The sequence below is a fragment of the Ochotona princeps genome, chromosome 21, assembly GCF_030435755.1.
Source record: "Ochotona princeps isolate mOchPri1 chromosome 21, mOchPri1.hap1, whole genome shotgun sequence".
Lineage (NCBI taxonomy): Eukaryota > Metazoa > Chordata > Mammalia > Lagomorpha > Ochotonidae > Ochotona > Ochotona princeps.
Window position 1 is genome coordinate 36,421,482 of NC_080852.1, and position 117,786 is coordinate 36,539,267.

Sequence of the window (117,786 nt, forward strand, 5' to 3'; positions counted from 1 at the left end):
TTTGCTGTCTGCCTTAGCCAGGTCATCCATCACACTAGTTACACCTCTGTGCCTGGGCCCATCCTTTCTTCTCCCCCGCCCTGCACTCCTACCTTCTCAATCTGGAAAATTCCGACTCCTCCTCAGCTTTCCTGCCCCACCATGGCAAGGCTGGCTACTCCCTCCCTCCCTGCTGCGGCTGGGTGTCTGCCTTGGCTGGCTAGGAGAGCCACGGGAGTGCGTGTGTGTCACCTGGTTGTAGAACTGTTTGCATGGCTCTGGCTTTCCTAGCACCCAGTCCAGCTTAGGCCCACGATTCAAATTCATCTGGGACTAAAATTAAACTTGCCAGAAAGCAGAGCGGCATGGAAAGGCCATAGGGGAGGGAGTTAGGCTGGCCGTGTTGCCATCAATTGCCCTTTCCCTGCTTCACAGGCCTCATCTGCGCGGGCCCCCAGCGCTCCCTGCACACTGGCCTGCACACCACTCCCTCTGTGACCTTCGGATGTGTCCCACCTGCCTGGCTGTCCTCCCACTCCTCTTTACCATTCAGTGCCTGGCCTCGCCATCACCCACAAAGGCCTCACTTGCCTGGAGCGTCTGAGGGCACATGCCTCTAGTACTATCACCTCCTCTCATTCCTTCCTGTGATTTACTAGTCCTAATGACCAGGCTCGTTCATAACTTTGTTAATTTGTTTGCTGTTTGTCTTCCCTGGTGAACTGTTTTTGCTTTTTTAAAGATTTATTTAATTTAATTGGAAAGGCAGATTTACAGAGAGAAGGAGAGACAAAGATCCTCCACTCTCTGGTTCACTCTCCAAATGCCTACCATGACCGGAGTTGAGCCTGCCTGAAGCCATGTGCCAGCCTTCCTTCTTATCCATCATTCTTTCCCTCCTATTTGATGTGACAATGCTTCGTGTGTCCATTCTTTAAAGCAATTTGAAAAAAAAGCATTTGAAAGACTGGGTTAGAGAATGTTTTGAATCTAGAGGTTCGTTTTGTGTGAATTTCACTTCATCAAACTGTAACGAAGTAGCCCTTCCTATAGCTCAGCTACAGTGTGAGGGAGGAACGGGCCTCCTAAGTTTGCTATAAGTATTGGGCAAGCTTCTGCCGGGAGAGGGGAAGAAGCTGAAAGCAGGAGGAATGGCCTGGGGGTGGGCCAGGGTGGCTTCACTTGGCCTTCAGTAAGCAGATAAGATGCCTCTGTGAACACAGCTTTTTCTTCCCGCTTGCTACTCCAGCAGGTGGGCACCCCCTTTTCCTTGCAGACTAGGGAATGGAGTTTAGATGACTTGTCCAAGTCACAGATAACAAAGTGCCAAAGTCTAAACCCAAACCCAGTCAGGCTCCAGATCTCAGGCCCAGGCTTTGCACTCAGAGGTCTCCGTGGGTTTTTTTTTTTTAAACTCCATTCAATCCTGTAAGGCAGGTAGGTGTTAGTTACAACTAGTTCACCCAAAAACAAAACAAAACAAAACAAACAGTTGCCCTCGAGGCTGCTCCACATCAGGAACCTTCTCCTGATATTTGAAAACATCAGCCCACAGCTTCTGGTCATTATGATCTGGGCACAGACATTGCGACGCGGATTTCCTCAATTTCTTCGTTTTCTTTGGCTCTCATCCCTTCTAGGGAGGGATTCTTATGGCTGATTCCAGTGCTCAGGACAACGTTTCCACTTGCCATTAGATTCCCCTAGGTCACTTCCAAAAAGCTCCTCATGGGACCTGCTCAGTAAAAGACCGTTTTTGATACAAAAAGATAGGAACGGGTTGCGAACGGGCACCTTTCAGCGATTGCCCAGCACACAAAAAGCTTTCCTTGTGCCTGGGGCCGACTGGAGATGATCAAGAGTTTCCATCACCTGCAGTCAGGTCAAAGGGGGCGGGGATGAGCTCCTGAGTTAACAGGTGAAACAAATGCGGCCTCCAAGTCTTTCGGGCTTTTCCCATTTAGTGGCAGCTTCGGGACTCGATTGCTCTAGTGTCTGGTTCGGACTGGACGCGCCCAAGATGGAAACTGCTCTGTGTCCTCTGGCACCGCCAGGTATCTCCCGAGCCACAGAAGACGGAGGCAGCCGCCCCTCCGGCCCTCGGCTTCTGGATCACACCGCCGCACGGCAGCTAGGCTGCGAAATGGCGGCCGCCGGCCTGGAGAGGCCCCGCCTCGGGAGGCGGGGCCGCAGCTCAGACCTGAGCGTTAGATCCCCGATCCGAACTTGAAATCCACGGTCCTCCGGGAGGGCCGGCGCACAAGTGGGGAGCCGCAGGTCGGGAAGAGGAGCACCGAGCAGAGGGCTCGCTCTCCGGGGCCGCCCGAGAGTCTCTTCGTCGCGGGCTCTGGAGCCGCCATCTTAGATGGCGGGAGTAAGAGAGCGAGCGTGAGGCGGGAACGTCTTCTCTGCTGCTCTCCTGGGGCCCCGAGAAGGGACAGCTGTCCGGGCTTTAGGGCGTGTGCCCTGAGGCGCGGAGCCCGAGTGCGAGGATGCGAGGGCTTCCCGGGGCCCCGTCCCCTGGGTTGGGGACGCGCCGAATGTGACTGCCTCCCGTTCCTTCACCCGCCGCAGGGAGGAGGAGCGGACGAGAAGCCGCAGCCGGACGACGGGACGGACGCGGGGGCGGCTCGGCTCCCTCAGGTGGGCTGCGGGGCCGGGACGCCGGGGCAGGGGTGTCGGCTCGGCTTCCCTGCCGACCCGGCCCGGGCGGCGCTGGACGCTCGGAACGGCCCCGGGGCTGGCGAGCGGAGGGCCGGGCAGGCCGCTGTCACCCCGGGTGGCGCTCGCCGGGCCCCGTGCCCGGTGTCATCGCCGGCGAGCCCGGTTCCCACGTCCCCATTGCAGATTCCCTTGTGTTTCTCGGAAACATGCCAGCGCCAGCCTTCTGCCCAGTGCGCATTCCTCGTTTTTTGGCACTGGAAGAAAAATCTGCCCAGAGCTGCCCGGTGTGTGTGTGTGTGTGTGTGTGTGTGGTCAGTCAGACCGGCTAATTCCTTTTCTTCGGTCGCGCGGACTGCGGGGTGGGGGCGGGACGGCCTTGCTCCATCTTCCAGGGCCCCGTCAGTCAAGTGACACCCTTTTAGGTTGGGCGAAGTGGAATCGGGGAAGAACCGAGCAAATGGTTCGGTGCCGCGCCACAAGGATACGGGGGCTTCGCCTGGGGTTTCAGGTGTCTGCGGGTGACTAATGAGAGGTTTGGGATCCTTATCCCGAGCCTTGGCCTCGGGGCGCTTGGCAGGCCGGGGCTGTCTTTGGTGGGAAAGTGAGGAGCAGCCGGGTCGGTGCATCGCCAGTTGCTTGTCGGAGCCCAGACCCAAGTTTGGCCGTCTCGAGGGGGCCCCTGGAGGCTGTGTTCATTCATTGTTCTCTGCAGGGCCCCGGGTGTGCCGCTGGGCTCCGTCCTCTGCTGGGAAGAATGTAAGGGTCTCCCTGAGATGGGACCCGAGTCCTAGGGATCTCTTGACGGGAGTGGGCAGTGCGTCCAGTCAGCGAGTGCTTCTGGCCTGAGCAGAGAGGGTGCCCGGGCGTGACGACAATGCGGTGCCTTGAGGATTGGCTGGCGCGGGTGCTGGGAATTCAGAACAGCTCGCTTTGCTTGGGGCCTTTGAGGAAGCTGGTGCACTGGAGGGGTGCGTTTTGAAGGGCTTTGGTGAGGGGGCGGTGAGGCCTTCGGGTGGGTGACAGTAAAGGCCTGGAGGCCTACGGGATTTGGGATGAGTTTGGGGAACAGTTGACAGTCCGGACTGCGTGGTGGAAATAATTAAAGAAAAGGTGCAAGATTGTGTGAAAGGACTTTGTTTTGTCGTTGTGGAGAGGGTTGTATTACAGTTGGTTTAATTTTCATTGTATCAAATACTTGGCTGATTGTTCTTGCTGATTACTCGTCTATTACCCCCTCCCCCATGAAGTTGAAGCTGTTAGTAATTGAAAAGATTGGCTTTGTTAAAACCTTTAAAAAGCATTTTTGATTAGCGTTTGATATCAGGTGTTCTACATTTATACAGTGGTGAATAAACTGAGTTGATCTTCCTAAGAGATTCTTGCAAGACTGTCCTAAACTTATACTTACAAAATGTTGACTTTATAATTGTGGTACCTTCTAGTCATTCTAAATTTTAAATGATTGTTTCTATATAAATCATGTTTCTTAGTCAAATAGAAATTATCAGATTAAAAGAAACATCTGAGGGTCCAGTGGGATCGTCTAGAGGCTAAATCCTTGCCTTGCATGTGCCATGATCCCATTTGGGCGCCGGTTCTAATCCCTGCAGTTCCACTTCCCATCCAGCTCCCTGCTTGTGGCCTGGGGAAGCGGTGGAGCACAGCCCAAAGCCTCGGGACCCTGCACCTGTGTGGGAGACCCGGAAGAGGCTCCTGGCTCCTGGCTTCGGATTGTAGCAGCTCTGGCCTTTGTGGACACTTGGGGAATAAACCAGTAGATGGAAGGTCTTCCTCTGCCTACCCCTCACCGAAATAATGATAATAATAACAAATCTAAAAATCCCTAGCTGAATAGGTCTAGAAAGTAATTAATTGTTCTAGTTTGGTTGATGTGTTTTTTTAAAAGATTTATTTTATTTTTATTGGAAAGTCAGATATACGGAGAGGAGGAGAAACAGGAAGATCTTCCATCCTTCCATTCACTCCTCTAGTGGCCACAGTGGCTGGAGCTGAGCCAATCCAAAACTAGGAGCCTGGAGCTTCTTCCAGGTCTCCCACAGGGATGCAGGGTCCCAAGGCTTTGGGCTGCGAAGCCACCCCACCAAGCCCTGGTTGATGTATTTTATCTTAGGTAGCAAACTACTTCTAGGTTGATTTCCCCAGATTGCAATTTTGTTGTCCCTTAGTACTGAGAACCTAGTTTTTCAAAAATAGCTGCATTGTGATTAATACTTCTGTTAGAGAGGTTATTAACTGCCTTCAGTTAGGTGCTCCTAGGTCTCGTGTTGTGTAGATTATACACCACCAAAGGGCGCTGAGATACTCTTGGCTTGTGTTTACTCTTTATCCTTTCAAGGGAGAGGCTGTTGAAAATGTGTCAGAAACATTGGACCCAATTGAATGCTGGGTAGATGGGAAAGTAAACCTGTTACTGTTTTTGTTCTAGAAACTTATCTTTTAGGCATGTCATGCTTGTGATTGTAGTTGAAGTGGAATTGTTTAGTTTTGTTGCAGTCTTACCAGTAGTTGAAGAAAGTGTGTGCCTCAAACAAGGCAGGACCCAAGTAAATTGAACATATTTTTGATGTTTGATTTAACAGAAGCAAATTAAACTGGTCCTTTATGGCAGTGAGTGTCTAAAAGATGATGTAAATAATAGTTAAGGGCCCGGCGAGGTAGCGGTTAAGTCCTCACCTTGAATGGGCTTGGATTCCATATGGGCGCCAGTTCTAATCCCGGCAGCTCCACCTCCCATCCAGCTCCCTGCCTGTGGCCTGGGAAAGCAGTGGAGGACGGCCCAGAGCCTTGGGACCCTGCACCCATGTGGGAGACTTGGAGGAAGTTCCTGGCTCCTGGCTTCGGATCGGTGTAGCACCAGCCGTTGCGATTACTTGGGGAGTGAATCACCAGAGGGAACATCTTCTTCTCTGTCTCTCCTCCTCTCTGTACATCTGCCTTTCCAATAAAAATAAATAAAAATCTTAAAAAAAGTTAAATAATATAACTCCTCTGGAATTAGTTGCTTTGAGTTAGAATATATCCCTTTTTTATGCTTCAAGGATTAAACAACAACTATAATTTCTTGGAAGTTAAATTTGGCTTATTCAGAATTATTAGATTATGAAATGGAAAATAAAATTAGTAACTTCAAATTAGTATTTCAGGTAGTTTATGAGTAGCAAGTGTATGATTATGTTGCTTTTAAGTTTCAGATAAAACTTCATTAGCTTCCTGCCCCAAAATAGAAAACATTACAAATGGAGTACTTCTGTTTGCATGTTAGGAGAATAGGCCGTGCCTGGTTTTCCTGATGTTGAGAACTTGTTAAGCGAAGAGCGTGCCTGAATATTGACTTACAGAAGAAAATTTTTAATACTGTTCCTGAAAGATGGTAGACTACTGTGACAGTGAGGGAGTTAATGGAACCACAAAATCCAGCTTTGACTTGAAAAGTGTTTTGTTTTTTTTTTTAAGTTGTGCAGACCATAGATGTTATTCTTCAAAAATAAATTACTTGGGGGAGGATGGCTTCTTGAGTAAATTGGAAAATCATAGAGCACTAGATTAATGGTTTAGGCTTTACGTTTTATGTTTTAGAGTATGTGGACCAATTCCTGGTTGCTCTTCTCACTGGGTTCAAAGTGTAAAGTTAGATATTTGGGTCACAATTCAGTCAGTGCTTCTGATGTAGGGCTACACTATCTTATCCATCTGTTATTACGATAGCCGTGCCTGAGTATTTTATCCTTGCCTTAGTTGTGAGTAAAAAATAGGCTTCATTACATATTAAAGATTTCATCTAATTTCACAATATTTGAGTCATTCTGTAACTCCTTTTTCCCAGAATTGTGCAGCTGTCTATGATTTTAGTAGTTAACTTCAGATTTGTTTGCCTTTCTTCTAAAATTACTTCTAGAATCTTAGTTTAACCAAGGAAAATGTCAAGTGCGTGTTGTTTCTTTGTTATTGGTTTTGGCTCAGGGTGTGTGAAGTTCTTGGGCAAATTACAAAGTGTGTTAATTGGCATCACATTCCAATCAGTATACATAGTATTTTTTTAGGTACACTTGGTGGGTAGTTTTATTTTAAGACCAGATTCTAAGAGATTTTACGGGTGGGAATTAGCAATTCTGAAAGTAGTTTAGAATTTAAACCTGTTTTGTGATGTAAATGTTGTTTACATTTTTGGTTAATGATTGGGAGATTTGAGTGCATTCAGTATGTTTGTTTGCTTCTGAGTGTATGCTGGCGTGACCAGTGCCATTTTCCTGCCCCTTTTTCATTTGATTTACTAGCATTCAGCAGTGAGAGGTAAGTACCACTGTTGCAGTCAGATGGTTTCCTCCAGTTTGCTGTGGAAATAAAAGTGGTCTTAGAAGCAACAAGATCGCAGGCATTATAGTTGTATAGAATGTTTACCTTTCTTCATCTCTGTAGGTTTCAGTGAAAGAATCAGGCTACTTAATGGTTACTATGCCTTTGTAACTGTATTTTCATCCTTACTGTAGGTATTTTGAGGCATTCTTTTTGCCTTCAGGTAGATTTTAACATTGGTGGCTGTGGCCGAAGCTGTAGCAGCGTTGGTTTCAGCTGTCCCCCGTCCGTGGCTGCTCTGCTTCCTATCCAGTTCCCTGCCCATGAAGAAGAGCTTGGACCCTGGCCATACGTGCCGAATTGCTGGCTCCTGGCCTGTGCTGTCCCAGTTGTTGTGGCCCTTTGGAGATTGAACCGGTGAATGGGACAGCTTTATCTTGTCAATTATTTCTCTGTGTAACTCTGCCTTTCAAATAAATTAAATCCATGCTTCATCTAGGTTGGGGATAGATGAAATCTTGAGTTTTTTTTCCCTTGGAAGAACCCAGCTTTTGCCCCCTGTGGCTGATCTAATTGGAAATTGAAAAGTTTCTGGGATAAGCATTTCCTGGAGTCAAAACAGATTAGAAAGGAATTCTCACTTGCATTTAAGAAAATCTATTCACAGGGCCCTGCACAGTGGCCTAGTAGCTAAAGTCTTTGCCTTGTACATGCCAGGATCCCATATGGGCGCCCCACTTCCCATCCAGCTCCCTGCTTGTGGCCTGGGGAAGCAGTGGGCAATGGCCCAAAGCCTTGGGATCCTGCACCCACATGGGACACCTGGAGGAAGTCCCTGGCTCTTGGCTTCAGATCAGCGCAGCTCTGGCCGTTGCGGTCACTTGGGGAGTGAATCATCAGACGGAAGATCTTCCTCTCTGTCTTTCCTCTCTGTATATCTGACTTTCCAATAAAAATAAATAAATCTTAAAAAAAATTATTCACAATAGAAAAAACTAGGAACAATTCAGATGAACAATAAATAGTAAAGTGAATGTGTCAACTGTGGTTTGGCTCCTTGCTTCTCAAGGAGAAACGTTTATTACATGGGCTGTGATTTGAATATGATCTGACCCTCAAACTCTTGTAGGTGTCTATACCCCAAAGTCATAAATTAATGGTGGCAAGAGGCTGAATTCTTTTTTTTTTAAGATTTATTTATTTTTATTACAAATCAGGCATACAGAGAGGAGGAGAGACGGAGAGAAAGATCTTCCGTCCGATGATTCACACCCTAAGTGAGCACAACTGCTGGAGTGTGCCGATTCGGAGCCAGGAGCCAGGAACTCCCTCCAGGTCTCCCACATGGGTGCAGGGTCCCAAAGCACCAGGCTGTTCTTGACTGCTTATCCAGGCCACAAGCAGGAAGCTGGATGGGAGGTGGAGCTGCCGGAATTAGAATTGGCGCCCATATGGGATCCCTGGGCGTTCAAGGCGAGGACTTAAACCGCCAGGCCACGCTGCTGGGCCCAAGAGGCTGAATTCTTAAAGAGACTGGTTCTGGTGTTTAGTAGGTAGGGCCTAGTGGGAGGTCCTTAGGTTGGTTGGGGTCATGCCTTTGGAAGGTGGTTCTTGCCAGAGGATTATTATTGAAGTCTGAGCTCTGGCCTAGCTATTCTGTGTACACCCTGGCTTGCTCTGCGACCCTTCCTCCATCCACACTGCGTCATTAAAGGCAGGACCAATGGGCCTCCTGATCTGGACTTCTGAAACTGGGCTAAGTAACTATTTTTTTATGAAACTGATTGTCTCAGATACTTTATTGAGGTAATAAAAAGCTGATTAATACAACATGAAAAATGCTGAACACAAAATTATGTTTCTGAATTTCTTTATTGGAAAGGCAGATTTACAGAGAGGAGAGGTGAAGCTGTTCCTTCTGCTGCTTCACTTCCCAGATGGCAGCAACACCTGGAGACGAATTAATAAGAAGCCATGAGCCTCTTTTGGTCTCCCATGTGGCTGCCAACCAGCACCCATATGGGATCCTGGTGCTTGCAGACGGTGGATTAGCCTGTTGAGCCACTGAAGCAACCCCATGTTTCTGAAATTATTAGAATCACAATGGGATATTGGTAATATCGATAATAAAAAGAAATGATGTAGTGATAAATGCCATAACATGGATGAACCTTGAAAACATTTGATAAGTGAAAGAACAAGGCAGAAAAATCTACTGATAATTGCATTAGTGTGAAAACTCCTTAGCAGACAAACCCATAGAAACACAGAATCGATTGGGGGCTGGGAGAGGTGGAGAATGGACTGTGGTTGTGATAGGAGTTCCTTTGAGGCGATAAAAATGTTCTAAAGTTGATGTTGGAATCAGATGCAGCAACTAAATGTAATTAAAAACTATTGGGCCTGGCAAAGTGGCTCAGTTGGCTCATCCTGTGTGGGTGCCGGTTCGTGTCCTGGCTGCTCTACTTCCCATTCATCTGCCTGCTTACGTCCTGGGAAAGTGCTGAGAATGGCCCAGTGCCTTCGGCTCCTGCACCCTTGTGAGACCTAGAAGATCCTGGCTTCCTATTGGCTCGGCTCCTTTGTGCCCTTGGGGAGGGAACCAGGGGATAGAACTTCTCTCTCTCCTTCTCTGTAAATTTGCCTTTCCAGTGAAAACAAATGAATCTTAGAAAGAAAAAAGCTATTGAAAAAAATTTTTTTTGAAGATTCATTTTATTTTTATCACAAAGTCAGATATACAGAGAGGAGGAGAGACAGAGAGGAAGATCTTCCGCCCCATGATTCACTCCCCAAGTGACCACAACGGCCGGTACTGCGTTGATCCAAAGCCTGGAACCAGGAACCTCTTCCGGGTCTCCCTCGTGGGTACAGTATCCCAAGGCTTTGGGCCAACCTTGACTGATCTCCCAGGCTGCAAGTAGGGAGCTGGATGGGAAGTGGGGCAGCCGGGATTAGAACCGGCGCCCATATGAGATTCCAGCGCGTTCAAGGCAAGGCAAAGAGTTTAGCTGCTAGGCCACTGCGCCAGGTCTTCTAAGAGCCATTTCAAAAATCATCTTTTGAAACTTAATACCCTTTTTTTCCTCCTCATTTACTAATGATGTTTCTCTTCTTGAGCTCCTCCTCAAGAACCCTTTGCGTTTGTTTTTCTTAGGACCATCAAACAGTCAGTGGTGAGTTTGTTATTTCATTAGATTTTACTCAAATGGATGCTTCCTGTGTAATGATTAATTTCTTTTTCTACAAACAGTTAAAAAAAAAACTGTTGCTTGAGGCTGACTCTCTTTGTGTGTGTGTGCGGCTGTTATTTAGTTTTTTTTTTTTTTTTTGGGAGAGGCAGTAAGGCATAGAGAATAGTTTTTGAAATTAAAAATTTTTATTGAAAAGGCGTATCTGTAGGGAGGAGAGACAGAAAGATCTTCCATCTGCTGGTCACTGCCGGAGTCCAGCTCCGGCCCGGGGTTCGGAACTCGTGAAGTGTGCATGGAGTCAGCGCAAAGAGAGAAAGAAAGAGACGGACCACTAGAATTCCATGATGATGATAGTGGACACAGCAATAAAGCCGTCCGCCTTATTTATACAGAATCAGTTAAACTCTGGCTCAGACTTTTTACGTCATGATTAAATGGGTGTTACTAAAGATAATTCTGCATTTGTGTCACCTAAGGCAGGATGTTATCCATGCTGGCGCGCCTATCAATCAGTAACACATTCCTACTACAATCCTCATTCTACAACTGGTCTTTTTTTTTTTTTTTTAAAATTTATTCATTTTATTACAGCCAGATATACACAGAGGAGGAGAGACAGAGAGGAAGATCTTCCGTCCGATGATTCACTCCCCAAGTGAGCCGCAATTGGCCGGTGCTGCGCCGATCTGAAGCTGGGAACTAGGAACCTCTTCCGGGTCTCCCATGTGGGTGCAGGAGCCCAAATCTTTGGGCCGTCCTCAACTGCTTTCCCAGGCCACAAGCAGGGAGCTGGATGGGAAGTGGAGCTGCCAGGATTAGAACCGGTGCCCATATGGGATCCTGGGGCTTTCAAGGTGAGGACTTTAGCCGCTAGGTCACGCCGCCAGGCCACGCCCCTATATCTTTTTATTCTTGAGGAATTGTAATGATTTTATTTTGGCCATTTATTGGATATGCAAAATTTGCCTCTGAAATTGGTGCCTTGTCTGTAGAACAGTATGAATGGATACAGGTCAGGTTTTCCAGGTGACTGATTTAGCAGGAGGGATGATGGTGTTTTGGTTTCCCCTCCCTTAGAGTTTAGCCATAGCTGTTTAATCTCATTATCTGGCTGTCAGCATAGTTGTCCAGCTTCATTTCTGTGTTGTTTAGATAGTTATTTTAAAGGAATCTGTTTTAGAATTAATGATTGCATAATTGGTGAAGAGACTCTCATTTAGAAATTAAAAAAAAAATTGGGCGTTAAAAGTTTTTAACTGAATGATTTAAAATGAGAAGCTTGGGGTCTGGTATGGTAGCCTAGTGGCTAAAGTCCTTCCCTTGCATGCAACTGGGCTCCCATATGGACACTGGTTCATGTCTTGGCTGCTCCACTTCCTATCCAGCTCCCTGCTTGTGGCCTGAGAAAGCAGTGGAGGACGGCCCAAAGCCTTGGGACCCTACACCTGCGTGGGAGACCCGGAGGAGACTCCTAGGTTGGATCAGCTCAGCTCTGGCCATTGTAACCACTTAGGAAGTGAACCAGTGGATGGAAGATCTTCTTTCTCTCCTTCTCTGTAAATCGGACTTTCCACTAGAAAGAAATAAATCTTTAAAAAAAAATGAAAAGCTTGTGTGTGATGAGAGTTAAAAATGTAATTGGCTCTAGACATTTTTCGCTTGAGAACCAGTTGCTTTAGCTTAATTGCATTTTAAATCGGTCCATTTTAAGCTTGTGTTTTTTTTTTTTTTTTTTCTTTTTAAAAATTTATTTTATTTTTATTACAAAGTCAGATATACTGAGAGGAGGAGAGACAGAGAGGAAGTGGAGCTGCCGGGGTTAGAACCAGCGGCCATATGGGATCAAGGCGAGGACCTTAGCCACTAGGCCATGCTTTAAGCTTGTGTTTTAAAGTTAATTTTGCCTTGAGACAGTAGCATCTATTTTCTGAACTTAGGCAGACCCTGATTGCTAAGAGTGACACATTATTAGTTTGCATTTGTGCTGGCTACTTGATGAAGTTACAAGTTTGTGGTCAGAAATTGAGAAAGAGGAGTGAAGAAACCCAAAATATTGACACACCAAAGCCAACTTGCAGTGCGTCAGAATGTCCTTTTGGACTGTTGGGAAACTAGCATGAGCCTTTCCAAGCTAGTCTTACTTGGCTGCCTCGGATGAGGTCGGTATTGAGATAGGTCTGTGCTACAGAAATGTTTATGTGCGAGGGTGATTCTTTGTCTTCTAGATTTTTCAGTTGTGTGGATAGTTAAATTTATTTATTTATTTTATTTATTTATTTTTTTTAATTGTTAATATTTATTTATTTTTAAGATTTATTTATTTTTATTGCAAAGTCAGATATACAGAGAGGAGGAGAGACAGAGAGGAAGATCTTCCGTCCGATAATTCACTCCCCAAATGAGTGCAATGGCCAGTGCTGTGCCGATTCGGAGCCAGGAGCCTGGAACCTCCTCCAGGTCTTCCACGCGGGTGCAGGGTCCCAAAGCATTGGGCCATCCTCGACTGCTTTCCCAGGCCACAAGCTGGGAGCTGGATGGGAAGTGGAGCTGCCGGGATTAGAACCGGTGCCCATATGGGATCCTGGGGCGTTCAAGGCGAGGACTTTAGCCACTAGGCTATGCCACCGGGCCCAGTTGTGTGGATAGTTAAATTTAAAAAAATAGAAAATCTTTGAATCTTAAAGTAATCTTGAAACTGATTACCTAGTATGTTAGATGGACCAGGACTGAATTCAGTAGTGAAATGAATATGAAGAGGTGATGAACTCAGAAAATTTACCTTATCAGCATGGTAAGATATGGTTAGCTGAGCCCAGTGTGATAGCCTAGTGACTTAATCCTCGCCGTGCAACCACCTTTCCCATATGGGTGCCAGTTTGTGTCCCAGCTGCTCCACTTTCATTCAACTCCCTGCTGGTAGCCTGGCAAAGCATTCGAGGGACCCTGCACCCATGTTGGAGACCTAGAAAAAGCTCCTGGCTCCTTGTTTCGGATCGGTTAAGCTCTAGCTGTTGCAACTAGCTTGAGGAGTAAATCAGTGGACGGAAGATCTTTCTGTGTTCTCTCTGTAAATCTGACTTTCTAACTAAATATGTTTACATATTTGAGAGGAATGAATGGACATGTGGACATTGGGGAAGGTCTTTTTAAAAAATACATATACTTATTTTTATTGCAAAGTCAGATATATAAAGAGGGGAGGCGAGACAGACAGGAAAATCCTCCGTCTGTTGATTCACTCCCCAAGTGGCCGCAACAGCTGGAGCTGAGTGGATCTGAGGCCAGGAGCCAGGAGCATCTTCTTGGGTTTCACATGCAGGCTTAAGGAGGGAAATTTTTTTTTAAAATAAAAAATTCATTTTATTTTTGATGATGTTTGCCTAGTTGAGGGATGTTTACCCATGTGGACCATCAGTTAGTGTGGGGAGAGTTGAGGAATGAGAAAGTAGATGACACAACGGCTTCTAGTCTCTTTTTGTCTTGCTGTATATTGGGAAAGGGAGGGAGAGAATCGAATTGTATCAGTAAGTGCTAATGGGGGTAGTTACCCCACGATCCCCAATGTGGACCTTTTTCCGAGGATACTGCTTAAGTGGTTTCAGTAGCTCTGAGATGCTGTTGATTTTATTGCTCCGAAGTTGAAAGGCCCATTGGCTGACATAATACAACTTGGAGTCTGAATTTGCCTGGATACTCGCTATCAGAACTTGTCCAGGAGAGCTGTCTAATTTGTTCTGCCCGCCATGGTACTAGATGTCCTCTGCAGGCTTCATGAACTGGTTGTCCTGTCGCCCATGAGCATCTGGGCATGCCGTCCACTGCACAGGCCTCAGCAGCCCTACAGACCTAGTTCTGAAACATACACTCCATGGTCAGACCACATATCTTGTGATTTTTCACTGTGGTTGGGAGTTCTGAGTGCAGTGATGCAGTTGAAGGGTCCCCAAAGAAACCTCACCAGAAGTGAGCCCAGACCTGATTCCTGTGTGTGCCAGCCAGTGCAGGGTCTGGCTCAGTCAATCAACATATACTGTTGATTGTGGTCACTTGGTCAGTTCTGCCTCCAGCCCCATGTCATATGCAAACCAACGGATGCTATGGCCCAGCCCATCACTTCCCACCACATACTTGACCCTCACGCACACCATTGGGAGCTGTAGCCCAGTTGGAGCTATCTGCTCTCCTCAGTCCCCACCAGGCCTGCCTCCAGCCCTGTATATGCCAGTATGTGCAGCAGACTGGTTCAGTCTGTTTCACATCCCATCCAGCTCTTGTATACATCAGTGGGTGTTGGAGCCTAGCTCAACCCAACTGACCCCACTATCAGCCCACATTTATGCCAGTGGATGCCACCGCCTGTCCAGCCAGGCCCGCCCCCAGCCCTGGTTTCCATGCTCACCATGGGAGCTGTAACCCAACAGAGGGGTGTATACAATTTCCCTACGAGGCTCACTCCCAGCCTGGGATTTTGCACTTCTCAGGTGGCTCTGTGGTCTAGCCTGACAGAATTTGTTCCCCCAGTCCCAGCACCTGCCAGTTGATGCTGCAGCAAAGTCCCATCAGCCTGCACTTACTCTAATTTTTGCACCAATGGGTACAGCTGCTTAGCCCAGACTGGTTCTTCCCCTAAACCAGCTCACATGCTGTAGGATCCACGGACCCTACAGCCCTGCCCAGCCTGGCCTGCCCCAGTCCCAGCTCTCATACTCACCAGCAGAAACAGCATTCTAGGTGAGCCCCTGTTGATCCCCTGTTGGGTTTGCCCTGCAAGTCCTGACGCTAATGTGAAGTGCCTGGTGTTTTGGCTCAAACCGACCTGTCCTGTGCTCGGTTCTGCTTCTCATATTTGCCAGTCCTATGAACTGGCTCAGCGTGGCCCACCCCCAGACCTAACCCACATGTATGCTAGCAGGTGCTGTAACCTGGCTCGGACTGTACTGTTCCCAGCCTTGGTTCTTGCAGTCACCTGCAGTTCCTGACAGGAGTTCCCCAAGTTCCACTGTCAGGTCACCTGTCAGTGGTAGATCGCATGTACACTGGTGGGTCCTTGGCCTGGCCTGACTTGGTCCACCTGCTGTCCTTGCAGGTATAGCGTTCTTGCCTAACCAGCCAACAACCATTCTGGTTTTCACCATTGGGTGCTGCAGCCCAGCTCTACCTGGTCCACCTCCAGACCTAGCTCTTGCATGGTTCAGTGGATGCAGAGACCTAAACCAGCCTGTCCTGCACCTACCCTGGCTGTTGTGAGCACCAGTGGGTGCTGGAGCCACCCAGTCTGGCACACCTGAGACCCATTCCACACCTATGCCAGGGTATACTGCAGCCATGTCCAGCCCAGTTTGCTGCTCACTTTCTGGCTCTTGTACTCACCAGTGGGAACCACAGCCTAGCAAGGGCATCCCCATAGCTCCCCAACTAGGCTCGCTCCCAGCCATAGAGCTTGCATTATACCATTGGTTGCTCTGACCTAGTCTTGCCCATCTTGACCTTTGTTGTTGGATGTTACAGCTTTTCCTGCCCTAACCCTCCCCCAGTCACAACTCCTCGTTGGTATTGCAGCCTAACCCTGCCAGCCTGCCCCAACCTTTTCTTTCATGCAAAATGGTAGGTGTGATAGCCAAGCCCAGCCCAGCATGGCCCACATCCCATCCTGGCTCCTGTGTATGCCAGTGTGCTATGGTTTGGTCTGGACTGGTCTGGCCCTTCCTGATCCAGCCCCCCAGAGCCAACCCATGCATCAGCCAACAAGTGAAGCAACCCTGCCTGACCTGACCAGCGCGTATCCCTGACTCACATACTCACCAGCAGGGGCTGTGACCCACCAGGGAATGTTCCCTGAGTTCCCCTACCAGGCCCACTCCCAGATCTAATGCATGCCATTAGGTGCTAGGCCCTTTACTGTCACAGTCTGTTCCCCAGTCTCGACTTTTGTGTGTGCTGGTGGATGTTGTAGCTTGGCCCGGCCCGCCCCCTCCAGTTCTTGGGTGCTACAACCTGGACTAGCCTGGCCTGTTCCCAGCCCCAGTACTCATGATTGTGGGTGAGTTCCATGATCATGCCTAGTTTAGCCCATCACCACTCCCAGCCTTCAAGCAGACCAACTGATAGGCTATTCCCACAGGGTTGAGCCCACAATCCCCCACAGAATCTGCTCCCAGACTCAGTTCTTTCACGTGCTGGTTAGTGTCATGGCCCAGCCTGGCATGGTCTACCCCATGGCCTGACATTCACTGAAGGGTTCTGTGGTTAAGCTGTGCCACGTAAGCCCCCTATCCATGGCTTTGGTGTACGCCAGTAGGTGGAGCTTGACATCAGCAATCCCAGTTCAGGTCTTCACGTGGGCAGGTGCATTAGTTGGATCCCAAAAGGTCCTCTCATTTGCCTCAGCTGAATCACTCGTTCTCAGCCCCCTTGTTTACCTGGAAGTGTAGTAGTCTGGTCAGTGGAAGCTCCCCAGAAGTCATTCCTCCTCACCTGTCAGGCTCTCCCTCAGCAGTCCCTCCCATGTGTCCTCATATCCCCTTTGTTGAGCAGTTATCAGCCCCGCATGCCTTTGAGCATGCACATCCCCAAGTCTGGTCCTCAGATGGTGTTGCTGTGCTAGGCTGAGGCCCTCCCTACTTGCCCAGGACCCACACACATTCATGTGCTGGTTCCTAGACCCTGTCTGCTGACATGCCTGTGTCTGCCCCTCACATGTCTTTTTTTTTTTTTTTTTAAGACTTATTTATTTTTATTGCCAAGTCAGATAGCTAGAGAGGAGGAGAGATAGAGAGGAAGATCTTCCGTCTGATGATTCACTCCCCAAGTGAGTGAAACGGCTGGTGTTGCACCGATCCGAAGCCAGGAGCCAAGAGCTCTTCAGGGTCTCCCACGCAGATGCAGGATCCCAAGGCTTTGGGCCGTCCTCGACTGTTTTTCCAGGCCACAAGCAGGGAGCTGGATGGGAAGCGGGGCTGCTAGGATTAGAACCGGCGCCCTTATGGGATCTTGGCATGTTCAAAGCGAGGACTTTAGCCACTAGACCACCATGGTGCCGGGCCCTGCCCCTCACATATCTTAAAAACAAACAAACAAAAACCCCCCTCAAATTTGGCATTAGCCAGGTGCAGAATGCCCACCAGCTATTAGCTGTTTTTCTCCCAGCAGTGTTAACACTGGCCTATGTACAACTTAGGCAGTTGCTTACAGCTGGGGTTGGACAGGTTTTTTTTTCGTTCTATGTCCATGGGGAGAAAAAGGTAGGGGGCCACTTTTTACTGTCAAACTATGTCGACATCTGGGCACGAGGAACAGTCCTTTGAGGATGCCTTATGTGCAGAAGAGTGTTCCAAGGTTGTTACTTGAATGGTTGGATCGTTCTAAGGTGTCATTGGCTTTGTTGCACCAGGGTTGAGAAAATCTTTCCAAGGTTTGTTGGGTGATTAAGGCCACCTCAGTGTGCATCCACAGGCCCAGGAACATGTTGCACAGTTTGGCCAGGAGAGTGGTTCAGCCTGTTCTGCTTTCCATTCTCTGATGACTTAGTGGCACAGGATGGTTTAGATGAGCTGGCTGCCTGGGCATGCTCACCACTGCATAGGCATCAGCAATTGAGAAGAACCAATCCTGACACACACATTCCAAGGTCAGATGAAATATACTGTGATTTTCCCAGTTCCCAAGGTTTGAATTAGCTATAGTGTAGGGGGGCCTCCCAAGAAACCTCACCTGGGATGACCTCAGGCTTGACTTGTGTGTGCCTCAACCAGTGCAGTCGGGTTCAGTCTGTCACCTGCAGCAGCCAGTGGACATACCGGTAGATGCAGCTACCTGGTTAGTTCTACCCCCATCCCCATTTCACCTGTGAACTGATAGATCCTGTGGTGTAGCGCAGCCCAACCCAGCCCAACCCAGGCCTGGTCTTCACACACTCCGGTGGGTGTGGTGGCCTATTCAGGGCGACCCCCAATAACCCTCACCAGGCCTGCTTCTGTCCCTATTTTTAGTGTGTTTCTATTAAACTTTTCATTTAGTGAAGGACTTACCTCTTTGTAAAACTTTATGCTGATTTTGGTGTTTCTTTTTGAGAGAGAGAGAGATAGCAAGAGATGGATCCTCTGTCTGCTGGTCTAGTTCCTAAATGCCCACAAACAGTTGGGCTGAGCCAGGCTGAAGCCAGAGCTGGGAATTCAGTCCGGGTCTCGCAGAGTACACCTCAGCAGGAAGCAGAACAGAGAATGTCAGGACTGAGGGCCAGGCGGCCTTGCTGGAGGTGTGACCGTCCTTAGCGACGCCTTGTCCGTCACGCCAAGCACAGGTGCTCATCTGGCCCGTGCTTTTGAGCGTGTTTAAGATGCCTGGGATTTTATGATGGGCAGTGCTATGAAGGGAGACTACTGGAAAGATTTCTAAGATGATTTCTAAAAAATTTGCTTTTGGATTTTTTTTTTTTAATATTTATTTTCATTGGAAAGGCAGATTTACCGAGGGGAAGATCTTCCATCTGTTGGTTCACTTCCCAAAAGCTGTAAGGACCAGAGGGAGCTGAGCTGTTCAAAGCCAGGAGCCAGGAGCCTGGAGCTTTTTGGGCGTCTCCCACACAGATTCAGGGTACCAGGAACTTGAGCCACAAGTAGGGGGCTGGATGAGAAGTGAAGCACCAGGCCATGAGCCGGCACCCATATGGGATGCAGGTACTAGGAGGTAGAGGATTAGCTAGCTAGTTAGGCCATTGAGCCAGCCCCAGAATTTTTTTTTTTTCATAAGATTTATTTAACTCCCCAGATGGCCACAGTAACCTGGCTGGGCCAGGCTGTACCCAGGATCCTATGACTCTATCCTGGGCTGTATTCTGCTGCTTTCCCAGATAGATTAATAGGGAGTTGAATCAGAAGCTGTGACTCAAGGCTGGCCCCTGCTCTTGAAATCTTAAAGACTCATTAAACTATTAGGTAACCAAAACTGAGTAGACAGAAGTCTTTGGAATAGTCTTCTGATTAGAAGGGCTATTTGAGGGTGTTGTGTTATAGCTGTTAAACCCGTCATCGGTAATGCCAGTATCATACGGCTACCGTTTATGTCTCAGTTGTTCTGCCTCAGATTGAGCTCCTGCTAATGGCCTAGGAAAGACAGAAGATAGCCCGTGTGTTTGGGTCTCCACCCACATGGGAAATCTACATGCAGCCCCTTGTTTGACCTGATCAAGCACTGTTATAGCCTTCTGAGGCATATACCAGCACAGGGAAGAGAGCTCTTTCTCTCTTTGTGTCTCTCTGTACCTCATAATAAATCTTTAAAAAAACAAAACAAGGGCCCGGCGGCGTGGCCTAGCGGCTAAAGTCCTAGCCTTGAACGCCCTGGGATTCCATATGGGCACTGGTTCTAATCCCAGCAGCTCCACTTCCCATCCAGCTCCCTGTTTGTGGCCTGGGAAAGCAGTAGACGACGGCCCAAAACCTTGGGACCCTGCACCCGCGTGGGAGACCTGGAAGAGGTTCCTAGTTCCCGGCTTCGGATCAGCGTAGCACCGGCCGTTGCGGTCACTTGGGGAGTGAATCATCTGACGGAAGATCTTCCTCTCTGTCTCTCCTCTCTGTGTATATCTGACTTTGCAATAAAATAAATCTTTAAAATAAACAAAACAAAACAAAACGAAAAACCCCAAAAAACCGAATCCACTTTCTGTTGTCAGATTCTGTTTTCCTTAGCTTTTGTTAGCCTGTAGACCAACTTCCTGGATTAACCCATTGAAATACTCATTCTGTTTATGGAGTATGGTGCTGCCTAATTATAGAATTACAGATAAAAATCAATTGAAATCTGTTAGCTAAGTTAGTAGTTTTGTCCGTTGGCAGTATTTTCAGTTGTCTCAGTTTTGTTAAGTTGTTCTGACTTTAGCTGACTGCCAGTTAACAGTTACTCTGTGTGTGGGTTCCATAGTTTTTCTGCAATTTTTCAGTGCTTTACTTCCAAGTAAATGATTTTAATGATAATTTTTGTTAGAATTCACCAGCCAGTCGGCCTGGATTCCTACATTTGTTACTTATTCAGGAACTCTGTCCGAAGGGATTATTATGTTAGATACTAGTAAAGACAGTGTGGTATTCAGAGAATAATGATTGAGTAGACAAATACGCAATTTCTTTAAAATTTTTCTTCACTTTTTATGTTTGCATAGTTGCAGAATGCATGCCCTTGAGGACCACCAATTAGGGTGGAGAGGGTCAGGGAATGGGGGCCAGTGGGGGGAACAAATGCTTCCAATTTTTCTTTTCTTCCCTTTTCTCCTGTATCTAGTGGGGGTGAGGGTCTCCCATCTGGCAGACTGCATCAGTGCCAAGGATGGAGAATGTCCGCTCGATATCATCTTGGAAACCCTGATGTAAAGAAGGATGTTACAAGGATATTACGTAAACAGCTCTTTTTTTTCAATTTTCTTAAATTTATTTTTATTGGGAAGGCAGATTTGCAGAGCGAAAGAGAGACAGAGATCTTCCATCTGCTGCTTCATACCCCAAGTGGCCGCAGTGGCCACAGCTGAGCCAATCCAGAGCCAGGAACTTCTTCTGGATCTCCCACGTGGGTGCAGGGTCCCAAGGCTTTGTACATCTCTGACTGCTTTCCTGTCCGCAGCTCATATGTGATCCTGGTGAATGCAAGATGAGGACTTTAGCCACTAGGCTATTGTGCCAGGCTCAAAGCCAGGAGCTTCTTTTGGGTCTCCCACATCGATGTAGGGTCCCACAAGGTCTTGGGCCATTTTTTACTGATTTCCCAGGCCATCAGCAGAGAGTAGGATTGGAAAAGGAGCAGTTGGAACTCGTACCAGTGCCCATATAGGATTGCAAGCGGAGGTTTAGCGTGCTGTACCATGCCCTCATGCCTCTCAGTTTGACTTTTTAGTCTGGTCATCCTGCATCCCAGTTGGGTTTTTGTATACAGCTCTGAGTGTTGCAGCTAAGCTCAGCTCATTCTCCCCATGATCCAGACCACATGTGTAACAACAGGTGCAGCCTCCTCATCCAGCCTAGTCTGCTCCCAGCCCCGAGTTTCCTGCACACCAATGGAAGCTGTAATCCAGCAGAGAAATACCCACAGTTTCTCTACCAAGTGCAGTCCCAGTCCCAGATCTTGCACTTTCCAGAGGTTACTGCAGTTCAGCCTGACACTACTTGCACCCTGTCATGGCACTTGCCAGCAGATACTGTGGCAAAGCCCAGCCTGTCTGTACTCACTCTGATTCCTGCATCCATCATCGGGTGCAGTGGCCTGGCCTAGCCCGTCTTTCCACCAAACCCAGCTGGTATGCACCACAGTGGGAACCATGGCCCAGCAGGGGGCCCTGTAGCCACCTCAGCAGGCTTACTACCAGCCTGGAGTCTTAAATAGGTTGGTGGGTACTGTGGCCTAGTCTGGCATAACCTGTCTCGCCTTGGCAGGTGCTGCAGCCTGGCTCCACCCAGCCTAACCCCCAGTTCATTCTGGGGATTGCTACAACCTTGGCCAGCCCCCAGTTCCGGCCCAAATGTGAACTAGTGCGTGTTGTGTCCCAATTCTGCCTGTCCTGCATCCCATCCTGACTCTTGAAGCTGCCAGTGGGTGTTACAGACTGCCCTGTCCTGGGCTGCCCTTAGACTCAGTTCCTTAAGCTCCCCTATCAGATTAGCTTCCAGTCATGGATCTTGCACATACTGGTGACTGTTTGGTTCATTCTGACTTGGCCCCTCTCCATTCCCATCTTTCACTATTGGGCACTTTTGGCTCTCACTGGTGGGTGCTATAGCCCAGCCCTGCCTGGCCCACCCCTACATGGTCCACCCCTGCACCCTGCTCTCATGTGGATCAATCGGTGCTGAGACCCAACCCAGCCTGCCCTACACCCATTCTGGCTCTTGTGAGTACCAGCGGGTGCTGGAGCCTAGTCCAGTCTGGACTGTGCGTATAGGAGCCTAACACCTGCTTGCATGTGTGAGATCTGGGTATGGGCGTGGGTCTGGTTGAGGAACTTGGGGACCTAGACCCAGCCCACACACATGCTAAGGGGTGTTGCAGCCATAGTCAGCCAGGTCCGCCCCTATTCCTAGCTATTGCACTCACCAGTGGAACTGCAGCCCAGCAGAGAAGTCCTCTTAGCTCCCCTACCCGGCCTCCTCCCAACCTCGGATCTTACACATGCCAGTGGTTGCTCCAACCCAACCTGCCATGGCCTAACGTGGTTGCTCCAACCCAGCCTGCCAGGGCCTAATGCCTGTCTTGGCTCTTGGCTGTTGGATGCTGCAGCCTAGTTGGGCCTGGCCCAGCCCAGCTTGGCGTGCCCCACCCCGCCTCACCCCCAGTTCCAACTCTTTGGTGGATGCTTCAGCCTAGCCATGCCATGCATGCTGCCATCCCTGGTTTTTATGCAAACCTGTAGATGTGATAGCCTAGCCTGGCATGGCCTAAACCCCTTCCTGGCTCCTGCACAGGCCAGTGTTCTATGGTTTTGCCCAGGCCTGTCTGGTCTACTTCCCAAGCCAGCTCAAACACCTGCCAACAAGTGGAGCAGCCCTGCTTGGCCTGACCAACACCTAGCCCTAACTCATGTAAACACCATCGGGAGCTGTGGCCCACCAAGGGAGCTCCCCAAGTTTCCCCACCAGGCCCACTCCCACCTGCAGATCTCACACATTCTAGTGGGTGCTAGGCCCCTATCCAGTAGTCTTTTCCCGAAGTCTGAGCCTTTGTGTGTGCTGGTAGATGTTGCACTTGGCCTGGCCCGCTCCACATCTGGTGCTTGGGTGCTGACGCCTGGACCAACCCGGCCTGTTCCTAACCCCAGCTCAAGTTCACAAAAGTGAGAGTAAGTAGGACTCCAGCAAGTTTTACTCGTAGCTTGGAATCTCAGGGACCCTGTAGCCTTGAAACAAAATCTTAAAAGATTGGCTGCTGCTTTTCAGTATTTTCAAATCCGACATTTTCTTTGACCTTCCAGTGTACTTTTCAGAACAATAAAAAAATATTTTCTTTGATAAACGGAAATTATAGGAGTTGAGGGTGAAATCAAAGATTATTAAGATCTTTACTTTTTAGAGCAATCACAACAGCATTATGCTTTATAGTTAAGTGGTTGAAACAGCCTAAATGTCCAACAGATGGGTAGAGTGACTGTGGTATGTCTAATCAATGGCTATAAGGGAATGAAGTGTTGTTAATAGTCCGTGCTCCCCTCTCACCGCCCATTCTGGAGGAGCTAGATTCCAGAATGTCTCAGGGCATGCGTGAGATTGGATGGTATCAAAACTACACCTTAGTGCCTTTTCCAGTTTAACTAGGTGTTTGTCATGTACTGTGGCTGGAACTTCTGCGCTGTGAGATGCAATAGGAAAAGCAGAAGTTTGTGTTCTTTCTTCTTAATTTCACAGAATATTAGTGCTTACGTCTTAGAAACTTTGGCATATAATTGTTTTCTTTCCTTAAGCTAAGAGCTTTCACCTTGTAACTTAAAGACAATTCTTTTATGGATTCTCCTTGGTGTATCTGCATCACCACATAACTACTCTTGTTTTTTGGGGACAGTTGTTAAATAAAATAAGAATTACTTGAATTGTTACAGAGCCACAGCTGATCTGATAAATGTAACTAACTGTAGGGCAGCTAGCAAATACAATGTCAGTGTGCCAGGCAGAGCAGTGATTCTGTGTCCTAGGCTTATTATGGAAGGGATGATGTGGAATTTTACTGTGTAGCTGAGAAAGGTGTGCAATGTTTAGGCTTTTGAGTTGTTGATGAATTTTTCTGCTTAATATTTTTTGGCCATAAGTGATCACATATAACTGAATTAATGGGAAGTGTAACTGCAATTAAGAGCAGTCTTAAGGGGCCTGGCACAGTAGCCTAGTGGCTATAGTCCTTGCCTTGCACGTGCCAGAATCCCATATGAGCACCGGTTCTTGTCCCAGCAGCCCCACTTCCCATCTAGCTCCCTGCTTTGTGACGTGGGAAAGCAGCAGAGACTGGACCAAAGCCTTGGGCTATGGGGCACCGGGAAGAGGCTCCTGGCTTTGAATTGGTTCATCTCTGGCTGTTGCAGTCATTTGGGGACTGGGGCCAGTGGATGCAACACTTTGTGTCTCCTCCGAATAAATCTTTGAGGTGTGGGGAGGGAAGAACCTGTGAAAACTCCCATGAGAAAGGCTTTAATATCTCTTGAAAGGACCTCATCACCTGTTAAAAGCCTCACTTCACAATACCACTGTAATGATAATAAATTTTCAGCATGCTTTTTTAAACTTTTTTTTTTTAATTGGAAAGGCAGACTTACTCAGAGGAGAGACAGAAAGATTTTGCATATACTAGTTCTCTCCCCAAATGGCTACAAGAGCCGGAGCCTGGAACTTCCTCTGGGTCTCCCAATGTGGGTGCAGGGTCCCAAGGTTTTGGGCCATCCTCCACTGCTTTCGCAGGCCACAGACAGGAGCTGGGTGGGAAGCGGAGTAGCTGGGACACGAACCAATGCACATATGGGATACCAGGGCTTGAAGGCAGAGGATTAGCTAATTGAGCCATTGCACCAGCCCCTCACCATAGGTTTTGACTGAGACAAACCACATCCAAATTATTGCGAAAGCATGGATGAACCTTACAAACATGCTGAGGTGTCCCACATCTGGAGTCCTGGGATGGTGTCAGGTGCCTGTCCTCTATCCCAGGATATAGAGGCAGTTGGAAGCTGGGTGTGACTTCTCTCCTTATGTTTCCCCTTCCCCCAGGTAAAGGAAGGAAAAAAGAGAATGTGGAAATAATGGTCTCACCCACCTTCCTGTAGCCCTTGTTCCTTTGCACCCTAATCAACTATGTAAAAATCATCAAAAAATTTTAAAAATGCCGAGGGAATGAAGGCAGTCATGAAACTGTATTAGATAATTCCTGTATATGAAAATAAAGAATAGACACATTTTCAGAGGTAGAAAATAGTGCTAGGTAGGAATGATGGGGAAGATTGGAGGATTATGGCTAGGACATTTTTTTGAAAGTCATTAAAAATGGCCTAAGATTGATTGTGTTAATAGTTAATTCTGTGAATATACTAAGACCTCTAAATTATGTACTTTAATGGTTGAATTAACATTTCAAGACTTTGTAGGCAATTAATTCTTTTTTTTTTTAAAGATTTATTCATTTTTATTGGAAAGCCGGATATACAGAGAGGAGGAGAGACAGGAAGATCTTCCATCCGATGATTCACTCCCCAAGTGAGCCGCAATGGCCGGTGCGCACCGATACGAAGCCTGGAACCTGGAACCTCTTCCGGGTCTCCCACACACGGGTGCAGGGTCCCAAAGCTTTGGGCCATCCTCGACTGCTTTCCCAGGCCACAAGGAGGGAGCTGGATGGGAAGTGGAGCTGCCAGGATTAGAACCAGCGCCCATATGGGATCCCGGGGCTTTCAAGGCGAGGACTTTAGCTGCTAGGCCACGCCGCCGGGTCCAGCAATTAATGCTTGAATAAGGCCCCCAAAGCACAGGCAGCAAAAGCAAAACTGGAAAGTGATAACATATCCAACACAGCAACTTATACAGCATGGGAAACGCTCAAGGGAAAGGAGACATCCAGTACATGGGAAGAAATGTTTGCTAGCTACCTATCTGACAAAGGATTAATAGCCATAATAGATGAGCAACTCAAAAAACTAAACAGAAAAGAAACCAATCCAATTAACAAATGGGTAAAGGACCTCAGTAGATCTCAAAAGAAGGAATACAAGTGGTTAACATGTATTGAGAAGTACGTTATGTCACTAGCCTTTAGGGAAGTTGAATCAAAACTACATTGAAATACTTCATCCCTGTCATAACAGCTGTTATCCCAAATACGGAGAGTGACTCATGCTGGGAAGGATGTAGAGGAAGGGTAGCTTTTTAAATTGGGAACTCAGATTGACAGAGTGAAGGAGAGACAAAGATCCTCCATCTGCTGGTTCATTCCCCAAGTAGCCGCAATGGCCAGAGCCGAGTCGATCCAAAGCCAGGAGCTGGGAACTTGCTCTGGGTCTCCCACGTGGGTGCAGAGTGCCAAGGATTTGAGCTGTTCTCTGCAGCTTTCACACATTCATTATACGGAGAGAGCTGGATCAGAAGTTGAGCAGCCGGGATGTGAACTGGCGCCCATATGGGATCTCGGCATATGCAAGGCAAGGACATTAGCCGCTAGGCTATTGCTGGGCCCATATGCCCCAATTCTTAATCTTTTGACTCGGGAATTCCATGCCTATAGTGTTAACTGAAATGCTTATGGAAGTGTTTTTTTTTTTTTTTAATAACACTGTTAATTATTTTCTGATTTTAGAGATTTAAAATTTGAAAAAAAAAAGACATAAAATAAATTATAATCCAGGAGGTGGCGCCTGTGAGAGTCGAAAGCAGCAAATTAACCGTTGTGCCAAATGCCCAATCCTGTTGTGTCCTTAGTGTGAAATAAGAATAAAAATAAGGATAAAAATTGCAATCACAGGGCCAGCATGGTGTTTTAACAGGGTAAGCCTCCACCTGCTTATGCTAACATCCATATGGTTGCCTTTTTGTATCCTGGCTGCTCCAGTTACCAATCTAGCTCCCTGCTTATGGCCTTGGAAAGCAGTGGAAAATGGTTCAAGTCCTTGGGACCCTGCACCTATGTAAGAAACCTGGAGGAAACTAGTGTCTCGGTTTTGGACTGGCCCAGCTCTGATGGTTGCAGCCGTGTGGGGGAGTGACCCAGCAGATGGAAGATCTCATCTGTGTTTCTGCCTCTCTGTTAGCTCTGCCTTTCCAAGTTAAATTAGTAATTGCTTTTAAAATTGTAGTCTCTTGCTTCCAACACCATTTACCCAGCTCTTAACTTCCTGCAGTTTATTTTGTGTACCCCCTTTAGCAGGTAGTCGGCTCACGAGATCAGGAGTCTGGCTCTTGTTCACCGAGATTACTAAAGCAAAACAGTGCCTGGCAAGCAGTGGCTGTCCACTGAGCTCTATCGCAGGAGTGAGTGAGGAAGTGGTGTGTGAGGAAGGCAGCAGGTCAGCAGGGGATTGTACAGCTGGCTAATAGAAGATTTTGAGTGAATATCTCAATGTAATGTCCTTCTAGTATTAGAAATTGATACTAAAATTTTCTTTTTTTGTTTTGGGCTGAATAAGCTTATAGACAACTATCTTCCCTCTCCAAATTTAGTTTTTTGTTGTACTTGTATGTGAAAGCTTAATTAAAACCAAATTACCCAAATGAAACAAAAAGCCAGTTATCAGGAAGCTAAAACAGGCAGCTATGAGATTAGTCTGACACTTTGTCTGAGGAACGTCCTGTCCCACGCATGCACTGATCTTATCAGCCTGAAGAATGGAGAAGTTCGTGTGAGGAAGCTCTCAAAAACCCTGTGAATACTTTTGACCTCACATTGCCTCAGTCATCTTGGCTTTATGTCTTACTTGGTACTGTTTGATGGTTTTACTGAATTTTTTTATTTATTAATTTTTTGGAAAGGCAGATACGCAAAGTGAAGGAGAGACAGATAGGAAGATCTTCCATCTGCTGGTTCACTCCCCAAGTGTCCTCAATAGCCGGAGCTGAGCTGATCTGAAGCCAGGAGCTTCTTCCTGATCTCCCCCACAAATGCAGGGTCCCAAGGCCTTGGGCCGTCCTCTACTCTCCTAGGCTTCAGACAGGAAGCTGGATGGGAAGCGGAGCTGCCGGGATTAGAACTGGCGCCTATGTTGGATCCTGGGTGTGCACGGCAAGGTCTTTAGCCACTGGGCTACTGTGCCAGACCCTACTCATCTTTAATTTCCTTTTTACAATCTTCAATTTCCTCATCTCTAAAATTATTTTAAGATTTTTTTTTTATTGGAAAGTTAGATATACAGAGAGGAGGAGAGAAAGAGAGTAAGATCTTCTGTTTGATTCACTTCCCAAGCGGCTGTCATGGTCGGAGCTGCGCTGATCCGAAGCCAGGAGCCCAGAGCCTTTTCCGGGTCTCCCACCCGGGTGCAGGGTCCCAAGGCTTTGGGACGTCCCTGACTGCTTTCCCAGACCACAAGCAGGGAGCTGGGTGGGAAGTGGAACAGCCGGGATTAGAACCAGTTGCCCATATGGGATCTCGGAGTGTGCAAGGTAAGGACTTTAACAACTAAGCTACTGTGCCGAGCCCTCATCTCTAAAATTTAATGATGGTTTTCTCATGGCTTTGGATTTTGATTTTTTGCACATTTGTCTTTATTCTTAAAAGATAAGGGTGCTGTAGATCTCACATTCAACAAATGGACATTTCACAAAGTGCAGTATCTCTGAATAATGGATCAAACTCAAAGCATACTAGTTTGTAAATAAATGTTGTTGCCTCTTCTTGATATAGGGGTGGGATAATTAAATATGTGCCTACTTTAGTTTCAATAATATTCCAGTATTAGTTTTTAAAGATACATATGATTGGGTCTGGCGGCGTGGCCTAGCGGCTAAAGTCCTCGCCTTGAAAGCCCCGGGATCCCATATGGGCGCCGGTTCTAATCCCGGCAGCTCCATTTCCCATCCAGCTCCCTGCTTGTGGCCTGGGAAAGCAGTTGAGGACGGCCCAATGCATTGGGACCCTGCACCCGTGTGTGGGAGACCTGGAAGAGGTTCCAGGTTCCCGGCTTCGTATCGGCGCTCATTGGCCCGTTGCAGCTCACTTGAGGAGTGAATCATCGGGTGGAAGATCTTCCTCTCTGTCTCTGTGTATATCTGGCTGTAATAAAATGAATAAATCTTTAAAAAAAAATCATACATATGATTTCTCCTGATATGTGATCTTAAATTCTGAGAGTTTTAAAATTTTTGCTATGTTTGATTAAGGTATTGTGAATTTGTGATATAAAAAATAGAAATGCAAAGCTAACCGATTTTCTTTTAAAATTAAAGGGAGTGAAGATACATTTCAGGCGAGAATTTAAGATCTTCCTTTTTTTCCCCTAGCCTATATTGTGAAACTGAAATTTTGGACATGTGTACTGTTGACTGGTGTTAGTGGTCTTTACTGAATAAGAACATATTTTATTTAAAAAGAAGCATGTTCTGTAGGAAATATTCCAAACATCTATGAAGCTTTGACACTCTCAGTAGGAAAGGGATAAATGATGACAAATTCTGAGATCTTTAAGGTAAAGTGCTTAGAAAGGTTGCTCTTATTTCCCAGGGCGTTGTTGTAGGCAGGGGCAAGTAATTAGCATTTGGGTGTTGTAACAGTTTGGTCTCCTTTGCAATTCAGGTAGAAGAATTCTGTAAAGCAGACTGCACTCCTGAGTGTGTCTAGGCTTGGGAGAGAAGATACTGTACTGCTTCTTAAAGGCTCATACGACTGCTTTGTGTTATTTCAACTCTAAATGATTTTATGTGTCGGTGGTCTGTATGGGAAAGTACGGGCTGCACAGTCACAGCAGTCCAGTTCTGACCGAGTGCTGAGAATTGGCTTTACTGTAAAATGGGGCTGAAATTCCTGCAGTCACTGTGAGAGTTGAGGTGGATAGTGTAGTGGAATGTATGCTATGCCCCGGCCTTGTGATCGTGGGCTCCTAGGCAGTGTTATTAGTAAGCGAACAAGTTTCTGAAAGAGAAGACAGCCCTAGGCAGGCGGACATTCCTCGTGAACCTGTTAGTTTTGTGAAATAAGCAATGACTCTCCCTTTCTTGGTTACTGACTTGGAAACCAGCACGAAGACCTTTCCCTTTCTGACAGCTAAAGCCACCTGTCTTACTGACTTATTGTCAGCCTGTAACTTGCTGTGGACTTAGTTAACAGTTAACTTGTTGCCCAGTTAGAGCATTTGATAATTTTAAGATGATCACACTTGCTTCTGTTGATGAACTCTGTGGTTATGCCAAAACAGAATCCTGGACATTGTAGTAAATTTTTGGACCTTAAACAGACATTAGTCTCATTATTTTATCTGTCACCTGGGTATTCTTGGCCAAGTAACAGAAGTTCTGTTTGAAGGAGAACTGGCTGAAGGAGGGGATTAGATTCTTTGGAGTTCTTATAGGTTAAATTAAAAGATTTATATGTGAAATTATGTGATACATCCTAGACATAATAACCAAAATTATGGTTTCTTCTAGGGTTCTAGCTTCTGTGTATTTTTGTGTTTCTCGTAGTACTACCTTGTTGCTCATAGTTCAGGGCAGTTGCAGAAGAGAAATTAACTGGGAAAGTAGAAAGAGAAATTCACCTGGAAAGTATTAGACTAGAAATCAGGGCCTGGGCTCCTGCTCGGGCTGACACTGAGCTGAGCAGTGTTTGGACTTCTGCTCCCTGTCTCCTCAGTTCTTACTTATTCATAAAGTACTTTTTTTCGTATCTGTGAAGTGTTTTTTGGAAATACATTGTTATATTGGATTTTATTTTAAGATGAATTTAAGCAGAAGATGTTTCTTAGCAAAACTTCACATTGTTATTTTTGTAATTCCTCTATATACTGTATTTGTGGGTTAAATGCTTTTGTTTCAGAGTCTGTCTTTCTTACCAGGTTCAAGCATTGCTTAAGCTGCATCAATGGAGCACATACAGGGGGCTTGGAAGACGATCAGCAATGGTTTTGGATTCAAAGATGCTGTGTTTGATGGCTCCGGTTGCACCTCCCCTACGATAGCTCAGCAGTTTGGCTATCAGCGCCGAGCGTCAGATGATGGCAAACTCACAGAGTCTTCTAAGACGAGCAACACTATCCGTGTTTTCCTGCCGAATAAGCAAAGAACAGTGGTATGTGAGCATTCCTCTCAGGAAACTGGCTGTTTCTGTATGTGAAATGTTACAGATCATGTTGCCCAGTTGATGGGCATATCTTTATTAAGGGTCTTTATTAAGTAATTTTCCAGTTTTTTCCTTTCTGTTGCTATTCCTTCTATACCCTCTACTTTTTCCTATCTGTTGGCCCTCCTTCCATTATTACTCTAGCATGGAATAACTTCCTTTTCATAACTTCATCCAAACAAATTGAATATCTTTTAAGTGAAATGCTTGAGACCAAAAGTTTTTCAAATTATGGAGTTATAGGAGTTTGCATATCATCACCAGTCAAGCTACTGAAATCCAGAATCATGTTGGTTTTACCAACATCATGTTGGTAGCCAAAAAGTTTTAGATTTCAGAGTTTCAGATTTCAAAAGTTTACATACTTAAATGTTTCAGATTTTTGGACAAGTTAATTTTTAAATATATGTGTACATATATATATGTATATGTATATTTGAAAGGCAGATTTTACAGAGAGAGGAGAGACAGAGTGAGGTCTTCCATCTGCTGCTTCACTCCCCAGATCACTCCTACAGCCAGAGCTGAGCTGATTGGTAACCAGGAGCCAGGAGCTTCCTCCGATCTCCCACGTGGGTGGAGGGAACAAAGACTTGGCCATCCTCCACTGCTTCCCGTCGCGAGCAGAGCTGGCTGGGAAGTGGAGCAGCCGGGACCAGAACCGGCGCCCCTGTGGAATGTTGGCAGCACAGTGCGGAGGAGTAGCTTACTCCACCACTGCGGTGGCCCTGACACTAAGGAGCACCTATATGGGATCCTGGCGTTTGAAAGTCTGGTTATTTGGAATAAATTTAATTTTGTTTTCCTTATTAAAAATGGAAGTTTGAGTGGCAAAATAGTACCAATTCCTCATTTAAACAGTGATCTTTTGTTTGCAAATTGATTTTTACCTACTTTTTTCATTAATTTTCTTTTTTATTTTTCATTGATTTTCGAACTTTAAGTTGAGATGTCAGGTGTAGACATGTGAGTGTTACAAGAAGCTGAAACTTACTACTGTTTCTTAAGATGTTATTTTCTCCATCACCATTTACTAGCAGTTTGCCTGGAAGTTGGGGAAGGTTAATTTGGCATGATGATTGAGTGAACCAGTGTTTAACAACCAGGTACACAAGTAAATTCTTGCATTGCATTTTAGGTTTATCATTTTAGCAGATTTCATAATGTTTGTAGAGTCTGTGTCCTGACCTCTGTGCCTGAGGTTCATGCCTAGTACAGAGGTGACATCACTGCATTGGGAGCTAGGATTGTTTTTGCTCTCTTCTTCCCCTATCCAAAGCACACGTGTGTAGTTCAGCAAGCTTCATTCATAGTTAGCGGTGAGAAACAGTAACTTAGAAGTCTGACTTACATTCTGGTTTATGAGAAGAAAAGTGGAAAGCAGAGGTTAGTTTCTCTCTTTTTTTAAAAATGTTTTTATTTAAAAGGGAGATTTACAGAGAGGAGGAGAGACAAAGAGAGATTGTGAATCTACTGGTTCGTTCCTCAAATGACTAGAGCTGAGTTAATCCTAAATCAGGAGCTTTTCCTGGGTTTTCCACAGGGGCGCAGGGTCCCAATGACTTCGGCCATCCTCCACTGCTTTCCCAGGCCATAAACGAGTTGGATGGGAAATGGAATAACAGATATTATCTTCTCCATCACCATGAACCAGCACCTAAAATGGGATGCTGGAACCTGCAGGTGGAGTATTACCCTGCTGAGCCATGGCGCTGGCCCCAGTTGCTCCTGTTTCTTTGGCCAGAGGTGGATTTTCTATCTCTGATATAACCAACTTCTTTCACTTAGTATCAAGTTTCAAGAAGCAGTGGAGGGCCTGTGTTAACCTAGTGGCTAAATCCTCACCTTGTGTGCACCAGGATCCCATATCGGTGCTGGTTCGTATCCTGGCTGCTGCACTTCTGTTCCAGCTCCCTGCTTGTGGTCTGGACAAGTAGTAAAGGAGATGACCCAAAGCTTTGGGACCCTGCACCCATGTGGGAGACCTGGAAGAAACCACTAGCTCCTGGCTTCGGATTGGCTGAGCTCCGGCTGCTGGGGAGTGAACTAGTGGAAGGAAAATCTTCCTCTCTGTCTCTTCTCTCTCTAAATCTGACTTCCCAATAAATGTAAATAAATCTTTAACAACAACAACAAAAAACCACAATAGAAGAGGGCAGAGTCATTTGCCTGATTAGCAGCATTAGTTGTCACTTCTGGAACCCAGAATGATTCCCCTGACCGTGGAGTGGGCTCTAGAGATTATTTAACCGATTGCCATGTGAGTATTTATTTATTTTTTTAAAGATTTTATTCATTTTTATTACAACTAGGTATACACAGAGGAGGAGAGACAGAGAGGAAGATCTTCCGTCCAATGATTCACTCCTCAAGTGAGCCGCAACGGCTGGTGCTGCACCGATCCGAAGCTGGGAACCTGGAACCTCTTCCGGGTCTCCCACACGGGTGCAGGGTCCCAATGCATTGGGCCATCCTCCACTGCTTTCCCAGGCCACAAGCAGGGAGCTGGGTGTGAAGTGGAGCTGCCGGGATTAGAACCGGCGCCCATATGGGATCCTGGGGCTTTCAAGGCGAGGACTTAAGCCGCTAGGCCATGCCGCCGGGCCCAAGTATTTATTTTTAATCTTTATTTATTTAGGTTTTAAAAATTATTTTTATTGGATATGTAGATTTACAGAGAGAAAGATCTTCTCTGTGTTGGTTCACTCTCCAAGTGGCTGCAGTGGCCAGAGCTGAGCCAATCTGAATCAGAAACCAGGAGCAGCTTCTGATCTACCATGTGGGTGCAGGGTCTCAAGTTTTTGGGTTATCCTTTACTGCTTTTCTAGGCCACAAGCAGGGAGCTAAATGGGAAGTAGAAAAGCCAGGGTACCAACTGGTGCCCTCATGGGATCCCTGTGCTTGCTATCAGGTCTGCGCCCCCCCCCCCCCCCCCCCAGTGCATACTTACACATAGAAGAGTAAGGGCAGAGATGTATACCTGATTTTATAGATTTAGTTACTGGAAAGGCAAAGTAAGGAGGAATAAAAGGTAGACAGGGTTGCGGGGAATGTAGAGAAAGGACATATCTGGCATTCTTGATTCATTCTTCAAATTCTTTCAACAGCCAGTAACCAGGAGCTCCATCCAGATCTCTTACAGGGGTAGCAGGTCTGAAAGAACCATCCGTCATTGACTGCCTCCTAAGGTGCACTGTTAGTTGGATAGGAAGTGGAGTAGTTGCCAGGATTCCAACTGGCAGTCTGATATGACAAAAATTGTTTAACCTGCTTTGCTTCCCAAGTAGTAGTTTGAACTACTGCACCATAGTACCTGCCCCTATAGCAGTGTTCTGAGCGTCTTATTTTGTGTTTTTATTTTTTTAATTTAATTTATTATTTTTTTAAGATAATTTTATTTTTATTGCAAAGTCAGATATACAGAGAGGAGGAGAGACAGAGGAAGAGCTTCCGTCCGATATGATTCACTGCCCAAGTGGCCACAATGGCTGGGGCTGCACCAATCCGAAGCCAGGAGTCAGGAACTTTCCTCCGGGTCTCCCACATGGGTGCAGGATCCCTGCTTTGGGTCGTCCTCGACTGCTTTCCCAGGCCACAAACAGGGAGCTGGATGGGAAGTGGAGCTGCCGGGATTAGAACCGGCACCCATATGGGATCCCGGCGTATTCAAGGCAAGGACTTTAGCTGCTAGGCCACTGTGGCCAGCCCTATTTTTTTTAATTGTAGTTTTAATATTGTTTACACAGTTGAGAGGCATGCACGCCCACGTGGGCCTCTGATTAGGGTTGGGAGGGTTGGGTAATGAAGATGGGTGGGATGCATGTTCCCGTCTTTATTTTTCCTCCTGTATCCACAGCGGGGGAAACGAGGGCCACTCCTTGCTGTCATAACTGCCTCAGCACCCAAGCATGGGAGACGGTCCTTTGATGACGCTTAGAGATCCCAGTGTGGGGTAGAGTATCCTGGGGGTGTTACCACAGTGGTTTTGATAGCCCTGAGACATTGTCGATTTCATTGCTCTAGGGTTGAGAATATATTCCAGGGTCTCTTGATTGACAGTCCACATTAATGCATCCTTAGACCCAGGAACCTGCTGCAAAGCTTGGTCAGAAAAATTGTTCAACCTGCTTTGCTTCTCATCCTCTGACATGGCAGTTGACATGTCCTGCTGGCTTAGATGATCTGGCTGCCATATCCTCTGAGTGCATCTGAGCATGCTGACCATGGCACAGGCATCAGCAATTGAAGAAACCCAGTCCTGACAAGTGGCCAAGATCGGACTACGTATCTTGTGAATTTTTTCCCCTGAGGCTGTGGTTTGAGTCCAGAGGTCTAGTTCAGAGTCCCCTAAGAAATCTCGTTTGGGTTGATCTCAGACTTGACTCTTCCCATCTGCTAGTGCACATATGAACGGGTACAGCTACTGCCTCAGCCCCATATCTCACGTGAACGAACCAGCCTGCCGCAGACCCTGTCCTTAGGCATACCAGTGGATGCCATAACTTAGCTGGGCAATCCCAATAAACTCCACCAGCTCTGTCCCCAAACCCAATTTTTGTGTGTACCAGCCTTTGTTGCGGCTTAGCCCTGCCCAGCCCACAGTATGTCTGGCTCTCATGCACACCCATGGTTGCTGCTGAGCAGCTTAGTGCAGCCCAACTCAACCGGTATAGCTGGTCCTCACATAGGTTGACAGGTGCTGTCACCTTGTCCAGTTTCCAACCGTGGATCTTGCGCTCACCAGCGCTAGGTATACACCGGCAGGGGAGTGCCCACAGTTCTGCTTAGCATGTTCCCAACCTTGGATCTTTTTCGTGCTAGAGATTACTGCACTCCAGCTTGACGTGATTTACACCCAGTTTGGGTACTTGCCAGCTGGTGCTGCAGCTTAACTTGGCAGGCCTGCACCCATTTTGGCTCTTGTGCACACCAACAGGTACAGCAGCCTAACCCAGCCTGGCTTGCCCTCAGACTGGTTTCCCTTCAGTCCCAGCTCTCATATTCACTAGTGAAGCAGCAAAGTCCCCAGCATTCCCTTGCTAGGCTGCTCCCAGCCATAGATTTTACGTGTAACATCAGGTGCTGTGGCCCAGTCTGAGATGGCCTATTGCGTTCGCCAGCAGGTATTACATGCTGGTTTTAGCCTGGGCTTCCCCCAGTCCCAGTTCTTGCTGGCAGATACAGCAGCCTAGCCCAGCCTGGCCCACCGCCAGCCTTCATGTAAACTGGTGTGTCCAACTCTTCTGGCCTACACACTATACTGGCTTGTACTCATGCAAACGTGTGGTGGATTGACTGGCCCATTCCTAAAACTGGCTTACATATGTGCCAGTGGGTGTTCCAGCCTATCCTGGTTTAGCTTGCTTCCAACCCCGGCTCTTGTATTCTTATCTTTTGTGTGCTGGCAGGTGCTTCAGTAGCTTGGCATGGTCCTTCCGCAGTCTCAGCTCTTGTTGATGTGTAATTGCAGCCCAGCCTGGCTGGGCATGGCCTATACTCTGTTCTGGCTCTTGTGCTTTCCAGTGAGTGCTAGGGCCCATCTCTAATCCTGGCTGCTGTGTTTCCCAGAGGGAGCTGTGTACAGCAAGCGAGTTCCCAAGTTTCTCTCTCAAGTCTGCTCCCAGCCCTGGATCTCATGCATGCCAGTGTAGGCAGTGGCCCTGCTTGGCATGTCTGTCCTCAGTCCTAGCCCTTGCATGTTCCAGTGGGTGCTGCAGGCTGGGCCCACCTAGCCTACCACCCTAGCCCCCTTTGAGTGTCAGTTGAGTTTCTGTCAGGTGAGATCCACGGTCCAACCTGGCTTGGGCCATCATTCCATGTGTAAACCGTTGGGTGTTGCATTGTCGTAAGAGGGGAGTCCACATTTGAACTACAGAATCTCCCAGTTCTGATTCTCTCACATTCTGGTGGTTACTGTGTCCCAGTGTGACATGGCCCATCCCCTGCTCCGACACTCACAGGTAGGTACTATGGCCTAACCCAGCCAGGCATGCCCCCACACCCCCATCATCCCCACGTTTGCGAACACCAGTGGGTAGCAGGTGCCCAGCCCAGGTCTCCCATATGAGCAGCCTGATGCAGACAAATCTTCTGGTTTCCCCCTCTAAATCACTTCATCTCAGCTCCTCTGCCCCCCTGTGAGTGCAGGGGTCTGTGGAAGGCCCAGATATCATTCCTTCCCTAACAATCCCTTAGCCTCTCGCGCTCCAAATATCCCCAGACCCCTTCCCCAGGCAATCTGCAGTCCATCTCCCCCTGGGGACTGTGATGGCATGTCCTGGTCCGGAGTTCCCTGCCTTCCTCACATATCTTTAAGGAAGAGGGAAAGAAAATACATATATAGAATAAGCAACTATGCTGCCACCGTGGTATAGTTAACACAGATTTGGCATTAATCAAGCCCAGAACACCCATCAAGTGTTGACACTTGCCTAGGTATAAGGCAAGTTAGGTAGTTCTCTACAGCTGGGGATATTTTGTGTTTTTAAAAAACTTACTCTTTTCGTTGTTGCCTGACAAAGCTGAAAAGAGAAACCACCTAACAAGCAGGTTAAAACAAATTCCTTGGCTGCCTTCTCAAATAAACTGAATTGTAATCCTTTTGGGTTGTTTATAGGAGGAAGCTGAAAATCTGTGTTTTTTACAAGGTCCTTGGATGCTTGTAAAGCCAGCCACCTTTTGGAACCTTACTCAGACTAGAGGATACTTAAAGAATGTCCATCTCTTGAAATTGTGACATTTAATGGAGATTAAGTGTAAAAGCCTACAGCTTGGAAGGCACTGTTGACTCAAGATTGGATACAGATCTTGATTGTGTCTATGGTTAAGTATTTATCGCCCTTCATTTTCCTCATTCTTGCTGTGCTGTCTTCATAGTACAGATGAGTATATCTCACGTCATCTGCTTTGTTTCTGAAAAAGCTGTAGGCTAGTGGGATCTTTTTAAGGATACATCACTGCTTGAGGAAGCCTTCAAAATACTATAAGCATGTAAAATAAGAGTAACAAACGTAATGTTTTGCCACTTAGTTTTTCACATTTAGCTAATTGTGATAATTCTGCCTGCTATATTTCCACTCACTTCCAGTTGTTTTTTGGACATAAATGCCAGACGCTTATCTGAACTATTTCTTATGTTCAAGAAATTTTTAAAGAACATAACTTTATTCCTTTACTTTTTAAATAGGTGGCGTTCATATGCGTTAAGTGTCAGTAACCCTGCTCTAAGTTACTTTCGTCAAAGACTTTCTTTGATGAAGAAGATCTTTATTGGACTGGTTATTGAGTGCACTAAGTTAAGACTCTCCTGGGCCCAGCGCAGTGGCCTAGCAGCTTAAGTCCTTGCCTTGAATGCATGAGGATCCCATATGAGCACCGGTTCTAATCCCGGTGGCCCCACTTCCCATCCAGCTCCCTGCTTGTGGCCTGGGAAAGCAGTGGAGGACAGTCCAAAGCCTAGGGACCCTGCACACATGTGGGAGACCCGGAGGAAGTTCCTGCCTCCTGGCTTTGGTTGGGTGCAGTACCGGCCTTTGCGGTCACTTGGGGAGTGAATCATCGGATGGAAGATCTACCTCTCTGTCTCTCCTCATCTCTGCATATCTGACTTTGCAATAAAAATAAAGAAATCTTGAGGAAGAAAAAAAAAAAAAAAAAGACACCTTGGAATGCCCGCGTCCCTTGCTACATTGCCTCTGTCCCTGCTTCGTGATGATGGGAAGGCAGCAGACTGTGTCAGGACATCTGGCTCCCTGTCACCCAATTGAGAGACCTGCATGGAGTTCCTGGTTTCAGCTTGGCCCAGCTATAGTTTTTTTGTTTTTGTTTTGTGAGGGGGGTACTGTGCTTATATAGAATTCATCTTTATTCTTCAAAGATTGGTTACTGGGCAGGTAGCGCCCCTGTAGTTTGTAGTAATAGCAAAATAAAGCCCTATGAAAGTTTCTTGTCACAACTGATACTTTGAGACTTTTTTTTTCTTGGTCCTCTTCCTTCACAGAGGGTTTTTATTTTGTGCCCCTAGTGGAAGAGCAGGTACAGGTACTTCTCTTGCTCATTCCTTAAGACTTCTTTCTGTATCCTAAACCAGGCAGAGAAAGATAGGATTGTTATTGAGATGGTACAATTAAGACAACTCTTGGGCCTGACTTGGTAGCCTACCGGCTAAAGTCTTTGCCTTGCATGCCCTGAGATCCCATATGAGCACCACTTCATATCCCAGCTGCTCCACTTCCCATCAAGCTCTCTGCTTGTGGCCTGGGAAAGCAGTTGAGGATGACCTAAAGCCTTGGGAGTCGACACCGGTTTGGGAGACCTGGAAGAGGCTCCTGGCTTCAGATTGTCTTAGCTCTGGTCATTGCAGCCACTTGGGGAGTGGAGTTTCCAGGATTGCAACTGTAGCTTGTATGGGCTGGCAACATCACAGGTGGGTGCTTATTGCGCTGTGCTGCAGTCTGGTCCTGATGGGCCATTATTTTTCCAAGTGCTTACTTGTTCCCAGGTATTCAGGTTGCTGGGGGTTCTGTGTGTTCACCATTACAAGGGATGCTGCAACTTGCACTGGTTCTGAAGCGGTTCTCTCTTTGTAGGTCAATGTGCGGAATGGAATGAGCCTGCATGACTGTCTTATGAAGGCGCTCAAGGTGAGGGGTCTGCAGCCAGAGTGCTGTGCTGTGTTCAGGCTTCTCCAGGAGCATAAAGGGTGAGTACTCAGGAGGTGCCAGCTATTCCTTCATAGCATTCAGCATCATCTAACTTCAAATTCCTGGCTCCAGTAAAAAAAATCATACTAGTTTCCTGTAGAATATTATCTGTGCATTTTTTTTTAAAGATTTATTCATTTTATTACAGCCAGATATACACAGAGGAGGAGAGACAGAGAGGAAGATCTTCCACCCGATGATTCACTCCCCAAGTGAGCCGCAACGGGCCGATGCGCGCCGATCCGATGCCGGGAACCAGGAACCTCCTCCAGGTCTCCCACTTGGTTGCAGGGTCCCAAGGCTTTGGGCCGTCCTCAACTGCTTTCCCAGGCCACAAGCAGGGATCTGGATGGGAAGTGGAGCTGCCGGGATTAGAACCGGCGCCCATATGGGATCCCGGGGCTTTCAAGGCGAGGACTTTAGCCACTAGATTTCAAAAGGTAGAATTGTTTATAGTTCTCCAATAGCCATTATTTTTCCCCCTAAAATACAAGGAAACCTTTTAGAAGGTTCTTGTAAAATTTATTTGAGAGGGCGGCCAGTGCAGTGGCACAGTAGGCTAATCCTCTACCTGCTCGTGTCCTCATCCCATATTAACACTGGTTCATGTCCCAGCTGCTCCACTTTTTTTTTTTTTTTTAAAAAAGATTTTATTGTTATTAGAAAGCCGGATATACAGAGAGGAGGAGAGACAGAGAGGAAGATCCTCCATCCGATGTTTCACTCCCCAAGTGAGCCGCAACGGGCTAGTGCGTGCCGATCCGATTCCGGGAACCAGGAACCTCTTCCAGGTCTCCCACGCGGGCACAGGGTCCCAAAGCCTTGGGCCGTCCTCGACTGCTTTCCCAGGCCACAAGCAGGGAGCTTGATGGGAAGTGGAGCTGCCGGGATTAGAACCGGCGCCCATATGGGATCCCGGTGCGTTCAAGGTGAGGACCTTAGCCGCTAGGCCACGCCGCCGGGCCCCCAGCTGCTCCACTTTTGATCCAGCTTATGGCTTATGACCTGGAAAAGCAATGGAATGTGAGCAGAAGTATTGGGACCGTGCACACACACAAGACCCAGAAGAGGCTCCTGGCCCCTGCCTTCAAATCGGCTCAGCTCTGGCCATTGCAGCCATTTGGGAAGTGAATTAGCGGATGAAAGGTGTTTCTCTTGCTGTCTCTCCTTCCCTGCATAAATCTGCCTTTCAAGTAAAAGCAGATAAATCTTAAATATACAAGTATGTGTATACAAATATACATACGTGTATACATACATTCTGTCTGTTGGTTTACTTTCCACGTGCCCACATTACCTATTGCTGGAATGAACTGAAGGCAAGAGATGGGAAGTTTTGGTTGTGTAACATGTGTTTGTGTTGCTATTAATATTAAACTCTTCTCTTATTTAAACATCTCCCTTTTGTATTTTCTAAAATTCTGCAGTAAAAAAGCACGTTTGGATTGGAACACTGATGCTGCATCCTTAATAGGAGAGGAACTTCAGGTAGATTTCCTGGATCACGTTCCCCTCACAACACACAATTTCGTAAGTTGCAGTTTTTTCTTCTTCATGGCATGTTAGATGTGTTGCCTAGTGTCAGGAATTTCTCAGAGGCAGTTAGTATTGATTGTTTAATGCTCTAGTTATGCCATTGCTTACAGTAAAGCAATGTAGATTATTTCATTAGATATGTTTTTGTTATGAATTTTACAATGTTGCAAGCAGGAGTCTTTATTTTGTATAATAATGAATTTTGCAGGGCCAGCATTACTCTTTGGTCAGTTTTCATTTAATCGGCTTTTTCACACCAATGTTCTTGTAGGCTCGAAAGACGTTCCTGAAACTTGCCTTCTGTGACATCTGTCAGAAATTCCTGCTAAATGGATTTCGATGTCAGACTTGCGGCTACAAATTTCATGAGCACTGTAGCACCAAAGTACCTACTATGTGTGTGGACTGGAGTAATATCAGACAACTCTTGTAAGATATCATTTCTTTCAGAGAATGTAGGGAAAGCAAGTATATAGACATTTTGGAAGGTATTGTGCATTTTGGCTGAATAGTCTGGCTTTTAGACTTGTTAAAAGAATTGTAATCTGGGAATCTACTTCAGAATGATAGGTGTTTTTGTGTGTGTGGTTTTTGTGGTTTTTCTTTTTTGCTGCTGTTATTTCTGTTTTTTTCTTTAAGATTTACTTATTTGAAAGGACGGTGAGTGGAGGGTGAGTCTTCCATCTACTGATTTACTCCCTAAGTTGTTGCAAAGGCTGGTGCTGGGCCGGCTGGAACTAGGAGCCAGGAGCTGCTTCTGGGTCTCCCCTGTGGATATATGGCCCAAGTACTTGGGGCATCCTCTGGCTGCTTTTTCAGGCACATTAGCAGGAAGCTGCTTAGAAGTGGAGCAGCGTGGTCTCAAACTGGTACTCATATTGGATCTCCGCATTACAGCTGCCAGCATAGCCCACTGCACTGCACCTCCGGCCCCAGAATGATAGTTCAGAAACTAGCTAATTTAGTGTGACTTCCTAATACAAAGTGAGCAGGTAGACCTTTTAAAGCTATTAATAGGTACCAGTAAATAATCAGGAAAAGGACAAAAGGTTATGAAAATTGAAAGAATTTTTGGCTTTTCTGTCTGTATTTATTTGAAAAGTAGAGTTACAGAGAGAAAATATCTGACAGATATGTGAAAAATCTCAGTGTTAACTGATTGTAACCACCTCTGAGCTCTAGTTACTCCTTGGGAAAAAGAAGATGTTATGTTCCCTGTAATGTTCTTGTGAGGATTGGTGATGATAATCATATGGGAAATAGCTAAGCTGAAGTGGTCCAGCCTCTGCATGGAAAGTGCCCAGTTAATGCAATATCATTTTTCCTCTTTTTTGGGGGAAAAAAAAATCTTCATTTGTTTGAAAGGCACAGAGAACAGAGATCTTCTGTCTCTTGATTCACTCCCCAAGTGCTCCCAAGTGCAGGACCTGGGTACCATGGAATCGGGAAGCAGGGACTCGCTCCAGTCTCCAGTCTCGCACCTTGAGCCACTCCTGCTGCTGTCCGGATGGGAAGGCGCTGCAGGACTTGCATCTGAATTGCTTCATGAGATGCAAATGGCAGCTTAACTTGCTGCACCACCAGACTGGCCCCACTTTTCCTCTTACATGGGACTTTTTTTTATTAAATACGATTTTTATTCAGTTTTTTGTCTTTATATCTTTCCAGGACAGTGTTTTCAGAAAAGCTGTATATGATACAGGTCGTAAAATTCCTTACTTTAGCCTTAAAAAAGCACGACTTCAAAAATATACATTTTTGAGGGCCGAGCATGATGGCTCAATGGCTAAATCCTCCCCTTCCATGCACCAGGATCCCATATGGGTGCTGGTTCGTGTCCCAGCTCCTCCACTTCCCATCCAGCTCCCTGCTTGTGGCCTAGGAAAGAAGTAGAGGACAGCTCAAAGCCTGGGGACCTTGTACCCACATCTGAACCTCCTAGCTTCAGATTGGCTCAGCTCCAGCCATTGTGCCACTTGGGGAGTGAACTAGCAGATAAAAGATCTTTCTGTCTGTCTTCTCTATAAATCTTCCTTTCCAATAAAATTAATAGATCTTTAATAATGCTTTTTGTGTGTGGGGGGAGGAAAGGCAGAAAGTGATAAGAATGGGGAGAGATCTTCTATGCGGTGTTCATTTCTCCAAGTGGTCTCAGTGTCCCATGGTTGGCTGTGCCAAAACCAGGAGACAGCAGCTTCCTCTGCATCTCCTACATAGGTTCAGGGATCCAAGTACTTGGGCTGTGCTCTGCTGCTTTCCCAAGCACATTATCAGGCAGCTTGATCGGAAATTGAGCAGCTAAGACTCCACCCTCCACCCATATAGGATGTTGGCATTGTAGTTGGTGGCCAAACCAGCTACATCATAGCATTGGCTTCACCAGCTGTTGCTTTGGTATTTCCTGCTGGAGCTTGCACGTTCATTGGCAGGCCAGTATTACTCACGTTCCAGTCATTCCAGCCCAGGTGATTGGATAGTTGTGTCCTTCATTCTTAATACTTATAAAGGTAGAAGAAAATGTGATGAGAAAGTTCAGTTGAGTAGCAGCTTACAAGGCAGGGCAGGCCAATTATTTGTAGATTTATTGCACACCTGTAAGCTTGTCTTTCTCTGATTTTACTTAGATTATTTCCAAATTCTACCTTTGGTGAAACTGGGGCCCCAGCACTGCCTTCTTTGACAATGCGTCGGATGCGAGAATCTGTTTCCCGGATGCCTGTTAGGTAATTTTTACTCATAGCCTTTTCTTTGGAAGCTTGTATTGGGGTTGGTAGCATTGAAAACCCAAGTGCAAAGGAAGAGAGTTCCTTTGCATTCGGTTGTCTGTGTGTGAACACTTGCTGCTTCTGTGGAACTCAATCTTGGTCTTACAGCACATATCAATAATGTGTCCAACCGTGTGTTTATGGAGTTCTAGTAGGTTTAGTCTAAGCTGGGAGGGTTCCAGGTAGGCTAGTAGGTGGTGCTATGGTTGGCAAAAGTTTATCACTTCTTTCTCAGAATATGTGAAAATTTGAAGTATTCTGTAGAAATGATATATTTTTGAAAAGCTGTAATATTCTCTTTTGTTTGTATTGCAAGTCCAAATGTTCTTTTCCTTTCTAAAAATTTGTGTGCTCAAGGACCTTGACAGATAAGAGGTTTTTAATTTAATTAAATTAAGTCAGTTAAAGGTTTTGACTTGTCTTGAAGGACTGATATGTGTTGTCAAAGGTTGTACAGATGGTTTACTGCCAAGTGTCTTAATGAAGGTTCAGCAGGACTGACCGAGTGCCAGTCCTGGCCCTTTGTCCTCTCCAGTTCCCAGCACAGGTACTCCACTCCTCACGCCTTCACGTTCAGCTCCTCCAGCCCGTCCTCGGAAGGTTCCCTCTCCCAGAGGCAGAGGTCCACGTCCACACCCAACGTTCACATGGTCAGCACCACCCTGCCTGTGGACAGCAGGATGATTGAGGTAAAGGGGCCCCGGCTTGGGAGTGGGGGCGATGAGTTTCAGGCGGTAGGGGGCCGTGTTCAGGAGTGAAGCAGTGCTTTCTCAGGCCTCTGTGCTGCTGAACTCTCTCTTATCCCTGCCATTTTTAGACTGCCTTGTTAATCCGGTTCACATCAAGCAGCTGGAGGGCTGAAACCTCCTGAAGAAATGTTCACACTTGACTCCTTTTCCATGGCAGATTTAAATAGAATTTCAGTGAGCTGATTCATAGCAAGATAAATAAAGAGTACTTTCATTTTAGTGTCGGAAAGAAAATAATAGTAATGGAAGTAAGAGCGCTTGATTTCACTAAAAGGGGGGAATCCGAGGAGTTTAATAAACAGGTCTTTAGGTAGATGTTAATTCTGTTGGTTCCAAACTGCGTTTTCTTTTATTGGCTTTTTGTGTGTTCTGTGTATTATGTTTGCTTTCTACTTCATCTTCAATAACCACTGAATACACTTCCTTTGTTCTTTATTCTTTATTTCTCCTTGCTTTGGACTAGAATAGCAGCCTGAATGCTTCTCCCAGGGTGTGGTCCAGATGCTTTTGTTTGAGGGGAAGAGTAGGTATTTTTCTTCATGCCTTTGCTTTCTTGTAGTTAACGGCATTGCTGAGACTATCAGACAGTAAATTCATATTTCTTGTCAGAATTGTTTTTATATTTCCTTTTTTGCCAGTAAATTATATGAGAGTAAAGAAACTATGCATCCTGTCCTGGTGGTATTTCAGTAGACACTAACCTTGCCTGGTACAGTATGGGGGGTGTAAATTGGCGTGGAAATTTACAGCAGGTTCTTGTAGGTGCACAGCACAAATTAGTTCTATATGGGGATGGTAGATTTTCGTCTCTACTTGTCTGCTGCAACTTATATGAAATAACTTGTTCTGTTAACTGAATACCACTCTAATTGCAAAAAAAAAGTTTCAGCTGTTTTGCTTGCATTCTGAATGTTTCTAAGTAAATACAATTTTTTAATTAGAAAAAAAACAATATATAGGAGGTAAATTTCTCAAGTTAGATTTTTGAAGCCAAGACTATTAAAACAAAAATAAATGCTTAGTAAAAACTAATGTTTTGATTATTTAGTTAGTACACAATCAGTATTCTCTGTGTGGCCCATTTGTTTGACAGACCCTGGAAAATCATTTATGAATACCTTGTCAGAGGTGCCTGTGTTCTCCTTGTGGGTGACTTGTTCCTCCAAAAACCTCAGGGATACCTGTGCCACACAGCTCACTAAGATCTCAAGTCATGACATACTTTTTCTGCCACGGTGAGAAAGATTTTGCACAAACATTTAGTTCTATCTTCTGTTTTATCATCCCAGTTAATCTACCAGCTATGTTTTTGATAGTATATGGTTTGATTCTATGAGGAAGCAATGAAGTGAATTCTTAATACAGAATAGCACAATGGTTAAGCTAATCCTTTCTTTAAGAGCAGAATAAATTTTGGGGCCCGGTGTGATGGCTTAATGCCTAAATCTTTGCTTTGCAAAAGTGCTGGGATCCCATATGGGTGCTGGTTCATGTTCCTGGCTGTTACACTTCCCATCCAGCTCCCTGTATGGCCTGGGAAAGCAGCAGAGGATGGCCCTAAGCCTTGGGACCCTGCACTTGCATAGGAGACCTGGAGGAAGCTCCTGGCTCCTGACTTTGGAATGGCTCAGCTCAGGTTGTTGCGGAGTAAACCAGTGGATGGAAGCTCTTTCTGTGTCTCTAAATTTGATCTGCCTTTCCAATAAAAATAAATTTTTTTTTATAAGTAACTTTTGAATTCTGGTACTTTTAACAAAATTCAAACAGGGTTACAGAGAGAGAGAAGGTGAAAGAGGGGTCTTCCATTCACTGGTTCACTCCCTAAATAGCTGCAACAGCCAGGACTGGGTATGGCCACATCTAGGAATTTCTCCTGGGTCTCCCATGTGCGGCCGTCTTCCATTGCCTTCCTGGGCACATCGAAAGGGAGCTAGATCAGAAGTGGAGCAGCCAGCTCTTGAACTAGCACTTGTTTTGGGTGTTAGCATTGCAGGAGGCGGCTGCCTTACCCAGTCTGTCAAAGTGTGAGCCCTGAATCCTGATGCTTTTTATTTTATTACTTGATTTGCCATTTTCAACATTACATGATTAAACATTTTTAATTTTATGAAGTGTTTATTTTTATCTACTTGAATGCCGAGGTAGAAGGTTGGGGAGATCTTCCATCCATTGCTTCACTCCGTAGATACATGCAAGCCAAAGCCAGGAGCTTGTATCAAGGGCAGCATGACACATGTACTTGAACTATCTACTGTCTTCGAGGATACATTAGCAGCAAGTTGAAACAGAAACAGAGCAGCCAGGGTTTCAACCAGGCACTGTAACTCTTTATTTAGGAAAGTCAGTCAAGCTGTGGAAATTGCCAGAGTAAAGTATAAGGAATATGCTATAAGTAGGGAAAAAATTACTATGACCATAAGAAAAAAAAATCAGTACATACATGGGAATATAGTTTAATAAAAAATACATTGTGCTGTGTTTGACATGAGCAGATTGGGTAGTGAAGGCACACCTGCTGAATGCTCTTTTGAAGTTCAGGTTATTTGTCGCTTATTTTTTGATGTGCTTGGCACATCAAAAACATGCGTATTTCTAAACTTGCAGCTTTTGCTTGCAGGCATGCGTAATGTGTGTGTGTGTGTGTGTGTGTAGTGGATTTCTATTAAGTATCTATGATAAAGAGTAGTCAGCTTGAGAACTAGAACTTGAAGCTGTTTAGGTTGGGAGATTCTAAACAGTTTATAATTCTTTTTCTTTGGTACAGTTGTCATAACATTTTAATAACAGTTGAATGGAATGAATATTTTGTCTATACAAATGGACAAATATGTGGCTACATAATAAAAAGTACATTTTTGAGAATGGGGAGGGTTGCCTATGTTGTATATTATTTGGTTATACTTCACATGAAGATTAAAATTAGGATTTAGATCTCATTTTGAATTTTTTCTTAGAAACCCTCCTTAAACATCTTACACATTTATTTTTTCTTGTGTATTTTGTTTTTAAATTTTATTTGCTTTTAAAATTAGTTTTTAAAGAGCCCCCAGTGATTTAAACTATTTTCCAGATAGTTTATTCTAATAAATTCTCAAGGTAGTCTTTGGCTTATCAGCTCAGTAGCATGTAGCTCATTTCAGAGCTTACCTGTATGGAACCTGTGAGGTAGCATTTCATGGTGAAAGAATTAAGGGCTGGCATCCATGTATAACAGTTTTTATTTTTCTGGCACTCACCGGCCATGTTCCTTTCTCTACTTGCTGAGAAGTGCTTTCTCATATATAAAATGTGGATTTTAGGTTATGTGTGGTCTTTGCAGCTATCCCATGATTTTAGCTTGATTGAAGTACATGGTCGTGGGGCTTGCCCTCAGATCAAATCCAGCTTCACCCTTTGTCCTGGTGGAATGTCTCCTGGGGGAGTCCTCTTGCTGCCAGATCACTTCCCAGCATCACTTGAGCAAGATCCTCAATCTTTGCGAAGATTCCAGCTAATGACTAATTTGTCATGTTGTTGCTTTTTCCTGAGAAAAGAATGTGTTTTCCATTGTACATAAAACACCAATCCTCATGATATTTGATGAACAACCAATTTTACACATCTTGACCTTTGACATGAGTGAGTTTAATCATGGAAAGCTAAGTAGCCTTTGTCTCAGTGCTTTTATAATTCAGTTTTTACTTGTAAATCCTTTGTTTTCCCTCCCTGCAAGTAAATCATTTTTAGTTTACAAATTAATCAGCTTTCCTTTTTGGTTTCAGGATGCAATTAAAAGTCATGGAGAATCAGGTACTTTTCCATATTACTTACTAAATAGTGTCTTTCTATGTGCTGTGTGTCTTATGTTGACTTACCCACTTGTGGGTTCTGTTTGTCTGCTCTGTTAAGCCTCACCTTCAGCCCTATCCAGCAGCCCCAACAATTTGAGCCCAACGGGCTGGTCACAACCGAAAACTCCCATGCCAGCGCAGAGAGAACGGGCCCCAGGATCTGGAACCCAGGAGAAAAATAAAATTGTGAGTGTTGCCATTAGCACCTCATATCTGTTTGGGTTTAGGAAGAAAAACCTAGTTGGAAAGTAGAATTCTTTTTACTTATTTTGGGATAGGACTCGAATAAGGTACATTCAGGGATCTCAAGTGCCTGCTGTTTGTCATGCTTACATTAGAGAATTTGGCAGTTTGCTACAACAGAACAGTGTTTTCTCAAAAGACCAAATTGAAATTATAGTTAACATGTCTCTTTAAAAGCTGTGGGAACAGTGGAGGTTGGATAGATTTTTGGTTTGATGTCCTGTCGCTGGAGTGTCATTTCTGCTTGTTTCAGAGGCCGCGCGGACAGAGGGATTCCAGCTACTACTGGGAAATAGAAGCCAGTGAAGTGATGCTCTCCACTCGGATTGGGTCTGGCTCCTTTGGAACTGTATATAAGGGCAAATGGCATGGTGAGTCCGGGGCCCACCCTTTGTCACAGGGCTTCAGTGACGTCAGAAGTAAGCCGCGAGAGGCCAAGGAGATTCCCAAGATTATGTCTGAAGATTCGACTGGATGGAAGTTTTGAAATCTCACAGAATTTGGTTTAGATGCCTGGTGCTTTAAATTGCCTGTTGTTTAGACAGCTAGAAAATGTGGACAAGGTTTGAGTTCTGTAATCAGTGTTAGCAGTGCTGTCTCGTCGTAGACCGATTAAGTACAGGCTGCACAGGGAGCTGCTGTGAAGCCCCCGAAATGAGCAGGAGTCTGCTGATTGAGTGGAAAGCACGAGAAGTGGGGAGGGGTCAAGGATTTCACACGCCAGAAAATTGAGGTCTTGAGAGGGGGCTAACTTGCTTGCCCGTGACCAGTTAGTTTTGGCATAACAAAGGTAAGAATGTCTTGTCAAAGCTCTTTACTGTGCCCAGGGTTCACTGTGTTTAGGCCTGTCCAACAGAATAGGTAGACTGAATTCTTCAATCTGTGCAATGTTAGTTGGTTTTTTGTTTGTTTGTTTTAAAGATTTATTCTATTTTTATTGGAAAGTCAGATATATAGAGAGGAGGAAAGAGAGGAAGATCTTCCGTCCGATGATTCACTCCCTAAGTGAGCGCAACGGCCGATGCTGCGCCGATCCAAAGCCAGGAGCCAGGAACTTACTCCTCACGGGTGCAGGGTCCCAAAGCTTTAGCCGCTAGGCCACGCTGCCAGGCCCAATGTTAGTTGTTTTGGTTGAAGCTTTATTACTTGTGAGAAATTTAGTTTAACTTTTGTTAATTGCAGCTTGTGTATTTGGGTAGTACACTTAAGATTTATTCCAAGTTTTTACTGTTTCTGGCCTTAGGGTGTTAGCATATAGTAAGCAGGTTTTTGTTGTCTCTACTTTGGATTCTACTGTAATCATCATCATCATTATTAGAGATGTATTTGTCTGGCAGAGTTATGGAGTGAGAGAGCTACCGTCTGCTGATTCACTCTCTAGATGACCACAATGGCCATGGCTGAACTAGGCTGAGGCCGGGAGCTTCTTCTGTGTCTTCTCTGTGGGTGCAGGACCCTGGCACGTGGGCCATCTTCCACTGCTTTCCCAGGCGCCTTAGTGGAGGGCTGGGTCAGAAGTGGAGCATGGGATGCTGCCATTGCGTTTAATCCACTGTGCCCGATGCCAGCCCTCATAATTATCTTAGTAGATGCCCAAAGTAAGGAACTTTAAGAATGTCATGTGAATGGAGCTTTCAGATTCAAGGTGTTGAAACCTGAGACAGCACCTCCGGGCTTCTGAGTGCCTTTGGCTTGTTAGAATGGTTTTACGCCATTGGTAACTGATTACTTGAGAAATTCCTGATTCATTAAGGGCGTAGGACTAAATATGTAAATTACATGTAGAATGATTCATTTTTTTTTTAAAGATTTATTTATTTTTATTACAAAGTCAGATATACAGAGAGGAAGATCTTCCATCCAATGATTCACTCCCCAAGTGACCGCAACGGCTGGTTCTGTGCCGATCTGAAGCCAGGAACCAGGAACCTCTTCCAGGTCTCCCACACGGGTGCAGGGTCTCAAAGTCTTGAGCCGTCCTCAACTGCTTTCCCAGGCCACAAGCAGGGAGCTGGAAGGGAAGTGGAGCTGCCAGGGATTAGAACTGGCGCCCATATGGGATCCCGGAGCGTTCAAGGCGAGGACTTTAGCCGCCGGGCCCTGATTCATTTTTCTTATAAAATTACATCCAGTGTACTTCTGGCCTATCTGCCAAATCTCAGGAAAATGGCAGTGTTGGAAGACAATGTCAAAGTCATAAATGGGGCAGTATAGCCTTTTGTAGGGTATAGTGAATTGTATCTGAGATGGGAAGTAGAGCAGTGGATAGAGCAGTGTTTAATATTTTTGCTAAGAGCAGTTGATCATTTTTTTAAAGATTTGTTTCTATTGGAAAGTCAGATATATAAAGAGAAGGAGAGACAGAGAGGAAGATCTTCTGTCCAATTGTTTACTCCCCAGGCAGCTGCAACAGCAGGAACTGAGCCAATCCAAAGCCAGGAGCCAGGAGCTGCTTCAGGGTCCCCCATGTAGGTGCAGGGTCCCAAGGATTTGGGCCATTGTCCACTTTCCCAGGCCACAGCAGGGAGCTGGATGGGAAGCGGGGCTGCCAGGATTAGAACCGGTGCCCACATGGGATCCCTATGCTGCTAAGCTGTGCAGAGGAGCTGAGTGTAACCTGGCACCCTGCTGTTTTACCAACTGCTTGGCAGGCATTCAGTCTTCCTATCCGTGACCTGCAGAGGAGTACATGTTTGGAGAGCAGTCGGATTTAGAAAGATAGGAAGACTTTGTGTTGATGAAACAAAGAAAGGTGAAGAAATTCTTTGTATATGGGTGTCATGTGGCTAAGCGATGGTCTGTGTGGAAACAGCTCAGGGTGTTCAGCTGATGGAGAGGAGGGGCTGAAGCTGCCTGGGGCTCCGGGGGTTGCATTGCTGACCAGGAACAGTGTGTGATGAGCTGTGCTGGGGCAGGGCACAGCTGTGGAGAGGGATAATAAAGGACTGGGCTGCCCTGCTGTGCCCGGGCACTAGGAGGCCACACGAAGCAGTAGCTCATCCAGCGTCACCTCCTTCCCACACCCCTACACCTGTCCTGGCCCTAGCCTGCCAGTATGGCCATCGTCTTGGCCCTGCTGTGATGGGCCCGTCCACCCTCATGAGTTGGTCCTTTTTGTTGTCAGCTCTGGTGCCTGAACCAGCCACAGCCGGCTCCTCCATGGCCTCCTGCTTTCTCTCAGTGCCAAATCACAACAGAGTTTCAGAGACACAATTTCCGTTTCTGTTCCTCTGACCTCACCTCTCAGTTGCAGTGTGCTCAGTCTGGACCAAGTACACTCCCGTTCACTGAAACCTTTCCCTTGGCTGCTCTCCTTTTTCCTTCTGCAAAGCTTTCTGCATCCTCTGCCAAGGGGTCTTCTCTGCCCTTTGTGTGTACTGCCCCCCCCACACACATGCGTGCACACACACGTGTCTGTCTCCTTTCTTGGCTCATGTTGGCACCAGATTAAACAGTTATGCAAAAGACTGTCTCTCCTACTCAGGCTAAGAACTTGATGTTACGCATGTCTCGTGTGGTTGACCAGACCCATTGCCTAGGTAGGAGCTCTGACTCGGCCGAGCACTGTTTCATCTTATGTCATCAGCGCCTTCTCAGGCCACCCTGTGCCCTTCGTAAACTCAAGTGCTTCTGCGTGCTGGGAGCCAGTTTGAAGGCTGTGTTGCTGTGACTCCTTGTAGCTTTCAGTAATGAAACAACACCTTTTGAGGAAAGCAGTTTGGGACCTACCGGAAGAACTGCCTGCCTGCCAGTTGGTGCTCCTACAGAAAGATTCTAGGGGTGCTTTCACTGTGTGGAGAGGGTCAGGTCCAGGTGTCATCCAGCTGGTTTGCACTTTAGTCCTTAGTAAATTCATTTATTGTGAACTTATGAGCCCTAAGAGAGCTTCAGCTAATTTTGGAAAGTTGTTGCACAGGATCAGTATAGAAACTTTTGGATAAAATAGCATCTTTATTTTGCATGCTTGGATTTCAGAACAAAATAAGCAACCCCCCCGCACACACACAATATGCAACAGTGCAACTAATCCCACTGTCAAAGTGAGGGGAGGGGACAGGGCTTGCGGGACCCCTGCCCTAGAAGCAAGGAGGCTGTGGAGAGTGTCAGCACCTCGGCCTTCCTACGCAGCCTTTTGCACGAGTTTGTAGAAAGTGGCTTCTAAACGTGCAGCCCATGTGAGGTAGGAGTGGCCACGAGAGTGCTTACGTGCCGTGAGGAGGCTGGTGTTACTCCCGGTGCTTGGCACGCAGCTGTAGGGTTGGCTATAGCAGTGCCGTGGGAGTCATATGAGGCTCCAGTCCTGGCTCTAGGATTTTGGTTTTCTGTGTGAGAATAACGGGTACTGGGATGGTAGAGCAGCTCTGAGGGTTACAGGGAATTGAAGCACACAGTGCCAAGGTACTGCAAGGGCTCAGTATTTATTAGGATTACTTTTTTTATTTTCATGTTCTTAAGTATGATTTGATAGTTTCATTTATGTTTGCCTATTTCTATTAGTTTTCTATATTTTCCTTTTTTCTTAAGTACCATGTTTTTTTTTTTTTTTTAAGATTTATTTTATTTTTATTACAAAGTCAGATATACTGAGAGGAGGAGAGATAGAGAGGAAGTGGAGCTGCCAGGATTAGAACCAGCAGCCATATGGGATCAAGGCAAGGATCTTAGCCACTAGGCCACGCTGCTGAGCCCAAGTACCATGTGTTTTTAAAGATTTATTTAGTTTTATTAGAAAAGCAGATATACAGAGATGAGGAGAGATAGAGAGGAAGATGTTCCGTCCGATGATTCACTCCCCAAGTGACCACAACAGCTGGAGCTGAGCCAATCCGAAGCCAGGAGGCAGGAACCTCCTCCGGGTCTCCCACACGGGTGCAGGGTCCTCAGGCTTTGGGCCATCCTTGACTGCTTTCCCAGGCCACAAGCAGGGAGCTGGATGGGAAGTGGAACTGCCGATAGAGTAAAGGAGAGACAGAGAGAAAAATCTTCCATCCTCTGGTTCACTTTACAAGTAGCCACAACAACTGGAGCTGTGCTGATCCGCGGGGTCTCCCACGTGGGTGCAGGGTCCCAATGCTTTGGCCATCCTTTACTGCTTTCCCTGGTCACAAGTGGGGAGCTGAAAGGGAAGTGGGCCAGCTGGGATACAAACTGGTGCCCATATGGGATTCCAGCACTAGCAAGGCGAGGACTTTAGCCACTAGGCTACTGCGCTGGGCCCAGCATTACTTTCTTTATAAAAACAGATTCTACTAATTTAAAGGCAGAGTTAGCGTTCTTCCACCTGCTGGTTTTCTCCCCCAAATATCTGCAATGGCTAGAGCTGGACTAAGCTGAGGTAAGTCGGGAACCAGGAATTTCTTCCAGGTCTCCCAAATGAGTACAGAGGGCCTAACCACTTAGGCCACTTAACCTGCTTTCTAGGCTGTTAACAGGGAGCTGGATCCAGGTTGGAGCAGCAGGGACTCAATCCCAGGCTCATGGGATCTGGGCATCGCAGGCAGCAGCTTTCCTTGCTGTAGTGCTGGCCCCAGAATGAATGATACTGAAGGCAGAGTAATTTAATTGCCATATAGATTTTTGTAGTTTTAAAGGCGCTACCTTGATTCTAACCATATGGATGTTGAGTTCCATAGCAGCAGCTGCTAAATGCCTCTGCCTTATGCCCACCTCCGGCCCTTCCTGTGCCAGTGGCAGCCCCAGGCCAAGGCTGGCCTGTCCCATGACCTTCCCTCACTGGGACTGCTGAAAGCAAGCTGGCTAAAGGTATATGGCAGATAAGAATAGCTGCAACCATTTTTCTAGACATCTGGTTTAGAATTTTACAGATGTCTTCCATCTGTATAGATACATGATCTTTTTGAGTTCGTCACTGTCTCCCCGCTCCCGTCCAACTAATGTATTTGAAAAATAAAGGTCATTTAACTGGTCGCACTGACTACAAACTAATTTGCAGGAGACGTTGCAGTGAAGATCCTTAAGGTTGTCGACCCGACGCCAGAGCAGCTCCAGGCCTTCCGAAACGAGGTGGCTGTCCTGCGGTGAGTGGGCACTGACCTGTTCCGGCCACCGAGTTGAAGGACGACTGCAGGGCCAGGGGCTGTGTCTGTCTGCACTCGCGGCCTGCTCCCTGCCGCTGGGCAGTCCTCCCTCATGGGTGGAGGCTTTCTCCAATTCATGTGTGCTCAGGCCCTCAGAAGTGTCCCTTTTCATGAGAATAGCATGTTGCATGCCCTGTACGCACAATAACCCAAGTCCCGCCTGGCTTGGAGTTTTAATCTGAGGTAAGGAGAAACAGGTCCTATCTTTTTCAAGAACACAGTTAGATTGCCTTACTTGGGATTCCAAAACCTGCTTTTTTGGTCACTTTTTAGATTTGTAGGAGTTAAGTTGAATAGTTGGTCCTGCAGATGACAAGGGCTTTGACCCCTGGGGAGAGAGTGAAGACATACCCCCTTTGGGGGCTGAACCAATGGTGGGCTCCTTGGTTTGCTCACCAATTGGCCTACCTGTGCCCTCTGCTGGGGAGTGTGGGGTTGTCCAGAACACAGAATCGGGTGCAAAGCATTTTCTTCCCTTCCCCCCCCCCAGCAAAACACGGCATGTGAACATCCTACTCTTCATGGGGTACATGACAAAGGACAACCTGGCGATTGTGACCCAGTGGTGTGAGGGCAGTAGCCTCTACAAACATCTGCATGTCCAGGAGACCAAGTTCCAGATGTTCCAGCTAATTGACATCGCCCGCCAGACAGCTCAAGGCATGGAGTGAGTAGATGGTCCAGGCATTCCCTGTGCCGGAGTCGGAAGAGCTTTCTAACCCCACCTAGTGATGCTGTGGTGCCTTGGCACAGCTGAGAACGGGCCCCTAGCTCAGGCAGCAGCAGCTAGCAGCTCCGGTCCCCCTCCGGCTCAGCTGTCCTTTGGGCGCTCCCATTCAGGCTCCACATGCTCCCCATGTTCTTCCCGCAACCTGAGAACACAGTGAGGGTGGGGCTGCAGGCTCATCCCGTCTGTGGGGTGGTGTGGCAGTTCTGCTAGGCATCTGAGCATGGCCCATCCATAAGTGTACACCAGGGTTTGAGCAGATGTCACTTTTGGGATTCCTCATTTCCTCTGTAAAGAACCCATGAAGGACTTCCTTCCCATCATCAGATGCTGGCCCTTCCGGCTCGCTGCTGTGAGGAGTGTGCAGCTGCACGGTGCGGCCTGGGCTCCTCAGACCCTCATGTGAACACAGGTCTGTGGGCACTGCAAGTACCAGGCTTGCCTGGACCACAGAGTCCCCCTGGTCCACCATAGAGTCCATAGGAAGCTGCCATCTCCCTTAAAGTGAGAGCTAGAGCTGAGCTTGTCCAAAATCCAGGAGCCAGGAGCTCTTCTGGGTCTCCCACATGGGTGCGGGGTCCAAGGGTTTGGGCCATCTCCTGCTGTCCCAGGCCACAAGTAGGGAGTTGCCGGGAACCGACTGAGGCCCAAGGCAGCACTGTTGTGTGGGATGCCAGCGTTGTCAGCAACAGCTTGCCTTGCCTTGATGTATCTAAGAAATAGCCAGGATTACTTTCTAGGAAAATACTTAGACCACAGTTTGCATACCATAAAACTCACTCTTTTAAGATGTATATAGCTTGTGGTTTTTAGTTTTTGCAGAACTCTGTAGTCATTTGCATTTTTTAGAACATTCTTTGTCCAGAAAGCTGAAGCCTCAGCAGTCACCCCAGCTTTGGAGTCTGGTTTGTCTCTGAATTTGACCTCCTGAGTACATTTCACGGAAATGGAGTCTTTTCTGGAGGCGTAACTTTTTTTTAAAAAAAGATTTATTTATTTTTATTGGAAAGGCGGATATCAGAGAGGAGAGATAGAGAGGAAGATCTTCCGTCAGATGATTCACTCCCCAAGCGAGCGCAATGGCTGGAGCTGAGCCAATCCGAAGCCAGGAGCCAGGAGCTCTTCCTGGTCTCCCACACGGGTGCAGGGTCCCAAGGCTTTGGGCTGTCGTCTACTGCTTTCCCAGGCCACAAGCAGGGTGCTGGATGAGAAGCAGGGCCGCTGGGATTAGAACCGGCGACCATATGGGATTCCAGGTGTGCAATGTGAGGACTTTAGTCACTAGGCTATCGGGCTTGGCCCTGGAGGAGTAACTTAACAAATATCTAAGTTGTAGTCTTTTGTTCCTGGCTCAAGGTTTTGTAGCCTGTTAAGGTTAGTGCAGGCACTTTCTTCTTTTCTGGGCCCGAGTGGTACTCCATTGTGTGGGTTTGGTGCTTTAGTCACTCCTCAGTTGGGAAACATCTGGATTGTCAGAACTGCTGTTGGGTCCAACTGGTGCTCCACAGGGTGAGAGCACACTTACAGATCACCGTCCGCTTCAAGGGGAGTCAGGCCCGTGTACATCTGTGTGGGACACCTGGCCGGGACCCCGCAGGCCTTCTGCAGCTGTAGTTCAGAACAGCTCTCCAGCCAAACAGTTGTTAAAACTTTTATTTTCCCTTCACAGCTATTTGCATGCGAAGAACATCATCCACAGAGACATGAAATCCAACAGTATCCTTCAGTTCCGGTTCTCTGCTGCTGCCTTTGAGTGCAGGGATCACAGTGGGATTGGATCAGGGGCTAGCACTTTTTAGGAAAACAAGCAGTAATCAGGAGAAACAAAGTTCCTTGAAGAAACGCTGCCAGGGCTCTCGGTGGAGTGCTCAGGGCGCCGCCTCGGGAAGCCCCTCTGGCGTGGCGGAGTGCTCCCGGAGCTGATGTGTGTGAGGGTGAACTGGAGAAACGGTCTGGTCTTCACAGTTCATTACTAAATGTAACCGGAGGAGGGGCTTGGGCTTTTGTGCTTATTTCTAGTTGGTGGATAGTGTGTATCTCGTCAGAAAATAGCTATGAGCTAAATGTTGTAAGACTTCCTTATTTTAAATTGTTTGTTTTCAGCTGTGGAAATGGTTTCCAGAGGTAAATCTTGGCCCTTTTTAAGACTTAATGTATTTTTACAAAATTGGAATAGACAATGAGTAGAGCTGTTTTATGCTACAAAGAGTAACATCGAACAGTATCAAGTTGGCCACTCTGCTAGCCCTGTGCTTTTGGGCCGTTACAAGGCTCCTGTTTTGTTTTGTTAATGTACTTTTATTTGAAAGGCGGGTTTAGAGAGATTTTCTTTCTGCTGGTTCATTCCCCAAATGGCCATAATAGCCAGAGCTGAGCTGTTAATCTATCAGTGCGAGTCAGGAGCTTTTTCCAGTTCTCCTACGTGGGTACAGAGTTCAAAATACTCTATCCTCCACTGCTTCCCCAGGCCATAGCAGAGAGCTGGATTGGAAGTGGGTCTGCCGGGATTAGAACCGGCACCTGTCTGGGATGCCAGTGCCATGGAGTGGACCGCACTGCCCCCTAGGTATCTTAGTTTAGATGTGACAGCCTAGTGTAGGTGTGACACACGGAACACCTCTTGGTGGTGGATGGTTTGGGGCAACCACACGCTACCACAGTAGCAGTCACTACAGGTTTGAAGAATGAATTAGACACCTGCACGCAGATCACAGGATGTGAACCATCCGACTGCATTAGCAAGCAGGCTGCCCTCGGTTCTGAATGTAAGTTACATCACCAGTGACGGGTTTGGCCGCAGTTAGCACGTTAGTATCCACCCACATTTCATCTCTCTTGAGGAGGAATGCAGGCACAAAGGACTTAGGTCACTTAGGCCACTGACACCAGTCTTCTAGCAGCCCTGAAACAGCCTGTGCTGCCAGCCGTGGTGTAAGGCACCTGCTCTACCTGGGTTGCTCACAAGCCCTCAGACCTGACTCCCAGAGAGGCAGCTAGGCCAGAGCAGCGAAGGGCAGACTTGCCCTTGTCTTTTTGGCTGAAGTCTTACAGCCTGAGCAGTGTCTGCTTGTTTCCTACGAGTGGTCGTTTCAAAATATTTTAGGAATATTTTCAGAAACCTGGTAACTTCTGCAGTGCTGTCTGGGACAGAGATAAGGAGAGTTAATTGTATTATAAAGAACTTTGGGGGCCCAGTGAGGAAGCCTAGTGGCTGAATCCTCACCTTGCAATGGCTGGAATCCCATGGGTGCCTATTCATGCCGTGGCAGCTCCACTTCCCCTCCAGCTCCCTGCTTGTGGCCTGGGAAAGCAGTGGAGGACGGCCCAAAGCCTTGGGACCCTGCACCCATGTGGGAGACCTGGAAGAGGTTCCTGGCTCCTGACTTCTGATTGGCTCAGCTCCAGCCACTGCAGCCACTTGGGGAGTGAACCAGCAGACAGAAGATTTTTCTCTCTCTATATATAAATCTACCTTTCTAGTAAAAAACCAAATAAACAACAAAAAACCCCAGATCTTTGGAAAAGAAAAAAAACTTTTAAGAAGTTCTTCAAAATAAACGTGACGGTTTTTTTGAAACAGCATCCTTAACAGGCACTGAGATATATTTCTTCATGAAGGCTTGACGGTGAAAATTGGTGACTTTGGTTTGGCGACAGTAAAGTCTCGGTGGAGTGGTTCCCAACAGGTTGAACAACCGACCGGCTCCGTTCTGTGGATGGTGAGGAAGCCAGGTTCCCAGTGGCAGTGGGGTTACGAGGATTGGTCTGTGGCTTTGGGTTTCATCACTTGGAGTCCAGATGACCCCTAGTGTCACCCTGGGTCAAATGTGAGCTTGTTTGAGGAAACTGGAAATAGGAGCCATACTACCCGGACAGGTGTGAGCAAGCCAGGCACCAGCTGTGCTCAGACTGGGTCAGAGACCAGGATTCCTGAACTGGCTTTGGCAAGCTCTCCCAGCAAGCCAGGTGTCCTCTGGGCAAGAGCTTGTCAAGTGACTTGAGTGAAGGCCTAGGCCCTGGTGTCTGAGGGCACACCCTGGCGATCGTGCACTCTGCCTCTGCAGGCTCCCGAGGTGATCCGAATGCAGGACAACAACCCGTTCAGCTTCCAGTCTGACGTCTACTCCTACGGCATCGTGCTGTATGAGCTGATGACGGGGGAGCTCCCCTACTCCCACATCAACAACCGTGATCAGGTGAGGCAGCTTCTGTTTGCAATGGGGAATCCTGGGCCCTCAGCCCAGCAGGGAGAAGGTTAAGGTGTGACTTCCTGTTCCTTAGATCATCTTCATGGTGGGCCGAGGGTATGCGTCCCCAGATCTTAGCAAGCTGTACAAGAACTGCCCCAAAGCAATGAAGAGGCTGGTGGCTGACTGTGTGAAGAAAGTTAAAGAAGAGAGGCCTCTGTTCCCCCAGGTAAGCCATGTAGCGTAAGACCGCTGGAGCAGAATTAAAGCAGGTGTTCCTGAGGCTAGGTGGTAAGGTAGGGGGTGAGATGGTACAGAGGAAATTGGCTTTGCACCTGATCCAGGGCAGCAGCTCAGTCAGCATGCAGCCCCAGCGAGCTCCCTTTCGGCGGCTGTTTCAGATCCTGTCCTCCATTGAGCTGCTCCAACACTCTCTGCCGAAAATCAACCGGAGCGCCTCAGAGCCCTCCCTGCACCGGGCGGCGCACACAGAGGACATCAACGCCTGCACGCTTACCACGTCTCCAAGGCTGCCTGTCTTCTAGCTGACGGCACCTGTTCTCCCTGGCCAGGGCAGGCAGGAGAGCTGCAGGCGCCACTTCGCCTCCCTTTCTTTGGGGGCAGAAGGGTTAGCGTGTTTTCAGAGAAGCTGCTGCTAAAGACCTTCCAGACTACTCACTGGGCCTTAACTTGATGTTGCCTTCTTGTCTGCCCTCTGGCCCCGGGGAGAAGCCAGGCACCTTGCTGGCCTGGCCTGCTCCCTCCCCCTGCTCTCCAGGATGCTGAGCCCAGCCGTGGAAGTAGATACGGATGGCAACACAGGAGCTGGCCCAGCTATTAGCTCAGTGCGCCTTCTTCAGAACCCTGGAAGGGGAAGCAGAGGTAGTTTCCAGCCGTTCCGTGGGGACACACGTGGAGCTGGAGCCCAGCTGCGGTGAGAAATGTACATCACGGCAGGGACTCTGGGTGATGGTGGTGTGGCCCCAGTTTTGCACCTAATGCACCCAACAACCCAGGACTGCACGACCTCGGCTGCCTGAAGGAGCCTGCTTGGTACTAAGGGAAGGTGACTGGGGACCCCTGCCCCGCCCCACCCCTACATACACACACACACACCCGCCCATCCTTCTGGGAGCAGTCCTCTATCATGCTAAATTTTGTCTTCCAGGAACTGCCCCTATGGGGCGGGCCACAGGCCGCCTTGTCTCTAGTCATATTGTGTATGCAAGGAAGCCAGTAAGAGGTTTTCTTGATGATTTGGGTTTTAATTTTGTTTTTATTGCGCCTGACAAAATACAGTTATCTCATGGTTCTTCAATTGTTATTTTAATAAAATAAATTAAATTTAGGTTCAGTTGCTGTTACCTTCTTTTAAAGCAATACTGAATGAGAGCGCAGAGCTTGAACTGTCTCCTTGTTCACTCCCTTCTGAAGCCGAATTCAAGAAGCAGGAAGTGAGTTTAGCTGAGCCTGTATGTCCTTTCCGCTTTAGTGAAGGTTCAACTCAATTCATCAAGCAAAAAGCATTCTAAACCCTGGTAAGAGATCTCCTAGCCAAGCTTCAGTGTATTTACAGTATATTTGGTACATCTAGCTGCATTCAGGCTTGGAGTGAGCGTGACTCAAACTCTTGTGTGTGCACCAGGCTGCTCGCCCTTCTAGCTGCCCGCCAGTGGAGCCAGGCCTCCCAGGTAAGGATGAGAGAGGCTTTTCATGTTGTTTAAGTGGGTGTGTGTTCTGAGCCCTTGGATAAGGTTGTTGTACTGGGCATGTGCTTCTGGCTGGGGGCCCCAGGGTTAGCCTTCCACCTGGTTGCCTCCTAACTGCTTACTCACACCCTTAGGAAGGCCACAGCCAACAGTGCTCCCTGCATCACCTGTGCTCCCCGACAGATTGGCCCGCAGGGCAACCTCGCACGACACAGAACTCTCCTGCTTGGGCCAAAGAATCCCTCTGGGCTGCTTTGAGTTTGGGGGAAGAGAAAGATGGGGAAGGCCCGCAGCTGGTTTTGTTTGAATGCTCTCCATCTGCACACTTGCTATGGTCTGAAGGGCTGGAGGCCAGCTAAGCCACCAACTAGACAAAGTGCACGTCCACATGCTCAGTAGGGTACTTTATATCCTTCACTCTTCCCAGGGCTCTAGGAGGGGGCAGTGGATGAGACCAAGGGCAAGTACAGCCCCACTCAACTCCAAGCAACACTCCACAGCAGGGGGCTCGGCCCACCCTTGCTGGGGGGAAGGTTTCGGCCGGTGGGGCCCATGATGCAGGGGACAGGCAGAGACTACTTAGGGCTCTGATGACTCCACTCCGGAAAGGTGCATGAAGAGGTCCCCAAGCTCTGTCACATCCACGTCATCAGTGCTGGGGACATGCTGGCTTTCTCGGTTCTCGATGAAGTCCCAGAGCCGCACTGAGTTAAAGAACTGCAAAGACAGCCAGCACACATCCAGGGTTAGTGCTCAGGGCAACAGGCAGGGAGCCCGTGTAGCTTGTTCTGGTCCTCTCCTGCTGCCAGAACTACATTAGAGAACAGCCCAGGAGTGAGCACCCCAGGGCGGCCTCAGCCCAAGGGGCTGCTGAGCCCTTACCCTCACAGTGCCTTCAGAGCTGAGCTGTTTCCGCGGCTTCTCGGGCTCCGCCAGCCGCCCGTCTGGGTAAGCATGGCGGTAAAGACATTTGCTTCCAAATGGGCAGGTCCCTTTGCCTTGCTCAAAGTATTTACAAGCTTTTTTTCTGAAAAGAAGAAAATCAAAACATAGTGGGAGCTATGATCCTCGTGCTATAGGAAAGGTGAATGACAGCGGGCCACGCACAGCTCAGACCCCACTTTGCAAAAGCTCCCATGGGATGTGAAAATCTTGCACAGAATGTCAACCTGGGGCCCCACTTCCCATCCAGCTCCCCGCTTATGTCCTGGGAAAGCAGCAGAGGATGGCTTGGATTCTTGGGCCCTTGCACCCACGTGGAGACCCAGAAGCTCCTGCTGTGGCATTGTAGCCATGTGGAGAGTGAACCAGTAGGTGGAAGATCTTTGTCTCTCCTCTGAAAAATCTGTTTTTCAAATAAAAATAAATCTATCCCTGGAGACAAGCAGAGATCTTCCATCTGCTGCTCATGCCCCAAATGGCCATGACAGCTGTGTGCCATGACGCTGGCACGTACCACTCTACCAAGAATGCCTTCTGCTTGTCATCTGCCTGCTGGAGTCCGGTCTTTATGAATTCCTTAAAAACCTCTTACCTACTGGTTCACTTCCTGGATGGAGTTCTAGACTCCTGGGGGTTACAGCCCTCCAAGTCTCCCATGTGGATGCAGGGACCCAAGGATTCTGGTCAGTCTGCTGTTCTCCCAGAGTTCAGCTAAGAGGAGAGTAGCTGGGACTTGATCTGGTGCTTATACGAGATGCCAGTATCTCTTAGCTAGTTTTCTGAACTGGCTTGTAGGTTTACCACTAGGAAATGAAGGCAGACAGAGCTATCCAGGGCCCAGGGAGCAACCACTGACCTCAGAAGAAGGTGTCACTGTAGGCCACGGGTCAGGTCCCAAGGCGGCCAGCCCGGCTGGCACTTGATATCTACTCAAGCGAATGAGTTGTCGTGAAGGAGGCTGTACTCGTGGGGACAGGTAGGACTGGCCAGGTTTAGGGCTGCTCGGGCCAGTCAGCAACACGGACTCCATCTGGGAGCTGACCTGGGGGCAGGTCTGGTTCCGCTGCGGAGACTCGGTGATGCTGCTTCTAGCAGCTCCCGGGGATCCTTGGCTGCAGCAAGTGACCTCTTTCCTGGCTCGCTCTCTTCCTCTCCATGGACTCGGGACCCACCCGAGACCCGGTTTTTTTTCCCTCCCACTCCATGGCAAGTGCTGGTTCCACATGCTAGCTGTTGTGCTTGACTCTGACACACAGAGGGGTTACAGAGGGGTTACAGCATACACCAAGTTTTCCATCAGAACTGATACGCCCTATACCTTCGCCAGCACACTTCGTTACTGGCCTCTGCACCACAGCTCGCGGTGTTCCACGTCTTGTTTACCACAAGGTAAGAATATCACTTCTGCCTTCAGAACTCTAATTAAGCAGGAAAAAAAAAGTTCTGTTTTCCCAGACTTAGTATTTCCGGTTCTTGCACATTTTGTAATATTTCTATAGATTCTGCATCCTTCAGACTGACAGCTCAGGGGAAGGTGCCGGGCCTGCCTCCCGTGGCAGTGCTGCGACAGGTGAGCGGCGCCTGGGGGGCTCAGCGTCCGTGGCTGGGGGCCTGGAGGAGCCCCACACTGCGGACCGCGCGCTCAGCTCCAGCTTCGAGAACTAGCCGTTGTTCTACTCTGCTTTTCTCATCCTGGGACTACTTAGGTATTTCAGACTTCTGGAAGCTGCTGTATGGTTCTCTTGGGCTGGGCTTTTTCCCTCCCGTCCCCTCTTCATTCCTTGAACTTGTAGTTAGTGTGGCTGTGTTGAAACCTTCGTCATGTTGGGGTCATGGCGAGCATCCCTTAAGAATGGGTCTCTCTTAAAGCTGTACACCCATCACAGCACTCCTCTGCCCCGGTCCTCATGCACACTGGGAAGCCCCCACCCGCCCCCTGCGCCCAGGTGTTCCTGTCTCAGTCATCTTGGTCCCGGGCCGGCCACTTCCCTGACATACGAGGTGGGGAGGCTATCCCACTCCGATGGCCTCCATCATGCATTTTCTGATGGCTTGTCAGCTGTGTCCTCGCCTCTCCATCTGCCTGCACTGGGCGCTCAGGAGGTGCTGGGGGACACAGCAGCCCGATGGCATATAGATCCTGGTGCCACAGAGCAGTCCTCCTCGGGGACCCTACACCCTGTCCTCCTCTGTACCCCAAGCCTAGCTGTGGTCCCCGGTTCCAAGAGCACATGCTTAGGAGAGGGGAGGATCCTTAGAAACAAGAGCCAGGCACTTACCCCATTCCCTGTTTGAAAGCTTCAATCAACTCATTCTTTTTATTCTGATCTTCTACCCAATACACACTTGGAATTACAAACTCAGATATCACCCGGCATTCTGGGCAAGACCTGCAATAAGAACAAGTTAGTCTCGGCACACTCCACGCGTAAACCCCTTTCTCTAGTGGGTGACTGCCAGAGACATTTCAACACCGGTTCTTCTGAGGCATTGGACATTTTAGGGGCTGGTGTTGTGGCATCCCACGTGGGCACTGGCTTGAGTCCCAGCTGCTCCACTTCACACCCTGCCCCCTGCTAATGGCCTGGGACAGCAGATGACTCCGGTGCTTGGGCCCCCGTATTCACGTGGGACTCCCGAGAGCAGCTCCTGACCTTGGCTAACCCAGCTCTGGCTGTTGTGATTATGTGGGGTGTGGATCGGGTGAATGGAAGATTCCTCTAATTGTGCCTTTCAATAAACTAAAATGAACAAAGTACTCATTTCTCCAAAACAGCCTCAAGAAGTGCGTAAAAAGCTGCTTAATACCATTAACAGGTATGTGTAAAGTAGGACCACAGTGAGATGTTGCTTCACACCCATGACTGCTTAAAACCAGAAATAAAACACACGGGGGAGGCAACAGAGCAGGGACCTTCTGTCCCTGCTGTCAGATGACTGACACTTGAGAACACAGTTCATGTGTGGCCCAGCAATCTCCCTTCTGGGGCACATCCCGAGAAAACATCTCAAACCTACACAAAGATGTGCATCCAAATATCTGCACCATGACCGAAAACAGCAGCGGCCTAAAAGCCACCAGCTGATGGACAGATGTGGCTCATCTCATCACCGTACAGCTGGGACTCCTGCCTCGGGCTTTGCTACCACGCCACTCTGTGTGTTACTTCGCACACAAGCATGTGCCTTTAGGCAAATGACCTGACTCACCTCCGTTAACTGTGCCAGGAGAGGCTGCCCTGGGTGGACAGGGCTCCTCACCAGAGCTGGCTAGTCCAGACCTCAGGAAACCTCTGGTGGGCACAGGGACTTACATACCAGGCATTGTTTAAAAAAAAAATAGGATGGAGGATTAAAGATTTATTTTTATTAGAAAGGTAGATATACAGAGGAGGAATACAGAGAGAGAGGAAGTTCTTCCGTATAACGATTCACTCCCCAAGTGACCATATCTGATCCTGGCCCATGTGAGGCGAGGACCTTAACCACTAGGCTATCGCATCAGGCTCCATCTGATTTTTTTAGGTAAAATAGATTGAAGCTCAGAGGAGGTTAACAACATAGCCTGGTGCAGTGGCTCAACTGGCTAATCCAACTGCCAGGACCCCATTTGGAAGGTCGTATGTGCTGCTGCTGCTCCACTTCCCTTTCAGCTCCCTGCTTGTGGCCTGGGAAAGCAGCGGAGGATGATGGTCCAAAGCTTTGGGACCCTGCACCCACGTGGGAGACAGGGAAGAGGCTCCTGGCCTCGGATCTGCTTAGCTCTGGCCATTGCGGCCATTTGAAGAGTGAACCAAGATATGCAAGATCTGTCTCTCTTTGTCTCTGTAAATCTGATCTGCCTTTCCAATAAAAAATCTTAAAAAGGGCGGAGGGGGGACATGCACCTGGCCTCAGCGGGGAATCGGGGCCCACCGTCCTGGATGCCAGCGCAGGATGGTCCACCGCAGGCCCCAGTGTGCGGCCGGGAAAGGCAGGTGACTGGTAAGGTGACTTACTTGATGATTGGGTTTTCAAACTGCTTGGCACAGCGCCACTGGCGGATGCAGGCCAGGCAGTAGGTGTGGTTGCAGTTGGAGAGGATCCCGAACCTCCTCTCGGAGGCGGACGCCTTCTCCAGGATCACCTCCATGCAGATGCTGCACACTTTGTCCTGGCTCGCCTGTAGGGCGAAGGCCTTCTCCATGTCGTGCTCGAAGGTGGACATGCACTTCTGCAGGGGAGGGGGAGGGAGACGCCATGGATGAGGTGCCCAAGGCGGGGCGGCCAGCACACCGCGCTGCCCACGCTCCTGTAGGCAGGGCCCACTCCCTGCTCCCCCTGCCTGCTGGGGGCGGCTGGCAGTGTTCCCAAGGTGAGGCCACCTCCTGGCCCTCTGGCCACTGGCCTTTCCAGCTGTAGCAGAAACGCTGAGGAATCACCTTGAGCATCCCAGGGGAGCAACACGATCCCTCCCCAGCAACACAGGTTGAGCACTCCTGCACCAAGTCCACCCTGAGTCCTGCCCCTGGGCTGGCACATGTCCCAGCCCCGGGGAGTCCCCAGACAGACGACAGACCCCACCCTGATGGGCGAGGAAAGCTCTGGTTCTGTGCTCACTGACCTGTCCCCAGGGAAGACATGAAAAGGGACAGGTGCACCTTCCCACAGCACAGCTCCGCTGCAGGGAGCCCCTCTCCGACAGGCAGCCATGCCCTCAGCCCCCCGCCAGGCGGCAGTAATGAGAAGGAGCCTGACCCCCTGCCCCTGCCCTACAGCCACGAGCCTCTGTGTGCCAGGCAGAACCCCACAGGGAGGCCAGGCCTTCAGACCCTGACCACCCCTGACCCACAGGCCCTGCAGCACGTGGCCCTATTCTGCCACAGGGTGCCTCAAAGCTCTCCCAGTCGCCGTGACACAGCCTCCAAGAAGCGAGGACAATGTGGGGCTCCAGCGGGCAAGGCTCTGCCTGTCTGAAGCCGCAGCTCTTCATTCTGAAGAAATCAAAGCCTGCAAGCACACAGCTGGAAACAGGATGCAGGGATCACGGCAGGGAGCACGCAGCGTGCAGTGCCACTAGCCCAGCTCCGTCAGTGCCACGGCAGGCGCAGCCATGCCAGCCGTACCTTCTCGTGCTCCTTCCTCTGCTCGGGGTCGAAAGGGTGCAGGACCGGCAGCCTGCAGATCTCACACACGTCCCCGTGCAGATACACGCAGGCAGCCCCGAAGCGGCACGTCCCGGCCGCTGCGTACGGGCACAGCTGCTGCTCGCCGCCGCACGAGCTGCCGGCCTCCAGCTCGTCCAGGCCGCTCCGGATGGCGTCCAGGTAGGAGTGTGGCTTCGCCTCCAGGCTGCGGTGGGCATCGCTGCAGCCGCCGGCGCCGCTCGCCACGCTAGGAGGGCTTTTCTCCTCAGCCAAGCCAGAGAGATCTTCACAGAAAACACACGAGGCACACCCGTGAAAACCCACTAAGCCAACAGCCAGAGCCTAACAAGCTGTGTGCCTCTCTCTAAGGCATTCCACTCTGGAATAGGCCAAAAGGGAAAGAGAACGACTGGCCTACAGTGGTCAGAAGGCCTTTCCTTCAGTACTAACAGTGGAACAGGAGGACATGTGGCACGATAAAGAAGCAAGGAAAACAGGGTTTGTTTACCCATCTACCACCAAACTGGCAGGAGCAAAATGTCATCCATGGACCAATGCTAACGCAAAAAATTAACCAACTCAAAGGCAATTTAGAAAGAGGTTAGTGGAATACAGGGGGTTCCCTAAAGCCCATCAGGTTCCATGTCCGCGCGGAGCCCCGCCCGCGGCTGCCTGTGCAGACAGCACGCTCAGCGGCCTCGGCTCTGCTAAGGACGGATTCGGCCTGCCTCACGGGGCCAGCGGGGCTGACCACTGCTTACAGCGCTCTGGGATGTGCAGCCTCTGACGGCCCTGTCTCAGGAAGCGACGCTGTCCATGTCCTAACACAGTGTTGGTTCCATCTGCGCCAAGGTCCCCCAAAATACCATGTGCTGGTCAGCAGAGGTGTGCCACTGACGTCATGCCAAACAGCGGCACACGCTCTCGGGCAGCTTTCCAAATCAGGTGATGCCGCGCCCCACCCTGGAGTGCTGGCTGCAGTCCAGGTAGGTTCCTCCCCGACCCAGCTCCTAGCTCCTGTGCCTAGCAAGGCAGCAGCAGGTGGCTCAAGGACCCTGGTGCCTACCACCCAGGTGGGAGACCAGGCTACAGCCAGTCCCCGACATGGCTATCCTGGCCATATGGGAAGTGAACCATTAGATGACACAGGGAAGACCCTAGCTCTGCTTTTCAAATGAATAAACCCTAAAGCCCAAAAAGCAAGGCCAAAAAAAGAAAAAACGATGGCAGTGGGTGTTTGGATTAGTAGTCAATGCACTCACAGGTCCTTCTCTGACACTCTGCTTTGCAAATTAATATTTAAAAAAATGTTCAGCAAGTCTCGAAGTCATCAGCTCACTTACTTCGGTCTCTAAGCACCAATGTTCTCTTCTCACGCTTCCCAGGTTCGGGCGGGTGAGTTTTCAGAGACACGGTGAGGTCCGAAGCCCGAGGACTGTGGAAACCTGCTGAGGGCCCAGCGGGAGGCAGGGCCCCCCCGGCGCCAGCCGCTGCAGCCGAGGGCCTCGTGTGGTCATACCTAGACAAAACGCAGCACGTGTGAGACGCCAACTGCCCCTGTGGTGGGCGGGCACGCAGCAACCCCCTTCCATGCTTTAAACCCCAAAGTGCCTCAATTTCTAGGAACTGCATGCACTTTGGTGCCAGGGACATCTGCTGCTCCCACCCTACGGGACCTGAAGGGCCTGCCCCCTGGCGCCTCCAAGTACTGGAGAAAACCCCCCGGGGTCTGACAGCCCCAGGATGGTGACAAAGGCCAACCTAACAGCAGAGCTGCCTTGCTTTAGGACATGCTGGGGCTCCCACCAGCAGGCAGGGAGAGAGGGAGGCTGGATCCACACCGTGCCCCCACTGTGCCACCATCAAGGACACGGGAGAGCAGCTCTGTACTACCAGAGGCTGGGAGACCTTGTCATCAGAAAGGTGGGGCAGGCACCTGGTGCAGCCAGTCAAGTCGCTCCACCTACAGTCCGGCTTCCTGCTAATGTGTCCCCTGGAGGCAGCAGGTGCTGACTGAAGTACACGGTCCTTGCCACCCACACGGCGGCCCCTGACTGAGCCTGGCTCAGCCCTAGCTATTGTGGGTACCTGGAGTGAGAACCACGAGATGGACACACTCTCTCTCTCTGCCCTTCAAATAAACAAACAATTAAATAAAAATTTCCCTCTTTAAGAACCAGGTTGTAGACGCAGGGTCTGAGCCCCTGCAGCGTCCAGGCGGGGTACGGCGGGGCCAGCCGTGGAGTCCTTGCCTGCACCGAGTTCCGTAGGCGCAGTAGCCCTTCTGATAGTACTTGCAGATGGTGGACGGCTTGCTGTTCGCCAAGTCATGGGAGAAGAGGCACTGGCTTCCTTCCCGACACACACCATGCATAAAGTACCTGCAGAGACACCCGTAGCTTAGAAACACACTGTGCTCTGGAAAACCAGCACTCCTGGAGCCTCACGCATCAATTCTTCCAGAGCGGATTACATGTCAGGACTATTAAGCACTGGATATCTATTTACACATCTCTGCGCCTGGGAACCCAGTCACAAACAGCTTCCCTAGGCCTTGCGGCCTTCTGGGAGGTGAAGGTTCCACTGTCTGCTTCACAGGGTACCTGTGGCCATCAGCAAATGAAACAATGTGACATCAAAATCTATACATGGGCCCAGCGCGATAGCATAATGGTTAAGGTCCTCGCCCTGAACGCGCCGGGATCCCATATTGGGTGCCGGTTCTAATCCCAGCAGCTCCACTTCCCATCCAGCTCCCTGCTTGTGGCCTGGGAAAGCAGTCGAGGATGGCCCAAAGCCTTGGGACCCTGCACCTGCATGGGAGGTCCAGAAAGAAGTTCCTGGATCCTGGCTTTGGATTGGCGCAGTACCGGCTGTTGTGGTCACTTGGGGTGTGAATCATCGGACGGAAGATCTTCCTCTCTGTCTCTCCTCCTCTCTGTATATGTGACTTTCCAATAAAATAAATAAATCTTAAAAAAACATATATATATATACACACACACACACACACACACACCAGAATGGTCACAAATCAAATAATGTGGCATCAAAACATATACAAGATGGGCCCGGCGGCGTGGCCTAGTGGTTAAGTCCTCGCCTTGAAAGCCCCGGGAACCCATATAGGCGCCAGTTCTAATCCCGACAGCTCCACTTCCCATCCAGCTCCCTGCTTGTGGCCTGGGAAAGCAGTGGAGGACGGCCCAATGCATTGGGACCCTGCACCCGTGTGGGAGACCCGGAAGAGGTTCCTGGTTCCCGGCTTCGGATCGGCGCAGCAGGGGCCGTTGCTGCCACTTGGGGAGTGAATCATTGGATGGAAGACCTTCCTCTGTCTCTCCTCCTCTCTGTATATCTGACTGTAATAAAATAAATCTTTAAAAATATATATATACATGCAAGAATGTTCCAGGAGGACCTGATGTGATGGCTAAATTGGCTAATCCGCCACCTGCAAGTGCCAGGATCCCATATGGGCGCTGGTTCTAATCCCTGGCAGCTCCACTTCCCATCCAGCTCCCTGCTTGTGGCCTGGGAAAGCAGCAGAGGATGGCCCAAAGCCTTGGGACCCTGCACCCTTGTGGAAAACCTGGAAGAGGATCTTGGCTCCTGATCGGCTTGGCTCTGGCCACTATGATCTCTTGGGGAGTGAACCAGCAGATGGAAGATCTTTCTCCTCTTCTCTGCAGATCTCCCTTTCCAATAAAAATAAATAAAATCTTAACCAAAAAGCATGTTCCAGGGGAGATTCTGATTCTTGGCCTTGAAAGCGTGACTGGCACAGAAGCAAGTGGAGGTGGTGGGATTCCACCCAGCCCGAGGAGAGCGCCCTTGCTGAAACCCCCGTGGCAGCAGAGGGCCCAGAGCGACCTGCCCGGGCAGGAGGCCGTGTTCCAGGGCAGAACAGTGCTTTGGCTCCTCCCTAAGCACGCGTAAACACAAGCTTCAGGAAACCAGGAGGACAGCAAAGAACCGCAGGCACAACACTCCTGAGTGCACCTGAGAGAGGACAATAAAATCCGCACGCTTAGAGCCACTTCCAGCTGGCATCCAGGATATGCCAAAAAGCCGAAACGCATGACCTGCAAGCCAGAGGAAAAACCAGCAGAGGACAAGACGGTGGAGTGGGCAGACGGGCACAACAGCCGCTGTCACAAACGTGCTCCGCTCTCACGCACTGGAGGACGTCACAGAGAGCGCTAATGTAACGCGGAGAGCAACAGGAGCTGGAAAACCACCCAAACAACCCAAGCTAAGAGTCCGCAACGGAAACAGCACCGGACGGGGCAGATGCTTGGCCCAGCAGTCAGGATGCTAGTGCCAGGGACCCCCAGGGGAGCCTGACCCAGACCAGGCCCCGCCTCCAGTACCAGCTGCCTGCCAACTGCAGTGCAGACATCAAAACAGACTCTGGCTCCTAGCTTTGGCCCGGCCCAACTGTGGCTGGCAGGCATGAGACGAGTGAGCCAGTGGATGGCAGATCTTTCTGTATGTCCTTTGAAATAAGTGAAAAAAAGAAAAAAAAAAGGCAAAGAAAGTGGGGCCAGCGCCACGGTTCAACTGGGTAATCTTCTGCCTTGCCTTGCGAGCACAGGCGTCCCGTATGGCACCAGTTCAGGTTGTAGCTGCTCCACCTCCTATCCAGTTCCCTGCTTATGGCCTTCAAAAGCAGCAGAGGATGGATGGCCCAAGTTCTTAGGGCCCTGTGGGAGACCCAGAGATCTGGAGCTCACGGCTTCAGATCAACTCAGCTCCAGCTGCTGCGGCCATTTGGGCAGTGAGCCAGAGATTGGGGGATCCTTCTGTCTCTCCTCCTCTATAAATTTGCCTTTCCAATAAAGGAGAGTAAATCTTTTTTTTTTTTTAAGATCTTCCGTCCGATGATTCACTCCCCAAGTGAGCCCCAACGGCCGGAGCTGTGCCGATCAGAAGCCGGGAACCAGGAACCTCCTCCAGGTCTCCCATGCGGGTGCAGGGTCCCGAGGAGAGTAAATCTTAAAAAGGACTATAGTAGGGCCCAGCAGCGTGGCCTAGCAGCTAAAGTCCTCGCCTCAAATGCCCCGGGATCCCATATGGGTGCCGGTTCTAGTCCCGGCAGCTCCACTTCCCATCCAGCTCCCTGCTTGTGGCCTGGGAAAGCAGTGGAGGACGGCCCAAAGCTTTGGGACCCTCACTTGGGGAGTGAATCATCGGACGGAAGATCTTCCCCTCTGTCTCTCCTCCTCTCTGTATATCTGACTTTGTAATAAAAAATAAATAAATCTTAAAAAAAAAAAAGGGCTATAGTATAGTACCACACACACGTGACCAAACGACTCTCGGTTCAGGTGACAGGGCAATTCGACAGATGAGGACAGAGCCAACCTTTCTTTTTTGTTGTTATTTCTCTGAGAGGTCAACAGCAGCAGAGCTTCCAGCCACTGGTTCACTCCCCAGTACCCACCTGGCAGCTGTAAACTCAGTCCAGGTCCCCCTAGGGAGCCTATCGGGGCCATCACTGCTACTTCCCAGTCTGCACTGGCGGGAGGCTGGGCTCGGGAGCCAGAGTGGAGAATGAAACCCAAGCATGCCCAAACCCTGAACACACCTGTTCCTGGACCAGATCTACCTGGAAAAGGGACCTCAACTATTCTCCGTGTGTGATGTGTCCCAACAGGTATACGCCATGACCCGTGATGGACTCTGAACATGTAACCTTGGATCTAACACCCAGTTTATACGAAACACAGAAAACTGAAAAGTGTAAAAATCATCATGACAGGGCCCGGCGACGTGGCCTAGCGGCTAAAGTCCTCGCCTTGAAAGCCCCGGGATCCCATATGGGCGCCGGTTCTAATCCCGGCAGCTCCACTTCCCATCCAGCTCCCTGCTTGTGGCCTGGGAAAGCAGTTGAGGACGGCCCAAGGATTTGGGACCCTGCACCCTCGTGGGGGACCCGGAAGAGGTTCTGGGTTCCCGGCTTCGGATCGGCGCGCATCGGCCCGTTGCGGCTCACTTGGGGAGAATCATCGGACGGAAGATCTTCCTCTCTGTCTCTCCTCCTCTCTGTATATCCGGCTTTCCAATAATAATAAAATCTTAAAAAAAAAAAAAAATCATCATGACAGGACCAGCCAGATGGCTCAATTGGTTAATTCTTTGCCTGCAAGAGCTGGCATCCAATTCCCATCCAGCTCCCTGCTTGTGGCCTGGGAAAGCAGTGGAGGATGGCCCAAAGCCTTGGGACCTGCACCCACGTGTGAGGCCCGGAAAATGCTCCTGGCTCCTGGCTCTGGATTGGCTTAGCTCCAGCTATTGAGGCCACTTGGAGAATGAACCAGTGGGTGGAAGATCTTCCTCTGCTTCTCTCCTCTTCTTTGTATATCTGACTTTGCAATAAAAATAAAAATAAAAATAATTATATATATAAAGAGGAAGCTCCTGGCTTCAAACTTGTCCAGCTCTGGCCGTGACAGTCATTTTGGGGTGTGAACCAGCAAATCAAAGTCTGTTTCTCCTTCTAACTATGCCTTTCAAATGAAGTTTTGTTTTTTTTTTTAAGTAAAATTAAAAAGGGGGAAGAGGGTTTGGCTAACAGAGAATAAGTGTCAAAACACACATGCAGAGAGGTGGGCGTATCAGAGTCCCTGGTTTGAGTCCCAACTACTCCCACTGGGGTCCAGCTTGCGGCTGGTGCTTGGCCCTATGTGGGAGAGCGGGATGGAGCTACTGCTTCCTGCTTGCTTGTCGCCTAATCCCAGCTGTCATAAATCTTTGGGGAACGACCCAATACAAGACTGCTCTGTCTCTCCCTGTCTTCTGCCTTTGCAAATAAATTTAAAAGATTAAAAAAAGATTTACCATATGATCGAACAATTCCATGCCTAGATGTTTATCAGAAAAACAAGACCTCTACGCAAACAGGTGCGCACTGCCACTCACAGCACATTACTCCCTGCAGCCAGGAAGCGGGAAATCTATCAGCCACCAGCGGAACATCCCCCAGGGGGCTCTCAGAAGGAATGTGAAGTACTGATTGATACAAGCTACAACAGAAATGAACTGGAAAAACACCTAGGGCAGTAGGCTGGCTGCCTGGCATAGCAGTTAGGACACTGCTGGGAGGCCCACAGCCCAGGTGGACAGTGCCTGGCTCAGGGCTCTGCGGATTCCAGCTGTCGGCTGGGAGGCAGCAGCTGGTGGCCCAAGAGTCTGGGTTCTTTGCAATGACGTGGGAAACGTGGCTGTGGTGACCCTGGGGGCGAGAGCTCTTGGTGCTGGTCTCTGCCTGCAGCACTTCCAGGCCTTCCAGAAGGCACCTGGGAGCTGCTGGTCAGGAGAGCCTGAAGAGGCAGGCTGCAGGGAGAGTTCAGGAGGTGCTGCCAGCGTCAGCCTGGGGGGCCTCAGCAAAGTGTCAGTGTCACTTTAATAAAGGCTAAGCAAATCTTGCCGAGACCTTTTTTTTGCTCAGAGACTTTTTCTGAAGCACCTTCATTAAACCGTATTTTAATACATTTGTAAAACATACGGGTGGCCAGCACTGTGGCACAGCAAGTTAAGCTGGACCTGCAGTACCTGCTTCCCACATGCGCACCAGCTCAAACCTAGGATGCTCCACTTCTGACCCAGCTCCTTGCAATGGCCCAGCAAAGCAGGAGAATGATCCACGTGCTTGGGCCCCCGCGACCATGTGGATCACCTAGGAGAAGCTTCAGCCAGACACGGCCAGGGTCACTGTGGCCATCTGGGGTTGATCCAGCAGACAGAAAATCTCTGGAACTCTGCCTTTCAAATAAATGGATTTTTCAAAAAACACAGGAGCTTTATTAAAAAAAAAAAATCATGGAAATGCAAATGTCAACAAAGCAAGCAGAAAGGTGGTTGCCCAGCACCGGTACTGCCTGCCCATCGCTGCGCCTGGCACTGTGCTGCCGCCCCCACAGCACCGGTACTGCCTGCCCATCGCTGTGCCTGGCACTGTGCTGCCGCCCCCACAGCTCCCCGACCCTGTGCGACTCTGGGCCTGCCCTGCACCAGGAGACTTCCGGGTGAAGAATGGCTCTTCTACCCTCCACACAAATGTACAGAGTGTACCAAAAGCTCACGGAAAATTTGTATTATGAGAAAACTATGAGGATTTGAAAATTACTTTTATGACAAGAAACATATCACTTTTATTATTTATTTGAAAGGCAGAATTGCAGAGCAACATAAATCTTCCACCTTCGAGTTCACTGCCTAAATGGCTGTTAACAGCCAGGGCTGGGCCAGTCTGCAACTCCATCAGGTCTCCCATCAGGTGCAGCGGCAGACTTGGCCATCGGCCAGTGCTTTCCCAGGCACGTTAGCAGGGAGCAAGATGGGAAGTAGAACAGCCGGGACTGGAACCGGCACCCACATGGGATACCAGCGTTTGCAGCTGGTGGCTTCATCGTTCCACCATAGCCTGATGCCCAAGTTTACCTTTTAATTCCATTTTTCCCATGAATGCACACAGAGTTCCCATGTGTTGCTGCCTGTCCCAAATGCTGGTAAGGCCAGGAGGTGGGACCTGAGCCACCAGGGACCCAGCCATGTGAGAAACCCCAGCTGCCTCCCAGGGTCTGTCAGCAGGAAGCTGGGGTGCGCAGCAGGCAGGGGACTCCAATCCAGGTGTCAGATACAGCTGTGGGCCTCGCCAGCAGCCCCCTCCCCAAAACTGCTCCAGCAGCACCTGCCCCATCTCAGGGACCCTGTGTTCATCGGCGTGCAGACCAGCAGGGGCTGCCAACACACAGCAGGGTCGTCACCTCCTTTACCCCATGGAAGCCAAACCATATCCTAAGACCACAACCACAACTCTCACCACACAACTGACTTCCCTGTAATGCTGCCATGTCCATGTGGTGGCCCTTATCTCGAAGACCAGACACTGTTTTCCACTGCCCTGGGTCACAGAATCCATGCTGCTGCCTCTGAGCTGCCGAGAGAAATTCTGGGCCTGATGAGTGCAGTAACAGCACCACCCAAGGTGAGGCCGCTACAGGCTTGCTCACAACACAAGCTGGCCAAGCAAATGCACTGCTTGCTAGAAACCTACAAGACACCTGACAGAAGAGGCTGCCCTGCCAAGTCGGTGCCAGCCAGAATGTGGGCATTGTCAGGCCCAGCCTGCACCTGGGACCCTTGCTGCTCCCTAGTTCCCCGCACCCACCAAACGTCTCTCGGTAACAGGGGCTCGCTTTCTCTGTCCTGAACCGAAGGACAGACAATGTGGGTTCCACTCCACACCCACTTCCCCCCAACAGTCGCCAATTCTGCTGCGTCAGTGACCAGTGTGGGCACTGGAGAGCCAGGGGATGTGCTGGCACCCCCTGCTGCTGCGGAAGGAGTGTGTGGTGTGAACTCGTGGGGAGGGAGAGCGCCTGGGCTCTCCCCGATGAGCAGCCTTGAGGACAACTGTCTCCTGAGGCTGTAGCCCGCCAGGGCGTCTCCGGATCGGTGCCCTTCAACGTTATGCGGCTGAACACTTTGCCAGCTGTTTCTTTTGAGAGAGAGCCGCTACCCAGGCCTACAACGTTATTTCAACTGTCATCAAATATGAACATCTTCCATCTTTGAAAAGTCAGAGGCAAGTATGAATGGCAGAGGCACTGGGACTTGTAAACTCGGGGAACGCCGACGAGGGCAGGCTGAAGGTCCGCACATGAACATCCCCTCAAAACTGAGACCTCGGGCTGCCGCTGCAGCGCAACAGGCCACTGCACCATCAAGCGCTGACTTCCCACGTGGGCACCAACTCGTGCCTCAGCCGCTCCACTTCCCATCCAGCTCCCTGCTAATGTGCCTGGGAAAGCAGCAGAGGATGGCTCAAGGCCTGGGGATCCTGCACCCACGTGGAAGACCTGGAAGAGGCTCCCGGTGCCTGGCTATAGATCAGCTCAGCTTCAGCCATTGTGGCCAGCTGGGCAATGAACCAGAGGACGGCAGATCTTTCTCCTTTCTTTCTATAAATCTGCCTTTCTATCAGAAGTAAGTAAATCTTAAAAAATATTTAAGGGTGAGATTTCTTGGCCAGAGTTGCGACATGCTGGGTGAAGCCACTGCCTGCAACGCCAGCATTATATATGGCAACCCAGTCCAAGCCCGGCTGCCCCACTCCCCCTCCAGCTCCCTGGCCACGGCCCTGGAAAGCAGCAGCAGATGCCCCACCGCTTGGATCCCCAGCACCTGGAGACCCAGGGGAAGCCCTGGCTCCTGGCTCGGGCTTGGCCCAGCACAGCTGGTGTTAATCAGTAGATGAATGACCTCCGTCACTCCGCCTATCAAGTAACCTGGTTTTAAAGACCAAAGAAACAAAAACAAAAGCAAACTAAAACAAAACAAAACAAAAACAACCAAAGACCAAATAACCATGGCTCAGCTTTTTTGCTTTGTGTTGGCGGGGGTGGGGGAGTGTTAAAGTCGCTGCCCGCAGGACAGGTGTCTCATGGGGGCATCAGTTTGAGTCCCAGCTGCTCCAATTGTGATTCAGCTCCCTGCGCGGGTGCTTGGGAAAGCAAGGAGGCAAGCCCAAGTGCTGCACCCACGCAGGGGACCTTCAAAGACCCAAGAATTCTAGGCCTGATGATCTCAGGAAACCAAAACTCCCAGGCCTGCACTTAATGACCGGAACCTGAAAGGAGCCTTCGCCACAGGAGAAGCAGGCAAAGACTGGTGCTGAGGCCTGCGCTGCGGTGCCGCGGGGTAAGCTGCTGCCTCTGACTCTGGCACCTGTTCCGCCAGCTGGAGACTCAGCTGCTCCCTGGCGAGCCAGCTGGGTAGGCAGCAGGAGGTGACCGAAGTACTGGGCCCTGCTCCAGCCACTGCAGCCACCTGAGGAGTGAACCCCTGGATGGAGACGGAACTGCCGCTTCTCCTTCGGCCTGGAAATTCTCCCTTTTCAAATAAATAAGTCTAAAAACTCTAACACTGTATTCTCCTGCCTCAGCAAAACACACCCACTCGTCCGGCACTCCACAGCAAACCTGAACACTGGGCGAACTGAAATTAACTGAGAACCCGGCCAAGTACCCTGCCTAAAGCCTAGCTCCCCAATAAGCAACAAGACCATCTCCTGCAAGCCTGGGCCTGAAACAGAATCAAAGCCCCCAGGTCAGTCTTCTTCTGGGCAGAGGACGGCGAACTCCAGCACGGTCCCGGTGGGAGCTTTTGTGCCCTCACCAAGAGGTGCAGTTCTGAGCAACTAGGAAGTCAAAACCTAAAGTTTCCATTTCCCTAAAAGCAGATCCCACACAGGGCACTCCACAAACACAGCCCACACTGCGGCTCATTGCAGGTGCACAGCGTGGAAGCACCGGGTACCAGGAAGACACGGGAGCTCTGTGCTCCCCACGCAGCGGCCCACAGGGAGCCCGATGCGCCTACACCGCACCTCAGCTTCGCCCCGGCCTCTCCCCCAGCCCGCTTCCCTCTCACACACACAGATACACAAATGCTAATGGCAAACTTCACATGGGCATGTTAAAGGAACACAGCTGGCAGTGTAAAAATCATACTGCATACAAACCATGCCACTATCCTTCACCAGCATTTCCCCCAAGTTTTTCCTGGAAACAATCATTAAAATTGGTGGCAGCTACTGTGGCGCAGCACGCTGAGCGCCCCACCCTGACTTCAGCATCCATTACAAGCACAGGTTCAAATCCCAGCTGCTCCACTTCGGACCCAGCTTCCTGCTAGCGCTCTTAGGAAGAGCAGCCGAGAACGGCCAAGTTCTGGGACCCCTGGCACCCACTGGGAGACCCAGAAGGACGGTCCCGGTTCCTGCCTGAGACCATTTGAAGAGTGAGCCAAAAGGTGGTTTCTTTCCATCATTCCCTCTAGCTTTGCCTTTCAAATCAACAAAGAAGACTTTAAAAACTAAAATCAGCACAGGTTGAGTATCCTTGGAGACATCAAAAGTCTTCAAGGTTCCTACAGAGGCTTAACCCACTGCCTGCAGCAAACCGGTGCCAGGCGGAGTCCTTTCCAGCCGAGAGCTCAGGCCTTGCCACCCACGTGGGAGACCTCCTGAAGCTCCTGGCTCCTGGCTCTCGCCTGGTCCAGCCACTGCAGGGTCTCTCTGCCTATCTAACTCCGCCTTTCAAATAAATGTATTTTATCTACCAGAAAAGACAGCCTGGTTCTGCCGTGGCACCTTTCACACACACACGGCCTGAAGTTAGTTTTACACCACGTGCATCCAATAAGCTTCCTTGGCAAGGAATTTTCCACTCGTGGTGTATCCTGCTAGTCCCGGAAAAACAAAACAAAAAAGCAGCAGCAGCTAAGGATTCGGGAACGTTTGGGATTTCAGACTGGGGGTGCTGGGCCGAGCCTTTCCCAGCACGCCGTGCCGCAGGGTTGGAGCCGCAGCTCTCCCGGGCTGGGGCCGCGCCGCCGAGCCCCACAGGGCCGCCCTCACCTCTTGGGGTTCCCTCGCGCCGGGGTCCCCGCCGCCCACACCCGTCCTGCTCGGCGTCCTCTCGGCCCAGCCCAGGGCGCTCCCCGGCTTCTCCGACGGCCCCGTCGCCGAGGGACCCCGCAGCCCCGCGGGCCGGCCTCTCCGCCCGGGCCGGCCTCAGCGGCCCCGCGCTCTCACCTGCAAGTGACCTGCTTGGTGCTCATGGCGGCCGGGCGCGGGGGGCCGTGGGCGATCCGCCGCCTCCTCTCGCCGCCGCCTCGGCCTCGGCCAGGCCCATCCCGCGCAGCCGCGTCACGCCGGCACACGCCGCCCCGCACGTGCGGCACCTTAGTAGCGCCGGCCGGAAACCTCGCCGCCGTCACAATGGGTTCCGCCGGACCGTGTTCTTGGCGCTCACTCCGGGCGCCCCCGGCGGCACATGGCGGGGCCTCCCAGGCCTGCCGAGCTCAGGTTCGCGGTGCCGCGTTTCTGGCCGTTCTGCCCCCATCGCCCGCCGAGGACACTGCCTGGTTCCCTGTCGCCAACCGCCTGGAAGGCCTCGCTCTGGCCTCTCCTCCGTGCACCCCACTCCCAGGCCTCGCCTTGCTGTCCCTCCGGCCTGCCCTGGCCCCCTGCCCAGCCCCTCACCCAGCTGGGGAGCTCACTCTCGGGTTAGTCCCGACGCGCCCCTCTCCCGTGGCCTTCCCGGCCCTTTGCTGCCCACACCCGCGCTGCCTCCTGCTCCCACTTCTGTCCGCTTGCAAAGGTGCCCCAGAGAGATTTTATTCCCCCGCCATGTTCTCACGCAGAGCGGCAAGCTCGCTCGCTTTCCAACGAAAACAGCTAGTTTTCCATGCATGCCTGTCCAGGCACGTGGGAATCCGCTGACAGCACAGGATCCGCACCCCGCCTCCCGCTTCCACGTTTGCTTCCTCAAGCTGCCTGTCGCATCCTCCATCCTCTCCCTGTCGCATAGTAACTCGCTCTCCCACCACTTAGCTTTGCTGAAAGAGCTGTCTTTTTTAGACTGCGAGACAAAAGCAGACAGAACCAGCGGCGGCCAGACTTTTGACCGGAGTCTGTTTGGAGCAAATTGGAATGATCCAGAATAACCGCAGTGACCTACGTTTCATTGCAATATTGAGACACGTCTCAGATGGCACTTTAGCCGTTACCTTTTTTTTTTTTTTTTTTTTTTTAACCTTGAGAGGCTGAGAGAGAAGGGCTCTGACCTGCGCACTCTCCAAATGCCCGCAGCGGCTGGAGCTGGGCAGGGGTGGTGCTCAGTAGGAGGTCTCTCCCATGGGTGGCAGCGACCCAAGCCCTGGGAGTCAGCAGCCCTGCGGCCCAGGGTAACAGGCCAGCAGGAAGCTGGAGCCAGGCGCAGGGCCAGGACTCGAACCTACGGACCCAATTCACATCCCGGTCACCTGAGCTATGTACCCAGCTGTTATCTTTCCAAGCTCCCTGCAATAACATTGGTTTGCAAAGACTGAATGATCGGTTTCACCTGTTGGTTTGCTCCCCATCTGGCTGCAACAGCCAGGGTTGGGCCACGCCGAGGCCTGGGATTCTCTCCGGATCCCCTACTTGGGGTGGCAAAGATCCACGCACCTGGGCCTTCACTCACTGCTTCCCGAGGTACAGTACAGGACGCTGGTTGGCAAGTGGAGTCCCAACCCCTGACAGGGTTGGGATGCAGGCCCAGCCCACAGCACCACAACTTCTGCCCTTGTAATTGCCCTACAATCGGTCGTGGAGTAGTAAGTCCTGGTGAAATGTCCCCCAAGGCTCTGTGTGTGTCCCCAAGGGCACGGCTGCTCGCCTCCGGGACCTCAGCCATCCGCGGTGCCAGGCGCAGTACGGGCACTGTTCGCCCTGCTTAGCATCCAGGAAAGGGTTACACCTGGGTGAGCCGCGGAGGGTTCCCGAGGAAGGCAAGAAAAAACAAAACGCAAGTCGCTTCAGTTACGGTGGACATTCTCCAGGGAGTAGGTCATGTGAATGCAAAACGGTTAGGAGCTAAGCTAGGGGCGTTCCTTTCTTCCCCACATACACCTGTGTGACTGCAAAAAACTACTTTGAAACGGAACAGTTGCACAGCGCATGCGCTAAGGAGCCCAGCTTGAGGCGTTTCCATCAGCCCCAGGGCAGCACCGGAACGGACAGCCCTCCCGCCAGAGACCCCCGCCCCGCCCGCCTCTCCCACTTCGGGCTGCTCATCGTGGCCGGCACAATGACTTCCCGGCTGGCTCGTGGCCTACAAGTGAGAAGAAGTTCACTCATTCGTACAGAAACAATGCACAGAAATAAAGGCCGGTCTCCAGTTGCAAGAATTCCCACAGTCCTAGAAAACAACTTATCCTCAAGGAGCCAGCCCGTGCGGTGGCCTAGTTGCTCTCACCTGCCCGGATTCGGTCGCGCGGGTGTCAATCATGATGACGTCGGGGCCGATCAGGTTACTCAGGTGCGTTCGCCGGGAGGCGAGGAAAAGGAAGTCCGCAGGAAGCCCGGAGGCGAGCGCTATGCACTGTGAGGAAGCCGGCCAGCCGCTGGTCAGATTCAGCCATTGTCAGAAATCCATCTACAGCTTCGGCGTGCCCGCGCGCTGCCCGCTCTGCCAGCAGGACGTGGGCCTCTGGAAGCTGGAGGACGCCCCTGTCCGCATCCCCAACCCGTTCTCCAACGGGCACCGAGAGAAATGCGCCTTCCTGCTCCGGCCCACGCGGGGCTCCTTCCTTAGGTACCGTGTGTACAGTGTGACCTGGCCCAGGTCGGCCACCGCAGCCTGCTTCCGCAGTGCGGGCTCCCGTGTGAAAGGGCGCCAGGGGCAGAGGGTGGGTGTCAGCTTCTGTTCCTAGGTGTGACACCTGCACCACGTGACAGCTGCCATCCCTGGAGCTCAAAGTCAAAAGTCTGGAGCTGCACCTGGGTGGCTTTCCCAGGCTTTAGCGAAGGAACTGGACAGGAAGCGGAACAGACAGGACTCCAGCCAGTATTCACCTGACGTCCCAGGTGGAAGCTTCACACTTGATCTTAGCCAGAACGCTGAGAAGCGACCCAGATGGAGGCTTAATCCACAGTGCCACAGCACCGGCTTCGGAAAAACGATTAGGCTTACAATTTTTTTTTTTTTACATGTTTCCTGAGCAAAGAAATCTTGGCCAAGCCTCTTTCCTTTTGGTACCTCAAGGGTGTGTGTCCACTGTCTTGGGAGGAGTCGGCAGTCCTTCCATTTTTGTTTATCCAGATGTCTGCATGCTCTTCAAATGCTTTCCCTCGCCTCCTGGTTTTCATCCATTTTATTGTGCTGTGCCTGGGAGGGAGCTATGGTTTGAATGTGTCCCTCAAGCGCACGTGTTAGAGGTAACCCTGAACACACACAGCCGGGGCCTGAAGAGGTGCCCTACCCAGCCAGTACTGTGGCACAGCAGGTAAAGCTGCCTGTGACACTGGCATCCCATGTGGGCATTAGTTCATGTCCTGGCTGCTCCTCTTCTGATTCAGCTCCCTGCCAATGGCCTGGGAAAACAGCAGAGGATGGCGCAAGACCTAGGGCCCCTGCACCCACATGGAGACCTGGAGGAAGCTCCTGGGCCGCACTGCTGGCCATGGCAGTCCTGTAGGGAACGAATCAGTGGATGGAAGATTTCTGTATCTCCTTCTTTGTAACTTTTTCCAAAACAAATCTTTAAAACAAACAGAGCTGACCCATCTCTGGATGCCCTCCTGAATAGGAGATGCCACCACCCCAGAAGAGGGTCAGCTACCTGAGCAGGGCCCCTCTCTCTCTCACACCTGCCCTTCTGTGTGGCACATGGTGGGGACCCTGACAGGCCTGCTCTTGGCGTGGGCAGAGGCGAGGTGGGGGACTCTGCCCACCAGACCTTGTGAGGCCAGCCTCCCTGCCATCTGCCATCCCCCTCCCCAATTCCTGAGTCCCCGGCTCTTGATTCTCCGCCTCGCTGGAGGACCAGTTCATTCACTGCGTTGAGGGAGAGGCAGTGGTGACATCAGGGGGTTGCTGCAGTTCTACCGAGGTCAGGATCTGGAGTTTGCCCACACAGAGCTCTGCACACGGAAGACTGCAAGGCTAGGGGTGCACGGCCTGCCTGTGGGCCCCTCACCACGCCGAGTTGGGCACCCCGCACAAAGCTGCACATGCGCCCAAGGGGTCTGTGCTCCTTACTGGCACACAGGTGGCACCCGTGACCCTGTCCCATTCCACGCCTCTGTATCACTCAACTCCCACCGATCCCGCTCAACACTCATCGAGCTACTAAAAACCTGAAAACTAAAGGTCTTCTTTGGCAGTTAGCAGACTCCATGAGGGTAAAGACCTCATCTTCTTGGGGTGTCACTGGCCCCACAAGTCCAGTGAACACCTATTTGGTGATAGACAAACGACAGAAGGAGGAGTGGGGCCAAGTGCCCCCAGCCCCCCACTCAGGTAGTGTAGCACCTGCTGACCCTGCCCTAGGCCAGGGGATCCTGGGGCGGGGAGACGGGTGGTCACAGGGAGCTGGCAGGAACTGCTGTGAAGAAGGAGGGGGGGGCATTCCTGTGTCCCGCGGCTGAAGGCTGAGTCTCTAGCCTTAGAAAGGGGCTTTATTATTTAAAAATGACCTTCTTAGCAGGTGGGCTTCAGGCTGCCAGGGAACACCAGTGGCTTGGGTCTCAGCTTGGCTACTTAGTCCAGCTTCCTGCTGTGGGCAGCACAGGAGGCAGTGGTGAGGGGTCACACTGTCAGGCCCTGGCCAGCCACTCGGGGGCCTAGAACTTACCGGCTCCTGCCTGGGCCTGCGCAGTGCTAGCTGTTGTGTACATTCGGAGAGTGTGTAGCATACGGGCGCTCTGGCTTGTTGGTTGGTTGAGCTTTGCAAATGCACACACACAATAAAAGGGTGGGACCAAACACCTGCCAATGAGAACAAATGCCCTGTGTCTTTCAGGGAGTATGACGGCAGGTCCGACCTTCACGTGGGGGTGACCAGCACGGATGGTGAGTGCCTCCTGGCTTTGCTCTGGTTCAGTGCCCCACAGTGCCCAGTGAGGAGTGCCAGATTCCTACAGGAGGGGCCTCTGACTCCTCTGTGCACCGGGAACCTGATACGCCACCTCTTCCAGATGAGAGTGAGCCCCCGCCCCCAGCACAGCCTTCCTTGACCCCTGGAGGCAGAAGCAGGGGTGGGGACAGAAACCTGGAGCTTAGAGCTCGGACTTACCGCAGCGGGCATGAATTGACCACCAATATTTTTTGTTGTTAATTTGATGGAGAGGGAGAGACAGAGATGCAGTTCCCCTCTGCTGCATCTCCCCAAATGCTGGCCATGGCCGGAGCTGGGCCCAGGGAGCTCAATCCAGGTCCCCCATGTGGGTGCTGGGGACCCAGGTACCTGCAGTGTGTGCTGAGAAAGTTGGGCCCAGGACTGAAGCCAGGCGCTCCAGCTACACGCTGCCCCCTGTGGCCAGTCCTCATCCCTGGAGGTGTGTCGCTGAGGGAAGCCGACCAGACAGGCGGTTCTTTAAGAGAACTTCACAGCTGAGAGGACTGGCTGGCATCCCTCCACTGTTTGTCCGGTGGGCAACTTCACAGCAGGGGAATAAGCTGGGTTCCCAGAAGGAAGGCTGTGGGTAAGGCGGCAGGGCTGCGCTTCAACCTGTGCTTGCCTCGGGGCTGGGGGCGCTCCCGTGTTCACTCAGCCATCTCTCACAGCCCACAGAGGCCCCTCCCTGGCATCTGCCGTCCCTTGGGGGTGCTCCTTTCCCCAGTTGGGGGGTGCACCTTGCCTTCACCTCTGTGATGTGTTTTGCTTTGCAGGCACTGTGTACAACTATGGCCCACATGGCGTCCAGCGGGACGAGGCCGGGTGGGAGCAGAGTCTGGCTGTCCCCTTACTGCAGCCCAACATGTTTGGGCTGATGGACCAGTGGGACAAGTACCTGGCAGACTTCTCCGCCTCAGGGGCATGGCTGCCCCACAGGTAGGCAGCCACCCAGATCTCCCCCTCCCTGGAGACACTGGTGCTGGCAGCAGGAGTGAGACGGGTTGGGGTCTCCCTGAGTTCCCTGCAGAGGGGTCGGCATCCCTTTGGGTACAAAGTCACAGCAGTGTGAGAGTTAAAGGGCCAGCATTAAAGAGTAGCTGTGCGACTGGGGATTTGTGAAGACACACCAACATCCGCCACATTGTAGTCCCTTAAAACAAAATTTGAAGCTAGTTTCTAAGCTGTCTGCACAAGGAAAACTCCACTTATTTAAGGGCTGGCAATTCTGAAGTTAACTTCTCAGTTCCTTACACCTTCAAGGCTCAGCCTATTGCTACAATTACCCTGAAGTAATTTCAGATTCTGCAGGGATCACGAAACCTAAGAGAATGGAATTCCTCTAGTAAAATCCAGCATTCCATTGAGATCCAGTCCCCCAGAATGGCAGCTGACATGCAGCTAAGTCACCACTCTCAGTGTTGGGGTGAGCCTGGCCCCCATGGCTATTCCCTACAAAATAGAAATGGCCCAGATGTGCAGGCACACAGCCAACCCTGGGGTGGGGGTGGGGGCCGCTTGCTGCCTGGGCCAGTGTCCAGGAGCTGGGCTTCTCATGGCAATGCCGTGCCCTGCCAGGTACGACGAGGAGCAGCACAACTGCTACAGCTACGCCCTCAGCTTCACCAACTGCATCCTGGCCACGGAGGGCGGAGCGCCACTGGACAAGAGCGCCTTCACGGAGAAATACGTGCTGCCCAGGACCAGGCAGGCTTCCAAGTACATTGTGCTGCACCGGGCGGTTGTGCAGCATGGCTTCTGCGTGAGCGACTGTCCTACCTGGGACGCCAGCCCGCCTCTGGGAGGAGGTACCATGGGAGGATGCTGAGTGCTGGGAGGGCACGGGCAAGGGGCCACATCACCTCCACTCAGTGGCATGGATTTCTAAGTGCGTTCATCTGGGATGAATAAACAGTCTGGCTTGGAAGCATCCTGCAGCTGACTGTATATCACGTTAGTGTTTGTGAATGGAGATTCCCCCAGGGCCTAACAAATTAACATGTGGAACCATGAAACCTATTTGCATGGGGCTGGGTCTTCGAGGGCCACAGTGTGAATTCATGTTCAGATTCCCTCTTCCCAGGCGGAGGAGGAGGGAGCGCCCAGTTTCACTGCTGTCATGGCAAAGGCACAAGTTACCTTCTGCAGGTCAGGGGCAGCAAGTGAGGGGAAGCCCCTTGCGGTCAGGCCAGGCGCCTCCCAGGTTGGCCTCTTGCTTGAGCGAGCGCTTGTCTTCAGACACCAACCCCTCATTCCTTGGTGCTCATCTCTTGCCCACTGGAGATACAGAATTCAGAAAAGACACAATAAAAGAGGTGTTTTTTTCTTCCTTTTCAAACTGTCCGAGGTGTGGGCACTGCGGCACAGCAGGTGCAACTGCTCCCTGCAGGGTCAGCATTCCACATCCGGGTGCCGGCTTCAAATCTCCGGCCCAGCTCACCTGAAAGGTGGCTCATGACTGCCCCAAGGCTTGGGTCCTGTGAGGCACACAGCAGGCCTGCACGGGCTTCGGTCGGCTTCAGGCCCAGTGTTGTGGTTATCTCTGTCACCATCATGTCTTTCACGCAAATCAATAAACCAAACTAAAAAATGTGTTTGAAAAAGAGACATGTCATCTACTGAAGCCAGGAGCTTCTTTTGGGTCTCCCACATGGGCACAGGGGCCCAAGGACCTGGACCATCCTCCACTGTTTTCCCAGGCCATAAGCAGGGAGCTGGATAAGAAGTGGAGCAGCCCAGACTCAAACTGGTTCCCGTGTGGGATGCTAGGGACACAGGTGCAGGCTTAACCTACTACATCATGGTGCCAACCTCAAATTTCCTTTCTAGAAAGTTCATTTTCTCCCCCAGCCTTTAGTAGTAACTCCCTGGGGCGGGGGGGTTTGTGGTGAATTAGAGATTCCAGAACTGCCTGTACACCCAAGGAGCGGCACCTCCACAGTGTGGGCTGCTTAACTTTGAAGTAATTTCGATAGAAGCCCCAGGATCACATGGCTGTGTGGTATGTGTGTGTTGGGGGGAAGCCTTTGCTATTACAGCTGCACACCGTTCTACCCCAGGCTGGCTCCTTCCATCCAGGACAGCGAACCCATAGCACCTACAGGACGCGCAACAGGATCCTCCCAGCAGTGTTGGGCCTGCATGCAGGCAATGCTCGGGTTGCTCTGTTTGGGTGCGTGGTGGTATCACCTGTCTCCACTTAAATGTAAACAGCTGCCAAGGGAGGAGAAGCAAGAGCCCGAGTAGATGCGGGCTGGTTGGGCTTTGCCACGGCATCAGCTGGCAAGCACTGTCAGGCAAGACTGCAGAGCCACCTGACAAGCGCACGATCTGGGGCTAGGCCTTTAGGGAGACTGTGGGCATCTCTCTGACACCCTGTAACTCCCACTGGGAAGCAGGAGAATCAGCATGGGGCAGGTCTGACTAAAAGGTGATGGCACCTGCTGGCATGAGGGTGGGCTGGACAGTGGGGTTGGCTGGGTTGAGCGGTTTCAGTGCTCATTGATGATGTATAGGAGAACTGGATGGGATGTGGGACAGAATGGGACACACACTGGCAAGCACATGAACCAGGGCTAGGGTGGGCCTAGTGAGGGTACTGGGGGTTGCCCGGACTAGGCTGCAGGCTCTGCTAGTGAACCTGAGCACCGAGTGTGCGGTAGGCAGGGCTAGGCTTGGCTGTAACATCCACTGGTTCACATAAGAGATGGGATTGGAAATAGCAAAGACCTGGCAATGACAACTACTAGTGTGTCTATAGGTCGACACGGTGACAGTCTGAGCCAGACTCCATGCTGACAATCACGTGAGTCGGGTCTGGGATCGCCTCAGACAAGGTTGCTGTGGGGATCCTCCCAACTGAGCTGCTGGACTCAGAACTCCAACCACAGGGGGGTAAGCTGATCCAAAGCCAGGAGCTTCCTCTAGGTCTGCCACATGGGTGCAGGGTCCCAAAGCTTTGGGCCGTCCTCGACTGCTCTCCCAGGCCACAAGCAGGGAGCTGGATGGGAAGTGGAGCTGCCGGGATTAGAACTGGCGCCCATATGGGATCCCGGTGCATTCAAGGCAAGCACTTTAGCCACTTTGCGCCGGGCCTGACACTGTCCTTTGTACACAGCGTGCCCAGCGAGTTCACCAGGAACATAGTTGTTTAGGCGCTCCATGGAACAGGACGTCCTCGGCCGCAGTAGTGAGGGATTCCTGGTGGAGACATTTTACTGCTTTTCCTGTTTAAAATATTTCGACACAGACGCTCCCAATCCCCATGCCTGCTCCCTCCTCAGGGACAGACTCTGAAGGTAACGAGATGCCCGAGGGCCCAAGTGCCTGACGGCCTGCAGGGTGCTCCGGAGATGGCATGGGGATGACGCCCCAAGTCGGCAGGCTCAGCGCAGCCCAGCACAGCCTCATGTCACTGATGGATTCTTGTCTTAAAGCACTGGCAACGTGGGTGGCTGGCAGCACCAGCTCCTTCGAAGCCCGTGTCCGTGGGCAGTTATGGTGAAAGGACTTGCGGCGTGGCCCTGGACTTGGCACGTGGAGGCAGCTCAACAAGCCAGCGCGCCGAGGGTCGTTAGAGCTCTTCTTGGTCGCTCCGCTCTCGGGAAGAAACCCACCGACTCAGGATCACCTCCTGCAACCGAGCAAGACACACAGGAGGCTGGATCTCAACCCCGGAGAACAAAGCACTCGGGGGCTGTCCACGCCCCGATGTGTGACAATGCTGCTGACCCCTGGGAGGAAGAAGGTATTTGACAACACAGGCTCCCCGCGCTGTGCCCAGCGAGCGAGCGAGTGCCGCCCCTGCTGTGGCACCTCATGAAAGCTGCTTTTTGTTTCAGACTAGTACTGTGGTATAACAGGTTAAAGCACTCTACACTAGTGTCCCGAGTTAGCGCGTCAGCTCGGGTCCTTGGTGCTCTGCGTCTGACCCACTTCCTGCTGCTGTGCCTGGGAAAGCACCAGAAGCTGGCCGGGGTGCTGGGCCCCTGCACCCATGGGGAGACCCGGATGGAGCGCCAGGGTCCTGGCTCAGCCCTGGTCGTTACAGCATTTCAGGAGCAAACCAGGGGATGGAGGATGTCACTCCCTCTTCCTGTTAACTCTGCTGTTCAAATAACTAAAACAAATCTGAACAAAATAATATAACTAATGCATCTTGGAAAGCAGCAGAGGTTAGCCCAATCCTTGGGACTCTGCACCCATATGGAAGACCCAAATATAGTCCCAGCCCCTGGTTTTGGTGTGGCATAACTCCAGCCATTGTGGCCACCGGGGAGTGAACCAGTGGAAGGAAGATCTTTCTTTCTTCTCTAATACTACTCCTTTTCAAATAAATTGTTTAAAAGTTTGGGCCCGGCACGATAGCATAGTGGCTAAAGTCCTTGCCTTGCACGCGCCAGGATCCCATGTGGTTGCGAGTTCTAATCCCGTTGGCCCTGCTTCCCATCCAGCTCCCTGCTTGTGGCCTGGGAGACCTGGAAGAAGTTCCTGGCTCCTGGCTTCGGACTGGCTCAGTTCTAGCTGTTGTGGCCACTTGGGGAGTGAACCATCGGACGGAAGATCTTCCTCTCTGTCTTTCCTCCTCTCTGTATATCTGATTTTCCAATAAAAATAAAGAAGTCTTTATTTTTATTGGAAAGATTTGCAGAGAAGGAGGAAGAAAGATCTTCGTCTGCTGGTTTATTCCCCAAGTGGCTACAACAGCCGGGGCTGAGCCAATTCAAAGCCAGGAGCCAAGAGCTTCTTCTGGGTCTCTCACGTGGGTGCAGGATCCCAAGGCTTTGGGCCATCCTCTCCTGATTTCCCAGGCTGCAAGGAGGGAGCTAGACAGGAAGTGGAGCAGTTGGGACACAAACTGGCACCCATAATGGATCCTGGTGCATGCAAGGTGAGGATTTAGCCACTAGGTCCCCAAATGGTCCTGGGCCCATTTGTGCAGTGGGTACCAGGTCTGTGAGCCGCGGAGCCGGGAGTCCAGCGGAGCCGGGAGAATTGGTCCTCCTCAGTGCAAAAGACAGAGCAGTGGAGAGCAGGTCCTGATGCACATGGAGGGTATGGCAGCCCATTGGGGCCTGCAGAGGACATCTGGTACCACAGCACAGGGAGAACAGAACATATGCACAACCACTCCAGCCAAACAATGACAGCAAATATCTTGGTGAACAGACTCTAAAGTCCACCGTGTGCCAATGGACATTCGAAGGGTTTTCTCATCCATGGATCAGTGAGCTTGACAGCATTTCAGAACTGGTGCAGCCAGCTGGGCAAGACCTTCGCAGCGTGTGTCAAATCGGGACCTTGGGTTAATACTGGGTGGCCGTTCCCCTCCCCACGAAATGGGATTGGGAGGCTGGGTATGGCTTCTCCCCTTTTCTCCCCTCCCCCAAGAAACAGGATGAAGAAATAGGAAATTTAGAAACAATGATCACATCCACTTTTCCCTAACCCTAGATCCTTCCCTCCCTATCAACTATGCAAACATCATCTTAAAAAAAAAAAATAAACTTGTTCAAGACATACACTGGGTCCTATTTTCTTTCAGCCCTATTAAAGGACCATAAATTTAACAACAAAAAAATTATTCATTTACCTAAAAGGCAGAGCAAGACAAAGGAGGCAGGCAGGAAGGTAAAGTGAGAGATCTTCTACCCACTGGTTCACTTTCCAATTGCCTTCAAAAACTAGGGCAAGCTAGGATGATGCTCAGATCCAGGAAATTGGGACTGGTGTCGTGGCTCAACAGATCAATCCTCTGCCTGTAAACACCAGCATCCTATAGGCACCAGTGAATGTCCCCATGCCTCCACTTCCCACCAGCTCCCTGCTTGTGTTCTGGGAAAGCAGTCAAGGACGGCACAAGTCCTTGGGACCCTACACTTGTGTGGGAGACCAGGAAGAAGTTCCTGGCTTCAGATCAGCCTGGCTCTAGCCATTGTGGCCATTTGGGAAGTGAGTCAGCGGATAGAGGATCTTTCTCTCTGTAAATCTAACTTTCAAATTAAAATAAGTCTTAAGAAAAATAAAATGATTAAGGAATTTAACTTTCCCACATGAATGGCAGGGGCCCAAACGCTTGAGCCATCATCGCCGCCCTCTAGAATGCATCAACTGGAAGCTGGATCAGAAGTGGAGGAGCTGGGACTTGAACTAGTGTTCAGTATGGTACGTGGGCATGGTAAGCAATGGATAATCCTGCGGCACCACACACCCATCCCCAAATGCTCCAATGGGCGTGTGATGGTGCTGGTGGACCGGCACTGAGAAGGGAGACGTGGGTTCAGCAGTTTTTGAGCAGGAACAATGGGGGTGCTGGGAAACCTACCAGCAGGTGTGTGAGGCATGGGGAAGCGTGAACAAGGAGCAAGGGGAGGTGTACAAGTACAGAAAACCAGGGCACAGCCAGTGTGGGTGACAGGACAGACACCTCAAAGGCACACTGTGGTTGCACACACGTCACACTCGGGAGGAACAGACTGTGACCACGGAGGCAAGGAGCCTCAGCCAAGACAAAGTGTGAGGAGGCGGGGGTGCCAGGGACATGGCCTCTGGGCCCTGGGGGGCTTGTTTCTGAGGGAGGGCTAGGTCACGGCAGCTCAGCAGGCCCAGCGTGGAAGGAGGGGGAGCCAGCCCACCGGGCCAAGAAGGCTTTCCCTTACACACTTAGTTTCTCGGGACCACAGTTCCACACCACGGGACGACGTGCACTTGTCCCTGAGTTACCCACCTGTACTTGAATTCTTTTCATGCATTCTGGGGACGCCATTTCGTCGTCAGTCATGGTGGAGGGTTTTATCAGATAGCAGAGTAGAAGCTCCTGTGGAGGGAGGAGACGCTGCGCTCCAGCAGGGCGCCGGGTGGGAGTGGCAAGGGCCTAACATGGCCTCCCTCCCTCCTGGCGTGCTCCGCAGGAGCCCAGCCGCTGACTGGGGGCGTGGCCTCACCAGGCACCTGCTGTTCCGTGATCATCGACTCAGCAAGAATGTGGGCAGGTGCATGGCTGGCAAACACAGCACTGAACACATGCAAGACACGCGGGTGCCAGGATGGGGCACCAGAGCACTGGAGCAGGACAGACGCCTGATGGTCCAGGCCAGGCTGAGACCTGTCTGGTGGTCCTCACTGGCCCAGGAGGAGACAAAGCGGGAGCGGCCCATGGTGTGATGTTTACTGAGCCTGCTCTCTGAGCAGTCCTTGGGAGGCTGCAATCCCCCTCCTGTCTTTGAGGCCCACAAGCCAGGAGGCCACGTGGCTTGGCTGTGATTCCGGGCTGCACCTGGGTGGCATGACGAAGGGTACTCCACAGTCCCGCAGCCCCTCACCCTAGGATGGGGACAGTAACCGGATGCCTTAGTGATAGGCAGTGACTGTTAGTGGCTCTGCTCTTCCCTTCCAAGAGATCTGTGAATGCAAAGTTGCGTGTCCCTGGTATCTGACTCCCTTGAGGAATGTCTGCACATGTGTGCACATGAATTTGTGCATGCATGTACGGCATTAAACTGCAACAAAGCAACCCAGAGAGCAAGGGCTCCCCTGAGGACAGCAGAGCCCACCCAGGGCAGGTCCCCACAGGAGCAGCAGCATGTGAAGGGGCTTCACATGAATGTCCGAGGGGGAAGGGTGCAAACCCGTGAATCTTCCAGGACAACCCGGGCAGGCATGCTATCCAGTTTCCACAAACGGCCTTTTGACCGCACTAGGGTGAAGGAAGAAGCCAGAGCGGGCTGGGTCACCTTGGAGACATTGGTCGAGACTCTGCTCAGGGCTGCCAGCGCCCGCCAGGTGAACGGCCTGCGGAGGGAGCCCTGGAAGCGGTCGTCAATCAGCTCCACGATGACCGAGTAGCTGCAAGACACATGGGGGCTTCTTGGGACAGTCTGCCTCCAAGGAGCGCCAACTGCCCCTTTGGAGTGAGGGCCCAGAAAAGTACCGAGGTGATACACACTTAAACGTGATAAACGTTTTGGTGCATTTCAACCCCGACAGACAGCAACAGAGCTGTAAATGCCCTTCACCGTTCAGACAGGACTCCTTGCCAGCACTCGCACGCATGGTCGCTGCAGCACACAACTGCCATCACAGTCCGTGTGTCGGACACAGACGCGCAACACACACCCCTCGCAAGACCAGAGAGGCTCAATTTGCTTCTAGGGCACTGAAAATTGAATTGCAGGCCAGAAATTTCCTCAACCCGTGAAATTAAATTACATAAAATCACTCCATGAGTTTTGAATAGAAAGTAAAGCTGTCCTATCCAATGTTGGCATCCCGTAAGGGCACTGGTTCGTGTCCTGGTGGCCCCACTTTCCATCCAGCTCCCTGCTTGTGGCCTGGGAAAGCAGTCGAGGACAGCCCAAGGCTTTGGGACCCTGCTGCCTGCATGGGAGCCAATTGAATTTCTTGGGTCTTGGCCCAAATGGAAGATCTCTCTCTCTCTGCCTCCCCTCCTCTTCCATAATTCTGATCTTCAAAATAAATAAATATCTGTTAAAATCACTTCCAAACCTTGCGTGGTAAAATGGAGGCCCTTTCCGATACAGCACTGTAAAAAAGAAAACAAAAGAGAATTAATTGGCAGCCTCCTCTATTACCAGTCAAGCCATAAACAAAGCCTTAGAGTGCACGGCCGCTCCATGACTCTTGGCGGTCCACCCAGCAGGTGCAGGTCCACGGCAGCTGTGCTGATGGAGCCCGGGGCTCGGACCCTGACATCAGAACCACGCCACTTTAGCGGGGTCCTTTGAAGTGGGCGGCCGAGACCAGCCGGTTCCCCACCGAAACCACTTCCTCTTCCCCCAACATGTGCAGACCACAGACTGGTCTCCCCCGTGCAACTAGGTCTGGTGTGTTGCTCAGTGACCCATGAAACCTGCTGCGTGTAAAGCAGCCCTACAAATGGCAACCCAGAAGGCTGTGTGTTGGAAGCCACAAACGAGTGTGACCCTCCTTGGGGTGGACCTGACACCAGTGAGAGACACGCCCTTTGGCCCCCCGACACAGGATTCCTACGGGAGTCACCAAGGACAGCACAGTCACACTCGCCAGCTCTGCACCGTCCCCTGGGCCACAGCGGCGGCGAAGGCAGAGGGAGCTGCTGCTTTGAGGGTCTCCTCTCCTGCGGCTCAGCTGGACTTTTGCACCCATAGAGTGGCACCGGCACCGGCCACGGGTCCCGCTTCCTGTCTGCACTGTATCTGCAGCATATGGCAAGTCAGCTCAGGTTTCCTTTAGGCCAAATCCAGGTGACCGTCCGCACATACTCGCCCTCAGCCTTCTGGGATGCAGTGTCATGGATGGCTGTGAGCCCGGCAGGTGTTCCTGCTCTGCCAAGGCAACAAGGGTGACTTCTCTGTTTCTCAGTGTGCACCATGGTGCCGGGGACGACACAGGTGTTCTGCCCGGCTGGGCACTGCCAAAATCAAGTTCACGTCTTCACACCCCTGGCTTCTGGAGCACTCTCCAGCTGTACGGCAGCTCAGGCCCATGAAGCAGACCATTTAAGACGGTCATGCTGGTGCTGTGAGCCAGGAGCTACGGCCTCAACGTGGGCCTCAGGCCAACCCAGTGCTTGGCAGTGCCAAGGTCATGTGACAACTCCCGATAGTGTCATTTCCTCACACACAAGGGGAATCCCAGTAAAGACCCAACTATCAGCACAGTGTTTGGCACAAGTATAGTCAGGTACCCAAAAAGTGACCCAGCAGGGCAGGTGCTTGGCTGAGTGGTTCCCATGGCGACTGAGACTGCCTGGGTCTGCCTCCTGGCTCCAGTGACACTAAGAACTGGGTCCTCCCAGCCACATGGACTGAGCACCCCAAGCCTCGCCACCGTGGGCACCTGAGGAGTGAGGTCTAGTCCTCCGTCCCTCTATGGTAATAACTGTCCTGATGATAATCAGAGAAAAGAATTTTTTTTCCTATAAAAATGCCTGCCAAGCAGAAGAGTGCTCAGGGCTCCGCCTTCCTGCCGAGGGGGAACCTGTGCAGACTGGCTAGTTTGGATTATGTAGGCTGGCATTTTTCTTTGAAAGCAAAAGAATATTCTTTAGCGCTGTATGCAGACTACACTTTGGGTTAAGATGGAATATGTATATAAACATGGAAAATGTTAGCAAAAATATTTTTACAGGGAAATAAGCCACGAAGGTGGCTTGGGAAGGAAACAGGCAGCTGGGAAAGAGCGTTCAGGCCTCTGCTGGCTTTGAACGGCTCCTACCACCTGCCCGTCCTGGGCCAGCAAGGGGCTGGGAACTCACATGACCAGACTGATTCAGTGCAAACCCGAAGCTGGAGCAGTGGGACACCTGCAGCCCTGTTTGAGGGCCTGGGTTCAAGTCTCCACTGCACTTGCAACCCAGCTTCCTGCTCACACACAGCCTAGGAGGCAGCAGGTGGTAGCCCCAGTCCTGGGGTCCCTGTCGGTGACATGGGAGACCCAGATGGCGTTTCCTTCGGCTTTTTTCTGGCCCAGCCTGGCTGCTGCAGGCCCTTGGGGAGTGACCCAGCAGATGGAGGATAGCGCTCCTTCTGCCTTTCAGACAAAAATAAATGCAACTAAAAACAAAACAGGGCCTGGTGCCGTGCCCCAGCGGCTAAAGTCCTCGCCTTGAATGCACTGGGATCCCATATGGGCGCCGGTTCTAATCCCGGCAGCTCTACTTCCCATCATGCTCCCTGCTTGTGGCCTGGGAAAGCAGCTGAGGACGGCCCAAAGCCTAGGGACCCTGCAGCTGTGTGGGAGACCTGGAGGAAGTTCCTGGATCCTGGCTTTAGATCAGCTCAGCACCTGTCGTTGCGGTCACTTGGGGAGTGAATCATCAGATGGAAGATCTTCCTCTCTTTCCTCCTCTGTATATCTGACTTTGCAATTAAAAACAACAACAACAACAACAGAACCAAGTTTGGAGTGTGATGCGCAGGCTGCTCAGGAGCAACGGGCCTTGTGCAGAGTGGTGGGACAAACCTAGGTTGGTCCAGCCTCTTGGCCGACAGTGCCAGCCAGGTGTGGGGGAGGACAGGACCTCAGCCCAGGCAGCTCTGAGCTTTGTGTTCACAGCTGCAGGATTCATGGCAATTTATATAACCCGTCAAAACCTCAACTCCCTCTGCTCCAAAGGAGGCTGGCAACACAGGGAGAGGAGGAGAAGAGAGAGGCAGGTGCCTGGCTCACAAGGGAAGCGGAGAGCAGCAGGCGTGAGGCAAGGCTCTGGGCTTCTGCTCCGGCTCTCCCCAGAGGGCCACCCAGGCCAACGAGCTCGGCAGCCTGCCCCAGGGTCTCTGCCAGTGGATCCAGACGCATCTGGACCCTGCCCCAAACCCTGGTCCTGAATGACACATGACTGACAAGATTCGTTCCGGGGAAGAGCTTCCCTGGTAAGAAGTGTCACGTGGTTCTTAACCTCGTAAGGAACAGCCACGGCCCTGAGAGGCTGTCCCGGGTTCCACTGCTCTGCAAGTTCCAGGGTCTGTGTGACGAGGCCACCAGCCTTCAGAATCACCACAACATGGAGCAGTAAGCACCATGTAGCCAGGTGTGTGGGCAGAGACTGAGTTCAGGAAACTGCTGGTCGCTCCACAGGCCAGAGCTACCCAAGAACCCTCTACGGTGCGGGGACCGTGGAGAGACCCCGGCCAGCGCTGCCTGGCCAGTCTGGCTGTGCCTAGGGCCATAGACCTGGTCATGTTACTCACAGAGCTGACCAGGAATGGATGTCATACTCCAGCTGAAGCACAGGCCTCCAGGAAGTGGTGAGTTCAGTAATTTTCTCTTTAAAACCTTTCCAGTCATCTGTGCCTGCACCTGCCCTTACAAGGTGGTGTGCTCTCTGCGTCATCCACAACCATGGCCTGCCCACCAATGACACACTATAGGCGAGGGGCCTGTGCCGTGTGCCTCCCAAGCAGATGGCACCCAAGTGGTGTTCCACCAAGAAGCTCATGTGCTGTCCAGGCAGACAGGAGTGCACAGCCTGGGGGGATCTGCCTGAGCTGCCCAGGACCATGAGGCAGCACGCTCTGTCGCCAAGACCTCCTTTCCAGGCACTCCTGAAGCCCTGAGCCCCAAGTAGCTACACTTAGCAGAGCCTGAAAACGAGAGCCCAGGATCGAGCCAGTGGGGGGGAAATGAAACAGGCCCATCACTTATTTAAACAGCAGGGCTGGAGCTGGCAGCATGCTCCTGAAACTGAGCCAACTCACTTGAGCTCATCTGGGCACTTGGGGGTGACCATGGTTAGAATTCTGCCAGTGGATCTAGATGCATCCAAGCTTCAGTGAGTATGTAGGGGATGCCCCCTGGGCTGGCAGGGCTCCCAGCGACCTCTGCTCCCTGCAGGCCTGGTCTGGGCCACCCCTAACAGCATCCCCTGTCAGGTTTCCCTGTGCCCTCCAGGGGCCCGGCGTGCCTCTTGGCCTCTCCCCTGGGAGACTGAGAAGCTAGGAGGCACCCTGACTGCCCCTGCACTCACAGGCTCCACCTCCATCCCCTCAGAGGGTGGTCGCGCCCAGTTTGCACTCTGCCCCTACCATCATGAGCCTGACGCTGACAAAGATCTGCATCCCGATCACTCCAGGCAAGCCCCTCCTCTGCTGACAATCTCCCAGAGGATTTCCGATTTACCTGCAGTAGCTTTGCCGGGTCCCCGGACACTGCCTGAGCACAGCCATGGAGCTCTGTGGTCTCCATGCACCTGCCGCCAGCCTGCTTCTGCCTCGCCTGGTCTGCCTTTCCCTCGGGCCTGCATGAGCTGCTCAACCTGCCTCTGAAAAGCAGTCCACGGAACGACCTGATTTCCCACCATGACCCTGATCCAACCGTGGGCTCACATCCGCCACACCACAAAGCACTTACACAGGTCCGTCCCATACTTGAGCCCCACTTTGGGCACCCAGCCCTTGCTCCGGAAGTGGTGGTAGGCCAGGTAGGTGGTCCTGAAGGTGGGCTGCACTGTGCTGAAGGCTTGCCAGAGCTTCACTATCGGTAAAGGTTCCTAAGGGAGACACAAGCAAGCACAGGAGCACACGGTCACGCGTGAACCCACTCAGCACCCTGCTGGCGGGTCAGCCTTCACGCTCAGCGTGCAGCTGATGTGGTGGGTCAAAGGCCACGGGGATTCCAGACAGAGGATCTGCTTGGGTGGCTGCAGCCACACGTGGGTCACCCATGCCAGGAGAGACTGCAAAAGGAAAACACGGGGTTCCAACTGAATGCGAGACAGACGGCGCCAGGCATCTCAACAGCTGGACACATGGGTACAACAAACTCTGGAATCCATGACTAAATTCATCTTGCCTGCTTTCCTGGGAAGTGGTGTCATCAGAAGGCTCTGAAGTGACCCATGTGGTTGGTATTGGAAGCTGTCACTGTCTCTAGGACAGCACAGCTGTCGCGGCTGAGGCAGGAGACATGGGAGGAGACGTGGCTGCACTAGGCACGGTGGGAGCTGGGGGGATGTCCAGGGACCTCCACGAGCCGAGACAAAGAGAACTAAGGACAGTTTCGTAAGTCAAGGTTTCAGGGAAAAAAACCCAAAAACAACAAAGCATGCGTTTAGTCTCTGAATTAGAGAAATGGCATTTGATGGCAGAAACTACCAACGCAGGTCCTGAGCAAATCCTGGGGATTCACTAAGCACAGAAAGAAGCAGTTCAGAGCAAGTCTGCAAAGCCCTGCACTTCCTCAGTTTGAGCATTCACCCGAGCTGCTCCTCGGCTGCCTGCTGCCCAGCTCGCCTCACTCCCAAGATTCAACCCCAGGCGGGAGCTAGAACGCGCTTCCGTTCTGCCTTCCTTTTTCCTGTTGCTCCTGTGAAAAGCTCCATGCTGGCAAGGGTGAGGAGACACCGGCCCTCCTGGAACCAGCCCTGGTCCTGCCTACCAGCCTGCGCGCCCCGCGGGCCGGCCCGCCTTTCCCAGAGGACTCTGGGGATGCTGGCACTGCCTGACGGATGCCAGCCAAGGACAGGACAGGTGGCAGGAAGGGAAACAAGTCCCGTGTGGCCACATGCCCGTTAAACATCCCGAGGCAGTTATAGGCAGACGAATGGTAAATGAGGGGCTCCCAACAACTGGGCGAAACACACTTTCTCTGGTGAACTGCTATTCTGCCTCTCTTTCTCTTTTTGATTTTATGTGGTTTATACATACTGCTTTACATCCCAAATATCTTGGGTTGAAAACGCACAGAATACACCTGACCTGTTACACATCTCATTTCCTTCAGGACAAGTTCACACATGTGTCAGGTGCATTGAAACAGCACTGAAACACGTACAACTTCGAGCAACAGGGGAGTTTTAAGTGGATCTGTGCAAACATAACATCTTACCTTCTCATAGTAAATACTGAGGCAGCCCAGAGCATAGACCAGGAAGAAGGCCTGAACACAAAGCAGAGAACACCCATCAGACAGAGCTGCACTCCCCTAAGTGCCTCACACACTCAATTCCCCACCTCACCCACCCTATAGAGTCACAGAGCTCATCCCAGACCGAGACAGCGCCCTCTGCTGGTTGACTTCCTAAATGCCAACGACAGCCAGGTACCCACTGTAGCCTGGAACGGGTCTCCCCACCGGGTCTCCCCACACAGGAGGCAGACACTCTCACCCTGAGGTCGCCCCACTTATCCCAGCGAGAGCCCATGCACTCTGATAAGGGTTATCTTCAGAACCAGAATGAATACCTAGTAACATTACTTATTACTTATTAATATTACTTCTTAACATGGTTCATTCAAAATTAGGGAAAAAAACACCTAAGAAAACATCAATGTTATGAACTGGCTTAAACTGATAAGAAACAAAACATTTGTATAAATTTTCCCATAATATATTTTTATCCCCAAAACATTTTTTTTTTTTATTTTATGGGAAAGTCAGATTCACAGAGGAAAGAGTTTATTTATCTGGACAATAAGATGCTGGACTCTATGCTTGGTATATGCCTGCAATGAAAGACTCTTGACTGAATTTGAATTGTAATATTGCAACAAGGTGGAGGAATCCACTATGGGAGGAGGGCCCGGGGAGGGGTAGGGGGAATCCCAGAGCCTATGAAACTGTGTCACATAATGCAATGTAATTAATAAACAAAAACAAAAAAAAGAAAGATCTTCCATCTGCTGGTTCACTCCCCAAGTGGCCGCAATGGCCGGAGCTGAGCTCCTCCAAAGCCAGGAGCCAGGAGCCTCTTCCAGGTCTCCCACGCGGGTGCAGGGTCCCAAGGCTTTGGACCATCCTCTGTTTTCCCGGGCCACAAGCAGGGAGCTGGAAGAGGAGTAGCCGGGATAGAACCAGCACCCATATGGAATCCTGGTGCATGCAAGGCAAGGATTTAGCCATCAGGATACTGTGCCAGGCCCCAAACCTACATAATTTGAGGGAAGTTAGCAGGTGTAAGAGAACCATGGCTCATGGGATAGTCTTCTTTGAAATCAACCATATTAGGGCCCGGCGGCGTGCCCTAGCGGCTAAAGTCCTCGCCTTGAACGCTCCGGGATCCCATATGGGCACCGGTTCTAATCCCGGCGGCTCTACTTCCCATCCAGCTCCCTGCTTGTGGCCTGGGAAAGCAGCTGAGGATGGCCCAAACCTTTGGGACCCTGCACCCACGTGGGAGACCCGGAAGAGGTTCCTGGTTCCCGGCTTCGGATCAGTGCAGCACTGGCCGTTGTGATCACTTGGGGAGTGAATCATCGGACGGAAGATCTTCCTCTCTGTCTCTCCTCTCTGTATATCTGACTTTGTAATAAAAATAAATAAATCTTTAAAAAAAAAAAGAAATCAGCCATATTAGACTGAGAACACGCACACAGAAAAGTACGCCCTGGTGTGCAGCCTCGCCGTGTCATGGCATCTATGTGACAACGAACCTCACGAACCAGGAAAGTTGGAGGAAGTGAGCCCTAAGAAAGATGACACTTGAATTGCAAAACAGGCAGCTTTCTGATGACACCAACACAGCACAACGCCAGCACCCATGCTCACGTGCCCCTGGGTCGCTGGCTCTGGCTGTGTGGGTGAGGAGGCACAGGGCTGTGGGGACTGGGTACAGCAGGTGACTCAGTGGCAGCTGGCATTCCACAAGGATCTTGCCAGCAGAAGGCTGAAGACGACATTTAAAACTAAACCGCACACAATACTGAGCTCATTCTGCTGGCTTCCTCACAGCTCTCCCCACTCCCCCACCCGCTGGGGCGCAACCCAGATCCTGCACCTGCACAAGAGGCCAGGGCACCCAAGGGAGCACAGCTCTTCAGGCCAGGGGACCCTCAGGCACAGCCCTGGCACAGCAGTGGTGAGCTCTGCCTGGCATTTCTCAAAGGGTGATCTGGGAGTCCTGGGGTCCCCAAGTTCCTCCAAGGAGGTCGCAAGCGCAAAGCCACTGCAGGGTGATTTCCTGGTGTTACTGGTCTTGTTCACGCTCATTCTGCACTCATGAAATGTGTGATGACACGGGCCGGAGCAGGCGGGGTCCCCAGCACGCAGCCCTGATCTTCCGCGGACACCCCTGAAGGCACCAAACTCGGCACGCCCCAGCCGAGTCCCTCCTGCACCGGCGGGCCGCCAGGCTGTGCTGCCTGCGTCATAACTCGCGCTCACCTGCCTAGGAAGGCAGCAGAGGACAGCCGAGGGATTTGAGAGGCCAGGGTGGAATTCCTGGCTTCTGGCTATCTGGGGAGTGAGCCAATGGATGGAAGATGTCCTCGTTTGACACTCTGCCTTATAAATAAATAATAAATAAAATTTGAAAAAAATAAAAAGTGCTGAGGCCAGTGCTGTGACACAGTAGGGTAAACCTTTGCCTGCAGCACCTAGCATTCCATACGGGCACCAGTTTGTGTGCCGGCCGTCCTACTTCTGATCTGGCTTCCAGCTCATGGCCCAGAAAAGCAGACAGCTCAAATCCTTGGGTCCACACGGGAGACCTGGAGAAAGCTCCTGGCTCCTGGCTCCGGACCGGCTCAGCTCTGGCTCCTGGCTTGGGACCGGCTCGGCTCTGGCTCCTGGCTTGGGACTGGCTCAGCTCTGGCTCCTGGCTTGGGACCGGCTCAGCTCTGGCTGTTGCAGCTACTTGGGGAGTGAACCAGCACATGGTGCATCTCTCTCTCTCTCTCCCCTTTCTGTAACTTCTGCCTTTCAAATAAAAATAGTAAGTCACAAAATAAAAAGTGCTGCAATAGCTTGAATCCCTGGGGGATGACACAGGTATATTTTCCCAAGGACATACACTCCAAGGACTGACCGCAGGCGGCATGCCTGGGGAGTGCCTGTGCTGGTTCCCACACTGAGCCACTGAGCCACTGAGCGCCTGACGCCCGAGTTGTACTGTGAGACGGGCTCCTTGGGTGTGGGGCTGCCCATGTCCACGCCCACGGGGGATAACACACCTCCTCGAGGCTGAGCTGCAGACACTCGAAGATTCTGTAGGGATTTCTTCTGCAGACCAACTGCTTCCTCGGCTCCCCCTGGAGAGAAAGAGAAGGAATAAAGAATCCGCGTGCGGGCACGCACAGGCCTCTAGGCAGAGCGTCACAGAACCAACGGCTCCGTCTGTCCCTAGGCTCACGCTGCTCGGCTCAAGCCTTCCTACTGAGGCGGAAGAGGCGTGGTGACGTTTCTGATCGATCGCCCTCGTGCCCCGTGAGTGTCTCCAGCAGCTGTGACTACTCTGAATTGCCAGTTGCTTAGCTTTACTCACCACCCCCCATAAGCCACATGCCTGCGTTCTTCAGCAGACTCCAGGCCACGCGGGGTCCCTGCGGGGTGGGGGCCCTTCAGCGTGGCGCTTACCCCTCAGGATGCTGCCACCTCCAGCGCCTATGGGGCACAGTGGGGCGAGCACCCCACAGCTGGCCCCGAGCCCCTTCCCCGCCTGCTCTCACAGCTGTCTGAACACTCACCCACACACTGTGCTTTCCACGGACACAGCTCGGCAGCGCTGTGCTCCTGGGGAGCGGAGCCAGAGCCGCTGCCTCTGGGGACACACGCACACTGCAGGGCGGCAGGCCCACCACACCCAACACCTGCTGCGGGCAGAGCCAGGAGGCTCTGGGTGAAGCCGCTGCCACTGGGTGCCTTGTCCATGGGGCCTATGTGCCAAGCGAGCCCCTCCCTCAGATAGATCCAAACCCTGGTCACACTGCTTTTTCCTACATGTAGACACCTGTGACAGTCTAATTCATCTACTAGGCATGATAAGACTTTAAATAATAGTAATAATCATACTGCAACGTATCAGGCGAACCATCGCGACACACTGCCACGAAGTCACGTGACACAGGTCTCGCAGGGTCTCCAGCTCCTGGCTGACCGCAGCCATGGGCAAGGGGCTCTGGGGCATCCCCTACTCACATCTTGGGCTGGGCCGTCCTCACTCTCACTCGGGTTTCCATCACACACCACCTCTTCCACGAGCACGTACTCCTGCTGGGGCTGGCTGAGCTCTGCTCCGCATGCGCCATCCCCAGGCGGGGGGTCACCTGCTGTGGGCAGGACTCCGGGCTCAGGGAAGCTGGCTGGGGGCAGAGGAGCGGTGTCTTCTACTGCTGTAGGCTCCGGGTCCCCTGGGCCGATGGCAGGCTGCGATGGGGGCTCAGAGCCCGGCTGAAGGCCATCGGCCGCCCCAGCTGACTCGCCGTTCCTCCCGGAAGGCGCCTCACTCCCTGCTGTGCCCTGGCGGGTGGACACCCTCTCGGGGTGAGGTCCGTCTTCAGCCCCTGCTGCAGTGGGACACTGGAGGGGCCGCGTGAAGTCCTCCAGGAGGCGACACACGTCCTCCTCATCGCGGCCCTGCCGGCGCAGGAGCTGGGCGGCCCACCGCACGCGGCACTTGTACCTGCAGCACAGACAGCGACAGCGACAGTGCTGGGGGGCAGCCGGGACAGCAACAGCTCCTGCCACCAGGACAGCTTCCTTCCCCAAGCCCTCCTGGGTTTCCAAGTGCTCTGCAACAAGCGTGTGTTACTTTCTCTACTTGCTTTCATTAACGGATTCCATTTTCTTGTTTAATCAAGTACAAAATGTACACAATTTAAAATCAAGATGTTTAAGTAAATATAAAGAGAAAACAGCTACTGCTTCCCAGAACTAGCATATTATTTGCAGTTGTGGGTATCACAATGCTGATTCTTCCAATGAAAATAATTTACTTGAGACCAGAGAGCCAGGCAGACACAGAGACAACACCCACTTGTTTGCTTGCCAAACACAACGGCCAGGGCTAAGCTGGGGCCAGAGCCGGGGCTCAATCCAGGTCGGCAGGAGGACAGAGGGACACCGGCGACTGGAGCCTCACCCCTGTCTGCCACTGCTCACCGGAGGAGGAAGGTGTCTGAGCCAGAGGCCTAGTGCCACTCCCACACTGCTCTGGTGGCTGGTCCCTTCTCAGCACCAAGGGCCTTGTCCTGTACAGCAACCACTGAGTATGGAAAGAAAGGGTTTGGTTTACAAACACCTAGCCAAGTATTCTAGTGGAAATGGCTCTTTTTTCACACAGTAATTTTTAGAGACTATTTTCATGGGAAAATACATGTTAAGCTTGTAAAGTTTGAGGGCAACATCTGAACACTTAACATAAGAGAGCCGAGTCCTAGCGACATAACACCCGGCCTAGCTGGGCTGCTGGCAGGGGTGGTGCTGATGGATTAGTGCCAGGCGCTGGGACTGTGACCGGCAGCAGATGGCCAAGGACACTGGGCGACCAGTGCCTTCCGCCTCTACCATGGCCAGCAGTCCGGCTAGTAGCTGACACCTGGGTCTGTGTGCAGAGTGACCAGGCCATGATCTATTTATTTTATTTGAAAGACAGAGTTACACAGAGAGATTTTTTTTTCCCCACTGCTTGACTCCCTTCACAGACAAAATGGGCAGGGCTGGGCCAGGCTGAAGCCACAAGTCCGGAACTGCATCTGGGTCTCCCACACAAAAGGCAAGGGTGCGCTGCTTTCCCAGGGGCACGTGGCAGGGAGCTGGGTGAGCATGATGGGAGCTACTGCCGATCCAGCAGAAGGGTGCCACGGTGATCAAACCGTCTGGCCCACGAAGGGCTGAGCATGCCTCGCTACGGACGGGGCGTTCTGCGTCTGGGGGAGAGCTGGGTGCAGTCACCCCAACACCTGCGATGCAGGTGCAAGGCCAGGACCCTGGTACTAAACTTGTGTTCAGCTCCAGCTTAGTCTCTTGCAACTACGCGACAAAGCAAATCATGATTATTATTTTTTTAACATTAACTTTTTAAAAAAAGATTTATTTATTTTTTTTTGCAAAGTCAGATATATAGAGAGGAGGAGACACAGAGAGGAAGTGACTGCAACAGCCGAAGCTGCGTCGATCCCAAGCCAGGATTCAGGAGTTTCCTCCAGGTCTCCCATGCGGGTGCAGGGTCCCAAGGCGTTGGGCTGTCCTCGACTGCTTTCCCAGGCCACAAGCAGGGAGCTGGATGGGAGGTGGAGCTGCCGGGGATTAGAACCGGTGCCCATACGGGATCTAGGTCCGTTCAAGGCGAGGACTTAAGCTGCTATGCCATTGCGCTGGGCCCGTAAATTTCTTTTAATCAAAGAGTTTTCCTGTCTTTTTTTACCTTCTATTTTATTTTTAATTTTATGATACAATTCCATAGGCAATTCATTATCTTTTATAAAAGATTATTTGAAAAGCAGAGTGATGGGGCTGGCTCTGTGGGCAAAGCTATTGGCTGCAATGCCAGCATGGTGTATGGGCACTGACCAGCTCCCTGCTAATGTACCTGGAAAGCATGGAAGATGGGCCAAGTGCTGGGGCCCCTGCACCCTCATGGGAGACCCAGATGAAGCTCCCGGCTCCTGGCTCCAGATTGGCCCAGCCCTGGCCACCGCGGCCATTGGAGAAGTGAACCAGGAGATAGAATCTTTCCCTCTCTCTAATTCTGACTTTCAAATAAAACAAAATTTTGATCAAAGTCAAATTTCATTGTGACTTACTTTTCTGATGTGATAACAGGCATGTCTGTCTTCAAGTCTGTAACAAAGAAGTTCTGTTAGTGAAAGTCAGAGTTACAGGGAGGGAAAGACAGGGAGAGCGATCCTTGCATCTGTGGGCACTCCCCGATGTCCCTAACACCCGGGGTCGGGCCGGGCCAAAGCCGGGAGCCAGAAGTGTCATCTGGGTCTCCCACGACAGTGGCCCGAGCACTTGGGCCATCTTTGGTTGCTGTCCCAGGCCACGAGCAAGGAGCTGGATGGAGCTTGCACTGGCACCCACACTGCGGATGGCAGATTTCCCCGCTGTGCCGCAGCTGCAGCCCTGGTGGAGCCTGGGGGGCTGCAGGGGAAGGCTCCCAGCTGCTGCGGCGCTATGTGGATGAAGGAGCAGACGGAGAAGCTCCAGCTTTTACATTAAAACAAAGCAAGAGCACAAACCCAAGAGTTAAAAATCTCTAGGGAAGCAAGCGCATGCTGGCAAGGTGAGTGGGCCGCCCCACAGTGCACACACTGCTGCCTGAAGCCAGTGTGGCTGGTTCAGTAAAGCAGCATTATCGCGGCCAGAACCAAAAGACCACACTACCGGAAATGATCAGATACATCACTGTGTTTCAAAATCTTTCAGAGTGGTTTCCCCCCATGAGGGTTTGCAGCCATTTTAATGTATACATCTACTTGTTCCATTTTATAAAAACATGACTCTTAGGGCTGGTACCACGGCGTAGCAAGTTAAGCTTCCATCTGTGGTGCCAGCCAGCATCTCATATGGGCTCTGATTCGCGTCCTGGTGGCTCCACTTTCCATCAAGCTCCCTGCTAACGGCCCGGGAAAACAGAGGAGGATGGCCCAAGTTGTTAGACCCCTGCACCCACCTGGGAAACCAGGAAGAACCTTCTGGCTCCTGGCTTTGGATTGATGCCATTTGGGGAGTAAACCAGTAGATGGAAGACTCTCTTTCTCTGTAAATCTGCCTTTCCATTAAAAACAAACAAATTTTCAAACACAAAAAAGAAAAACTAAAAAAAAAAAAAGGAAAAAAGAATGATGGAAAATATTTATTTCCCTTTCTATCAATCTTTCACATAAAAATAAATCTTAAAAAATGCTTTTAAAAATTTAGCTTCACATATGATCACATAACATTCACAAGGTTTCAGTCAATATGATCAAATTTCACCTCTCCTCACCTTTATTCTTCTCATAAATATTTTAAAAAACTATGGATTGGGCCCAGCGCGATAGTGCAATGGTTAAAGTCCTTGCCTTGCACTTGCTGGGATCCCATATGGGTGCCGGTTCTAATCTCAGCAGCCCCGCTTCCCATCCAGCTCCCTGCCTGTGGCCTGGGAAAGCAGTCAAGGACGGCCCAAAGCCTTGGGACCCTGCACCCGCGTGGGAGACCTGGAAGAACTCCTGGCTTTGGATCAGATCGGCTCAGCTCTGGCCATGTGGGGAGTGAACCAGTGGATGGGAGTCTCTCTCCTCCCTCTCTGTAACCTTGCTTTTACTCCCAGAAGTGCCAGTGTGTGCGACTGCATTACCTGCAACAACCACAATGCAGAAACTATGTCTGTCAACAGACGAACGAATGAACAGAATGTGGTCCACCCAGATGGGGTAAAGGCAGCGAGCTGGCTTGAGCGGAGCAGCCAGGACTCACGCCGGCACCCCATGGGATGTTGGCACTGCAGGTGCCCGTTAAAATTCTAATTATGTTTACCCTGTTGGCATTGCGTCTTACAGAGTTACCATGACAGCTCCTTTGAGAAACACATTAAAAGCTCTACAAATTTGAAGGTGACAAGCGAGAACCGCACAAACTAGAATGTTTTACCCAATGTGTCAGTGTCACGGCCATTGCTGCAAATGTTAACTGTGGAAATTGTAAACACCACTCCCTGTGCATGTGTCCCAGGCCAGCAGGTGCCACACCACCAGCACCCAGCATGAGTGTGCCCACTCCGCTGCCAGGCAACGCTCAGCCCCAAAAGCCCGAGGCACAGCACTGCCACCGGCCATGACTCTCTTGCTTGGACAACCACTACTGAAGCTGCTCTTTGGGGCAGCCACACGGCCCAGGGGAATGCAACTTCTGCTGCCAAATCCAACTGTGAAGCTGAGGTGCAACGTGGAGGACAGAAAACTCCCCCGCGCATGCTCTTACCTCTCCACTTGGCGGCCAGGCGGGGGTCGGAGCCGGTGAAGCTGGGACGGCTTCGGGAAAGAATGCCTTTTCCAAAATAGCCCTTCCGGAAGAGGGAAGGAGGGAGGTGTGAGCATGCGTTTCCCTCTGGCTTTCTTTCCTTAAAGACTTATTGAAAGGTGGAGGGGCAGAGGCAGAGGGAGGGAGAGGCTGGCGTCACTGGCTGCGGCTTAACCCAGGTTTAACTAACTGAGTTCTGAGGAGGTCCCCCTTTCCCGATTACTACTGGGGACCGCTCTCCCTGGGAGCGCTGGTAGCTCTTCACACGGCTCACAGAGCCCACGGGCTCCTCTGCCCACCCCAGAGCCCGGCTGGGGGCTGTCTGCACCACAGCTGCTGTGGCCCTCCCCTCCCTGCTGATTCCAAAACAACACCCTCGCTTTCCTTAAACACACAGATCACTCAAAGACAGAAGCAAACCTCCTTTGCCCTCCACCTCGATGGAATACCAGCGTACCAGCGTGCCGGCGTGCGGGGCGGCTCAGGGCCACGCACGCCAAGTGCAGGCCCCCCAGCAGGCAACGTGCATCTGATGCCCCGGGCCTGCTCACACACCCACCTTCCCACAGACTGCCTGCGGACGGTGCATGGCAGACCAGAAGCCCACCACTGGCTGGGCTGGAGCAGAGCTGGGATTACTGCAACGGGCACAAGGGATGCTCTGCAGTGCTAGAATATTCCAAAACTGGATGGTGGCAATGGCTGTGCCACTCTGTCAACTTACGTATGACAACCTCTATACACTTAGAACAGTGCATAAATTGCTGATCATACCCCACCAACTAAAAAAAATATATATATATCTTTAAAGATTTATTTTTCCAAAAAGTTACACAAAGAGATGGGAAAAAATACAGAGAGAGAAAGAGACAAGAAATTGCTCAGCCTTCCATCCCCTGGTTCACTTCCCAAGTGGCTCCAAATGGCCAGGACCTGGAGAACAAGCCCGCCATGCCAGCCAGGTCTCCCTGCGGGTGCAGGGGCCAGGTCACTCAGGTCATCCTCCGTGCCTTCCCCGCTGATCAGAAGTGAGGTGACTGGGACATAAGCCAGCACCCACAGGGATGTTAACGCATGTGGTCTGACCCTCTGTGACACAACTTTGGCCCCAAGCCTGCCATGTGAAAAATGTCTTTGGTGGGCCTGGTGCAATGGTTCAGTGGCTAAATCCTTGCCTTGAATGCACCGGATTCCCATATGGGTGTCAATTTGTGTCCTGGCTGCTCTACTTTCCACCCAGCTCCCTGCCTGTGCCCTGGGAAAGCAGTTGAGGATGGTCCAAAGCCTTGGGACCTTGCACTCTCATGGAGACTCAGAAGCAGCTCCTGACTCCTGGCTTTGGATCGGCTCAGCTCCGGTCATGGTGGCCACTTGGAGAGTGAACCAGCAGATGGAAGATCTTTCTCTTTGTCTCTCCTACTCTCTGTAAATTTACCTTTCCAATAAAAAAAAAAAAGTTATAAAGTAAAAAGAAATGTCCCCAGTGACCAACAGGTTACACGGGAGAAAAGCTACCAGTCTCCACACCAAGCTGTCTGAGCTGGCAAAAATGGGTCCTCATCCTCACGTAAGGAGTTACCCAGCGAGCAGTTGGGTTCGACACGTGGTTACCACTCCCGGCCCCATTTGCTGCAGGCGGCAGGAGGTGGCTCAGGTCATTGGGTTCTTGCCACGCACGTAAGTGACTGAGTTTCCAGTACTTGGCTTCAGGCCTGGGTTCTTGGGGAGTGAACCACAAGCCTTCCCAACAACTGGGGGAGGTGCAGATGGTGCGGCAGGGAAGGCAGCTGAGGGGCAGCCAGCGGCTCAGTAGCTGCAGAGGCTGCACGGGCAGCTCCACTGCCAGGCGGAGTTCACCAGTGTCCTGGGGGAAGCGGCAGGGGGGAGTGCTCACCCACCCACCACATCATTGTCAAAGACCTGATTTTTTTTCTCTTGGTCAGCTCATTCCCTCCCACAATGCCTGCTTTGGGGCACGTGACTCCAACTGTACCGGTTCATGCTGGACCAGAGCGCACGGGACACCCCTGCACGGCATCCGGCTTGTCCTGGGCGGCCGGCAGGGGCTGGGAAGGCAGGCTGGCTCACCTGCCCGTACAGCTGCTCGATGTCCTCTGGGCTCCTCACCACCACGCTGTTGCTGATCATTTCCGCACGGCACATCCTGAATTCTCCCTTCAGCCCAGAGGCCCGTGCAAAGGGGACGGGCAACGGGGACTGGTAACTCTCATAGACCCTCCGCCGCCGCTTGGGGGCGCGGAAAACAGCCTCGGCCATTGGTCCTGGGGAGCCGTTCTCTAAGGAGTGGACAATGGGGACAAATGAAAAAGGATCTATCAGTAACTAAAGATGCTGGTCCAGAGTGTGAGCGCGTCGACACCCAGGCTCGGAACGCTGTGATCTGGGTGAAACAAGGCCACTTAGAAATCAGTGAGCACCCCCCCAAAAAATCAATGAGCCAGAAGACATACAGTGATAAAAACACATGTGCAGAGCCTGGCGCGGTAGCCTAGTAGCTAAAGTCCTCGCCTTGCATGTACTGGGATCCCATATGGGTGCCAGTTTGTGTCCGGGTGGCCCTGCTTCCCATCCAACTCCCTGCTTGTGGCCTGGGAAAGCAGTCGAGGACGGCCCAAAGCCTTGGGACTCTGCACCCGTGTGGGAGACCCGGAAGAGGTTCCAGGATCCTGGCTTCAGATCAGCACAGCTCTGGTCATTGTGGCCGTTTAGGTGGTTAATCAACAGACAGAAGGTCTTCCTCTCTGTATATCTGACTTTCCAATAAAAATAAAATAAATCTTAAAACAAACAAAAACACACGCTCAACAGTGCCCAGCACAGCTCCACCGAGGCGCCCAAGTCTGGAGTCTTGCTCCCAACTCTGGCCAACATCACAGGGCCCAGTGACACAGATAGGCCTCCCGAGCGCACAACACGACTCCTGCCAGTTGGGATAACTTCCTTTCTTCTGAGTATCCACCAGGCGCCCCGTGTAACCACAGTGCTGGAGACACACAGAACAATGCGATACCCGACGTGGGTGCTATTGAGTCCTGCCTGCACCACTTCCCATGCAGCTCCCTGCTAGCGGCGTGGGCAAAGCTGCGGAAGATGGCGCAGGGGCTGGGCCTGACACCTAGGTAGGGGACCTGGAAGAGGCTCCCAGCTCCTGGCTTCAGCCTGGTCCAGCTCTGGCCAGTGCAGCCATATGGGCAGTGAACCAGCAGTGGAAAAGGTTTCTTTCTCTCTCTGTCCTTTCTCTGTAACTCTTTCAAACACATTAATATATCTTGAGAGAGAGAAAGTGGGTCCAGGTTAGACCAGCGGAAGGCCCCCAGGGGAGGACGCCTGGGAACCCCAGATGTTCTGGCCGCCAAAGTGCAGGTCTTTCTCTGGGTTCTGCTGCCAGCACGGGCCGTGTCTGTCCACCAGGCTGAGGACATGGGGACACGTCTGTGCTTCTAACAGTTACAGAATTATCACCACCCCGTCTGCCTGGACGAAGGAGGAAGGGAAGACGAAGGAGGTCTCTCTCCTTTCCGGCTGTACCCGAGCCAGGAGCAACTGGCACACGCGAGGTGGCTGGGCGCATTGCCGGGGACAGCGGCTGGCGCTTGCATGGTGCGGACAGAGCCGCAGACGAGGAACTTAACCTGGGAAGGCCCCATCCTGGGCGAGAGGGGAGAGCGGACGGTCTGAGAGGTTTGTCGAGTGGCTGCGCTGTAGGAGCATCAGGTCATACACTCCCCGAGGACCCTGGGGAAGCTGAGGAGCCCAATGGGCTTCAAGACCACAAGAGAGAAACTGAAGGATATTTTACACAACCTCTCAAGGCAGCACTGGGACAGTGAGGACAGAGACAAACTCACAAGAGTCAGAGGAACTGAAGAGTCAGTTACAGACAATCAGCAGACAGGAATCTCAGAACTGCCAGTGTCCAAGCAGCGACACGTGAGGACAGTTTAATGTCTCAATAAGGTCCTTTGGTGTCGGCGTGGTGTAGTGCGTTAAGCCACTGTCTGCGATGTTGGCATCCCATGAGGGCACTGATTTGTGTCTTGACTATTTCACTTCAGATCCAACTCCTGGCTAATGGTGTCGGGGAAAGAGGAGAGGATGGGCCAAGGGGTTGGGCCCTGCCTCCCACCCGGGATATGCCCGAGAAGCTCCTGGCTTCAGACCGGGTTGGCCATCTGGGGGACAAGCCAGCAAATGGAAGACTTTTTGTCTCTCCCTCTCTCCACAACTCTTTCAAATAATAAATAAATCCTTTGCAAAAAGAAGTCCCCCAGTGAGCATAGGGTTTGTAACCACACTGTGACAATACTCACTGCACTGACTGGTCACCCCGACACTCCCCTCCTCTGGGAATATGACTGCATTCCAATCTCGCTTGCGACTTCCGTTTGCCAACCCGAGCCCGCGCTCACATCCCGCACTCGGTCAGGGAGGCAGTACCGTCCTGAGACTGAGGCTACCCGGCAGACCCAGCCGCTGGGGGGGTGCTCTGGTCAGGCGTCCTCTCCACGAGTTCCAGGAGTGATGTGACGTATGTGACACTCCCACTCGGAGTCGGACATGCACACATCCCCTCCGGGATTCTAGAAAAAAACAGAATGGCTAGCTTCACAATTTGCAAGGCAGGGCCAATGCTGCCACCCAGTGAGTTACGCTACCATGGGCAGTGGGCAGTAGGTTAAGTTACCGCCTGTGACGCTGGCACGCAGCAGCCTGTATGGGGGTCAGCTGGAGCCCCTGCTGCTCCACTTTCGACTCAGCTCCCTGCGTGTGGCCTGGCACAGCAGCAGAAGACAGCCCACGTCTGTGGGTTCCTGCACCCGTGTGGGAGACCAGGATGGAGTTCTGGGCTCCTGGCTTTAGCCTGGTCCAGTGCCAGCCACTGGGTTCACCCGAAGAGGGTGAGCCAGCAGATGAAAGGTCTGTCTCTCAGCAGCTCTGCCTTCCAACAGATGAACACGCACATATTGAAGGGAAAACAATCAACCAACCCCACAGCACACAGGAGCCGCAAACACCACCGCATTTTCCACAGGGGCCTGAGCACTCAGTGTCCTCCACCCGGGGCTCCTGGCAGCAGCCCCCGAGGTGCACTGTTGCCCCAGCAGGTGCGAAGGGGTCCCTGCCACAGGCATTCGCACTGGCCGCCCGGTCCAGGTCTGCTGTCACTCATGGCCAGGTGACAGCAGGGACAAGGCTCAGGCTCCACAAAAACAAGGGGCCATCAGTCGGTGACACCTTCTTCACCTTCAAACTGAACCCAACGGCGATTTGTCAGGCTGTTCCCCCATTAACAGGGGCTGTCCCAGGACCCAGCCGTTCCTCTCCCCAGCAAAAACCCCCTAGAAAAAGGGAACACCTGTTCCTGGTCAAAGTCCTTCTCTGCAAGGGGCAGCATTATCCATAATGGCCACAAAACTAGCCATGACTGGGCGACAGAACCCAGGCTGCAGGTGCGATGGGCCCTCCCTCACCACGCAAAGGCACGCTGCTCTGACACTTGGCCAATCGTGGACGGAGGCAGAGAAGGCCCCGCACCCACCGGTGGGGACGAGGTGTGGGGACAGGGCATGAAAAGTGGACTGGTCAGAACGAGGCAATGCGCAGCTGTCGGGGCGTCTGGGGTCGTCTGAAGCTCATGACTCATCTATTTGAAAAGCTGACAGATGAGAGCGAGCTCCTCTGTCCACCAGTTCACGTCCCAGGGCCCAAGTTGAGAGACTGCACCTCGACCGCGGTACCTCACAGGGGTGGCGCGTTCCCCCAAGCACCCCGGCCATTCTCGGCTGCCTGCCCGCCCAGAGCCTTCAGCTGGAGGCTGGCCCTGGCGAGGGGCGGCCGGAACGTGCACCGACCCTCCAGCATGCATGGGGCTCGGCCTGGTCACCGCGCGGAAGGCGCACGGACCCCGGGCGGCCCGGCTCCGGTGCCGGCGGCCCTCCCCGGCCGGCCTGTGGTGACATTCCCCCGGTTCCCCCCGGTTCTGGCCGCTCTGGGTCCCCGCCTACCCTCGGTTCCTCGCGCGCTCCAGCCCGCCCGCCTCCTGGCTTACCTGCGGCCCCACGCGCGCGCCGTCACCTCGGCAACGAGGTCGGGACGCGAACACCGCTGCCGTGAAGCAGGGCGGTCGTAAAGCTAGCCGAGTGCGCAGCCGCAGAGCTCGCCGCCGCTCCCGGCGCCGGCAGAGTGCGCCTGCGCAAGCCGGCGGCGGGGCTGCTGTGCACCTGACTGGCCTGTCCCGTGGTTTGCAGTCAGGACAGCGCCAGGTGAGGTCACGCCGACTGCAGCGCCCCCAAGATGCTGCGGAGGAAATGCGCAGGTGCCTGTGACAGATCGCCCAGAGAGACACCTGTAGTGACACAGCTAAGGGCCGGGATCCCGAGACTCGTAGCCCCTCGGAGGGGACGGACCCCTTATGGCCACCAGACCTGTGGAAACGGGTCGGCCGAGGCCCCAAACGTGGCCCTTGCCTTCCCAGTGTGAGGTGGGATCCAGGTGCACCTGCCTGAATCCTCACGTAGGGAAACCGGTATAGGGCGCAGGCCGAGGACGGCAGGTGATGTGGGATCCCCTCCCCCTGGGGCGGCAGAAGGCTCGGATTTTGGAGCGTTTGGGGTTTTCAGTTTACAAAGGTTGCCCCCAACAAGGGTTCCCCCATCCCCTCCCAGACACCCCACGGGCGGGTCTTGACCCAGGGGCTTCACTCTGTGAGCCCTCAGTTTCCTGCAGGCAGAATGGGTTTTCGGAATCCTGAGAGGAGCAACCGGAGAGGGACGGGTAACGTGGCGCGTTCTCCCGCCTGGTGATCTCAGAGGAGGAACCCTCCCAGAGTGAACTGCGCGCTGAATTCGCTGAATTCGGGACCTTCCCCAGCGTCGTGTGGCCTCCTGGCTCTGCAGACGCTGCTGCCCCGACTGGGGCCTCTGGACCGCGAGCTCTCAGTGGGACCACATGCCGTGGGTGCCACAACCTTGGATGTGGCACTCCCTCGCTTTAGGTGCCAGCTTGGGAGCTCACATGCTGCGCTTCTTGGTTAGTGCCACACAGACACACACACACTCGACAAGCCCCCAGAACAGTGGGCTAACGATGGCCTGAGTAGGGAGGACCCCAGACCACGCAGGCTGAGCCCTCCGTGTCTGGGCCATGTTTAAGTCCCGTGTGCGTATGTGTGTGTGTATGTGTGTGTGTGTGAAGCCTGGGCGTTTCTAGTACAGCAGCCCCTCTCCCGAGGTGGAGTGTGGGACTTTGGCCTTTAGTGTGGTGTGGGAGCTCAGAAAGCCTGGAACCTGGAGCGCTCTGAATGTTCAGGTTGTCTTGGCTTTGGATTGAGAGGGATCTGGGAAGGGAAGGGCCCAGGGCATATGCAGCTGAGGACGGTGCCCAGGGGCAGCAGAGCGGGTCTGAGAGCGACAGAGGGCAGCCTGGGGCTCCCCGCTCCTGGGCCCAGCGTTTGCACAGAGGGGCTTGGATCCCTGTCTGGGGGGTCTTAGGTGGCACCATCTGAAGCTCCAAGAGGTCAGAGCAAGCTCCCCAATAAGAGATCCTGCCCCTTAATGTAACATCAACTTTTAAACTTTAAGGAGAAACTTAATTGGGAGGCCGCCACGCCACGCCAGGCCTGGGCTTGAGGCCAGGGCCAGGGATTCCACCTGGGTTTCCGGCTACGGGGGCAGGACCTGAGCCACCTCCCAGGATGTAGGACGCAGATGGATGGGATCCATCCCAGACACTCCGCTACGGGCCACCATCTACACCCCCCATGTGCATCCCAAATGATGCTTCCCCATTTCTCAGGTTCCCCCAAAACATAGAGCACTGTGATGAAAGCTTCCAACGACCTAGCACCTTCAACTTCAGTGGTGGTTAACACCTGCTCTGCGTGCGCCTGTGGCCCCTGCTGGCCTGTGTCCTGTAACCTGCAGCGATGAGTCAGTCTGGACTTTACTGTATCACACACACACAAAGTCATACATGGAACAGCTACACACAGAATACACACGTGCTGTCACACATGGAATAACTGTGTGCATAAAGTCTTATACACATGGAGCCATCACTGGTTGTCACACCTCAGACAGCCCCAGTCACAGCCAAGAGCGAGCCAGCGAGTACTGAGCAGGTGCTCCAGGCAAGCTGCCAAGCCGGGTTCCTGGGCACCTGCCTGCCCTCACATCCATGCCAACTGACCGGTATGGAACCTGGTTTTACGTGTGTCGCTGTTCAAAGGATCCTTCGTGTTACCCACAGTTGATTCCTCAGCTTCGGCCTCGTGGCCCGCGGGGCTGCTCTGACTGCTTGCATCTGGCTTCCTCTGACATGGCATCCCCCTGCAGAGCAGGCCACAGCACTGCAAGCAGACGCAGCCACCCGGAGCCCACATGTGTGAGCACTGCAGCAGAAGACGGAGTGTGGCCATCAAACACTGACCTGGGGAAGGGGCAGCCGTGTGTGTGAGTGGGCGTGCATGCGCAGAACCTTGACTGCTGCACCGGGAACGTGCACTTTGGGCCATGCTGGCACTGACAGCTTGCACCCCTGGGAGGGGCTGATGTGGACATCACAGCTGAACTTGAGCAGGCAGGTGACTTTGCAAAACACAGACCCTGAGATCAACTTCACCA

At 51.1% G+C, this 117,786-nt stretch overlaps 4 protein-coding genes across 8 annotated transcripts; 2 read left to right on the top strand and 2 right to left on the bottom strand.

Annotated features, from left to right (window-relative positions):
• Positions 1 to 2,235: 2,235 nt before the first annotated feature.
• On the top strand, positions 2,236 to 60,841 carry RAF1 (Raf-1 proto-oncogene, serine/threonine kinase). 2 transcript variants are annotated; one of them, XM_058679213.1, is made up of 18 exons: positions 2,236 to 2,622; positions 30,637 to 30,869; positions 39,509 to 39,621; positions 41,050 to 41,152; positions 41,430 to 41,587; positions 43,783 to 43,881; positions 44,459 to 44,612; positions 45,136 to 45,195; positions 48,434 to 48,461; positions 48,561 to 48,688; positions 48,999 to 49,116; positions 54,699 to 54,783; positions 55,334 to 55,510; positions 57,240 to 57,286; positions 59,171 to 59,289; positions 59,635 to 59,766; positions 59,852 to 59,986; positions 60,159 to 60,841. In XM_058679213.1, the coding sequence occupies exons 2-18, from the start codon at positions 30,663 to 30,665 to the stop codon at positions 60,300 to 60,302; spliced, it is 2,007 nt and encodes a 668-aa protein (XP_058535196.1). In that variant the 5' UTR covers positions 2,236 to 2,622; positions 30,637 to 30,662; the 3' UTR covers positions 60,303 to 60,841. The 2 variants fall into 2 exon arrangements, with proteins under 2 accessions (XP_058535196.1, XP_036353460.2); XM_036497567.2 differs by lacking the exons at positions 2,236 to 2,622; positions 39,509 to 39,621 and having other exon boundaries at positions 30,793 to 30,869.
• Positions 60,842 to 61,607: 766 nt separating this feature from the next.
• MKRN2 (makorin ring finger protein 2) lies at positions 61,608 to 80,402 on the bottom strand. The gene is made up of 8 exons (XM_058679214.1): positions 80,139 to 80,402; positions 69,787 to 69,915; positions 68,878 to 69,053; positions 67,514 to 67,818; positions 66,407 to 66,621; positions 64,688 to 64,798; positions 62,349 to 62,493; positions 61,608 to 62,183 (listed from the first exon to the last, which is right to left on the bottom strand). The coding sequence occupies exons 1-8, from the start codon at positions 80,162 to 80,164 to the stop codon at positions 62,046 to 62,048; spliced, it is 1,245 nt and encodes a 414-aa protein (XP_058535197.1). The 5' UTR covers positions 80,165 to 80,402; the 3' UTR covers positions 61,608 to 62,045.
• Positions 80,403 to 82,423: 2,021 nt separating this feature from the next.
• Positions 82,424 to 86,926, top strand: MKRN2OS (MKRN2 opposite strand). The gene is made up of 4 exons (XM_004581667.3): positions 82,424 to 82,683; positions 84,893 to 84,942; positions 85,762 to 85,924; positions 86,564 to 86,926. The coding sequence occupies exons 1-4, from the start codon at positions 82,466 to 82,468 to the stop codon at positions 86,811 to 86,813; spliced, it is 681 nt and encodes a 226-aa protein (XP_004581724.3). The 5' UTR covers positions 82,424 to 82,465; the 3' UTR covers positions 86,814 to 86,926.
• Positions 86,927 to 86,965: 39 nt separating this feature from the next.
• On the bottom strand, positions 86,966 to 115,364 carry TSEN2 (tRNA splicing endonuclease subunit 2). 4 transcript variants are annotated; one of them, XM_058678846.1, is made up of 12 exons: positions 115,215 to 115,364; positions 111,233 to 111,441; positions 109,106 to 109,187; positions 106,942 to 106,978; positions 104,336 to 104,819; positions 103,372 to 103,449; positions 100,310 to 100,360; positions 98,834 to 98,972; positions 94,490 to 94,526; positions 93,718 to 93,829; positions 92,712 to 92,801; positions 86,966 to 87,262 (listed from the first exon to the last, which is right to left on the bottom strand). In XM_058678846.1, the coding sequence occupies exons 2-12, from the start codon at positions 111,419 to 111,421 to the stop codon at positions 87,050 to 87,052; spliced, it is 1,512 nt and encodes a 503-aa protein (XP_058534829.1). In that variant the 5' UTR covers positions 111,422 to 111,441; positions 115,215 to 115,364; the 3' UTR covers positions 86,966 to 87,049. The 4 variants fall into 4 exon arrangements, with proteins under 4 accessions (XP_058534829.1, XP_058534828.1, XP_058534831.1 ...); XM_058678845.1 differs by lacking the exon at positions 115,215 to 115,364 and having other exon boundaries at positions 111,233 to 111,574; XM_058678847.1 differs by lacking the exons at positions 86,966 to 87,262; positions 115,215 to 115,364 and adding an exon at positions 89,360 to 89,618 and having other exon boundaries at positions 111,233 to 111,573.
• Positions 115,365 to 117,786: the final 2,422 nt, after the last annotated feature.

Coding starts and splice junctions, on each gene's coding strand:
- RAF1 (XM_058679213.1), top strand. CDS start 30,663: ATGGAGCACATACAGGGGGCTTGGAAGACGATCAGCAATGGTTTTGGA. Junction 39,622..41,049: donor CTTCTCCAGGAGCATAAAGG/GTGAGTACTCAG, acceptor AAAATTCTGCAG/TAAAAAAGCACGTTTGGATT. Junction 54,784..55,333: donor AACGAGGTGGCTGTCCTGCG/GTGAGTGGGCAC, acceptor CCCCCCCCCCAG/CAAAACACGGCATGTGAACA.
- MKRN2 (XM_058679214.1), bottom strand. CDS start 80,164: ATGAGCACCAAGCAGGTCACTTGCAG. Junction 69,054..69,786: donor GCCTACGGAACTCGGTGCAG/GCAAGGACTCCA, acceptor CGTTTTGTCTAG/GTATGACCACACGAGGCCCT. Junction 62,184..62,348: donor GCTCTGAAGGCACTGTGAGG/GTAAGGGCTCAG, acceptor CTGTCTTTGCAG/TTCTTTAACTCAGTGCGGCT.
- MKRN2OS (XM_004581667.3), top strand. CDS start 82,466: ATGCACTGTGAGGAAGCCGGCCAGCCGCTGGTCAGATTCAGCCATTGT. Junction 82,684..84,892: donor ACGCGGGGCTCCTTCCTTAG/GTACCGTGTGTA, acceptor TGTGTCTTTCAG/GGAGTATGACGGCAGGTCCG. Junction 84,943..85,761: donor GGGGGTGACCAGCACGGATG/GTGAGTGCCTCC, acceptor TTTGCTTTGCAG/GCACTGTGTACAACTATGGC.
- TSEN2 (XM_058678846.1), bottom strand. CDS start 111,421: ATGGCCGAGGCTGTTTTCCGCGCCCCCAAGCGGCGGCGGAGGGTCTAT. Junction 100,361..103,371: donor TGCAGCTCAGCCTCGAGGAG/GTGTGTTATCCC, acceptor CTTTGTGTTCAG/GCCTTCTTCCTGGTCTATGC. Junction 94,527..98,833: donor CAAGTATGGGACGGACCTGT/GTAAGTGCTTTG, acceptor TCTTTTTTACAG/TGCTGTATCGGAAAGGGCCT.